The following is a 144,179-nucleotide window of genomic DNA, read 5'->3' as shown; positions in this document are numbered from 1 at the left end:
CACACTGTTTGACTCATCAAACACACAATCACAGAATACACGACTACACAAACATACGTAAATGCACGGTGTGGCTTCCCCAGGGTAAAGTCTGTAGTAGATGGGGTGGTCAGTCCCTTTCTCTTTTTTTTAGATCTTTGAGACAGTCTATGACCTTTTTTTATAGGTGCTGGTGGGGTCTCGTTTGAGGGGCTTGTATGTGGTTTTTGTCATTGAAAAGTAGAAATCTTGGAGTGGTAGTCCATTTTATTGTGTACTACCATCCATCTCCCTTTGTTGGCAGGTAAGCTGGTGATACTGTGGTCTTGACTCAGGGATGTCATGGCCTTCCTTTCCTGGTGGGTGATGTTGGAAGGTGGTGTCTTTGCACTGGAGAGTGCTGCAGACACCTTTAGCCTGAGCTGTTCTGCTTCTGCTTGGTCTAAGTTGTTATGCTTTATGGCCTATTCCGCGTCAGTGATCAGGTCCACAATAGGGAGCTGTTGTGGTGAGATTGCAAAATCCTTTGGCTAAAACATCCTTTTCTAGTTGGGTGAGGATCCTGTCCGACAGATTCTTTACCCAGTTTCCTGGATGTTGGATGGTGTGGTGTGGTCTTGTGTTTGTTCCAAGTTTGCTGGTGGTGTCCTGGGGCAGTTAGCTCGTGCCCCATGTCTGAAATGTTCTTTTCTGTTGTTCCTTGCCCTTAAGGTGTTGTGAAAGCTGAGCCTTATAAACTTCAAACTACAACTTCCTCAACCATTGTTTTAGGCAAAAGTGTGGTAAGGGTCTGTGTGGTTTTGCTAATCTTATCATGCAGTGTTTCGATCATGGATCTGTGCTATTCTCTCACTCGAGTTGGTTTTGTGCTCTAAGGTGTAAACTGTGAAGGACAAGTCTGTGTTGCCTGCATCTCAGGTTGAAGTTTAGATGACTTCTATAGTCCTCAAGAACCACATTATACATAATTTTTTTTCCTGCATTCTGTGGACAAGTGAATTGTCATCAGATGTGACAAATTCAATGTGACTCCTGCTGCAGGAGGTTGTTAAAAGGACAAGAAGAAGAGAGAAAAACCAAAGTAAATATCAGAATGTGAAAGTACAAACATGGTGTGAAACTGTTTGAAGCTGCTCGTGTTTTCTTCTCTGAAATGTCAGTTTTTGAGAACAGCCTGCTCCAGACAGACAAACATCATTCACCATGTCAAACTTCTACCATTTCATAGTGACTGGTTTAACTGTTCTTCAAGGGAAGTTCAGTGACTTGGAAATTCTCTTGTATCCAGCCACTGATTTGCGCTTTTCAATCAAATTGGCTCAGAGAGACTCAGTGTTGTTCTGTCTACATGGTAGAGAGTTTCTCTGCTCACTCACCAAAAGCTGGATCCTTCAGATGCAGGTGTATTTATACTGCAATCACCTGAAAGCCCTTGACTGCACACAGGTGATCTCCAATTATGCGACTTTTCAGACCAACTGGCTTCACCACTGATGTTTTAGATGTGTCCTGAATATTTTGTGTTTTATGATATCTATTTTCACTTTGTCATTAAAGGGTCTTTCTGTGTTGACCAGTGTCAAAAAAAATTAAATGAAATTCCCTTTGATTCAGTGTTGTACAACAACATGAAAACTTCCAAGGGGGCGAAACACCTGCACTTTAAATCAGCAGCTTCACAATGACGTGAACATAAGTAAAGACATTTAACAGAAAAAAGAATATTAATCCATTTAGATAAAAAACTATAGGTTTTAGTGACACTTTCCAAAGTAAGCGAGTTGTTCTCTCTCACACACTCCTTCTCTCTCTGTTCTGGCCTCTTAAATAAAGCTTGATAAGCAGTGGCAGTTATTTATATGGTAATTCACCAAAGAAACACATCACACACACTTAGGATTCAGTAGAATGGAAATGAGATTTGTTCTGTGACTCAGAATATGGGTATTTGTGTGTGTGTGTGTGTGTGTGTGTGTGTGTGTGTGTTTCACCTAAATTCACATTATACTGATATCTCATGGACTCAGTGGAGGATTTTAAGAAGTGTGACATCTCTTGGTAACACAGATTTGTCATGAAGCCAGAAATCAGATTTATGGCCATGAACAGGGCTCAGTAAACTTGACTTTATGTCTGGTTCAGTGTAGCTGCCTGACAAACTCTCCACTTGTTAAATGAAGTGATTCAGTTACACTGACATTAAACAGCTGTGAGCTTCAGCCAGTGGGATGTGAAGAGGAAGCAGCAGATGAAACACTGCTCTTAAAGCGAGTGACATACAGTGGCCACAGGAAGTATTCAGAACCCTTCACTTTGTGCAGACTTCACTGTTGTAGATTGAATTTTAAATAGAAAAAAATCACCATTTTTGTTCATCAATCAGTATAGATAGAAAAATGAGCCTAATTCACATTTGGTTAATTATCTATTTGAATTGTATTTTCTTTTGTTACTTAGCAATAATAGCACTGAAGACATGGAAGAGAAAATAGGGAAAATAGCACAAAAACTTCTCTCTTCACCATCTTTTAGTGGACAGCTTGGTACAAAGTCATGATAGGAGCCGACAGTCTCTCCCTCCTTCCTCGTGTTTCTGAGAGAACCTCCCTTGTCTTTCTTGTTTGTCCCCTGTTTGTCTGTGTTGTTATCGGTGTGTGCCTCGGCCTGGGTGTGGTTGACTTACTTTCGGTTTCCCACCAGAGCTCCTGCTCACCTGTCTGCAATCACCTCATCAGCCACACCCTCAGCCTGCAGTGTATTAACACCACTTCTTCTCTCACCATGTTGTCAGTCCACAGTAGTGGTAAGACTTCTGTTAATGATAATGTTTGATGTGGGCAGACGTGTGTCCACACATCAACTAGATCTTATTTTTATTCAGTTGTATGATCAGTCTGAATTTTCAAAACAGTGACTTTATGTTTACAACCTGTTGGTTTGGTCCTTTTTATTGTGTATCTCCTTAACGAAACAGTAATTTGATAAATTCACTGCAGGTTTGACATAAGAGAACAAGTGATAAGAAAACAGGTTTAATGAACTTTAATGAATGAATGAATGAAATGTGTCAGGATGCACTGCAATAACAAATGAAAAGCTTTAGATGGATGTTAAGTGATAAATACACAGTACATGTCTCATGTTAAAATCCAGCACACACTGCTCCCTGTGTTTTCTGTCACTCTGTTGTTGTGAAGAATGGTCGACACAAATGATCTCTGACCCTGTGTGTGTAAAAGCAAACACACACACTCAAATCCAATTTAAATCTGGTTTTGTTAACGTGAGAGTCCGACAACAACAACAACAGCCTCCTACACAGTTCAACACACTCACAAAATGTGTCGCTCCACTGAGACACCAGATGAATGCATTTTGATTTCATGCTTCTGCAGATCTCAAGGTTATTGACACACACAGAGAGAGAGAGAGAGAGAGTGTGTGTGTGTGTGTGTGTATGTGTGTGTGTGTGTCTGCCTCTGTTACTGTGTCTAAGTATTTCTGAGTGCTGTCTCTGCTGTGACAGGTTTTGCTTAGTTTTGATGCAAAGTCGACAAAAATACGTTCTGTGAGAAATTCAGTGATTTCAGCAGCTGAATATTGAGCTCAGAGACGCACAATGAAAATGTCATTTTTAGGAGAGTAACAGTCCTGAGTCATGATACTGATGGATTCTTCAGAGCTGTAGGGACAAAGGACTTGATGAGTGTGTGTCTGCTCGCTGCTGGTAGAAATGATTGTTCCCCTCAGTCCACAGTGAAACATTTCCCCCACTACAACCTCCAAATACAAGTTCTTCAAGAACAGAGTGTGTTGTTGCAGCCTTAAATCTGAGGAACACAAATATCCTCTTTGTCAAGCCTTTCTTAGTGATGTCACAGCAGCTGCTTCACCTGTGACAGGTGAAGGACACCTGACACTGTGCTGTTTGAAAGTTTCAACACAGAATCTCAGTTCTCTGTGACTCTGTATTGGTTCTTATTTTAACAATTTGGTCCCTCAGTCAGAGTAAGACCAGTTTCACTGAACCAAAGTCCACCATCAGAGCCTCTGTGCTGGGTCTAACTGAGGAAACCAAATCCCTCAGAGAAAACCTTATGAGATGATATTTCCACTGTGTTCTGTGCACTTTTGTATGTTCCTCTGTGGGAATAATTTAAACTGAGGTAAAATCTCCTTCCTGTGACAGATGAAGTGAAATCAGAAATTAGACTTCAGAGCTAACCAGCTGAGCTCTCACTTTACAGGAGACAGAAAACTTCTCAAGAGACAGAGAGATCTCACAGTCTGAAGGTTTGACACCACAGGTACATCATGACACAACAGGACTAAATTCACAAGCTGCCTTTATTCTGCTGCATCTCCTCCATCATGGAGCTGTTGTAGCAGCCTCTTTTTTTATCCTTCATGTCTCCACACCTGTCTGATCCTATTAGATCACAACACATCTGCTGAGCTGATCAACACTGTAGCCCAGCAGATGTTGAACTGATGACGTTCATAATGGAGAAAATGATCATTAAATCACCTGATAATAGAAATTAGATTGACGTTTACCTCTCACTCTGTCCCTGGGGGAGTGTATTCGCTGTTTGGACTCACATGTTTTCCTCTGAGTTTTGCAGAATGGGCCTAAAAAATGAACTGTATCAAATGCAGACCAGTATCCTCCAGTTTAAATGAAGACCACACTGTGAGATCTGTGTTTGTTCTCTTGGTCAGTCAGAGGGACGATGTGTGTCCCCTCACTGTCCAGACCTTGGTCCTGTCCTCTCATATCTCCCCATGTTCTCCTAAAGCTGATCCTGAATTGATGTGTAATCATAGATATATTGTTTATATTGAGCTAAAACAGAAAACAGATGGTAAACTGTGATTTAAAAAATTAAATAATACATTTTCCTCATCTTTAAAATCATGCATCATTAATTGACTGTTTTCTGTGCACAGATGGAAAACAATAATTAGTGCAGTTACTGTAATGACTGCATTTCTAGTAAAGTAGTGATTTTTTTTTTCTTTTCACTAACAAACGTCTGTTAATGTTAATGTCAGAACAGTAATTGTTCATCGTCTCCCTCTTATGTTTCTCTTCTTCTAACACCTGCTCCTTCATTTCTTGCTCCTTTTCTCTAAGTAAAAAGTGACATGTTCTTATGTGTTAATCAATGTGTTGTTGGTTTTACATGGATAAAGTGTAGTAATGAGCTGAAGACCACAAGGTTGCTGCTTTCTGCTCCTTCTATCAGATCAGATGTTAGAGAGGTGAAGTGAAACCATCCATGGCTCATTCTAAAGAAACACCAACACAGGCAAAGAAATTACACATGATGTGTTCACTTTTTTCATGTTCATGTTGTTCACTCTTTTGATTCTATGGTTTTCTTGAAGTGAAGAACTGTGTTTGGTGGTTTTACATAATAATTATAAATTCCCATTAATGTTAATTCAGTTAAATCACCACCTTCAGGCAGAAGAAGACCTAAAACTCCTGGAGCAATGTCTTGATTGTTATTATTATTATTAGTAGTATAAGTAGTAATAGTAGTAGTAGCAGCAGTATGTCATATTGTTTTATTTATTCACTTGTTTAAACTTCTTTTAAACTTCTGTTACCACAGAAAAGAGCTGAGATGTTTAAAGTAAATTCTATCCACAGACATTTTACTGTAACTCTAACAGAACCACCCTGTCTGTGGTTTAATGAAACTATTCTTCCTCATTCTTTATTCATCTTGTGTGTCTCACATTTGAATTACAATAAGGTGTAAAACATCTATAATGTGATATTATAATATATTATAAAGCTGCGTGATGAGAAACAAAACTCAACAGACTCATAAAACACAAAACCCTTCAACAGCCTCACATCTGTTGTTGTGGAAGAGAAAATTCCTTCTCAGTGAAATAACATATTTTTAATGAAAACCACTTGGGGATAAAATCAAAGTGAAGTCCTGTGTTACACCCACCATCATGTCTCCTCTATTACTGCATTTAAGCTCCTTAAGGGGAGAAGAAAACTTCAAAGTCCACCCGTCACATTCAGACGGCAGCAGTGAGGATGAGAGCAGGAAGGAGAGGAGCAACAGATTCAGTCGACCTCAGCATTGCTGTTTGTCATCTGTCAGTTTACTGGTTTCTAGAAAACTTCAGACACTCTCAGTGTTTTCTGTCTCATTTATTTAAAACAGAGCATCTGAAGAAAGAGATGTTTTATTAAACAGCTGTGTGACATTGTTTCCCATCACTTTTCCTTTGCTTTGTACTTTGTACCAAATAGTCTTTATGAGTCTTGAATGTAGAAATGTGAATGTTGCAGTAAGTTGAACACACAACTTTACACACATCAGCCTGCTCAGTTCTAACTCTGTCTTTAGCTGTTTATTCTGCTCTTCAGCTGCTGCACATACATGAACCAAAATATCAGGTGTGTTTGGAGATACAACCACTTTGTTGTTGTGGTTTCACTCGTTTGATTAAAACAGTGTCTTTAGTGAAACGGTCAGAGTCGAGCCACGTCTGTGCTCTGGTGCTGCACTGTCTCTGTCCATGGTGCTGATCCAGATCCAGAAGACGCCTGTTTACTGTCCACAGACCGATATAAAGCTGAATGAGCCTTATAGCTCCATCTATCTGCAGCTCACTTCAGTAGATATTCATTTGATTGTTGCTGTCGTTGGCACAGCTTTACCAGATGAATGATTCTGATTGAACTTGTGTGTATGTCTCAACACAGAATGAGCCTCTGCAGCCTCGGTTAAGCTTTGGGATAAAAACAGTTGAATATAAACAGACTGACATCGACTGTAGCAGCTTGTTTTAAGATGAGATGCCTGATGGCAGGAGGAGTGGTGTCTCAGGATTGTCCATCCTGAGACAAACTGATGCAGAGTCACTGAGGACAGATGTGTAGATTATAGATGTGTTTTCTGTTTCCTCAACTTGGTTTGCTGATGCTGTTTTGTTGAACTCCTTCTTTCTGTAGTTACATTGTTTCTTCATCGTTTTTCTCTCTGATCCAAGAATAAGCAAAGTGTTGCTTTCAATCCCAGCATCGTCAGAGACAGAGAGAGATTAACTGCCCCAAATGAAATCTGCTTTTATCACAGTGTAAACACTGGATCATCAGAGCTTTACAGACCAGCTGTCACAACATGAGCTGAAATTTTTCACATTTACATGCAGAAATACTTTGGGCTTTAAATGAATTATGAATGAAGACACTCAGAGGTCAGAAGCTTTGAACCTGTTCAGTCTAACAGGTGAGTGGACTGGACCGTGGAGGGAGAATTAAACCTTTACTGCTTAAAAAATGAATGCAGAGATTCAACTGTCTAATTTTGGTTTGGCAAAATCCAACATGAAACATGAATCTTGTGGATGTTGATAACTTGTTTTCTTCCAATACATTAAAGCAGCCATCTGCCCACAACAGAACTACCCACTGTAAACAGTTGTCTGCATACTTATGCAATTTGTTGCAAGGATCCATGATTCACAGCAGATTTTATGAGCTGTCTGTGCTCTGCTTCATCTGTGTCTAAATGAATTAGATGTGATTATGCTTTAAATATTATTCACACATGGCTGAAGGGAATGTAAAGTCTTTACAGAGTCTAAGAGCAAGTGTGTGATGGTGTTACAGTGTGTTACACTGGATAACATGATCTCACTCACACACATCATGGATAATGTATAGAGACATGCAGTGTGTTTGCCCAGGTAAAAATCATTTACACTGCGTCTGACTGACCGACACTCACAGTCTCACTTCTCTGACTGTGGCAGCAAACTTTATTTTTCATCCTGTTTATTTGATGATTCCACTGAACCTTTGTGTTGTTTGTGTCTTTGTGTTGCTGCTGACACATTATAATGAGAACAACAGCCTCTCCTCTGAGTCCAAAATACAAATGGACCATTTGAAACAAGAGGGGAATGTAAATGAACATCCCCACACAGTCTACCTGTGCCATGAGGTCTCATAAGCTGAAGCCCCACAGAGGGAAAGTGAAAGGAAAACAAATGATCACAACACAGAATATGATGGAAAATAAATCATCAACACAAGCTGCTGTTTCAAAATTTAAAGTAGTGATAAACTGTTTATCTACAAATGGTTTTCAGCATGTTTTAATGATTCACTCCTCACTTTCTCTTCCTCACTTACAAGTAAACATTCACTTCTGCTTCAGTATAAACACTGCACTGGTTTCTTTTCACATGAGCAGCTTCTCCATTAATGAGCTGCTGCTCCAGTTGGCGTCCATACTGGAGGAGAGTTGAGTTAGAGCTGATGAGTCAGTGTCACGTCAACAGTCGTGTCTCTACAACAGAATCACAACGACATGAACAAGATGATGTTCAATTAATATCAGTGAGACCAGAAATATTTCAACGTTCTCACATAAGCTGCTTTTTGAAGATGCACACACACACACACACACACACACACACACACACACACACACACACACACACACACACACACACACACACACACACACACGCACACACACACACACACACGCACACACACACACACACACACACACCTACCTGTCTCTCTCTTGAATCCCACAGAGCTTCTGTTCTCCACCTCAAAGATGTTTCATCATTCTGCCTGAGACTGACTGGATCCTCAGTTTGACACTTTCTGCTTTAATATTGACACGTTTGGTAAAAGCAGCTCACCTTCACACTTCCCATGTCTGAACCCGTTCTTGGCTTCTCTTACATGTGTTACATCTATGAATATGGATGTTCTCTTGTGTACTCCAGTCTCTTGCAAGTATGTGACTCATATAATGGATGTGATGGTGGATACACGTTGTTTGAATCCTGAATGTTGCTTCAATCTTTGTCTTTCATGTCAAATGAACAGTTTGTTCTTTCCATAGTTGTGAATTTCCTGATGTTTCAAAGGAGGCTTGTAGTGAATTAGTGTGTTTATTGTGTGTCTGTGCTGACAGTGGTCTTCATGTACACTTCATGTGGTGGGTGACAGAGCAGAGAGGGACTGAGAAAATGCCCCTGAAAGAAAGGAGAGAAAAGATACAGGCAGACAAGTGAAAGAGTCTTAGAAATGAAGATTTGTTTCCATAACTTCTCTCTTGTCTACTTTTATAATTAAATGTCAGCAGTAAGTAATGATTCTCTCCAGACTGTAAGCACATCAGCTCCAGCAGTATTTGTGAACTGTTTGGTAATGGAGTGGAGACAGAAGCAAAACACTGATCGATCAGCTGCTCAGATGGATTTGATGAGGAAATGAGTTTGAGAAAACACCATCAGCTTCGATGGTGCGATCAGATTTGACCAGTTGGTGAGTTTGAGGAGGTCGAGTGTTTAGATTCCCATTGAGATTCCCGTCACTGTGTCTGGTCGTGTCCTTGCTCAGTGAGTTGTTGAAATGTTTTCACTTCTCGTTAACTTTCCTCTCATTAGCTCACAGTCAGCACCCACTCCCATCTCTCTCTGGACTCTCATACTTTTTATGCTTCCCTTTGCTTTTGTATTTCACCTCTCATCATTACCATTTATGTTTACTGGCTACATTTTCAGCTTTGTCTGCTTTTTTCACATCTGCTGACCTTGGAATGGTTTCTCTAAAAATCAACATAATAAAATGCTGAACAGCGATTTCATGAGAAACAGTGAGGTCAGCTCAGGTCAGCTGAGAGCAGACAGGAAGAAGAAACATCTGTGTTTCTGTAGATGGGTGAGTTTAACTCTCGTTAAAGGCATTTGACCTGATACCTCACACTAAATGGTCTAATTATTAAGACCTCTCAACCACAGCTGATTCCAAGCTGAGGCTCCTTCATGCTACAGTGCTGCTTCCTCAGCTGACTGAAGCTTGTAGTCTGGTATTTCACTGTTCATCAGGGTAACATGGATGCCCTTTTCTGGAGGATTCATCCAATTAATTAAGACAAATTAAACTTTGTACTTTTAATGAGTGATTTGTTTGCTTCTTGAGTTCACAGTGAGAGACACAGAAACAGGGAGACAGAGAGGAGAAGACTGATTGTCAGTGTGCTCTGTTTACGTTGGATCCTTAATCCCATCACATCTCCCTTAATGAATCTCACAGTCCCAAAGCACTAATGAGATGTTTTGACTTCTGTGTTGGAATGAAATGAGACACACACACACTGTTCTTGTGTAGATTTGATTTAGTCAAAAGCTGTTCTTAAAAAAAATGAGCCATCACCTGCATTTAAACTTTGATGAATATGATTATGGATCTGTTCCTGCTGCATCCAGATATGTCTCAGCTAATTATATCCAAACACAGTTTATATTTATATGATGTGTTTGATCAGACAGTGTGAACAGTTCAAACTGGAACCTTGATTCATTTATAGTGTTTCACTGATGCTTTTTTTTCTCTTGTAGTTTTATGATCAGACTCTGTTCTTACAGTCAGACAGTTGATGTTAGTGGACGTGTGGACAGTGTAGCTCTCTTTCCACGCTACAGTTAGTTCAACATTAATTTACTTTTCCTCATTTTTCCACTGAAAGTTACAACAGGCTGTTTTCTTATTTCTTTTTGAGAAGCAGACACAACAAAGTAGCATCTGTATCAGTTTCCCCTGAATAAACACCGTCCTCCTGAAGCTTAGAATCATCAGTTGTCCTTGTGGTTGTGTAGAAAGCTGTAAATTCACTGGACTTCACTGCAGTGTGTGGTGCTGTTGTGCGACACTGTAGAGAACAGTTGTTGCAAAATACTCACGTTAAACATTTCAGCCTCGTTCTCATGTAAATACCAATCATGTTGAGTTAACGCTGATCAGTGTCGCACTGAGACAAACATCACACTCAGATATCAACGCGCATCATGATGTGAAAGCACACACACAGACACACACTCAATTATTTCATTACAGAGTTTTTTAATTGTGTCTGATGACACCAGGAGATTGGGAGTAATCAGTCGATAATCAGTCAACTAATCAACGGGCTTAAGAGGCTGGTCACCCAATTGCATGCTGGGGGCATTACTCTGTTATCACAAATTAACTTGCAGGATGTGTATTGAATAAATGTCTGGTGCAAAGAGCAAGGAGGGATCCAGCTGAGAGACAGAGGAGTTTGTTTCAATACTGCACCACTAATGCATCAGTGGAATAACTAATAGCAGTTCACATATTGAACTATGCCTCATGGGTGTTTTTCTTTGGAGGTGCTGCAGCTACAACTGGCTGGTAGGAGACTCTGAGGTGGAGTCAGGACACTTCACCTCCCAGCTTACCTGAGAGAGTTTTACTCCATGTCAGCTTTTAATTCCTCTTCATGTAAGACACTAAAGTCACCCCTGCTGATTTAATGAGTGTTACACTGGTTTATTTTAATGTCATTTAAAATGCAGATTTTTCTCAGCTTCACCTCCCACAGTTTATCTGCTCCCAGTTTAGTTACCCTGCAAAACTGCATTCAGGTATTTACCTTTTCAATCTGATGATTATCAGAGTTTTTCATGTTAGAAAATGTCTCTCGTGCTGCTGCCCTGCATGTACAGCTCAGCTCGTTCTTTGGTATGACTGACCCTTTAAAATGAAGAGTGAGACTCTGTGATACAACTTAAGGGTTAAATATCAGTGAATAAACAAGACTGAATGTATGAATATTAATATTATGTAAATGTGAATCCACAGGCTATAACACATAGTAATTTAATCTGCAGCAGGTATTCAGCACTTAATTTAAGGTTATCAGTATTTATTAAAGCTTATTCCACAGATGAACATTACAGAAATCAGCGCTTCATTTCAGCTCAATTCAAACATATCACTTTCAGTTCTTTACTACTCAAAACATTTTTTACTTTGTGAAATGAATTAAAACTTTTCTTAAAATGGGGAAAGTTAATTAAAACTTCAAAAGGGAGCTTTAAACAATAGCTTAAAGTGATACCTAATAAAAATTAAGCTGAGAGGAATCCAAGAGAATGAAGATCAGTTAATGGACAGTTCTCTCATTATCTAAACTATAATGTGCCTGAGTCACTTAGAAGTGATTCAGTGTAATGGTCCTGATCCCTGTAAAATGACCCTTTACAGAAACTGTTAACAACTGTTTGGAGTCGTTCTTGTTGATGTGTGGAGAAGATTGAGGAGAGTTTATGGCTTAATGTTTCTGCCTCCATGCTCACACATCCACAATGAGCTATCAAGCTCCTAATATGTGTTTTATTTCCACTGGGAAATAACATAAACCAAATGTGTGTTCACAGTCTGACAATTATGGCACAAAGTGTAATACACAGCCCCTGGAACAGATTTAAAGCTTTATAGACGTCTCATTCTTTCCTCAGGACCAGGACCTGTTCTTGTTCAGTGTAACCTGCTCTGCCATAATCAATCCTTTGAGTGTAAGTTGAATAATGTTCTTCACCCAAACCCATTGTTTTACCCATAAACAGCACAGCATCAGGATTATTATGAACCAGTTTCTCCTGTTAGAAAAGCACCTTAAACAATGACAGACATTTATATTTATGTGTCACATACAGAGAAACAGAGATGTTACGTTGCAGAGCTTCGTCTCTGTCCTTGCTCTTTACCTCACACTCTAATTACCCAGAATGGCAGCTTCATTTTTCATGTTTTCTTTTACCATTGCTCACAAAAGAAACTCTGAATGTACCAGAATGACTGTGACAAATGAGGCACATCATTTCAGGACAAGCTGGAGGAAGCAGTGCTAATACATCCCTGTGCACTGTAGTCCTTGTCACTGCTCACTTCAGTGTTGGCCTGAGTCGGGCTGCAGACAGTCATGTGCCACCTTTGGGACACCAGGGTCACCAGCCCCTTTATTTTTACCTGCCACTGATGAACAGGAACAGAGTTACTTTTTAAAAAACTTAATATTCTGGAGTTTAATTTAACAGACAGTTGATAATAAGACGACTGAACAGCCACACTTTAATCTGACAGTAATTAGCTGCTAATTGACCTGATGACAGGCTGTTTCAAAACATAATGTCTGGACTCCAGTGACACCAAGTAGCTCAGAAACTTTCAGCACACACAGACGTGAGAGTAGAGTTTGTTGTTTTCAACTTTAAAACCATCATCATGAGCAGGCAGAGGTGTCAGGAAACAACAGTCAGTTAGTGTCGGTGTGTAGGGGTGGAGTGTGTGCAGTGTGTTTGAAAGGTTAACAGCTGACCTTTGATCAGTCTTTAATATTGATGGAAGAGCACAGCTGACATTAACCCAAACCAAATGACATTCCCTCTGTGATCTGAGACAGAAAGGTCCACTATTACATAATCAGCTGGAGACTGAAGTTCACAAGTGTTTTGCAGAACACTGAATGATTCATGACAGGACCAGTACACAGATGTCACAAACAGCAGGTATACTGTTTGGCAGCAAATGAACAGCACTACAGCAGAATCAGTAACACTTTATAATACCATACACAAACGTGTGAGTAGTTACTAAGGAACAAGTGAAGAACAAACCAGAAATGACCTGATGATTGATGAATCGTTCAGAAGTAGCTCCTGAGTAACTCTGAATAGACGACTATAAAGTAGATAATGATGTGTGACAGACTGGGAGATATTATATGAATGAACCAGTAGGTGATGATTACTTCATAAATATCAGTTTTCATGAGATGTTCCTGATTAACTCTGTGCAGCCTCAAGTAAAGTGATACATCATACTGAGTAGTTACTGAGCATCCCTCATCACTTCATGATTATCTTACGATTACCTACAGTTTTTGTGCTGCCTCAGGTAAAACAGATGCAGGATAAAGTGATGAGAGGACACAGAGAACTGCAGAAAGACAGAGTGAGAGAAGATAAAATGAAAGTGATAAAGCAGAGTGAAACATCTGGTTCAGCTCTCTCCCTCACTCCCTCTCTCCTGTCTACGTTTGTAATTGAATGTCAGCATTAATGATGGTCTTTAGACTAAAAGCAGCTCAACCCTACAAGGTGCTGGTAATGGAGTGGTAACAGGAGAAACACAGAGATCGATCAGCAGCTCAGTTGGCTGTAATCAGGAAATCAGTGCAAGCGCAGGATCAGGTCTGCAGGAAACTCCTCTTTTCCAGTTTGAGCCTAAAACAAACTGGTAATATGAAACCCATATACAAAATACATGACAAGCTTAGTGCAGGTATAATTTACTCAAGGATTGAATTACATTAGTTCGTATAGGTGTACCTAATAAATTGGTAACTTCCCACTTTGCTAAAGTTAAGAGAACTTGTAGTGATGCAGGTGTTTAAAAGGAAATGTGCAACAGTGAGATAAGTGTTAACAAACTCTATCTGCCATCGATCATCAGGAGCTTTATCTGCTTCTCAGGGAACAAATAGAAAGACTGTTGCTGTTATTGCTCATATTGAAGTGTGAGTTTACATGGTTTGATCGAGTCACTGCTCTAGTAGCTGACTGGCAGGTGGATGTGGAGAGCTTCATGCTGTGGAGGCTGATCTTTGTAAACAACAGCTGGTGTCAAGCCAACAGTGATTCAACCAAAGACAATCTGTTCCCCTCATGTTTAACAGCAGAGGAGCGAACACTCGACTCTGATCTGAGGGAGAACATAAGTGTCTTTGTGATAGTTGTTCATACTTTTGGAGATTCCCACTTCTATACGTGTTTCTAGTAGAAAGATTTTCTACACTCCTGAAGCAAGGAGGTCAACACTGAATGACTTACTGTGTGTTATGTTGTTACTCACATTAATCCCACAGCCCTGCAGGTACAAGTTTTATCTCCTGTTTCCCTGTAACCTGAATAATATAATAATATAGATAATGACTTCACCCACCAGCGAAGGGACTCACATGCAGATATTGTCTGATGACAGTGATTGTGAGCTTCTATCAGTCTATCTATCTATCTATCTATCTATCTATCTATCTATCTATCTATCTATCCATCTTCACCTTAATGCACAGCTGTAACTATAGGAACTATGAGAAGAACAACATGATATTTCAATACTCTTGTCAGTTATAGTGAGCAAATATGAATCTAGTTCAGAAACAGCTTCAGTACAGATCAGAAGTGAGTAAGATACAAAACCTGTGTGACTGATATATCTGTGTGTGAGCTGCAGCAGGCATACTGGACCTTGGTTGTCATGGTAACAAAAACAAACTCTTGATTACGGTTGTGAAACAGTCACTTTTCACTCTGGAAACAAACAGCAGTCTGTTTGAAAGTCCTGTGTTTTGTTGACCCATCCATCCACCCCAACCTCCTCCTAACAAGGACTTTGTCATCACCTGACTTCACTCTTTGCTCCTTTCATATTTACTATGACCACTAACAAAAAAACATAATGATGGGTCGTAATAAGCTGCTTGCACAGACGAGCTGTGGGGTCTCTTTTTATAGGAGGACGGTCTCTCATAGTGCGTCTCATACAGGACATTCACTCACAGTTATCTACACTTTTCTTAAATCACAGTCTGAGCAAAAAACAAACCAAACTATTTAAAGAAACACAGATTTACCTGTGACGTCTTCAACGCAGTGACAAAGTTATATTTAGTGATTATTCCTGTGGATCAAGAGCCAGCATTTGCCACTGAGGCCTGAACTGAGCTCAGACCAAGTCTCCTTTGTGTGGATAATTCATCCTGCTACTTATTTCACTCTGTCAGTGATCACCACCTGCTGAGTGTCATTGTAATCACACAGGTGCAGTAACTCACCTTTCCACCCACTCTATCATCCTCTAACAAGGCCAGCTGAGAGGCTTCATGAAAGTCAACCCGGGAGGGGAAATAAAAAGAAAATATACTCTCTTCAGGCATCAGACAGTACAGAGGCTTCAGTATCTCCACATTGTAAGTTAATTTAAATCAAACTGAGTTTATCTACAGATGATTCTGTGGAGCTGTAATGAGGTTTGGGAAAAGGACACATCATCAGTCAGCATTACCTGGTTACTGAATGTTGGTGGGTAGATTTAAAATTGGACAGAGGGTATATTGATATGAAAGCCATATTTTATGTTTTGATTACTTTAACCTTTCTTGTTCATTTTGAACAAATCTATGTTTGATATGTTTCTGACTGTTGCATATTTCATAGACCAGACTGTCTAACAGGAAGTCAGCACACATATCCTTACAGTAAAGGAAAGTAGTGTCAGTTTCTCAGGTATCAGTGTGCAGATGAGGAGCAAAGACAAAGTTAGTCTCATGCCAACATGTTTTAGTTTTTACAGAAACTTGTTCTTACATTTGATCTTTTTAGCTTATTATTTCCTTGATCACCAGGGTAAACAAGGGCTTTGTATGTTTGATACGTAAGTATTTTAAGGTAAGCAGAGGACAGGGGATGAATGAGCATCAGTAAAGTCTGTTTCTTTCTTTGTGTTTTAGATCTGTAGCCATTCTGAAGAATGAAAGTACATTAGTTCTTTGATACATGTAATTATGTGTCTGTTCCAAAAATCTCCAGGTCTGTTAGGCAACTAATGCAATGCATTTTTAAAGTGTGAACTGCACTAACTGATAACAGCATGGAGGTATATCACTGTTGAAGTGTGACAGATAGTTCACTCAATCACAGAGTGAGATTTGAGGCTGACTTTTTGGTTTCTGACTTTGAAAATGAGAATCCTGCTAATGCAAAGCCTGAAAGACAAAACATATTGCAGGGGGGTTCTTATTTTAAATCAATCCACCTTCATTAATGTCCACACCTGCAGTTTTGTGTGAATTCAGCATTAACCACACGGCTGACATCCACCCCAGCTTCCCCTGCAGTTATCTGACGTTTTGCACAGTGTCTATGTTATGTTTCCCTGAAGTTGTCAGTGTTGGTGTCTCTCAGACTCTCAGTGTCACTGTGAGACTCCAAATACAGAACAGACTGGATTACAGCCGTACAAAACAGTGCTGAGTAACAGTCACTGGATACTTTCCTCTGGGCCTCTGGGAAAACAAATGATTGCTACTCTCATGTTCCAAAAACACTCACAGACACACACATTCATACACACACACACATCTTTTCCACATCCTCTGTTGAAGTGTCTGTGGTTTGTAACAGCAGTACTCATTCATTCGCTCCTCTGCTTCTTTGTGTCCCAAACATTATCATGTCTGTAGTATGAAGCTTTTGTATTTGTCTTTCTCTTAGTGATGTGAAGATTAAACATGAGATGCAAATTTCCTCCACTGATCAAAACTAGGATAATTAAAATTCTCGCACAATTAAATATCAAATTTGTAAAAAAGAGATCACCTCACACCTGACCTGGAGCCTGTAGTTTCAGTTCATCTGCTCTCTGAAGTGTCAAATGAGACTGGGTCAGACTCTGTGTATTTTTGTTTTGGTGTGTTTGTTTTTGTTGGGGGGCAGGTTCAGGTTCAAGGTTGCTGTAAATGCTGCAAGGTGTAATGCATCATCAAAGCATTATTTGGCATATTAGCTTTTTTATTATAAAGTAAGGAATGTAATTTTCCTTCTCTTATTCTTTTGCTTTGGATTATATAACCTGCTCATTTAGCACACTAAAACATAATGGTTCAATACTTTCTATTTCACAGCTGTTTCATAAATCTGCTGTCAAGTTATGCAGAATGCAGTTTCTAAAAATTCCAAAAGCATTTGCTCGACTTTTTATGATCTTTCCAAGCAACAGTTTACCCGCAGGTGTTTGTTTGCAGTTCTTATTTGATGTGCCAGTATTAGACAGAAGGTTAAAGATAGCAACAGTCAATCTTAGCGAAACAGCTTGGAGCTACAGTTATTTGTGTAACCACTAAAAACAACATTCCACAAAAAGATAATTACAACAAACTGAAGTTTGGCACTGTTGCCCGAAAGGTATCTGTTATGGCAATGGCAGAACAGCACTGATCACTGTGAACCAGGTTAGATAAATCACATCAGTCAGTATAGAGAAGAAGTCTCATCAGCCAGAATAATGACAATCATCTGTGAAGCTACACCATCTTTACACATCTCTAAAACACCTTCAGTTCTACTGTGTTAATGAGCAGACTTAAGATAGAAATTGGAGGTTTGGTCATTAGGTTTGTGTCACAACGAATATGTTCAATGTGCAATGATGTTTATCAAAGAAACATCTGTCAGCTCATCAACAACACATCTGTCGGCACATCTGGAGAAGAACACAGCTATGAGAAATGAGTCATGGACATGAACCAGATTCAGACATTTTGGACTTTAGTCCATTTGAACGTGTCTGAGAATATTTTGGTTTTATACATTTATCTGTTTCTGTATGGACAGTTTGTTCTCTTCACTTAGAGATGCTCCGTGCTCTGATGCATGATCTCCAGTGTAAGTGAAGTGTAACTAATGAGCTGCTCAGGTTTTGTTTTCATCCTTTTACTTTTGGGACATCTTGTCTTTACGGCTTTGATCAAGATTGTTAGGAGTAATAACGTACTTCATCTTTCTCTGAGGACACATTTCATCACTCAGCTGTCATTACAGCAATGCTACGCTCAGCAACCCGCCTCCACTCCTCCACCACCTCAGCATTGGTTGCTGCCCATGTCCAGTCAAATCCTCCTCTTCAAAAGCTACCAAGAAGGCGGGTCAACCTTGAGCTCGTCACCACCTGGGGGGGGGGGGGGGGGGGGTCCTACATGTGGGACACTTCTAATCATCAAGATCCCTTCCCCGGGGATCTGCTTCCTGTCGGGGCCTAAGTGCCAAAAGTCTATTCCACCTGTGTCCAATAAATTCCTTCAAACTTTCTCATTTCTTTTATTCCTTGTATATTTCCTGATATAAATGGTTTCCTCCATCTACAGGTGTTACTGGTCTGTGACCAGCAACAGGCTCAGTCCTAATCATTTAATTTACTTTTCCATTTAATGAGAAATGCAGAGACAATCAATGAGCATGCATAGTGAAAGAGAGAGAAAGACAGAGAAATACTGAAAGAGAGAAAAGAGTCAACCTAAACTTTTGTCTGCCTGAAGGTAAAAGCACAAACCTTCCTTCCTTCTTCTCTGATGTATGTTTATAAAGTGTTACAGGGCATTTCATTCTGTCTCAGCTACAAATAATTTATATTTAAATAAGTCCACAGTGTTGTGAAGACAAACATTATCTCCAGCCTCAGACAATTTAAGTCTGTCATCAAACACTGAGGATTACGTCTTCATAGTATTATTTCCATATCATCATGTGCTAATCCACATTCTTCACACACACACACACACACACACACACACACACACACACACACACACACACATACACACACATACACATACACACAAACTCTCAAACAAAATCAGACCAAGACAAACATTCAGTTGTTAGACACAAATACTAAAACACACACACACACTGACTGCTGAAAATATTTCTTACCAATTACTGATGTCAAGATCCATCAGATAGACTCGTGTGTCATATATTTCCTCAGTTATCAGTCGGGCATTTCATTAAGACAACAAGTGACCATGGCAAATGAATTTAGCAGCCATAGTGGATTCCTGTTAAATCAGAGCATCAGCCTCATATTCTGGGCTCCACTTTCCATGTAACTGAAACCCAGAGTAGTGAAAGTAGAGAGGAGAGATGTGTGTCACACACACACACACAGTTTGTGACCAGTTTCACCAGTTTGCCTGTATATCTATGACTAAGGTTTAGAGATATAAGTATCAACATGTGGTGTATATCATATGACACCACACATACACCTGTTATTTTCCGACCGCCACCAATATAGAAATGAAATGAAACAGATTTTACTGTAACATGGTTTGCTGTTTTTCATACCAGAATCTTGTCTGTTTATTAAATATGCCCATGCATAGTTCTGATTTTGTTCCATTATTAGTTTTACAAAACACTTTTTTCCTCACTCATAGCTTTGCTAACAACAATGACTTTCCTGTTATCTGTAAAACAGCATCTGCTCAGAAACTGAAACCATCTTTTTCTGTTACTTAACTGGAACTATACTGTTCAAAGAGCTGCCTTAATGCTTTGATCTTCATATTTGCCTCCTCATCAGGGGACCAGAGACTGCCTCTCTTCATGCTTTCATTTAATTAATAGGAACAAATGACAGTATGTAGTTTTCATTAGTAGCTGCTTTGCATATAAACTTCACAGTGTGTGTGAGAAAGACAGAGGAACAGTGAAAGACAAAGATTAGGGGACAAGTAATCTTTAACAAATGCTCTGATTCTTATGAAACTTTATCTTATTTAATCTTCCTTTAATGGGATGATTTGACTTTTGTGTTGTAGAAAACAGGAAATACACAGTTCAGCCATTTCAAACAATGAGATAATCAATAAACTCCTCCTTACTTTATGCCTTTCTGCAGATTCCAGACAGTTTTCCAGCTTTCACCATTTTATGCTGTGTAAATAGTACAGATCTGCTTTGTCTTGGTTGCACACAAACAACAAACAGGACCAAACTAATGATGTGTGGCAGCCAAAACGGAGGATCTGGAAATTGTCGGTAAATCTGTTGAGGCCAGAAACACAGTGAGTTTTGTATTTTGTGGAGTTTACAGGGTCATGGATGCAGTAGAAGACGCCTGTGAGAGATAAGTGGGCGGCAAAGGTTGAGAAATATGTGTCGTAGTAAGCGTAGCATTCAGAGGCAGTGTGCAGGTTAAAAACCTCAAATGTAGCTGAGGGCACAGATGAAGGTCACAGGAAAAAGTGGAAAAATGCTGCTGTGATTTTAAATGTTTGATTGACTGAGATGATCAGAGATCCACATCTGCTCAGTCTGCTTCCATTGTTCTTATCACACAAAACTCATTCTTCCTGCTGTTCATATAAATCTGTGTTTTGTTCTGAGTGGACAGATAAGTAGCAGATAAATTAACTGATAAAATCAGCTTTTTATTCAGTTTTCTCTCTTTTTTTTGCCAGTTATAGTTTGGGTCAGTTTTAGGTTTCAAGCCTCTGTTGAAAGACACTGATGATTATTCTTTGTTCAAAATTTCTGTTCAGGATTTTTTTAGACTCATGGAACATAATCAGTACATCAGTTAAATTGTATTTGGGCAAATTTTGATGTGGATTCAGTTTGAATTAGATTTCAGTCTGATCTGGACCACTATCAGTTATTTAGCATCTTCTGGTTGCTGCTGTTTGTGTGGTGGCAAATGCTGAATCTCTTCCTCTCACAGTGATTTACTCAGTCAGAAAATGGCAGAAATGTCTGTTCAACAGTCAAATGTTTGGTCATCAACATCACAGAAAAGCTGAACATACAGGACAATGATACTGATACAGAGGTTCTGAAACAGCTGCATCTAAACAGAAGAAGAAGAGTCACTGTCAGAGTTTGGTAGGTCAGGTATTATTAGTATTATCAGCTGTGTTGTTGAAAGACATGAAACGTTTTTCCTCAAACCCTGAATCACAAACACAAAGGCCAGGAGCAGCAGTGTATATACAGCATGATGAGGCTGAGAACACAAGCCTCAGCAATAAGAGCCATAACAACACAACTATGTTGAAAAGCAAAACAGAAGGGGGAAAAAATAGGGTAGAGAAAAACACTGGTCATTAATTTTCATTACACTTGATTGTTTTGGATGTCAAGTCATCATCTGAGGAGTGAAAGCCTGGTAGATATTTCTTTCTTGCAGTCGCACACAAACCATCTTCACAGTGTGAGATCTATCCTGGAAATCAAAAGGAGAAAGTGATTTTCAGACCAAAATGGAAAGTAGAGAAAACTGTTTAAACTTTATGTTTCCTCTACAGTATCATGCAGTCACAGTCTTCACAATGTGGAAGTTATGAGAACTTAGAGCAGAGGGATAAAATGAAACCTTAAACCTGAAACCTGTTTCATGAGGAAAATCAAATTTTACACCAAAGATTCATCTTTTACTCAGTACATATGACTGTGAGTCACACTATTACCAGGAAAGAGGCTGGGAAACCTTTCATGAAGTTCTAGCTGCTGTTGTCAAGTAAGGGATTATATCAAACAAGATGCACAGTAGACAGCTGTTATGCATGGACTTTATCTCCACAGAAGAACTGATGATAAATATGTGATGTGTGAGCAGAGGAATGACTGCGGCTTTAGTCTTTCAGTCTGTTTACAGTTGGATCTCACTGAGCTCTGAGACTGAAGGCACAGATAAAGAGAGTGTTTGGAAATGGATGTGATGCTTCTCACCAGGGTTTTACCGTCTTATACTATCAGGTCAGTTGTGTGTGAGCGTTGTGAGTATGTCCTGTGTTTAAAAACCTGTTGTTCGTTGTTTGTAGGAAACTGTTGTTCCATCTCATTTTAACTTCCTGCTGTGTTTTAGCACATTCTTTATTCTGAAGTTCTGTTTCATTTCACAGGTTTTTATTCCAGTAACACTGACTCTACGTTTTAGTCTCGACACATTTTTGTGCGTTCGCTGCCAAATGACTGAACAATCAGCTGTGTTTGGATAATGCTCAGTGTATCTGAGCTAATAGTGCTCTTCAGTTTGAATCATATTTCTGTTGACTTGGGAATTGTCTTCCACATTCTGACAATGAAACAATATGAAATGAATTCACAGAGGAGTTTTGAAATTGGAATAGAAAGCTAGAGTAAAATAACAGCTGTTAGAAATTCCAAACAAATTGCCTTTATTTCCAGCTCGAAGGAAACATTGATGTTTGCCTTTTATTAAATTCTGCTGCTGAAGTGAGTTTTTCCTTATTTCCATTTGATAAAAAAATCTCATTTCAGGGGAAAGAACAACACAAACTACACATCAGCAGCAAACAAACAAGTTTATGTTTTATTTAGTTATATACTTTTGTACTAGAAACCAGAGCATCAAATCAAATCAGACTGATTTAAATTAAATTTGACACAGAGGCATCTCAACACACAACAACACAGATAATAGGTATTTTCAGAATCTGATCCCTGGTGATGATGTTGGTTGTCTGATATCTGACACTGATAATCATGGTTTTTGGAAACAGTTTGATCTGGTATTTGTTTAGTTTCTGACATGCATTTTGTTGTTGATTGGTCTCCTCTGCATCCTGTCTCACTTTTTGCAGCATTTACAGGGAAAAAAATATCTGCTTTTGGATTCTCAGAGAAAATGTCTAATTTAGTTAAATAAATAGTTTGAAGAAAAACTTTACTTCAGTCATATAATCAATCCTGTTCATCAAAATATTCTGAACTGATCTTTTTTAAGCAGATATTTGGTGCAAAGTTGGAGAAGTTCCTCTAAACTACTATTCATGCAGCTGCTTCACTGTTACAGCTTGGATTATATTTCAGGGAAATCAGGCAGGTGTTCAAACACCAGGCTCCTCAGTGATGTGGAGAGAGAAGAATCAACATCTACAGTAAGTCAGGGTTTTGCTGGTATGATTGTGAAGGTGACCTACACTGAAGGCTGAGAAATATTCCCCAGCCTCTGTAATTAAGGAGCAGTGCTGTGTCGTCCATATTCTCTTGTCCTCCTGTGTCAGAAACAGACAGAGAACATGCTCCAGGAAAAACATGACCTGGAGATGAAAACAGTCCTGGTATCATTAACACAGAGGGATGTTCGATACATGGCTGAATATAAAGATGCTGTTTTAGGATTTTCTTGGCTTTGCTAAACTGCACAGATGTTTAACCTGGGACGTTTGAGATGGTAATATAATTATGGGTTGATTGTCCGAGAGAAGAGGTTCGTGTGTTGTTGTTATTGTTTTATCCTTTGAAGAGCTGATCTGAGCTGATCCTGCATCAAGGACATTTTATGTATTTAGATATTTTAAAATACTGGACTTGGTACGTTTGTCTTTTTCACATCATTCAAACCATTTTATTATAGAGATAATTTCAAAATCATTCAGTTTTTTATCACTTTGCCTTTTTCTGAGTTGTGTTTAATGTTTGTTTCGGATTTGGAACGAGGCTGATTTCAGGTAGAACATAAGCTTCAACCAAACCTCGCTCTCCACCAGGTTGTAATACCGTACCTGTCACAGTAAATCATGGACTATAACAGGATGTTACAGTGAAAATCTGACAGAGCTTTGACTCTGCTTTTCTATTTGCATATATTTTACAGTTTCTTAGTTAAACATTCATGTCAGAGAGAAACTTTGTCTGTCTGTAAGATCTGTCACTTTGTGAGGAGAGTGCAGAGGGAATCTACTCATCTTCAGCTCATTTACATTTGACTTTCCTGCCTTAGAATTGACTGTTTGACTTGTGGTTATATTTTATATTTACTGTATCTTTTAACTCAGCTGTCTTCAGTATATAAGTTTAAAATATTGTTCATGTTTTCATTGGTCTGAAGATGGTAATGGAACAAAATTATTTTCCTTTTTCATCTTAATTAAAATAGCAGCTTTATTTGCTAATAGCACAGCCTTTCTACTCACACTAATGTGATACTAAATATTTGACTACAAATCAATATTGTCTCAGTTCAGTCCATTGAGCCTCCACGGCTCAGTGAGCATGTGGCTTTTAGTGAACTATTGTTGGACTAATCTGATGAGAAATAATGACAGTCAGTAAATACTGAAATGTCTGGAATAGGAAAGTTGATTAATTTACCAACCGTCCACTGTTCAAAAATTGAAATGATGGATATTTAAATACCAGCAGGAAACAATAATGACTCTACAGAGAAAATATTTTAAATCACTCTGTTTTTATTTATCATTTATTTATCTATGTAAAATTCTATGGATGAGTTTTGATGTTCTCTCAAACTCCTCACTGCTAATTTTATTATCATCATTAGATTGTTGAACCATTTCTATCAGTGTCATTTGTCTGTTTAAAATTATTTTGTCATTTTAATCATTTCAAAGTTATTTTAAAGTTTAATAATTTTAAAGTAAATTTATTTCATCTGTATTATTAAAGACAGCCACTGAATAATGCAGTCACAATGCAGTAAAATGAGGCCTGTCCTGTGGACTGAGTTCTAGTATGATTATGGAGAGACTCCATAGAGCCCACTCACTAATCCAATAATCCAGAGCCACATAAATGTTTAATACTCTGTCCTCTGCTCAGCCTCTCCCTGCTTTCTTTTTTCAGTTTTTTTAAACAACACACTGTTTTGAACTGTAATCCAACCAAATCAATCTCGATTGATGAATCACATTTCATAGATCAAATGCTATGCAAAATGCTTCGAAAATATTCAGAGAGCAAAGAAGATAAAGAAGAATATGAAATCTTTCTTTCCTTAAATCACCTGGAGTCAGTGCTGGAGGAAGATGTGTCAGAGCTGGCTGGGAGCTTCAAGCTGCTCGACACAATGATCCACTCCACAACATTGCAATGTTCTTACCATGGTTATCCACCACTCTGAGTGGTCAAACTGCAGGTCACCTCCTCCTCTGGTATTTCAGCAGTGACCCTGGTCCTTCAGCCATTGGTGCAACCTATGAATCCCATAAGCAGACTATGAAAACACTCAGGCTTGTCCTTGGGTGACTTTTTTCTTGAAGGTTACTTTGAAAGGATGCTTTTACAAGGAAGCTGACACAGTGCTCTGCTTCCACGTTTTTCATAAAAGTCATTCTCTACATGTTTAAAGAGACCAGCTTGAATCACTTTCTGTACCTTCTGCAGGAATGCAGTAATGTGGGCTGGGTTAACAAGCATACCTGAGAGACAGTCATAGAAAATTGTTTCACATTCCTCAGTTATGCATTTGATCAGCTACATTGTTCAGCTTTGGAGCCACAAGGAGAGGCAGGACAGAAAGGGGAAAAAAAGGCCTAAAACAAAAAAAAACAAAAAAAAAAAAAGCCTGACAGAGACTTGTGGAATCTACTTTTTTTTCTCCTTTATAGACTTTTTCGCCATGGGCTGCAGTGTGAACAAAGCTCCCTGTATATGTTTATGGGAACCTCAGGCAGTTGTGCATCCACCAGAAACTTCAGAAAGCCCTTCACACGTTTAGTCTTGATGATTTGGGTTGTGACAACCTCTTTGAGGCTCTCTCCCCATCAACAGGGAGATCGAACACATACACAACAAACCCACATCGATAGTTGTAGTGGTTCTTAAATATCTCAATGCTAAAGTTGGTAGGATTAGTGATTACGATGCAAAGATTGGAAGGATTAGTCATGCAGAGTTTATCCTAATTAGATCTTAAAATGGACTTAGTGAAAGAAGTTTCAGTGTGTGTTTGTTCTTCAAAAAAACTCAAAGTCATCTCAGGCACTGTGTTGTCCACCATATAAATGATCCGCTGCCGGAAATGGTTCACATGCTTCAGGACCTTCTCTGTAACAGCAAAAGAGGTAAATCAGTGACAGTGGTGTTACATTTATGTATTGCTGTGTGATGTGTTATAATGATTTATTCTTAAGCTGCTGAGCCATGGGAGATGGAAAAGACTGAAACACAGCCAGAAGGAGGAAGCAGAAGCAGCTGCTGAATCTCAGATGTAATGAAGCTCTGAGTGACAGACACAATCTACAGCTCTGATCCTCTCTGCATCTGTGATGAATCTGCCAGCAACGAGACTCACCACCTCACAGCACAGTCACCTGTTGTTTTACTGACTGAGACGACTGTCTGATGATCTGATAGAAGGTCATTGGTTAACTGTTTCTAGAAGTTACCAGGATCAGGATGGCAGAGAACTCAGTCAGGTGAGAAATCCCCTTAACTTGCTCAGAGCTGTGTGCAGACTGTGGACAGTCACTTCTACCATATGAACACTTCACAGTTCTACCAAGTTAAGAAAAAAAAAAAAAGCATACTTCTCCTAAATTTCAGCTGCGAGTGGAAATATCCCAGCGTCAGTTTAAAATTCAGGACAGGCAGGGAGCTCAACATGTGCTGAATAAAAAGAAGATGTGTGGGTGAGAACAGAACAGGGAAGAGAATAAAGAGACTTTACATACTGAGACTGTGAAGGGATACAATGGTTAAATATAAAGTTTATCACCATCTGCTCTATGACAGAGAACCAGTGGTATCATACTGAAACATTTATTCCGGGTCTTCAGGCCCTTACTCATTTTCAGGACCCTAAAATGAAACACAGTGTACATTTTGTACTAAACACTGAAACGCAGATTAATGTATAGAAAGTAGAACAGTAGAACAATGGATGGAGGCTGGAGAACATCATTCACTGCTCATGTCTACACATGTAATAAATATGTAAATAAATATTCATGCACTTCTCTCTCTCTCCATCCTTTTTTCCCACTTAGTGTCTCCCACACTCTCCCTCTCTCTCCCTCTCCCCCTCCCCATCTGAAACTTCACACCGTCCAGGCAGCCTGCCAGAGTCAGACCAGTGTTAAAGTGAATCCAGTGTGCTTGGTCACAGTGTACGCTGTTCTGGGTCGTGTGTCCCTGTAGGAGACAAAAGTGGCTTATTGATTCAACCCTCAGCTCCCTGAAATGGGCCAAATCAGCTCTATTAGTACAGTGAAAAGAGACCTGTAAGGTTGGACGATGTAAATGAAAGGAGAAGAGATTCAGCCTTGGCTCAATAAGACTGGTGGAAAAAATGTAGCAATTACTAGTTTTGCAAAGACAAGTGAAATTTTCCAAACTCTACCAGGGTTACCCACAGTATGGCAGAGTGACTCTGAGCTTTTAAAACCATGAATCCTTACACTAAATCCTACTGGGAGTTACCCCTACAACATAAAAGCCACTGGAGATGAGAAAAAAAAGCTGGGCACTGGTCTGCTGATGGTCTTATGAGACTTTGGTGTTTTTGATGATCTTGTCTGATGCTGGTGGACCAAACAAGACAAGCATGTGTATCTTATTTTACAGCTTTTTACCAAGATGTGAGCATAGGACTATAAAGTACCAGCCTACACTATCAAATAACAAGCAGCCATCAGCTTTCAAAGCTCTCCTCTTCACAGGATGAGAGACTGCTGATGTACATTAGGTACTCACAAAAATTGTACCAGGTTATTACCTGGCTGTCAGACTGAGCTGCTCATCCTAGCCTTGCTCTTTACACTTGGGAAGTGCCTCAACTGAACACTGCAAAACAAAGGCAGAGAGTCTCTTTGTAGACGTGCTTGTACCGTTCCTCCATTTCTCACATGTATTAAGTCTGCAGCACCTCCACCAAGCTGAGCGCCTGCAGATTGTTTCACACAGGACATTTTGACATGTCAAGCACGCATTAAACACAGATGCACAACAGCCAGAACTCAACGAGCCAGTCACTGGCATGAGCCTGAACCACAGCCACTACCAGGCAAAGATTGCATAGTTGGCATTTGAACAAATATTCAAAGGGGGGTGGGGGTTGCACGAGGCTTATTGGAGGTGGGCACCAAATTACTGGCAAGTGGCAGTTGTGCATGGCGACAGTGAAACCATTCAGGCAGCCATTCAGGTGGTCAGGCTGAGAGCAGCAGTCTGAATGTACAATACAGGACTGAAAGGAGCAAACGGTGGATAGTTGAGCTCTTTGGGATTTTTTGTTTGTCTGTGTGTTTGTTCTTCATACTATTGTTTTTTATGGCATTTTAAAATGTATGCATGGCCGTATGTAAGTGTATGATTGCATTTGTAAATGTATATTTATGAGTAAGAATGCATAAGGTGGTGTGTGTATAGATAGTTGTGTAGTGTTATATTTTTATGATGTACAGTCATGATTCTATTTGTATTAATATCAATGCTGCTCTCAATGTTTACATTCAGTATTCAGCTGTGAGCAAGAGTGTCAATAAATTCAAACTCTGTACTACTCCTACCATACTATACTATACTATACTATACTATACTATACTATACTATACTATACTATACTATACTATACTATACTATAATTTGACTAAAAACTGATGTAAATCCAGATGTATTGCATGATGTCCTTTAATCAGGTCCAACAACTAAACACTCCTCCAGATGAAGCTTTGTCTCCTGATGAGTGTCGGTGTCCACACTAAAATCTTGACCTCCAAAGTACAGGTCCATCCTCAGGAAATGATGCCTCAAAGTGAAACAGCTCAATGTTGGACTGTCTCACTCTAACAAGGGGGCTGCTTGGTGTGTGGTTGTAGCTTGGCCTGCCCTGCCATCTAGTGGTTTTAGAGAAAAGGGAGGATGTGTGGGGAGGCAGAATTCAAGCTGCCACTCGGCGTTAGCTGAGCTCAGTGAGACACTATACACATTACACTCTACACTGGGATTTTGAAGAACATGTCTTAATCAGGTTTAATTAAGGTCATTATGAAGACATCTTTCAAGATTGGACTAATGTTCTTAATCTGTTACAGAAGGTTGATAACATCAGTCACCCTCTAAGTCTGATTCCTTATTAGAAATTTAAAAACCTAGAATTTGATTACTGTCTTATTTTGTAATTTGATAAATGGCAACTAGTTATTCTATGATTACTTCATTTAAAACTAGAACAATGATACATTGTCCATTATTATATCACAGGATATAGCATGACATAATAACATCATTCATATCATTAATCATTCACATCATATTTATTATTTATATTATACATGCTTCAGAACTATAAGGAATTCGCATCATTTGCCATGGCTTATTCTGAACATCTTGTTAATATTTTGCATAGCCGAATTAAACATTTTTGAAACAGCCTACATAATCAAATATTCATTAATGACTACCAAATGATTTGTAACTCATGAATAATTAAAGTGAGGCCCTGTTAAGCACTGTTTACTATGGTGTGAGAGAGCCTGAGGGGTTGTCAGGCACTAAAACAGCTTCCCCTGCTTCTTGTCGATGATCTCTGGGGCTCCACTGCAACACAGAGGCATCATGGTTGCAGTCAGCAGTAACCTGGAAATTGCCAGCAGCACCTCTGCCACTGTCAGCAGCATCTATGAGGGAAATATTTCATCATCATTCTCTCAGTGTGACAGGCATGATGCAGGGTTCCTTTGACCCCCTATATCCATGACAATGATTCTGGCACGCACTGGATCAGATCAAGACTTCCTGTTTATAGGTAGGTGTTTATTAACTGAAAGCTTTGAACCACATTGTTGATCCTGTCTTATGCCATCAAGCATTCATACTATAGTGATCATTGTCAGGCTGAAAATGTTAGGCTACAAAAAAATTATTAAATACCAACATTATTCTTTGTCTTGAGGAATGGTTTCCAATGGTTGAGCTCATATTTGGGCTGTTGGAGAGCTAATACATCTGCTCTGTATAGAGCATCCAGAATATTTGCAAATCTTTATTTAACCCAAGTCATTTCAGAAGATTTGCAGTGAGCAGAATGGTGAAAACAGCCTTCTTCAGGTTTAGGAAAGACAAATAACAAATAGTCCAATTCACAGAAGCACCTACATTAGTGCTGGGTGGTATACCGTTTCGCACTGAAAACCGGTTTTTATTTTTGTTATGATATGAATTTTTCATATACTGGTTTAAATGGCCTAAACATGTCTGGAACGCTGTGCGGTGGTAAATTGTTTCACGGGGGACGTTTTTCATTGCTCCGCCACTAAACACACATGGAACAGAGCACAAGTATTAGTGGAGTTGTTGAGCGTGGTGAAAATGGACAGGGGAAGTTCTGAACCAGAAGTTGTACCAGACGTTGAAGTAGAAGACCTAGAAGAACTTTTGCCGAAAAAAGGAGCCGTGTCTGTTGTCTGGTGGTACTTTGGGTTTAAAAGGTCGGACGTGGACCAAACAACCATGTACTGCATATGCTGTCAAGCTAAAGTTGTCACCGGAGGTGGTAACACGAGCAATTTGCTGCACCACCCTAGCCGTAAACATGCTTTGGAGTACCAAGAATGCCTTAAACTAAAATCATTGACTTCCACACCATCAGGTAAAAGTGACAAAGCTAAAGGACAGGCGAGTCAGACGTTACTTGTTGAAGCGTTTGCTGAGGTGGATGGAGATAACCAACTCCATAACAATTCATATAGCTAAAGACATGGTTCCTATCAGCACAGTTGAGAAAGACAGATTCAGGGCGTCAAATACTGTGAAACCGATATAATTTTGAAAAATATCCAGCACTAACCTACATATTGTATGACTTCCAGCATCTAAGTTCTACTGACCTCTTCTCCTGCTGAGAGACTATTTTGGCCTCATGGACACACTCGGGTTGCATTTTGATTCTGTTTGAATGTGGGGAAAGATTTTCCTGCAGTGTAGTGGGGCTGCCCTCACCTCACTTCAGGCTTCACAGGCTTATAGGACGTGTCGCTGTTTTGCTGCACTAACTTCTGTATCTACATTTGAACTTAGATCTGTAGAATATGTTACACAAAGCACAGCACACATGTACCATACAAGAATATTTTCATATTACAGCCACTCCCATTTTGTCCAAATCCTCCTCAACTGGCAGTAATGCACAAAGATTTTCTTAGGTTTGTTCAACCACCACAAGGAAAACACATTGTGGTTCAGAGATGGCAGAACACAGTAGTGAAATACCGTATATTTTTCCAAGTGACAAACTCTCAATTATTTAAATCAAGAAAAAAAGTTTCTCCAAGAACACAGTACAGTAGACCTGCATATTTACCATCAGTCACTTTGTAAATGTTGGAAAACTGTAGGGAAAGTCATAAATTATTCAGAACAGATAAAGGCTGTGCTATTCTGCTGAGAGAAAGCACATCTACAGTAACCGGCTTTAATAACAGCACTGTGGGTGGAAACCTGAATTTGCTCTGCTCTGCAGATGAATTTGTGAACGTTTATCTACGTATGTTACGCTTCTTTCCTCATTAAATGTTATTTTGCAGCAATTGCATGAAAGATCTTTTTATGTGACCTCTTTTTACCTAGAATTAGGATGATAACTGTGCTAAGCAGGCCCTGTTTTCTGACAAAGACTAAATGTTCATGACAAAAAGGCAAAAAAGGAGGACATAAAGCAGGTGACAGTAAAGTGTGACAGTAGAGCACTAAAGGGGAAACAAACAAAGCAAAAGTTTGGATGGAATTAAACAAATAAATATGATCCAGAAGTCAGGAAGCCAGTTATTGGCTTGATTGATAATTCCCAGTGACATATAGTTCGAGGCAAGACTGCAACAACCACACATCAGATGGATAACATCTAGTGATATTCTGTAGCACACAGACTGAATGTTTTCATACATTATTCATGACACTACCAAGTGTTCTCTTTGTTTGTGTGTGTGTGTGTGTGTCTGTATGTGTGTGCAGGTTATATTTTCAAATGCAGAGTACCTAAAACCACAGCAATGGAGGAGAAGTGTCTGTCTTGTCTCAGGATTTGCATGACATGTTAACCATAAATATACACCGATCAGCGAACACATTTAAAACCAATTAGAGGTTTTAACCAAGCACAACTGATATGGGAGACGCACGCTTGCCCCCCTTCCTCTGCAACCATGGCTGTGGTGCCCCTGGGCAAGGCACCAATCCACCCCAGCTCCCTGGGCGCCTTAGTTGGCAGCCCTTCACCACTTCATGGTCTGAAATTATTCTTACAAACCTATTAATAATCAAGGAAAACAGCTGCCTTGCTATTTACATGGTAAATTTACCAGTCCATTCAATTTCACACATTCACACAAATTAAAGTATCCTGAGACATTTAGTTAGTGTAGTTGAAATTATCTTATTTAGTTCTGTCAAGCCAAGCGTTTTCATAAGCCAGTTTGTGCCAATCAAAATGAAAGAAACCATCATAATCTTTACATACTTCATATCATACTCTTTAAGCAGGGGGGGTGTAGAGTTTGAAGTGGAGCTAAGCCTCTTCAAACCCACAGAATTGTAAATCAAAGTCTTGTCAAAATCCCAACATCACCATAGGTATTGTATGTCAGGTAAATTATTGTACAATGAATAGCAGAATGAATGTATTGTACAAAATGTACAAACTAAAATAATTACTTTTGTATGCAAAGGTGCAGTCATAAAAACAGTATTTGATCAAGGGGATGGACATGTGTGAATGCAATGATTTTTGTGAGAAAACCCATTTAATCAGTGGTGAAAGGAAAACAACTTAGAGATCAAGTTTACAACATAAAGTCTGAAATCCCAGAGAGGTGGACAACTGTCAGTGGTTGGTATCGACTTCCTTCCAGTAATATACAGCTGAACAAATCACCTGCATCAATTCTAGCCCAACTTCTGCTGGTTTATAACCGTAACCATTTTTGGGATATTTATTGCAGTCTGGCTTTGAACTGTTTCCTCCCCTTTCCAAGGACATCCACTGGTGTATTGTCCAGTCTGCTGAGCAGGTGATTGGCTGTCAACTAAACCCTTCGAAAAATAGCCCCAAAATGTCAAAAGGAAGAACAGTCCAGGCAGAACTGCTACCGACACTGTTTGCTCAGGCAGCCACTTGATCCACAAACTTCCCTCTGGGACATGGAAACACTGCATTAACATCACGGTGATGCCTGCACTGTCTGCCTTCTCCCTTCACTTCTGCCTCTGTCTCTCACTGTGTTTTCATTGTCCCTGTGTGTTCAGTGTTTATTCAACAGGCTCGCTGGTTCCAGAAACCTTCTCGGCTCTGCTCGTTACCTGACTAACTGTGTCACCTGCCACCTGCCAGCACAGCTGCTCTGCATTTGTTTGTTAATGCTCTCAGTACATGGAGAGGATTATGTGACACTTAGCCTGAGAATCGAGTTGTCTAGTCTTGACTTCCTGGGATCATCTTCTTTCCTGGGAATCAAGCTTAAAGTTTGAGTGGGACTGACAAAGAGTGTTATTATGATGTCATGTCAAAGTGCACAGAACTTTGACATGACACTGCTTACTGTACTAAAACAAAGTCATGCAATTGCATATTGCGAATTTAGCATCAAATTTATTTAAATTGTTAGAGGTAGTGTTATTTATTATTGCCATCAACATGCATGATAAGCATGCACACAAACACAGCATCAAAAGAAAAAAAACTAGTGAGAGTCAGCTGTTAAGATTGTTTTTACAAAACAAGCACGAACAACTAGCGGACCATGAAGGGATGTTCACTGAATTTGATAAAAAAAAGTGTCAGATGAAGACAGAAAAGGTTTGAGCTTATCGGAAATACCAAAATGACAAGCTTGAGCTGCCTGGAAGGAGGCGAATGAAAGAATCAGAGCTGCCTTCATGCCAGATGAGAACAGCTGGAGGGAAATCAAGGCAGATTGGGACAGCTGATGGAGCTGTAGAGAGGAGAGAACAGTCACTCAGCTCAAAGAAATGCAAGAAATGGGTCAGGAGCAGGTGAGGAGGCTGAAAATGGCAATCAGGAAAAAGGGCACTCTGTTCGTCAGTTTCAAGAATGAAATGATGGCCCTACAATAGAACATTTGCAGACTTGGGTCCAAGGCAATGACAGACAAAGGCAATGAAGGAAAGAAGAGTGAGAGACAGAGAGAGCAGAAAAGAAAATGTGAAGAGCGCAAAACAGATCACATCTTAAAGAGTGCCTCAAGACAGAGTTGAATATTGAGGAGGAAAGAGAAAACACTTGAATTTACATGGCTGGAAAAACAAAGGCAGATTTGAAACTTGTAATGGTTTAAAATGTCAAGCTTTAGTTGACTGCCTTGGCAGGAATAGAAATGTGGCTTCCGTCAAATTTTTCTCTGTGATCCTCAATATTCCGTCACTTGGGCCATCGGCCCTTATTTACATCATCTGTTATTTTAAAAAAAAAACTATCTCCAGGAGCAAACATCTGTGTTGAGGAATTGTTTGTTTGATATCCATCACAGCTCTTTCTTTGCTTGCCACTCTGGACAAATACAACACGGCTGCCAGTAAAATGAAGGTGTTAAAGTGAGGAGAAAGAGGAAACAAACAAAGACAGATGATGGACGTAGAAGGGGACGACGAATAGTCCTTGCCAGCAGCTAGGAAAGTGATTATGTGACAGGTGGCAGGGCCTTGACACAAGGCTTAAATTTGATTCCATCATGTCGGTGAAATATCCTGTCTCCCCTGCAATGCAATCATACTTTTCTCTTTCTTTCCAGTGTAACTGAAAAGGCCTTTGGAGGGAGGTAGCGTGCAGTGAGAGAAAAGATTGAGGCACCATCACTTCAACACTTATAGATAAAGGGGACAAGATGGAGGCAGGAATGATCCTCCACTTCAATTCAACAGTCTCCCAAAATGCATTTCATTAAAAGGGTGGTCATGATCCAAGAGAGGATTTTCTCTCACTCACTGCATAGAGATGTAAAAAAGTGTCTCACAGGGGAAAGATATCCCCCTAAAAATGTTCATATTGTATGGGGCCTGGTTCCAGCAGGTTATATTGAGATATTCATTATTAATTGATCTTGATGCTGAGCACAGGAGCTGTAGAAGCACTGCTAACCTCGCATGTACAACCAGTCATATGTGAGAACAACACAAAAGGATCAGACAACCTGTGGTTTTAAACAAGACCAAGTATAATCCAAGAATCTACATCATCTGTTTGGAAGCAAAACTGAAATGCTACTTAAATCACTGCATTGTGACATTGCAGTGATTTGGATACAAATCTATGGTAAAAAGGTCAAAGTTGAACCACAAAGTTGCACTGCAAGAATATGTAATCTTGGATCATAATATTAAAAGGCACTTATACTGTATTTCATCTTACTGGCTTGTTTTTTTGTTGACTCAAAAAAAAAACAAAAAAAAAACAGCAAAGCCACAGCAAAATGCTGAGAAGATCACTTGGCACAGCACTTAAGGGAAATTATATCATAGATTTTGACTCTATTGACTGAGGTAATGTCCATGCTTTCATTTCAGAATGCCTGATTACTGTGAACACCTTGCAGTATCCATTAGTCCCTCAAATCAACCTACATCACATTTCCAGTCTGTGAGATATGACACAATATTTTCTTGAGAGTGTTATACCATTTCATGTCACTCATCTAATCTCTCTCCTCTTTACTATTTTATCAGAATATTGCACATTTCTTTTACCTCGACAAGTTCACAAAGAGTTCATTTACTAAACTGGGAGTTTTCTCTGTTAGTTATACAGATACGAAACTGCCAGCGTCTCTAACAAGTGGAGCTCGTATTTTGTTTTGAATGAGACCTCAGTTTTCACTTTCCTAATCCTAAGGATCTCTGTCTCTCTCTCTCTCTCTCTCTCCCTCTCTCTCTCTCTCTCTCTCTCTCTCTCTCTCTCTCTCTCACACACACTCACACACACACACATATACGCCCACAGCCACCCACACACACACACACGCTGCCGTCCTCCTTACCCATTGTGAACTTTTGATGTGGTGCCTCAAGCTAAATGAGAATGTGTAGAACAGAATTAGTTTGTGTGTGTGTGTGTGTGTGTGTGAGCATAAACAACCATGTGTGTCTATTTTGTTTGACATCCCACTCTTGTATAAACAGCTCACATAGCTTTAATGAAGAGTTAAGTGACACAATATATACTGTATATATGTGATACTGTTACACAGTGGGAAATAACATTTTTAATCCTATTTCCTTTAATCCTTAATCCTTAATCTAAAAGCTAAAGAAACAACAAAGGTGTTGTATGGCTTACATTTCAAAAACTCTTCCTCACAAAACTAACTTCATCAACTTCATCTTGATCGAAGTTGAAATTGTTTTTCTGAGCCATTCGCTTCTCCTAAACTTTTAACCTGTCCATCACGGTGCTGAATCTGTTTTTGTCACTTAATTTTCTCTCTTCTTTCTTTTTCCCATTCTCCACGGATTTTGTCCCAGATGGATTGGTCTAACCTCTGACTCAGGAGGTTAACAACATCTATAGAACTTCTGCAGCTCAGACCAGAGAACAACACTGCCATCGAACTGCTGCGTCTTTTCTCCCCTCTTATGTTCCTCTCTGTTGTTATCTGTGGAAATGTGTATCATGCATATTAAATTGTTGTGGATATTGTCATCTTTTTTCTTTCTTTCTTTCTTTCAAAATTGGTCAAAACTTACATTCTAAGGGCTATTGAAAGGGTTGTATGCTAAAATGCCACTGTGGTTCATTTAACAACTGTTAAACAGCACTGTGCGAAAGTTTCAGGCACTATCGATGTTCAGATTCTTATCAGTCACACAGTGCCACCGGGGAGGTGTCTGATTTGTCCCAAATTCATCCTGCATCATGGCAACAACCCCAAACAAACAGCCAGAGTCTCTAAAGAACCATCTTTAGAGACAAAAAGAACAAAGAGTCCTGCAGCAGATGGTCAGAGCTCTGATCTGCTGACACAGATTGGGATCACATGAAGAGACAGAAGATACGGAGACTCTCACAGTACCAGTCTAGACACCTCTCCCTGTGTTCTCCTGTTTCCCCTCTCCCTTGTGTTTCATGTCTCTCGCTCTCTATCTGCCTCTATCCCTCTCTCACCCTATGTGAGTTTGTGTGTCTGTTTCTGGGCGTGGCAGCTGTTCCAGCACCTCACCTGCTCCAGTCAACTCCACCTATGGATTGCATCAGCCAACACACCTGCCTCTCATCACCTCATCAGCAAAGCAGTATTTCAACCCCAGTTCTCCAGCCAGTCTTTACCACTTAGTTCAGTCTGTTGCATTGGTAAAACATCAGGCCTCCTTGCTCTTTGTTCATGCGCCTGTTGTCTCGTGCTCCAGGCATATGCTTTGCATGAAGTTAATCCAAAAGTACTGTTTGTGGCATCATTTTTGAAACCACCTCCACTAACACTGATGTTGTTATAACTGACAGGAAATACCTGCAGGGTGACAGTTCCACTGGTGTGGAAAAGAGAAACCACCTGGGGACAACATCAGACAACCACAGGATCGGCACCTCTGACAGTGCTGTGTCATGGTGTCATGATTAGAACCGCTCGATGTCTTCAGATGAGTGTTTTGTAGGCATTAAAGAAAACTGCCTATTTCCAGAAAGTGGTCCGATGGGGTCACTCACTCATTCAGCAATATGTCTTGGTACCCCATTGCATTTAGGTTAAATATGCTGAATTGACTCTTCTACTTTGCGATTGTTTCAAACACGTGTTAGACATTAAATTGTTCAGCTACTCTTGTTTACCGCTACTCTGTGGCATTGTTGCCAAAATCGCTGCTTATTTTAGCACAGATGGACGGACGTATAGAATAAAACATTGCCGAAGGAAGAGATAAAGGCAGCCAGCCAGTTCCACAGATCAGGGTTATTATGGGAACACTAGAGAGAAGAGAACATTTTGGACAGGGCAATGTAATGAATGTCCAAAGTGATTTCTCAGAAACAGCATTGAGCATTCAGCTTGGAAACCACAGGGGGCTGATTGGTTGTATTCAGCTCCATAGCTGGCCACCTGTCCACTCTGCCTGTAAATGGGTTTCTGCCTTTTTCTCTCTGTCTCTCTTTCTTTCATTTGTTCCACTTCTCATCGGTGTGCATGTTCACTTTAGCTTCTGATAGAGAATCACAGATCAAAGAACAAATGAACTATCACCAAAATAAAAATATGCACTTCAGACATCATCACATATCACCTCACATCTTGGCTTTATTCTCTGCCTTATCTTGTTCCTACTTCAAATGCACAACAGACACACAAAAATTACCACAGACCTTTGTTTTATACAAAAGTTTACAGCATTTTTTTCTTTCTTTTTTTCCTTTAGAGCTGTAGTACTAGTGCAACTGGGGATTATGAAAAAAAAAAAAAAAAACTTGGACCTTCCCCTTCAGCTATTTCAGTTATGTGTGTCCTACTTTTAGTTTTAATATTCTCCATAGCACCATGGAGGCAGCATCTCTATCTATCAAACTGACTTGGTTTCAGTCATTTGCAAAGGTTTGTAATTGCTTGATGAATGAAAGGTGCACTCAGCTGGACATATAAAAGAGAATAGTCCCATGCAGTCTGAAGCGTTGTGTAATGCAAATGACATCTGCTCCTGGTTCACAGAAGTTTTGTAGCCACCATTAGGCGTACAGTAGCATTCTGACAGCTGGGCTAAGTTAAAAGCTTTCTAATGCAGTCGGCTTTGGCAGGAGGCAAAAATATAGTGTCTAGACTGCCATGGTCTTTTGCAAAGATATGCTAGAGCTTCAGAAGACCAGATAATGATAGTAATTATGGAAATTACAGTATTTAGGTAGCACTTTTCAAAATGAAAAGAATTGCAAGATGCTGAATATATACCTGCAAAAAAGCAATAAATAAAAACTAGAGTCAGCTGTAATTTGTAATCCAAGAAGAGCTGAATCGAGGGCAACTGGACTTTGCCCTCAGTTCAACTCTTCCTGGACAACCATGACCTGCATGACTGACAGTCTTCACAGATATGTCATTTGCAATTTAGCACAGTTTAAGTGCTGAGGAGAAGTGAAGGCTCTGGTGCAGGGAAGAAAAGGGGGAAAAGGAAAACTGAAAGAGCAATTCATTTGATTCATCGTAACTCAGATCTCAGAAAGAAGATAATTAATCCCCATGCTTTACTTAAGAGTGTGAGAAAACACACATACCGTAAAATGATGTTTCACTCCTGTTGATTTGTAAAGCTGAAATTGTTTAGTTGGAAATTCACATTAGAAATGATTCCAAGAGGATTAATGTCAGTAAAATTCATCTGTTGAGGTTGCATTAAGACAAGTGTCCTGTCAGCAGTTATTTCCCTTCTATTTCATTAAAATTAAATACGTCCATTAACACTCCTCTCCCTTTTATAATGAATGGTTGGGAATTTACTGTCTTGAAGTCTTACGATGGGATGTGAGGCTGAACTGAAGAACATCCCTCTGGCTGTTCAAACAGTGCCCCCCAGTGATGCATTTAAGAACTGCAGTTTCCCCAATCTTAAATTTCCCATCTCTACAGAACAGGAAGAAGTACTGACCTGGCTGAAATGATAATAGCTATTTATAAATCAGCCAAATACACAACAGACCCACCAAGTGAACAGTCACACATACACACACGTGATGTCACGGACCTTAATACAACCTAAAAACATCCAAATATTTAGGAGCGGTACTGACATGGGTATCAGGGTAATGTGGTACAGTATACTTGATAAATGGTCAGTAATGAGCCGAGCAATTTCACATTTATGCAGATCAACATACCCTCAGGCATTTGTTCATAACGTAATCAACTCCACTGTGAAGGTCAGGAGCACCACACAGACCTGGTGTTTAAAACAGTCAGTAAAAATTATATGTTTTTGTTAAAACAGATATTAAACAGAAAAATTATAATTGGGAAACTCGTATATCTTAAACTGAAAAAATACACCTGTTCATGTATCATGGCCTGCACCAGATTCTGTGTCTTTAGTTCAAGGGCATTCCATTTGTGCAGAGTTACACAATGTGTCCTGGGAATAGAAACCACAAGTGAATGAAGAAACTAGCACACTTGCATATTTTTCATATTGTTATTCTGCACAGCTTCTGTTCTTCATGGCTGTCTTAACAGCCTCCAGCAGCACCAAAGGCTCAGTGAATAAGTTTCATAGAAAGCTTGCTGAGCAAAGCCTGAAATGTGTTATTCATATTACACAGTATTCTGTCACGGCGAGACCCGGCAACTCCCTCTCAACACAATACCTACATGGAACATTTTATGAGGAGTCCATTTCTACATAATGATGATCCTCTTGAAGGCCTATTTCTCTCTTTTGTTTGTTTTGTTTTTTGCATTAAATACAGGAAGCAATTAGACAGTTTGTCATGCCACACACACACTAACATATACACACAAACTCTCACACAAAATCAGACCAAGACAAACATTCAGTTGTTAGACACAAATACTTAAACACACTGACTGCTGAAAATATTTCTTACCAATTACTGATGTCAAGATCCATCAGAGAGACTCGTGCGTCATATATTTCCTCAGTTATCAGTCGGGCATTTCATTAAAACAACGAGTGACCATGGCAAATGAATTTAGCAGCCATAGTGGATTCCTGTTAAATCAGAGCATCAGCCTCATATTCTGGGCTCCAATTTCCATGTAACTGAAACCCAGAGTAGTGAAAGTAGAGAGGAGAGATGTGTGTCTGCAAAGTGAAAATGCACATCAGCATCAGCACGAACAGTAAAATCAGCTTGTTTTTGTAAAGGCTTCTCTTGTTTCCTTTGCTTCCTACAACTGTATATTTTTCTAGCATCATCTGTCATGTTGAAATAGGCTCATTCAGTAGCATTATTTATTTATTTATTGTCATCATGTACAGTAGACTGGTAACCTTGCTCACAGCTGCTTCTTAGTTACACAGTTTACATTTCCTCTATTCCAGTGTATTTCCACATGTACGCGCACACACACACACACGCACACAAATAAATAAGCAGGATGCCGACTAGAATGTATTAACAATATTTATTCACTACAAGTTCCAGTGTTATTTTTCCTATTTCATTTCAACCCAACAGTAAGAACAAGATGTATCTTTATACATATTTACAGATTGTTTGTTTTTACTATTGGCAATATACCACAGGTCATTATTTATCTATATATACAACCCATAAACCACCTTGTGTACCATATGCCAACCAATGGCCAGGGTAGACGATGAGGTGTTTTTGTTTTTTTTGTTGTTGTTGTTGTTGTTGTTAATCTGGGTTAAAACCTCAGTAGATTTCTACTGATTGTGCCCTCTACCCTCCATTGCAAATGGAGGGTAGAGTTAACATAAAATAATCTCAGTTTAGCTCTTCCAGCTTGCTATTCCTTCTGGAAAGAATAAAGCCAGAAATCTTAGAAGAAAAGTTATTCTTTAATATCATCAGCCAGTGTTCAGGGCAGGGACACTGGGGAAAAAATGGTGAGAGAAATCGACACAGACAGAAGATTTTATCATGAAGACACTGTCAGCAAAAAAAAAAAAAAAAACACAGTGAGATGATGACTGAAATTTAATCTTTTGACCTTTTTCATCCTTTCTATATTCATAAATCGATGTGTGTGTATATATATCTTGCGGGCACTGTAGGTCTGCCACACATTAAACGGCCATGAGGAAAAAGAAACTGGATAAATATGTCTGTAAAAACAGTGGGTGGGTGTGTGGCTGTGGTCAGAGCTGGGTCAAATCTATGCTAATGAAGAAGCATGCTTGTGGTTGATCTAAACTGGTACGTATTGCAGTAACTAATAGAGTAGTGGGGTGAAAAAAAGAAGATTTAAAACTGCAAACCATTTCCATTATGATTTGCAGAAATCAGTATTGCTGTATTATCTAGGTCTGTGTGTAAACTGCAGGCCTTCACATCTGACAACAAACTGTGATGGAAAACCAGTGTTGACTGGTACTCATCATGGGACTCAGTCCATAAATGTGTCAATTGAAGGATGACACCAATGATACAAAGGTATATTACCTTGGCTGGTATTTTTTATTCTTATGATGTAAATATTTGTTGGGTTTATTGATATTTATTTAATCTAGAATTACACGTTAATACCACTCTAAATTAACTGCTAAATCTTCTTTTTTCTTGAATTTTCAAAAATTTTCAACTCAAATTCGAGTGCATCTAAAACCTACTAGGAAATGGCATGAAGATTGAAATGTCTTTCTCGCATTAAGAAAAAAAAAAAAAGATCAAAAAAGTATTCCTGTCTGCGAAGTCATCTGGATGAAATAATTATGAAAAACAGCTTTCACCATAAATCACAAAATTGTATTTGTTAATGTTGGAGCACTTTTTTGTAAAGTTAGCAGAAACAAATTCTCAGACTTTAAATGCCAAAAATAGCACATTAAAAACCATAAATTAGACATACAGAGAAGTTACTTTTAAGAGAGAATGAGGGAAAAAAAATAGTCTTTCCAATACTGCATGTAACACACAAAGATCAGACTGTTTTTCCAGTGGTGAAATTTGGTTAAAACATAAATACAGTAGGTCAACACAGTGATACTTTCTACCATGTGTCTATTATAGGTATCTATTATTTATAGTAAAACATATGGTCATTAGTTTTAAACCGTACTGTATTTACCTCGGACCTGGTGATGAAATGGCATTACTCAATAGAAAATGACATCATAAAAAAAAAATCCCTTCATTGAAACCAATAACACTGTTTATCAAACCCAGCTTGTTGTCTAATGTAACAAAAAGAACTGTTTTAAAATTAAGACACATGAGCTGTAAAATATGTATCAGTCAGACATATAACGTATTTTCTTTGATTTGTAATCTAGCCTACTGTTGTAGTTACAATATGTACAGTAGAAAACAGTAGGTGTTAGCCTTTGTCGAAGGAAAAAAAATCACCTTTAAATATATATTTGTCTCTTTATAAAGCATTTATGAAATAAGACATCCTTTTATCCATGTCTTCTCAAAGCAGCACTGATGTGACATGGACCAGATTAGGACAACAGCAAGGATGAACACAGCAAAGACTACGACAATATCCATCTGCAGGTTCAAGTTTAAATCAGGGGGGTCAGTAGTTTTGTGTTGTGAAAAATGTTGTGCTGTTTTTCTCTGAAATTCCAGCACATGTACAGTCTCCAAATATCACCAGGATTTTGCATGTGCAGACAAGTTTCGATCTATGTTGTACGGGCAAGCGTTTCATGAGTAAGACTGAGTTATTATTCATAAGACAGCAGTTTTGATATAAAATTGCTCTGAAAAGTGCAAGAAAATGAAAATGTTTGCATTCAGTGAAGAAAAGTATATGTGATGTATTGCACCCAATTTAAAACCCCTCTCTCTAAGCTTCTAAGGCCATTTTAACCACCATCATTTCATTCTTATACTTTCATCCTTTAAGTTTCTCTCAACAGACGTTTGAACATTCACTTTTTCAAAGCCTAATCCTCATCATCACTATCATTACGATCAATCAAAATTACAACCATGAGAAGAAATTATTAGAAATAATATGGACTTAATTTGTTATCCTAAAACAAGGGACACATGCATTTATGTGGGAATCCGAGCTCATTTCTTTCTGACCATGCAGTATGGACACACTAAGATGAAAATGCCTTGTGTTGCTTTGAGTCCAAAAAAACACAATCATCACAACGATCCAGCCCTGAATGAGATCTGGGAATCCAGGTTCTGCAGGTAAATTCACTCCAGCTTTGTGAAATCATCCAAGTTGTTGAAAAGCACTTTCCACCGCACTCACCAGGACAATTCATCCAATAAGGGGATGAACAGATTCCATGTAGTGCTTTTCTACAAAAGGAGCAGGGTCCTGTCCATCAAAGAATTGGCATTAAATGAACTCTGCACTGTAAAATCCCAGTTTGTTTTCAGATAAAAAGGTCGAGACAAACAGAAAGACACAGCTGTAAAGGGCAGTGGGCTGCTTCAGCCCATATTCGGTCTGTTTTTCATCAGTGGATTTCAAACATCTCAACCAAACACTCATTAAGTCTTGTTTTCAAAGCTAAAAGTTTACCAAATTTGATTTCAGACCAGCGAGCCTGCTCTGCTCTGGGCAGGCACCATGACAGGCACTGCCCCCATCCGCTCCAGTGTAGCCTGGCTCACGGCGTAGGAGTGCGTGTGTTGCCCATGCGTTGATGTCACCACCGGTTTGAGGCTCACAGAGCCATTGCTGCGCACCATGGTGGGAGGGGATGGGGCAGAGTTTGTCGTGACTACCAGAGTCTTGGGTGGCGGGAGCGTGTGGCTGCCATTGGCAAACGACGTTGTTGTTGCCGTTGTGGGCTGCGCATGGCGGGACAGTGGTGCTGAGCCAGGTGCTGTGACCACTGTACTGTGGCCGTGTCCTGCATTCTGGGTCTGTCCGTGTCCATGTGCGCCATGGGCAGCAGTGGAGAAGGTCTGGCGTGTGTCTCCATTGTAGCGAGTGTAGGAGTTGGTGTCATAGTTGGGTTTGGGGTTGTGCCAGTAGCGGCTGTTGTATGTGTTGGTGGACGTCAGCGTGTCGTTCTCTGAGGATGAGGCGTCTGCGTGGAAAGCCTTCACTGATGATGACCTCTTAGGAGGAAGGTCATCCTCTCTGTTGAGGAGAGATTTCAAAGAGGCGTCAGTATGGTCGGACAACTAACTATGCAGCATCACTGTCCTGTTAGCTTAAAATAATATCTCTATTCACAGTGGACCAATGATTCACAATGATATTGTGAAAGAGGTTAGTCATTGATGAATGCATAGAGAAGGATCACCGAACAATGTTAAAATAGGCAACTGCTTGTTAACACCTTCACAGTAACTTCATAAGGTGACCAAAATTGCACTAGTTACAGATAGAAGCTCAGTGTGGACATTCAACATCACCACTTTATATACATTTACTCTTAAGACCTACAGAGAATGACAATAATAATAAATAAGCAACTGATATAATTAAGTTTAATCTCGGTATTTTGTTAGATTCACAGATTAAGTTCCTTTTCTGTTTTGTTTTATTGGGCATTCAAAGCTTTTAAAATTGCACTGCTTTGTTCAAACAAAGCAAAAATAAATAAATAAAATTGCTTGTTAAATGATACAACTCTGAATCCTTGATGCTTTTTCACTGACTGGAGTTGATGTGAAGATGTCAGTAATATAAGAAGTATTAGGAGTAAGATTGCCAATTAGTTCATCTTCAAAAATTTAGCACAGATCCTCTGTGAATCATTAAAAATTCAAAGAGCTTCTCTATGTAGTCAAGTTGCAACACACAGTGAATCTAAAAACTACTTATTTATTCATATTTGCTCTTTGATCTTTCAGGACCTTGTCAAATACAGTGTGTGGTCACAATAACTGGATCACCTGTGCAAATTATGCAGTGACAACAAAGGTGCCAAAAACTACTATGATCAAACTGACATGATCCAAAAGAGAAAGCAAAACAAGTTATAAACATAAAAGCTTAAAATGTAGTATTTGTTACTGGGCTATAGTATTTAGTTTATTGTTTAAATGAAGCGTCAGCATTATTGTGCTCACCTGTTGTAGTCAACCCTGCAATTAGGCTACACCGAATTTCAACCAATCAATTTCAGATATGCTTTCAATGAATAGACATTAACTGTTTTGAAAATTTTGTTTAAAAAGTTGACACTGTTTTGAAGTTGCACTTTCAATCTTTCCTCACATTAATATTTTTGTATGAGGAGTAATCTTAGGTGGAAATGTTTTGCTCCTGATATATTTGGCTGAGATAAAATATATTCACTGTGAATATCTGCTAGTGCAGGAAATTGGAGGCATGGGGTTGGAAACTGTGAACGGGCGATGTACTTGAGCCCAAAATGAGACAGATGTTCTGTCAGTAAACCAAAGCCTCCGATATCTGAACAATGATTTATCTTCCAAACAATTCATGGAGTGATTTAGGGGAGAAGTTGAAGCCCATTTAAACAAGTGGCAAAGCTTCACAGACTGTTTGAACAGACTGTTCTTCTTGAACTGGAAACTGCAGCAGCTTTTGGTTGCAAATGGCCTATGACCAACCTGATCTCATTGGGGATCTCCTCCTCATCGTATTTGTTCTTGTTCTTCCAGTAGAAGAGTGTGACCACCACTAAGAGGGAACAGATGATGACAGCCAGGATTCCTGTAGCAATGGTCCCTGCTATCAGACCTACACTCTGAGGCTGGGCTGCAAGACAGAGAGACAGGAGGGGAAGTTTCACAAAACTGTGCCAAGTAATGGACAGTAAGTTCAGTCTAGGTTATCAAGGATGGGTAACAGAAAGCTAAATAATGAATTAATTAACTTGTTTTCAAGGTCGTGTGTGCACTTTCAAGCTATTTTGAGTTTGGTAGACGCCAACAACAGCAATCTAATCCTTTCAGGTAATATATCTCACTGCAAGTGTTTCATGAATAATAGCAGCTGTTTAAAAAGTGCCACAAGCAAGGAAATAATGGAAACAGAGAAGTCCAGCACTGCTTTGAATGGGTGAGGGGTTTCATACTGCCTTAAATAATGCAGAAGATGCACTAAACTGTCCACTGCTGTCAGATGTCAGTTTTCAGTGCCCACAGCTTTACATCCTCGCCAGAAAGTACACTCCCATCTAAGGGGAACACCTGGTCCTTTTCCAGTAATACTTGAGGAAAGTAGAAACAGGAATGGAATAAAATAGTTTTGAGTAAAATTTTACTTTCCTTGAGACCCAATGTTGTCTCTGACAGATAGACTCAGCACTCAACCAGTACATTTCCGACTCTGAGCACAGGCCTGTCACACATTGTCAGTTGGGGGAAAAAAAATGCTAAAAACCATGTTGCAGCCTTTTCTGTCAAGCTATCCAAACTGTCTGACCCTGTATGACCCAAACTGACTCTCTATCTTTTTCTCTGATTGGTGTCAAATGTGGGATGAGCTGCTATCTGTGACAGGTTCTGGTCTTGTGCTTTGTTTATTTGCTTGTTTTTCTGTTAATCTGACTGTTTGACAGGTGTCATTCAAGGAGAAAGTTTCTAACTTTGTTCCCATCTGTCTGAGTTTGAGTAAGGTGAGAAGGCAGCTTTTCCATTTAGAAATGTGCGCCAAGTCAGCCGTGTGTCCGCCTGCCTGCATATGACAATAACAACATCACAAAGCTCCAGCAGTAAAGGAGCTGTGTGTCTGAGCATACTTACGTGCCACCACCTGCAGGTTGAGCAGACAGGTGCTCTTGCCAATAGCGTTGCTGGAGGTACACTGGTAGAGTCCTGAGGTGCTGGTGCTGATGTTTCTCAGTGTGACAGTGCCCTGCATCTGGTCTGGAAGGGACACGCACAGAGCCACATAGTAATTAAAGTAACTTAAACACAAATACATGTCAGAGCACACAAACATACTGTATGACCCAATGCATATTAACAATTAAAAATTGCAAGCTAAATTAAAACGTGCTAAAAGTTTACACTGACTCGCTGAATGATTGAAATTTGATTCACATTTTGTTTAAACTATTTCTTCTATCTACCAGTAGAGGGTGCTATGTGCCTTTAATACAAACTGTACCAGTGAAGCATATTGTGTGGTTAAAAAAAAAGTGCTGCAAATTTCTGTCTTTCACAAATGATGAATGGGTTGAGTTGTGAGTTTGGAGTCACTGGGATGTACACTGCTGGCCTTGAGAAGGCTTCAGCATTTCCTGGATATTTGAGTGATAGCAAGCGAGCCAGATTTTCACCTGTTCCCTTGACAGTGACATGACGGATGTTATGGCTGTACATGTCAAACTAAACACACAGAGAGACAAGTTTGACATCAACCAATCCAGCAACACACTTCAATTTCAATAATCAAAAATAACAATCTGCAAACAGCAGAAAATAAACTCAAATATTTAAAGAAGCATGCACGAATACCACTTGGTTAGATATTAACATATCGAAGTTTATTGCTAGACATGCTAACTACTATCTCACAAATGCTGATAATGCACATGCATTCAATGATTTCTGTTGAATGCATGTGAATTTTCAAATGTGATTCACTTTCAGATTTACAATCCTTCCCCACTGTCTGGAGTATTTGTCTCTATAGCTGCATAAGTAAAAAATATTAACTTAATTGTTGTGGGAATCAGCTGCTATCTCAAACTGATGTGACCTCTCTGTATATTAGCCTGCTATTGACCAGTAGTGTACAAACAAAGAGAGTGACTGCGATGAAAATTATTTGACTGTGCAATGAGCACAGCTGGAAAAAAAGAAGGAGAGTCCACTACACTAAATCTCTGATGCTGAAAACCAAGTGCATCTCCAATACACCAGCTCCTGAGAGTAGTTGGATGGATGATAGGTCACCACTTAGAAGCCATGAGGCCAGAGTGACTGCACCAGTCCAGGCTGACACTGTGTCAGAGTTGGTAATCAGCATGAGAGACAACACAAAACCACTTTGCTCATACACAAACACATTTGTGAAATACAGACACACACTCTTTCACAAATTCACACAGTTTGAGTCACTCCATCCATCCATTATCACCCCTCAGCGGGATCAGAGGAGGGGAACCTTTGGGCAGACAGTTGTTTAGGGCCTGGCACATGACAGGTGGCGGTGATGGTGGGATTGTTTCAGAGTCTGAGCTAAACTATGTGTGTGAGATTTACCAGCAAAGGTGGGGCAAAAGGGAACTCCGACGGCCAGCTTGTTTGTAATACCTTGCATGGCGTTGTTCGGCAGCTTGGGCAGTGCGTCCAGCTTCTCCCAGGAATAGGACGGTGTGGGAATACCTTCCTCTGAGCTGCAGATCAGCATGATGTCACTGCCTACATCCAGTGTGCCCTGGATCCGACATGCTGGCACCGAGGGGGGCACTGACAGATGGAGAGAGTGGGTGGTGTCATGCTAACCACTTTACAAAGCAAATGTAATGTTTTCCTAATTGCAGAGGAAATTATATATTCAAAAAAAGCTGAAGAGCCTCATATTTCCAACAGCTCTTGCAGTGTGACAGAGTGATGACTGTGTTTAAACTTTAGAGCTCTACAACTAACATGAGATGCTGGTCTCCGTTATGACTGAGATATGACCAAAACATACAAAACGTTTGTTACAGTAGGTGTGAGACATATGAAACTATTCTAGTCTTTCTTTGAAACAATAAAAAAAAAAAAAAAATCTGTTGAGGTGTGCTCTTAGTTACCCAACACAGTGAGCCCAATGACACCGATGTTGCGCCCCCCTCTGTCTGGGAGGTTATTGACCAGGCACTGGTAGGTCCCAGTGTCGGACAGCTGGGTGTTGTTGATGAAGATGGAGGCACTTGTACTTGGCATGGTGGCCACGAAGCCCACACGACCATTGAGGTGGTTGGCGAGACTGAACACCTGGCCGCCCTGGTAAATTATCACCTGGATTGGGATGTCACAGGGAGGGGAAGGAAAGGAAGAGAGAAACAGCAGGTGGGGGATTGAGAGAGACAGACAATTGAAGGAAATTAATTGGTGAAATAGATTAGTAAAAGTTAAAGGGGGGAGGATGGCACAAAGAGACATTGGTGTAAAAGAGGTCAGGGAAAATAATGTGGAGAAAAAGTAAAGACATATAAATACTGAGAATGAAAAACCAACATTTTTAATCCGTTCAAAAACTTAAATATCTGACTATTATTACAGTCACTAGAACTCAGTGCTTTTTTTGTCACTTGGAGGATCTTTATTTGAATTATTCTTGAACATTTCCTTTAGTGGCCTGTTACAAATTTCTCTCACTAGAGGGAGACCTCGTTCTACTAAGAGGCTGAAAAAAGCTTGAAAGGGGATAGAGTAAGTAAAAGGAGTCAACAGACTTTAAAGAAAAAAAACAAATAAACAAACAGACAAACAAACAAAAAAATAACCTTTTATTTGTAAGTGCTCCTTTCTAGCTCAGTGGGTAAATTCTAGGGTAAGGAGTATGTACTAAAAGTATGCTTTCATCGTACTATAAAGCTCTTCAGATGAAAGCTTCCACTAAATGGTATGCATAATTGAAAACATTTTAACTTGGAAATATATAAACTGCAATCTGATGAATCCAAGTGAAGCATTGCAGGCTGTGCTCTACACAAGGAATCAAATCCACTGAAAAATTCAGCCAAAACCCCTTTTATCATTATGTCGGTGACCTTTGAGAATAATCACAGTGAGAACACGCTCGTACAGATGAACTCGCACCTTCAGGTTGAGGTAAGCTTGTCACAGGTCCAAATTAAAGAGCAATGAAGGAACAGTTAATTGAAAAGCTTCCCTCAGGCTTCAAACTTGGGCCCAACAGCTCGTTTGTGAGGCCGAGCCACATGCAAAACAGCTCTCACCCCTCAGCTGGGCCCACACAAAAGATGAAGAGGACACACACAAAAGCATGGTATGTTGTGCACACAGGTCTGGCAATCACACACGCGCATGCACCATCCCACACGCAGACACGCACACACATGGAGGGGAATCAGAGGGGCTATTCACTTTGGTGAAAAGAGCCCTCATTGAACTGTTCAAAGACCCAGGCAGGGAAACAACCAGCACCAGTGTGTTTTGTGTGCATGTTAATGTGTGTGCGTGTGTGCGTGTGTGTGTGTGTGTGTGAGAGAGAGAGTGATAGTTGTGATGAAAGTGTAGGAGTGTGTATGTGACTGTGTCCTCCACCACTGCTTAACGGTTGTAAATTGCACGGCTGCAATTTCCTGAGTGCAGTACACTCGCTTTGTCCTCTTATGTGCAGATGAATAGGCAGCTCCTCAGCTGTGATGAGAGCCTGCAACTGCATCTCCTCTGTGTGTGTGTGTGTGTTTCAGTGCAGATTCATTTACTCATGGGTAGTGCATCAGTTTTGAGTTGTGTGTGTGTGTGAGTGTGTGTTCTGCCACAGTAAGTGTTTCTCAGTTTAATAAGTGTGTGGTTACATTTTGTCTGTCCATTCTTTTCCTGTCAAATCTTTTTCCACTTTTCTTTCTATCTATCTGCCTACTGCTCTGATTCCCCACACCGGTATGACCTGGCTCTCCACTCCTGATGACCTGACAACATAATCTGCATGCTCGGTGAAAGTGATCCAATCAATCGGCCTCACACGCAACATTCTGTTTGTGTGTGTGTGTGCTGGTGTGTGTGCATGAATGAGCAGGGGATTAAAGGAGGCCCAAAAACTGTGTGGTATCTTACACCTGTCTCTACTTTTTTTTTGTTGTTGTTTTTTGGGGGGAGGGCATAAAACCAGGGTCCATATGTCTGTAATGTGTATAAAAATACTGTATTACACACATAATTGTATACTATGTGTAATTTCCAGCCTTACTTGTGCCAGATTCCACCTATTTTCCACACTTTTGACTTGTGTCTTTGTCCACTGCGCTGAACCGTATTTATGTGTGCGTATAAATCACCTCATGCTCCCACGTGACCTGGTTGGCTTTGTAGCTGTACGCAGGGAGAAAAGAGGTCATGGCTAGCACTCAAATGGCGGACGGCCCTAAGAACTCTTAGCTAGACTAGCTGGATGTCCCACTGCTCATCCAGCGGTAAAACTCTGCCATATCCATTCCCTCCTAAAATCCTACACACATATACAGTACGGGCATCCTCTCTCATTGTACCGTATCCTGAGCCACAACTGGACGCAGGCAGTAAACCTTCAGATATCCCCTGTGCCAGTCTCATGACCGTAGCCTACTTTTGACTGACCCTGAGGGCCCTGTTGGCCCCAGACACAAGGGACACTGCCATCACCTCAATAAAGCCTGAATAAATCTCTAAACCCCTACAGCCTCCCATCAATTTACTAACTGTGAGCTGCCACTGTTATAGCTATCTATTGTCTGAGAAATGTTCTAAACATAGACATAATGTGCACTGTACATATTTGATGGTATTGTTATTCAGATATTTCCCAAAGCTTATAATTAATATTTAGACTGATCAGCCAGGTGCTATGTTTCTTTTTACATTCAAGAACACTGCAAACATCAGTCATCCTTGTTTTTAAAGTTATGTTCTTCTTATTGTTATCATTGCAAGGGAGTACTGATTAAAAAAGTCTAACTGTTGGTCAGGTTAAATCAGGTCATAGCCCAGTATCATGTCTCAGTGGGCTTCTCAGGCCTAGATTAGCAGCAGTTTCTGACCCAGTCTGAGACAAGGGGGGAAAAAATAAAACAAAAATACCTTTTGTTTTAAAACTTAAGGGAAAAAAATGGAAGAACCCTCAGGAGATAAAATTCAAAGAGAAATTCCATTTCCTCAGGCAGCTGGGGGTGGAATAGGAGCCATAGGTGGGAAGAAGTCATTTACAGAAAATAAACAGAAGCTAGGACCTGATTATAGAAATACAAAATACAACAAAAGGTATAAACTGATCCAATGATACTGGAATGAATCAAACAGCAGTGAAATACGTCCATGAATAAGCCTGATAACAGCTCTTTATGTTGTTCTCATTCCACTGTGCAAGGTAGGTAGGGGTAGGTGCAGTAGGGATTAGAGGGAAGGGTATTAGGGAGATCCAGCATCTGAAAATTTAAAGTCAACTGCTGGAAAGCACTGTATCCTTTTGTTATGCTGTCAGATGATCACATCCAAGAAACAATGAAGAGCTGAAAAAGAAGAGTAAAATACATGATGTGAATAATGTGTTCCACAAGGCTGTCCTTACTAATACAAACAATGAGTTCTATTACACTGCGTTTACAGAAAAACAACAGTTTGAAAATGTGCAGGAGGAACATATGTAAGCACATTTTAAGTTACTTTACATGACATTACTTCCTTAAGTTCATTTTCTGATCAACTCACTTATTGTATGTTTATAGTACATACATCTTGGTATAAAAAAAAAATCACGATAACAGCCTCTCAAGCAGATTAGCCATATTTGATCTGGTTCAGTTCCTCACAAAAAGGAAGGATCTGCCCTGCTGAAATGTCCTTAACAAAGACACTTAAAGCACTTTATTGATCAGGACAGAGTTCTTCTGTCCTGATCAATAAAAAGTATCACTTTGTTGTATTTGAGAGAATGAGTTGAAGCTGAGTTTAGGATTATTATTTAACCTCTCTTTAGTCTTTCCATGGGGAGGATTTCCAGCCACAGACAAACAGCATACCACTTTTGAGTCTGTCTGAAATGGGTCCTTGTTCATTTTCTTTGATGTGTCCGACAAAAATTGTTTAGACAGGGTTGAACGGGGGCAGTGAAGAGAGAAAAAGGTCACATTTTGAGGGTACATGAATACAGGGTCTATTTCATCCATCCTCTGGCAAACTGTTTGGTTCAGATAAGAATCAGAATCTGATCATCTAAAATACTATGACAGATGTTCTCAATTACAGATTAACATAATTTCTGCACCACAGATTCTCTATGACCTCAATTTCACTAGAGCCTCGTTTCACTCAAACTGTCCACTTTTTACTATTTGATTTTTTAAAAAAAAATCAACAAACAGTTCCTTTTGCAAATAATTTAAAAATAACACCACAAAATGTTTTCATCAGTCCTGGAGTGATAAAGTGATAAAACTTCTTCTCCAACTTTTTTTCATCAGCTAGAGCAAGTAAGGAGAGAATATGTAGCAAAATTAGATTTTACAGGATTTCAGGCAACACTGACAAAATTGAACTACAAGTGAAGAGACGTCTCCAGAGAGTTGTAAATTTTTGATATATATCAACTATTCTAAAATCAGTTTTAAGAATTGGTTTCACAGGTGATGTGAGAGAAGAGCCAACCTGGAGCTTTTACTAGAGCATTAATCACACCAATATCCAGAAAACAGTTTAAAGAGGATAAACGACAGCTCAGAAACATAAAACCATTGTCTAGTTGGGCGTGCATGTGTGTGTTTATCTGGATTATCTCACACCTAGACGAGAGAGGTCAGGACATTTGATCACAACAACAGTATGATGGACAGATTACATACACAGAAAACAGCACATGAACCTGCACACACACCCAAACACACACACACACACACTCCTGTGAGCTACATGCCTACGTGTCGCAATCTGGAGCTCAACACATTAGGTAAGGTCAGAGTAAACAAACAGGACTATGACCCCAGCAAGGCTGAAGTTTAAACAATGACACAGAGATTCTCAGAGGCTGAGTGGTGTTGTCATTTATTTGACCTGTGCAAAGTTATTTTTATTGGTTACTTGGTCACCACAGTAGAGGGAGCGGTGACAGGGATTATGCAGAATTTATATCATATCGGAGTTATTGTGATTGCAAGTTTCTGGCTTGTTGATAGTGTTCATGTCAACATTTTAGTCATAATTACAGCTGGAATTTGTCTGAAAGCTCCAATATATTGATCCCTGTATTTAAAGGAAGAGTTTGACATTTAGGAAATAAAAAATACATAGAATAGAATGGGTGTACTGAGAATGATTGTTTTATTCTCAAACTATACACTATGTTACTCATTAAACCTCCAATAAGAGATTTTTGGACACTCGTGAGCAGCAGAAACAAAGTGTTAATAAAACATTAACACACGGTATCCTCGCCTTTTCAGTTGATATAGCGAGCATGTTGGCAAATATTTGCCGTGTCTGGAGAATGTAAGTCCAGTTTACACTATCCTCTAGGTCTGGTTTTCTCTCCACAGCTGCTAAACCATGACAGTTATGCATGTTTGTTATTGTTAACATATATACAAAGGTTTGGTACGCATGCCGCTGGTCTGCTCTTATGGATCGGGTCCAAAGGAAAGGACAAGCAGCCTACATGGTCCTTAAGGTTAGATGACTCTTTAGGTTCATCACTAGAAGCAGCTCCTCACACTTCACACATAATCATTTCAGCCAATGTCACACAGATATTAACTATAACTTATAACTAAACAAATTCCTGTATGATCTGTCATTTGTATTGATTCCTACAGATATAAGCATTTAGATGCACACCAGGGTGATGCACTTCCTCCACTGATAAACAAAATATATGAAGCTCATACTTGACTCATTAAGCTGTATAGCCTATAGGGTGGAGTCAGCCATGTAGGCCTGAAGCTGTAAAGCATGGGATGAGGTCTTAAACAACATGGCAAGTGGAGCATCAAGCAAAATATACAACGGGATTAATCTGGACTACAACAAACAGCCGAGCCTGTACTGTCAGAGAAGCCTTCCACCAGTGATAAATGAGTTGCATCGTTTAGCACAGTCCCATCTAAATGGAGTATTCAAATGTGAGCAGAGAAAGATCTGAGAGGTCTGAGCGTGCTCTCCAAAGTGCTAATGCAGGTTGTGAGGGTGTGGAAGTGTGGACTTCTGTTCAGTTATTCTTAATGGCTTTTAGCATCAACTGTAATCATTTATGACATTCGCTTCCTCTAAAATGACCTTGTACTTGAGCTGTCACCCAACACAGCACTTTACTTCCTCGCTCCCTTTTTGAGACAGCTCACCAATTTCATGCACAAGACCTGATGGCAGAGCTGTAGTTCACACAATATTGGTTTGTTCTTCTGTGTGAGTATCCAGATTGTGTGTGTGGGTAAATTTCCACGTGGCCTTTGTGACAATCCACACTTACAAAGTTGTGCGAGTGCATCAGTGTACTCAATGTTCCCAGGTATACACGTATATGGACCTTAATATGCATATGTCATATGCGATGCAATACAGTGAGAAAGAGAAGCACGATAACACAATGAGTGCGATGCAGCCTTCTACATGTATCAGCTCCCAGTCACATGCATTCATCCATGAGTAAGTGCCTGTACATGACTGTGCTGACTGTTGTTTCTTTGTGTGTGTGAAGAAAACACTATAAGCCTTTATCCACAGGTGTGCACATGAGAGCATTATTCTGTGATGCGTTCATTTCTGAATGTGTGGAAATATGCATCTCCATATTCGCACTTTTGTTGTGCACTCTGCATGCATGTATGGTCGGAGCTAGTAAATATATAACTATGCATGGGGAGCTGCACTGCATTTGGACCAGCAGTCTGTCTGATGCCAGTTTGTCTGTGTGTTTATGCGTTGGTGTGTGTGTGTGCGTGTGTGTGTGTGTGGTGAGAACAGCTGCGATATAGAGCCTGTCGTGGGCGTGAGATAATTAGTGCGGAAGATGATTGTATTATTTGGACGGCCGACCAGCGCCGGAGTTCAAAGTGAAGGGAGGCAGGTGAGCTTGTACGGCCTGCAGCTGCATGTTAAACAACTCAAATGGAATCACAGAAGTCCACAAGGGGGGAGGAAGAGTGTGAGAGAGAAGGGGGAGGAAGGGAAGGTGAGAGGAAAAACAGAAAGAAAATAAGAGTAGCAGGCCAGGAAGGGACGATGGTGAGAAGTCAGTGAGAAAAAAATTAGTGCCAATAAGACTAAATCGTGCAGCGTTTTTGTGTGCAAATTAAACTGCGACCAGTGTTCCCAAACATTTTTCACAAATGTAAGATGAGCTTTGTTTTAAAGCTAGAGAAGTGCCACAGAACCTGGAAAGTGATAGAGTTATCAAGACTATGGGCACACCTTAAGCTTACTATTATGTCTATATTACTATAGTCATCTAATATCTATGTCCTACATAACTAATTTTGCCAAAGGTGCGTTCAGATGCACCAGAAAGAGAAATTTTATGTCTTTGTATTTGTGTGACATTGATTTGCAGTCACTTGCAACAGCGACGGTATATTTGGCATACATGTGGAAACACATGTAGCATGTGTGCATGGGTTTTCTTTAGTGATGGCCACCATGAGCAAGAGCTACTACTGTCATGTAATTGCGCTGGAGGTCCCTTAAGCCCCAGAGATCCTCTCTGTGGATGCATTGTGCTAATTTATCAGTTTTCAAGTTTTTAAACTAGAACAAATGTGTTCTCATCTTGATTCACTTACCTCAATCTGTGTCTATTTGCCTGTTGTGAGATTGTTCCATTGATTTTCTATGCATTTGCGCAAGCTCTGAAATTCTCTTTACGCTGCATCTGAGCACACCTTAGTACAGATCAAGAGTAAAGTCTTGTGTACCTGCTTTGACTGAAAGGTTGGTGTTGGGAAGCAGTACAGCCATCCGCATGATGCATATACAGTAATGGTGCATTAGAACATAAGTTAGATGCATACATCTAGTATAATGGTAGTAGTAAACTTCTCAGTGTGTCTCAAAATAGTGCACAGCAGCTCTGGCTGTTCACTGACACACCATGCAAATATCTACATAATTACAACCATCACAATAATATTCTTATCAAAGTGTTTTGCAGCACTCTGTCTGCTGGGTCCAAATGTCAAGAATATGTTTTGTAACACATCTTTAATACATAGCAGTGACTGACTGCATTTATGTTGAAAAACCAAGGGACTGCTCCGTGACCGTGAGCGCATATGTGATGTGCACTGTACCTGTTCTGGCTGGTTGGCATTGGACAGTGGTATCACCATCCAGATGATGTTGAGGTTGTTTAGGGCAGCGCTGGTGGTGAAAGAGCAGGGCAGGATGGCTGCTTGGCCGCGGGCCACCTGGATACTGCTCTGGGACACCGTCACATCCAGCGCCCGAACACACACTGCAGGAGGAAGGAGGCAGCGATTAGGGTCTTGATACACGGTAGATAAACACATTACAGTAGGTGTAAACAAATAGAGCAGAGCGGGCATCTAAATGCAGAACAAATGCCTCTTGTGCAATCGCTCCTATAAATCTCTGCAGCTTGTAAGAGACAGCTGGATTGTCAGACAGAAGTAGGTCTGCAAATGCAAGTAATAATGAGCAAAACCTCTGCCATTTACACCTAAACGTACAATATTTTTAAAAGCAAAACATCATGTTTAATCTCTCACTGCGTCTTCTCTGCGCTGCCTTTTCATCTTCATGGCAAAACAAACATGATTTTTGAACCAAGCCTCTTTTGAAATGCTCTCAGCAGCTAAACAAACATCTAGACCACACTGTGAAGGATCACATGAAATATGTAATAGTTAAATGGGGAAATGCGATAGGCTGTCTCTTGAGTTATTCATTTCCTAAAACAAGTTGCTTTCTGCTGCTTTCATGGGAACGCAGCCTGTATCAATACATACAAAATGAACACGACAAGTGGGGATAGTAATGGTTATTTTGAGTACAATTTTCTGCTTCCTGTGCGCATAAAGTGTTCTAAGCAACAATGATAGCTTGTTCTCTCGTGCAACAAAGGTCTGCCCGCTCTAAAGAACTAAAGAACCAGGAGCTGTTTTCCTCATCTGGACTCAACTGTCAGCTCTAACAGACCCACAGAGACAAATATGTACATGCTGCATCCTATTTCTAGACCAGCTAAAGACATTACAGTCTAAATTAAGTTAGATCTCCCCCACAAGCATGTATCCATGTCCAAAAACCCCAGTGGGAAGTAATCTTATCTAAACATGGTGAGGAGGAGGATGGCAGTGATATGATTACAGATAATAGATCATGTCCTGTGAATCGTCCTTGTTAGTGATAATGTAAGATGATGATCTTGCCATAAACCAACAGTAGAAACCACCAGCATGTCATTTGTGTAGCATGTAGGAGTCAAGCCGGATGTCAAGTGCTCGCAATCACCACCCTGCACTACAAATTTCAGGGATCATTTCTGCCGAATTTGGGTTTTTGCATTACCACCGTCATATTCTAGCAGACAGACTGCCTGTTGCTCCCTCTCTGTCTATCAGAAACCTGCTGGACTTCCTACGCTTCCCTTCTGCTGGCAGACACCACACGCCCTGCAGGCTCACTGCTGGTACAAAGGAGATAGGCAGCTCTCGAGCCACTCTCCTCAGTTATGGTTTATAAGAGATATATTCAGGAAAATATTCATGTATTCACTGAAAAGATTTCAATTAAAGGCACTGTATATCACTGGAGCGTCAATATATATCACTTACAGTGGTATGATTCATCACTGTAACTCAATTGTTTGAATAATAAGACGGCACATTAAGCAGCATGACAGTCTCCGCAGCACGTACGTCACAATACAGCTAATGAGCGTCCATTACCCCTTATGACATCTATGATCTCCGACCATCATTATAAATACAGTAACAAACTCTTAGGTCACCAATCTAATCTGATCTTCTTCTATCCTTTGTGTACATAATGTTCACTTCCTGCACAGAATCAATCTACTGTATGTTCTTACTGAAGGATTAATAGCAAAGAGGAGGAAGTTCAAACGAAAGGTTACAACCTTAACAGAATGTGTGTTTATTCTTATGACCACATGATAGATTTAGGGAGGAAGAAAGATGGAAGAAGACTGAAAACGCAAGAAAGAAAGAAAGAAAGTAAGAAAGAAAGAATGAAACGTCCTAGAGGAATGAAGATAGAAGGAGCATCTTATCATCTCTAAGCCTCCTCCAAGGCAGCAGTCTCTCAAGCCCACAACAGCTGGAGGGCTCATTTCAAAACACTGGATTAGGGAACCTCTGCGTACAGAGCCTGTAAGCTCCCAAGACCAAAGAAGAACACACACGCACACACGCACACACACACACACACACAGGCATGTACACACACACACAAAATCACAAACAAGCACACAAACACACATGCTACCAAACATATGCACACATATAGTACCACATGCACATATGCGCACATGCCCTCTTGACTCGTAGACACACACATGACATACCACCCACTACCATGCACACACATTCAAACTCATCAGTGTATGGCATCTGTGACATGTATGGTAGCCCTTTAGGGACACATGTAAAAGACAGAGACTTGAACAGCTCAACTGCTCACAAACTAAACTGAGCCATTGCTTGGCATTGCCTCATTATTGCACACACTTCTGCCAAAGCTTTGCTTCAGCTCCTCAGCTCCGCTCATGAAGCATGTCCAGTAAATGGTAAAATGGCAAATGGACTGCAGTTATATAGCATCTTTTTACCTTACCCAGTTTACAAAGTGTTTGGCAATTTTGTCTCTCATTCAGCCATTCCCACTGACACACCACTGGCGATGGTACACACCTGCTTTGTTAGCGTACATACTGTAAAGGGTTTGATGTCAGGGATGAATGGTGAGCCACTCGTCAAATATGGCCACCCAGATATGATATTACAAAGAAAAAGAGCCTGTTTAAATTACATTATCAAATCACCAGCAGAATACAATATGAACAAAGTACTTGGATTTTGGGTAATAGTCTCAAAGACAGGACAGGTTTTAGTACAGTAGCTGTCTTTCTGCCTTCCCTTGTTTTGTTCCTTTCCAACATGTTTCTTTACTATTCTTGCCCAAGGCTGAGTGTAGCACCGAGTTTTGCAGTCTTCTTCTTATCTCCAGGCTGAAGTGCATAGGTGTGATGTAAATGAGCTGTCCATCTCACTGGGGTTTACCATGCAAGTCTCTTCATTTTTCTGTCAACAAGCATCTTGTTCTCTCCTCCTCTCACTTCCAGCCCTGAGCTGCCCCGAGGCACAGCTCGGCAGGACCCAGACCAGCCTGACTGATAGAAATTGCAAAAACTTACTCTGCTGACCATTTACTGCCCACGGTTATGTGTACCTGCAGTTTATAAATGCTGCATTTGTTACACTTCATTACATTACTGAAGGAATTAATAAAACTTTTCATACTGTGGGATGTTACTTCCATAACTTTTACATCCTCTTTTGAGAAAAAAACTTTATGATAATTTAGTCAAGTCATACTGACTCAGCTGTCTATGACATCTGATTAAAATCAAAATATGTTGAATACAGCAACTTTATTTTGGCAATGCCGATCTTATCTTGACAGTGTTCCCAAAACCACCAGGAACACTGTCAAGATAAGATTGGCATTGCCTGTCAGTGATTGGATAACAAACCATGATCTTTACAGGCAGTTGGGAAACTGTTTTATTTCATTAGGTTGTAATGGCATTTTCATTAAAAGGGCTTTTAACCATTGACAATTAATCATAGACTAGAGACAGATGATATGATACTAAGAATTTGGAAGATGACCCTCTGTTTTGTAAGGCGTAGAAAGGACGAAGTAATAGCAAAAGAATGAGGGAGGAAGTAACAAAAGACGTAGCAGAGACAGTAGCAAAGCGTTGGGCAGAGAGTTTAAGCAGTAATAGACAAGGATGAAAAAAGATAGCAAAAGAGAAAGATGCACCATGAGAAGGAAGGGACAGAAAACAAGGAAAGGATGAGAGAAAAGGAGGGGGGGAGTTGTGTTTTCTAGAGAGACCTAATTGATAAAGTCACCCCAGGCAGTGCTAGCAGTGTTTATGGAGTGTAGGAGAGAACCAACAGTGTGGCTATGTTAAAACAGCTCTCTCTCCTCATTCAGGAGCCAAGTGTCAAAACTGCTGTTGATTAATGCATGAGAAAACCATACACCTCAGAGAGCATGGAAATCTGTGTGTGTCTGTGTGTACTTGTGCTTGTACTACTTGTATCTTCGTGAGAGCCAGTTTATGTTATAGACCTTATGGAGTGAGGTCATTTTGGCCAGTTTAGGTTAGGGTTAGGGTAGGGTTTAGGGTTTGGCATTTAGTTGTGATGGTTAAGGTTGTGGTAAGGGGCTAGGGAATGCATCATGTCAATGAGTGCCCTCACAAAGATACAAGTTCAAGTGTGTGTGTGTGTGCTTACTCACTCAGTCAAGTTAAGGTGCAGCCATGATGGGATGGAGAACAAATGCAGGGTGAATACAGTACTTCCACTCTCTCACTCACTCTAACTCTCTGTCTCTTTCTCTCTCTTCCTCACCCATCCACCCACCCACACACACACACGTACATACAGACAATCCCTGCTTGGCAAGTCATTTGCATCCTGTGCTTTTATTCATGTGGCTCTTTTATTCATGGGCTTTACTTTTATTTCAGTTTCAAACAGATGCCCCCTGATGCTGTGATGTGATGAGCCTCTGGCACAGCTTCACTGGGTGGGCTGGGACACACACAGAGACACAGAGACACACACACACGTACACATACATACTGTTTAAGTGAGATGATTGATGATGGTGCTAAAAGTCTGACTTAAGAGAGACAACAGGACACACGTAACATATTTAAAAGTAAAATAAATCTTCTTTTTCTGACACTAAACCAAGTTTCTCCCTCTTTGCAGGCAGCAATGAACGTCTGAATTCTTCAACTTTGACCTCAAATTTACACCAAATTACCATATCTATTATCATATCCATTTCCATATCTATTACCATATCTGTTTTTAGGTTTAAACCTCATTTTCCATGACAATCCTCCAATTTTCACATTTAAGTCAGAAATATCACAGTCGGTCAGTTTCGAGCTTGATATCCACCTTTTGTCAGCTGCATTTTCTCCAAGCGTAAGACCTCTTAAGGAGTGAGAGCAGAAGAGTACGAGGGAGCGATGAGAGATTGAGCAGAAAATCGCATATCTCCCGCTTCAGGCGTGACAGTTGGCAGCTCTGATCACATTTCATGTTTAATCTGCAACCTTTTAGAATTTCTCTTCGGACTTCAATGCCAATTGTGATTGCTTTAGTTCTTTAACCTGCACACTAGAAGTGATTCTACTGCAAGGACAAAAAAATAATGGTACCATGAAATTAAACACAAGCATGAACACATTCTAGACGTGGATTGAAGTGCACCGACACCTGTGCCCACACACAAATGAAGCTGTGTGTCCCACTCTCTTGCAGAAGGCCCAGGGGCTTCATGATGAGCTGTGTTCGTGTATGTAGCGGAGCCTGTGATGTTGCTGTTGCCCGTGAGGCACCAGGGTGAACCAACAAGCGAGCAAAGACATCCGTGTGAAACTCAGGTGGCATAGTTGCGTACCCAGCTGCTCAAGAGCAACTCATCAAGCACCATGCTCAAAGCACTGCTGAGGCAAAAATAAAGTCACAAACCAACTCATTCTTCATCCTCAAAGGTTATTTAATTTCTTAATGTGCTTTGCTAGCTTCAGTGGAGTTTGACCAGGAAATTCTATTGATCCTTTCTTAAAGGCCACATTTGGGCACATTCTGTGCATTTTCCAAAATGTAGATCTATTCCTATAAGCTTGTGAAGCAAGCTATGAAGTCTATCTTTTTGATCTAAAGTTTTTGTTATCTGCCCAGGCTACATCTGATTGCAATAAACCTTTTACTCACTTTCTCTACATAAGCCTGCAAGCCTGCAGGATGCAGCACATCAGAGTAAACTAACTCAACCTTTAGGACAGGCTTGTTTATAACCATAATCCATAGGGGCCACAATATAAAAGGTCCTCATTCATATTTCACAAAGAAGCACATGTTGGTCCTGTCTGCTGTGTACAGAGCACACAAATACTACTCCCAACAGGACCGTGTGAACTAAAGCTGAAAAAAACTCTTCAGCTTCTGCCTGCATGCACTGTCCTAGTTCAAAGGTTGTGCATATTTCATTATATTTGCATGATCAAAACTACTAATGACAATAATGAAAATTATCGAGTCCATGAACTGATATATCAAAGGCTCAGTGCTTCCTCAGGTTATGTTTCCTTCCTTCCCTTCCTGTGCTTTCCTTTCCTTTCCTTTACTATCCTTTCCTCATTTTTTTTTCCCTCCTCAGCCCATCCAGAAAACCCTCATCCAATGAAAGAGCCTTAAAAATCTTTTGCTCATCCTCCCCCTCATCCCTTGCCCTGCCCATCCTAGTTGACCTATTAGTCACATCGGCTAACTCCTGAACAGGACACACTGACTAGCCTACATAGCTTAATACTCTCCTCTAAACTGCACTGAGTCTGACTAGTCCAGCTTACTGTGCTTCTAATGCTCTACTACTATAAACGCAAGGCCTCATAGCCCACATACAAGCCACGGCATGTAGCATCAGTCACTCTGCTTAAAGCCTCGTTTACAAACAGTCTCACAATCATGAATGGAGAGTCTGTCACATTTGTATTTGAACGGACTAGCATTCATTCTCAATTTAGCTAAACCTTAATTAGATTACTCTGCGTTGCATTGGAAAGATATTAAATTTAGAGGGCAGAAATGGATGCTTCAAAGAAACTGTGATTCATGCTCAAGAATACTGGCGGCGTTTTGAGTTGCGACGATAACAAACCAGGTGTTAAAGTTTTTCCACCTCTTATTTTTAATACATAAATGATATACTCTCCTTAGTCTGGTATTTCGCTGTACACAAACAAGCATGCATCACATGAGTAGCAGCACGTCCCCACTGGCTCCTCATGAGACAGCTTGTTTGAGATGATGCAGCTGACTGCCGTAAATTTTCTGCACAATTAGCCTGCCACCCAACACTCAAACATGCAGTATTGTCCAAACTTTGTAGTTAATGCATTTTATAACAAAAAACCCCCACTCTGAGCAATACAGTTTGACTTGTGCAAATATGTACAAGTTAAGCATGTAAGGATGTCAAGTCAAGGATGCAACTGAAATTGTGCAAATATTAGAGTCTGAACAAACATTATTGGAAGTGTTTGATTATTGTTCCCAAAAAGTAGAAAATAAAAATTATTTTGAAACGAATAACACGTAACAAGGAATATTTTCTGAGTCACAAGCCCAAGACTAATTGCTAATGCAAATGAACTGGGGGAAAGTTACTGTGAACAAGCTGACGGGTGATCAACCAAACTAGTGTGCTCGGCTGTTGTGCACTGAGTGAGCAGAAGGTTGAAGTAGGCCACTGCCCTCGTGCACAGATAAGCCTGGGCACTGGAAGACTACTGCTAAAGCAGCAAACAGATGGCTCTGCACATGCAGCCCTGGACACAACTACACAAACACACACACACACACACACACACACAATGACCAAAAACATCAAGTACCAACTTGAGTGGAGTACACTAATCACAAATGTACAGCTCTAATCTAAAACATTGCCCCCATCCTTTTTTGTACTACATACAGCCAAAAAAAAAACAACAAAAAAACAAGGACATGCTGTTTTTCAAATTGCCAGCACATGTTGCCCTGTATGTTGTTTCAAATGACAGCTGAGGAAGCAGACCTGGATTTCCCCAAAGAAATAGACTCCGTTCCCGTCAGCCACCAGCCACCTCACAACCTTCATGCCATCTCTGTGTGTAGTAACTCCGCTCCCTGGCAGACTTGCATGTTTGGCAAACCTGTCACAGTGTCTGCACGTAAATCTAACATCCTGGCAAGCATACTGATCTGCCAGTAAGATGACATGATTGGCAAGGAGCTCTGTTTTGCTATTTGGCAGCTGCCACTCTCAAGTCCCTTTTAACTGGGTGACAATGGCCTGGTTCTGCCAAAGATGTGCAAATGAAGCAGAAAGGTGCACCTTCATGTCTGGTGTGTAGGTATAGATAGCATAGAGGTAAGGTTTAGTAAGGTAAAGGGTGTAAAAATTGCAGCACCCCCACAAAGAAGTGCCTTTAGTTGATGTGGATCAGAGCAACCGGATGAGTCATAAATTGCATTAGGTCTTTTACCATTAAATAAAAGCAAAGAAACCCCAATATAAACTGGTATGGAAATTAAATTTCTCTACAGATGTTGCAGCACTGGGCCCTGAACAGTTGTATTGTGTTTCCATCTCTTTCCTGCATGTCTGCAGGTAAGGCCAGACTCCTGGCACTCTCTACGCTGTCTGCACGGCACAGGTTAACACAAATGCAGTCTAAGCTTCTCAGTCAGCCAGCCAGAGCCACGCAGCATCAGCCAGCTGATAATACTAGAGGACTATTCCTGGAACTAGCATTTAGCCTAAGGTAACCTTGTCTGATGCCCCTTAGTTAGTAATTGGCTTGAAGGCAGAGACTGCTCTCTCTCTCTACATTGACTTACTCCTCTTTGTTCTTTTCTTTGTTTCTTTTCCCACTCATTCTGCCTGGTTTCATCCCTCCCTATCTCTTGCGCTTTCTTCACCCCTCTCTCTTTACCGTAGCTCTCCAAATGAAGACAGTGATTTTAAGCCCACCAACACTGGCCGGGCCACTTGGGAGCAGCAATGGTTCTGCAGGTGATTTGGTCAGTACAGTTCTCCAGCAATAAGGGCCCATTATGATTTATCGTCTGGTTGAGTCCCTGTGTGGCTCACCTTCAGGATGAACCCTCGCTCAACTCAGTGTCACTGATGAGTACTATCAGAGGGAAGCAGAGAGAGAGGCTGAGACTGTGGGGGAATAAAGTACTATACCACAGTAGATTTCAGATATTTTTAATTGGTTTAAGAAAAAGTTTGTAGTTCAGATATTTGATATAGGTTTATTTTGAGCAGATACAAAGTTAAGAGAAGCACTGGCAAAATAGATTTAGTAGGAATAATAAAGCTGGATCTTTACCATTATCTTTCTTTAACCAGTATTTTCAGAAAGGGACGTTCTCTGTTATAGGAGCACCCTGCTGCACACTCACATTGTTGTTCTTGTTGTTGTCTGACCTCAAATCTGACTAAGCTGATTGCATCCTGGATCTGCTGCGGTGATGATACAGTAAGAGTGTTTATAAGGGAGCTATATAGCACAATATATAGTAGCTATACAGCACAGAACAGTGAACAGTGTAAGATGTGAATGGTAGGGAGCTACTGTCTGGCCAAATACACATAAATGTATGATGAATACATACATGAGGTTTTTAGCTGTCAAAAATGATTACTCGGGGCAGTTATATAGATAAGGGTTTTTGTGTGATTATTAAAAATAAATATTTTTCTCAGTTGAGCATAGCCTGCAGTTTCCTACAAAAAAGGCTCTACTTTGAATTTTAAACTAAGAATTAAAACATATTCATACACACACACACACTTTACACGCAAGTGTAGTATCAGTCCCAACAAAGTTGTGCTATATTTGAAAGGACTGCCCGTCACCAGCTGTCTCACACACACACACAACTTTTTTGTCACAAAGGTTTGTGATCTCCCCGTGGACAGCTGCTCTCAGCTGACTCCACCGTGACATACGACCAGCCAAGTGATGCATGTTGTTATTTAGAGAAGAAATAACAACAACTATTGATCCCCTTCAAAAAGCCATTTTCATCTCATTTAAAAATCTTTTTGTTTTCTCTGCTACCTCATTTAGTGACACCATTTATAGATCAGCACAGTCATCTTTTGATTAATTGTTTCAGTTGATCTAGGAATAGAGCAGGGGATGGGCTGACATGGATTTTTCTTTTCTTTTCTTTTTTCAAAATAGACTTTTCCAATTTCCGTTTTCTGTAAATAAGCACTTGGGATGAATAGTGCACTGACATATGGATGGCATTTTGTAGCGGCAAATACCCACATAAGCAAAGTCATTTTAAAACTCAGATTATATTATACTGTTTCATTACATGACTGACAATGCATGAGCATTTCCAATAATAGCTAAGCTCAGCCTCCCCCTTGCATCACAAAATGATTTTGCATGTAATCCTATTTATACCCTTTGTTACTGGAAGCATTAATGTATGATATTATGTCAGAGCTGATACCACCAAATTGGAATGCCCATATATGGACATCAAACAACATCAGTGACATTTAAGAACACACCATACACCGGTCATTATTGAACTGCTTCGTTCGGCTTTGATTTCTGTCTCAACCAGCTCTGATGTACTTCTACTAATCAGATGTAAATAATAAGCTGAAGTACATTTGAAATGGTAATTTGGGAAAAACTCAAAACAGTGCTTCAGCTTGAAGAGTTTTGGTCTTATTTGCACGAACCCTTTGATGTGAGCTTGTGCATAGGTGTTGACCAGCATGGTGATGCTTTCTAACTTATTCTGCTTGTGGATGTTTGATGTAGGTCAAACGCTGGCTCAGCAAACACTGGGAACCAGCCTACATTCTTATTCTGCACACTGGTCAAATTTACATGCCATTTCATTCAGAGGAAACTTTGCTGTACTGTAACACACACATACACGAGGACACACACACCTCCATCGCTCTTCTACTATTCAGCAAAAAACGTCTCAAAAAAAAAAAAAAATCAACACAAACACGCTGAGTCGGCGCTCTTCAGGCAAAGAGGGCTCTTTCCCAGACAGCAAAGAAACGAAGAAGTCAAAAGCACAAAACTAGGATCACTGAGGGGAAGTTTTCTCAGTGATCAGTCAAAACCAGCTCTCTGAACAGCTGTACACTTATACCTAAAATGTCTGAGTTGTAAATGGTGTATCAGACATGTAATTATTATGCCACCTCCTTCACTTTTCTGACATCCTGTTGACCTATAAACATCACAAATGTAATGTTTTTTTCTTTTGTTTGTATGTTTTAGGGCTAATCTTTGATATATGCATGGGTTTCCATGTTACTTTTTTGCTTTTATGCATAGATGGTTAACTATGTACATTACAACTGGAATCACAGCTTCAAGATAGAAACACAGCATTGCTACTCACTGACTATAAAACGCACAATAACATTTTTTATTGAGGCACTCATTGACTTTAATATAAAGTCCCTTTGAGATCTGAGAAGTTCCTCATTGTAGCTCTTGTCACTCCTGCAGCCAGTGTGGCTGCACTTTGGGAGTTAGATAATGCTGTTGTCAGTCAGTGACCTCTTCCTCGGTAACAGGCGCTGTGTAAGCCACTGTGTGTGTGTGTGTGTGTTTGTGTGTATGTGTGTGTGCTCGCATGTGTGTGTGTATGCATGTGCTTGATGGAGCAGAGCCCCAAAGCCGAGCACATCTGCTCCGGACGCCCCTGGCACTGCCATATGGCTGGCAAACACGCCTCCTATCCTCCTCCACAAAGAGAGAGTTTGCAATGAAAAGAGAAAATGAGTGAAAATGAGTGTGTGTATGAAAAAAGGGAAAAAAGCGTGAGAGACAGCGCAAGGGAAGGAAGGCAGAAGAGAGTAACAGCTGATGAATGAGGAGCCGCACGTGCTGCCCATTAGGCATAGCGGACAACTCCACTCCACCTCCAAACACACTAATGTTTTAAACACCCCGACACGACTGCATTCCTCTATCCACACCAGACTGGGCTCAAATACTGATTACATAACAGTTTACTTCTTAGCAACAATCTTTACCTGACAAAGGTAGTAAATGAGAGGGTGCCATTTTATCAAGTCAAGCATTATATTGATGTGAGCTCCATGATTTCCTGGCTAAGGGATGCATGTACAATGGGCAAATAAGAAAATAAGGTTTTATGAAGCCTTAACAAAACTCAGGGGATAAACTGTAGCTTAAAACAAGCATAGTCACCTTTTTGCAGTGATATTCCCCCAAAATCTTTTGAATATGCCACTCAAACACCTGTGGAGTTTAAAGGCAGGTTGTTGGCTTCTTCACTGACAGCAGAGCCTTTGGTCATCATGGATTCATTGCAGTCATGATGGTGGTTTCAAACCATCTCAAACCACTCCTGAGGCATAACACACTGTTCCACTGTCTATCCATATCTCATAAAGAGGCATCTTCACTGGCTTGTGCACATTAGAGGACATCCTACCCATGAGCTCTTTGCTGGCAAATGAAAATAAACACCTGGTGAATGTATATGTGTCCACCTCCATCAGTATCTACCCACACCATCCCAATTCCAAGAGACTGTAGAACCTTAGGCAAACAGCCAGTCAAGACTGGGAGGAAAAAACGGGTAGAATAGCAAGAAAAAAATCCTTTGCATCCAATTCATATTCTTTGCTTTGTTACCACTGGAAACTACCATCCTTCCACCTCCTCTGAAGACCATGTGAACCACACATGTCAGACCATATCACATAGAACTTCAGCACGAACAGTTCAAGCTCTTCATTTTGCTTTTTAACATTTCAAAGGCCAGAGCATGTACTGAAGTTTAGGCCTTGCTTATATCTGGCATGTGAATCTTTTTGAGCACGATGTACAGTATCAGAGGAACCAGGCATTGCTTTAAACTCCTTCTTCCTGCCCTCCTCCTCTCGACTATCTCCTCTTATCTTCTCCAGTTCCTTCCTTTTCTTCCCTTCCTCCTCTCCTACATTCCCTCCTCTTCTCTCTTCTCCTTCGCTGCCTGAGGCTTTTCATGAAGGCTGCGTTAATATGAGGAAATCAATACCTTCACTACGTCGGCTGTCGAGGTTCAGGTCAGAGACTTGGTTGTTGGGGATGGGGTGGAGGTGTGTGCTTGTGTGTGCGAGGAAGGGAGGGGGGTATATGTTGCTCGATAAACGCAAGCTCATTGATCTTTTCTGCACATCTCTATGTGTGCGAAGGTCCACAGAGACTCCTCAGGGCCTGACTGACAGGCAGTGAGCCGGTTCTGGGCCTCAGAGACAGACTGTTTGTGTGTGTGTGTGCGAGTGTCCATGTTTGTGTGTAAGTGTGGTCATGTGAGTCTTGTATACAAACTGTATGAGAGCCTTGTTAAATTAGCATTGGTGGGAGAAGTACTTTACTTACATAAAAGCACCAAGACAACAGTGTAATAAGTCCTTCAACATGTTACTTCCTGTAAGTAAAAATGCAGCAGCATCAGCAAAACGTTTTTAAAGTACTGTTTATTATATAGTGGAATTGCTGCTGTCTGTGATATAGTATCATACTTTAGATTATTACAGATGCATTAATGTTTAAGTTGCATTTTCACTGTGTCATTTGATAAATTGTACATTTGTTGGGTAATATGCACCACTAAAGCCCAATGTCACTGTCCAGTGGAAACAATGCATCATCTAAATGTCAACTTTTCGTGAGCTACGACAAATAGGCTTGTTTTCCACTTTCTGACTCTTGGGGGTTTTTTTTGTTTTTGTTTTATTTTTTTAATTTATCTTCATAATTACTAAAACTGGAAATATGTGGTTTTCACCAGACAGTGACAAAAATAAAAAGATGAGGGCCTTATAGTGACTCCTGTATTGTTACCTAATCCTGGAGCCCTGTCTTTAAGAAGGAACCTGTGTCTTACATTAATTTGTATGTCAAATTTTAATCTGCAACAATTAAAAATAATAACTGCAGTTGTCGGATAAATGGACTAAAAAGTACAATATATTCCATTATGATGTCAATGAATAGAAGTAAAGAGTAAATGCACTACATTTATGTAGTGGCTTCATTCAAAGCGTTTTACAATTTTCCTTTTCCTGACCATCAGTGTGGCACATGGTTAACTGCCAACCCTGAGATTAGTGGACAACCCACTACTCTATATCTGAAAGCATTGCAACTGAATAAATGTGCTTAGTTACATTCCACAACTCTATATTGGGAAGAATAATAAATAGATCTCCCAGGGCTGGATGTGACACTAAAACACAACTACCCAGTATTTTTTGTACCTTCCCACCAGCACAGACACTGTATGTGTTCTACATTCCAGCCCATGGAGGCTTACAGTAATGTAGGTCTGTTCAGGGGCTAGATATGGGAGCTGTTGTACATTATCCTTCAGTGATCCATCTCTCCAGCTCTGTTTCTCTACCTCTTTCACTCTCTGCCTCTCGCACTATATCCCCTCTGTGAAGGAAAATCCATATGAGCTGGACTGCGAGAACGTGGTATTATTAATGGAGCTTAACATCCATCTAAGGGGGTTTAAAATGTTGAAGGCTTGATGTGTTAGCCTTAACGTTTCACTCAAAGCACAGAGAAATCGTGCTGTCATAGAAATGGCAAACTGGCAGCTTGGTCAATATTTCTGAATGTGTGGCTGAAAATGACACAGTGGCGTGGGGTGTGGCACTAAATGGACTATCTCTTGGCTAACAACACTTTCATGAGTGTGAGCCGAGGTGGGTGCCAGATTGCTAAAAGTTTTTGTACATGGTAACCCGCTATGATTCATTCATTGAGACAGCAGTTTTTGGTGTAAGTTCAGCAGAGTGGAGGAGCGTTAATAACACACACGCCGTCCTCTTTCTTTGAGATTCTTTGTTTCAGTCTATCTATTCTCATGTCTTCGTACAAGTTACACACATACACATACACACACACACATACATAGAACACACCCCTCAATAATCAGTTGCGCTATTCGCTGCTCGGGGCTACACACAGAATGAACGCATTCATCACATAATTACTGTGGAGGCAGTCACACACTTCATCAGTCTATTCCTGTCTCAAAGAGCCCCGGAGAGAACAGTGTACGCATAAGATTTCCAAAAGATATTATGAGATTCTTATACCTCCATCTAAGGAAAGTCAGAAGAGAGGAGCAGGATTTACAAAGCACCAAAGTGACATCTTGACTGATTCACACCCAGGCCCAATAGTTGAAAGAGGAAGATTCAAGGAAGGCGGATGCTCGCATGATCGAAAAGGCTGATAAATCTTTAAAACCCTCTCCCATACTAAGAAATATCTTCAAAAATATAACTGTTTCTCACAGGAGAAGATAAGTGGCAATTCAGAGAGGCATCACTGTGAAATCAGAGGGGCTGAGAGAGCCGTAAAGGCAGAGGTGTCTGTAAGGGATACAATGATATAAGGGGAGAGATATAAAAGGTGAAGCCTTAATGTAGGGTGATGTATGATGCTAGGGGTGAACGGGCCGAAGGCTCGCATCAGGAGGAGACTGGAAATCAATGATGGTGCAAAAGAGGCGGAATGGTGAATGTCATGTTAGACCTCAGAATGTGAAGGAAGCTAGAGCTGCCTAATAAAATACAGTGATTGGTGGGAGAGGGGTCGAGTTTAGATATTGGCAAATATAAATAATATATCTATATGATCTTAAATGGGACTAACATAGACTCAGAGGAGTATAAATGCATGGGTGGGGGTGTAGTCTCCTTTGTCTATCAGATAAACATACTTCTGTTTTTTACAATGCATTTTTAACTTATTTTATTTCTTTGTTTTAATGTTCTCTAGCATACGTTCACATGGCTACACAGTTTTCACTAGAAAGTGACTTTATGTTAATGTTTTTGTTTATTTTATTAGTAACAGTTTTATTAGTAATAGATGTGTTAAGGGTGGGAGAATAGGAGGTGTTTTTTTGTGGTAAGAGAAAGACAGCAAAAGAGAAGACATGACAAATGAAGGGGGTGAGGAGTGAAGCACAAGCACAGAAAGAGCTGAATTAGGCAGGAAGAATGGACTGAGATGGCACAATGACATGACATGAAGCTGAGTGAATGAAGAGAGAAACCTGAGAGGAGAGGAGGATGCATTAAAGGCCAAACATAATGCAGGTGAGATCTTTTTCAAAAATGAGCCCTACATGGTTTCCCACTTATAGTACATAAAAAAAGCTGACAAACTCCAAAATCAAAGCTAAAATAGAGCCCATCTTTGAGCTTTAGTTTGGTGAGGTGCACATTGTGTAACCTGGACTCAGCCAGTACACAGATCCACAGTCACATTGTTCCAAATGCCCCCTCTGTCATTCTTAATGCTGGACTGATGTTGTCTAAATGACACAAACAAAAATGGGACCATAACTACTGTTATAAGTATTCCTTTTTTTGTTTTGTGAACAAATACAAAGATGAGCCTCATTCTTTTGGAATTGAGGACACGCTTCAATACTGTAGGCAAGTATCTCCACCTGTTACTTCATTTATTCAAAGACCCACATTTTTACCGGTTTCACACACTTGCTTTTTTCGTCTTCTTAACTTTAACATACACAGGCAAGAAGTCAACCTCCGCTTTTTAAGAATACACTTTGCTCTCTCAGTCTTATTCCTAGTTTTGTTGACTTCTTCTCTCATTTGTGTTTAATTTTACATTTGCCTTCAGCTCAACATATTACATTACATACATGCATACATACATTACATACATGTAAATTAGCAAATCAGTGGCACAAAATGCATACCACTCTCTGAGCCCTCCCCCTCCCTTAGGAGCAATAAGTCATGACACAAATGACCCCCATTGCTGTGGAGTTAAAATTACAAATTAAGAATTAAGACATTTATTGATCAAGTCATTGACTAAATCCACTGAGTGACAATGTAATTTCATTATGTTCTGCAGCTGTTAATGGCTTCAGAGAAAGTAATAGCTCCACACTGTTGTAGCGTTTTGTTTTTCTCTCCCTCTCTGTGGACCAGCTCAGACTTCAGGAGGTAGCGCGGGTGGCATCACTGTGAAATTTTACGTTGGGTCCAATGAAAGCTTTTCCATCACGGCATCATTTACATTCAAATTAATGCCATCAAAAGCAAAGCTGAATGTTCAATGAGCAGAGAGCGGGACTAGCTGTCATCACCCTCTTCTCTGGAGAGAGGAGAGAGAGAGAAAGAAGTGGGGGATACAGTGAAAAGTAAAGCACAGTGCGAGGTGAGAGATACAGAGCGAGAGCAGCATCTGATTTTAGCATTTGAATGAAACAATTGGAGCTAAGAAGCTCGTAAACTAATGATGACTGATTCCTTTGGAGAGGCTTGCTGCTAAAAATGAAACAAAGTGAGAAATTTGCACACAGTTGAAAGCATGCATATCATTTATCCATCACTCATTGGTCACTATTATTATGCCTGCACCAGAACAATCATCACGATTGATCCATTTAAATCAATAACAGAGCTAAAAACTCAAACACCGCCATCTCACACACACAGAAACACACATACACACAGCTTTAGGGCAGGGCAGAGAGCAGCCTAACAGCCTGCAGTGGCATAATTGCATAGCGTGTCAAAAACACTAATAAATAAATCAGTGATTACTTCTCTTTGTGAAGTGCTGCAGCCCCATTATTGAATATTCATGTAGGTAAATACATTCGTGCAAGCTTCTCTCCTGGGTTTTACAGTTTGCTTTTTTTTTTCTGTAGTTTTAAAGCCATCTCTTCTTTCACTGTGCAGGGAGGAACACAACAGAAATGCTTTGAAAAGACATGAGTGTTCTTTGTGTGTTTATGCATCATACATGTGCATATTTTAAAGGCTCTCACTGTATTACCATCTTTGTTCTTTCTGAATACACGAAAATCAGTGGATATTATTTTTGCTTTGCTGACCCTCACTGATCAATTTGATACAGAAATTCAAAGCTGATTGCTTTTGACAGGGGGCTATTGATTCCCGATCCCCCGAAGCAGATATCCGTGTAGCGTGACATACACACTGTCACTTCCCACTCCATTGTTTCTGTAATATCTCATTGGCACGGGGATGAAATAATACCACCTTTTTGACCTGCTCGTATCCATTATCTCTTCCTACATCACTGACACACTCTCTCCACTTGCAGCTTCTCCCTCCCACTCTCTCCCTGTCTCCTCTAATATCTTGATTGCATGAGAATGTTTTCTCCATCTCTTATTCACTCTCTTCTTCACATTCTGTGATGTCAGCATTTGTGCTCGAGCATGCGTCTGTGGGCCGCCAGTATAAGGTACTATACACATGCATGGACGCACATCTACACAACACACACACACAAATATGCACATACACCATTGATGGCAACTTAGCCTGCATGATTACTGTGACTCTAAGCTGCTTAGGGGTTCTGTCCCATCTGGCTCTGGTGTTTGCAGCATCATTCAACCACCAACCCCCCACCCCACACCCCGCCCCACGCGCATTGCCCCTTTCCCCCCCCTCCTTCTCCTCCTTTTTCATCCCCCTGTCATCCACTCTCCCCATACACTGACACACAAACACACACACACACGGTGGGAGAACAGAGGCGGAGCAAAAGGGATGATAATCCTGCGTAATCTGGGTTTACCAACTATTAGGGCTCTGCAATGTTTTCTTACGTAATCTAATCATCCGTAGAAACGTGCGGTCATCCACCGGAGTGAGCTTGTCTGTATGTGTGTTGGCAATGGAATGCCTCCTCGTGCTACCTGGACCATATGGGAGGAAACGCACACACCCGCTCACACATGCAGGCCAAAGTTTCATACACAGAGCTATAGATTATGGCATTATGCCACACATATGCAGGTTAGTGCTCACATGTGTTTAATCCGCATGTCAAATTGTGCAGACCCTCACCAAATCACACACTCTTTCTCTCACATACACACACACACACAAACACACACACACAAACACACACACACACATACACATGAGTGCATGTGGGTAGGAAAGTCTGTAATTTAAAGTTTAGTGCTACATCAGAGGCAGACTCCAGCTGTTCTAATAAACCTCCTGCCTCCTGGTGATGGAGGAAACGCACAAATAAACACAACAAACACAACAAACAAACAAATGTTTGGACCATGAACATAGCAGTATCAGCTCACTCTGTCATGTCAAACTATATGGATGTGGAAAACATTATCCATTGTGATGTAAGGTGTGTGTTTGAGTGCTGAACTTTTTGTGACCTTTTCACATCATACATCATTCACATTAATAGATTTAAAGATGGAGCAAGATGTCAGGTAGAGCCTGACATGAGAGAGTTTGTTAATGTTTTTGTGTTGGATTATTAATGAGACATAAATTCATATGTTAAAGATACCTCCACTAACCCATATATTAACTATCACGCAAGTGTTGTATCCTGAAGTCAAACCACTTCAGAGAAAAATGAGTTGCACTATATGCCACTCGACTAGCACAAGATTTGAGAGATACAGTAAATATTGCATGTGTAATCGCATTTATATTCGTGTAAGTCAATGTCATTTTTCACTGTGCTCTGCATTCGACATCCTGAAGATACAGGGTGAAACAGATTGTGAGGGCAATATATAGTTTCATGCTGTAGCCTTGTAACATATGGATAAAAGGGATTAAGTTTATCCATATACTGAATCATGCAACACCGATCTGGCACGGTGCACATGGTCTCTCTGAAGATCTCGGGATGATACGGAGTGCAAGGGACAAATCCTCAGAATATTTTTTGTCCGTTGCAGAAAACATACTGCCTCATTGCACTTCACACGCATGATCCCGCAAGGATTCTTTTCCCCCCTACATCATGACCTCTTAAGGGAATAAAAAGCATACAAGGGCTACCATTAGTTCCCCTCACTCTCAAAGAGAAAGTAAGAGTGACTTTGTCAGATGTGGACACAAGTCAAATATTTACGCGCACTTGCAGCAATATTTCTCCTCAGTCGTTGCTGCTCATAACACTAGAACATAGCAGTCCATCTTCAGTTCGAGCTTTCTGCGCTTTTACTCCAAAAACCTCCGGAGGATTTCCCAACATGACTATTACAGGTTCTCTTTCAGTGATGGATGTCATTTGGTTTTCTCGTTTTTGTCTCCTGCCTGCCTGCCTCTCTGGCTGTACTGACATGTCTTTTTTACAAACCTCTCTGCACCGCTCTCTGTCACTCTCCCCCACACAAATTGTGCATGCACTTTCATGAGCACACAAGAATCTGTGAACATACACTTACAGACACAACCTCCATTCTCCTTTTGAAAATACCTGCTGACCTGAAAAAGGTGACTCAGCAGGGGGTCCAATCAGTAATATCTTTTTTTCACATATCTGACCTCAATGGTTCCCCAGTGGGGGGGGGGGGGGGGGCTCAGACAGAACTTGATTTGGATTCAAGTTTAGATGTTTGTTTGTTAGTTTTAATCAGTGTTGTTTTAAGCTGGCAGATGGAAATTTCCTGTGAACCATCTCAAAAATCAAAATTTTAAGAACCTGTTCAAAGGTAGTATTTTATGTCTTTTACCCAGATTGACAGAAAATTCAATATTGCTCAGTCCCACATTAAAGAAAAGCAACAAAAAAAAAACTTTCCTGCATTTCCTTTTCACACTCCTACCAACCAATTAGAGGACTGTACTCATAAAGAGGCCTCACCCCCCTTGGATCAAGTATAAATCAGCTTCCAGCCAAGGTTAATGAAACATTCTTCTTCATGCATGTCTAGACCCAGGCACAAGTTTGGCAGTTTTGGGCATGGCTCATAGTGACTTGAATCTCTCTGGAGACCAGAGTTGCCTTCTAGTGACTTTTCACAAAGAAAATCTAGCCCTCCCCTACATATAGCTGCTGGTTTGATGAAGTGATGTTTCACCTGAAGTTAGGTCTCAGTGAATAAATGACACAAAGTATGGCAACTGTTCCTGGACTACTATAATAATGTCCATACTACAAGAAATATAATTCAGTGCCTGTAAGTGATAATCAGTGTTGCAGCATCATAGTAGTATTTGTCTTTATGTTTTTTTCTTTTGTTTTGTTTTGTTTTTTATCTTTATTAAAATTCATTTTTGCATATGTGTTTGTTTTGGTTTTGTGTTTTAACAGCTTGTGAGTATTTGTGTTTTGGTATGTTGGCCACTGATCCAGGGGCTGAGGTGGGTGGAGATGCAGGCTTTGGAATAATATGTAAGTGAAAAATATTTCATCACTAGGGTAGCTCTTAGTTTAGTAACATTAATTTAATCAGATAGTCTCACTGATTTCAAGATTTCTTTTTCAAGATAAAACAGAAAAACAAAAAAGAAAATCCTAAGGGGAAATCTTTTCTCTTACCCATGAGTAGGCATCTTCTTATATACATGGATGTCCTATGTGATATTACCTTAAAACTGTTATTCTATTCATCAGCATCATTGCCAACATGGAACTGCAGATACAGGACAATGTGGGTTACACACCAAACATAAAAGGCCAAGCAGAGTAGACTTTATCTGGATCAGAACCCTGATCGGGGTCGGTCCTCTCTCAAAGTCATTCAGCGACATTCAGAGCTACATTTTTGCAGTGAGTGTGTGTCTGAGAGAGCAAAAGGATAGTTTGCCAGACTATTGTTACAGAGAGAGAGAGAGTGCAGCAATTTATCTCGCATTTACTTTCCCCATCTGTGGTACCAGCATAGATAACAGTCATTCTAGCTGCTGAATAGCTGAATGACTTCCAGACTTTCTTAGCAATAAATAAATCAGAAAATAAACTGAAAATAAAACAGAAAAGAGGGGGAAATGAGATGGCCTTCCTCTAGTGTGTGTGTGTGTGTGTGTGTGTGTGTGTATGGGTTTGAGAAATGGAGGCAGAGAAAACGGGGGGGAATGAGTGAATTAGTGACAGAGAGGGGTGGGGAGATAGAGGGAGAGATGAGGCACCCATCATGCTCAGAGAGGCTCACATTATGAATGATTCATACGTTCATCTTTAACGATATTTGAAGAACTTTCGATTCCTCAAATGGATCACATCACATCCCCCCACTTCCCGGGCAGTGAAAATTTGTCGGGCTGATATTTCTTATGAGGGGAGAGAGAGAAATGCATATCTATCTTGTCACATCTATATTTTAATATATGTTTAATTCACACATATTGCACAGGGCATTGGCAGCCCTATAAGCTAATTTGATTGCTAACCTTGGAATGGATAAAGTGAAGAAAATTTCATATGGGGCCCTTGATGGAAATATTTGCATAGACTCATCTGAATATGATCACAATAGATTATTAGGGGTTGAAGAAGAATGATAGCGGGGGGTTGCTATATGAGTTTTAATAGCAGAGAAGAATATAGTGTCATTAAACAAAGAGCAGGATTCACTGTTCAGGGAAGACACAAGCTTCCCTGGCACACTCCGTAAAGGCACGCTCTGTGCTCACTATTGTACCGTTTATTCATTATAAGTGAGACAATGGGAATAAAACCAAGACAGTATGTGTTTTGAGGGCCAACATTTTCACTATTCACCACTCCCCACAGAAGAAGAATGCTCCATTGCTCAATTCTGCACGAGTCCGTCCGATGGGAACCTTCAGTACAATATGAAGATAGCTGAAGCACATACAGTGTTTTTGTGCTATGGCAAGTGACGTAAATGGTACCAAAGTGCATTTCTGCCTCAATGTTCTCCCATTTCTACTCACATTAGTCCTATGTGGGGACTACGGTTAATGAAGTCATGATTACTGAGCTGTCTGCGTGCTAAACGATTAGCAAATAATGAGAAAACCAATCAGTCTGGGTACTATGGGCATCCTTCACCTGTGAAATACAGACTCGTGAGGGGTGACACTGACACAGAGGAAATCTACTCGTGTGGAGCATGCTGTTGCTCCCATTGCTGCCACCGCGATCAATTTAATGGGCCTCCATATGGTGCTGCAGAATCAATGAAGGATCATTGCGTATTCTTCTCAGCACTTAATGTTGGTGGGGAGCTGGAGAGTCTAAATTTATACTGGAATTCCACTGAGACGTCTCAGAAGAAATGGCGACTATATATGTACAATAACTTTAGCCCCCCCCCCACTCCCACTCCTAAAGCCCTTTAGTGGAGGGTCAGGGAGAAAAAGGGGGAGTACGGGTACACTCTGAGAGCTTTGACCCATATCTGTACCACAGAACTGTCACAGGCTGGAAAATGAATGGGTGACCTTGGTTGAAACTCGTACCCACATCTTGTCTTGGGGATAGTCCTAGAAAGACGGTGTTAGCTCTGGGTCTGGCCAAGAAAATGGTGGGATGGATAGAGGTACTGAGGAGGGGGAAGGGAGAGACGGACCACAATGCCAAGGGAGGAAGTAATTTTATCCCCCCTCACAGCGTGTTATATGTTTATCCGATGGCAATCAGAGTTTCTGAGGTGTGTTCCTTCTGGCAAGGTTAATCATACACTCAGGTAATCAGCATGCTCAGTGGAAGCACGTATAGCCATTTTAATCCAAGAATCAAGCAAGAGAACTGGCTCAAAGAGCAGTCCACGCTATACAGATGTGACAGATGTGCCTCCCTGTTCAAAAAAGATTTCCCTGCTTGTATCATGCACAGAATACAGTTACAATATTGCGACAGCAGGGAGACGTCATCCAACAACAGCAGATGCAAATATGCTGCCACTGAAAGATAAAAAAAAAAGAGAAGAAAAACTCAAATGTTTTCTCTCTGGAGCTCGTTCTCTAGGAACTCTTCACTCTTCATGGTGTTGTGCTCAAAAATTTTCGCTTAGATCGACAAGAAAGGAAGTTTTGTTGGTTATCCTGTATCGTTTAATAGAGACGGGGTTGCCTCAGGGGTGGACAGGCAAGTATAGAATATCAATTAGTATCAACCAATTCTATGAAATTCTGCTTGGGGTAATGCAGATTTTTTTTTTTTTTTAATACAAAGAACAAGCTGCATTGAAGATAAAAGCCAGAAATGGGGGTTGGGAAGCACGAGAATATAGGATATACTACTGTATCTCTGTGTTGCTTAACTTTGCTTGTGTGTAAAGGGTGTTTGAATGCAGTGAAGTCTATATACAGCAAACGTGATTGGCACCTTGAATGGATGTGAGGACACTTTGTTGTTATTCTGAAAAGTCCAAAGGTCGTGAACCTCAGAAGTTATAAAGTGGGTTGAAATTCTAATACACATTTTACCTATTTTGGTATTCATGACCTTTGAAAAATATATGAAAACCAAAACAAAAAAGACAACTGAACAGTAAGTTTGTTCCAGTGCCAAAAACTGTGTGTTTGGGAAAGCAGTTGGCTGTTGTGTAACAAAAAAAAAACAAACAAAAAACAAAGTGCAAGAAAAAAAAGTGAACTTTGAAGCCAAATAAGATGGCTCTCCTATTATGTGAGAGTGACTGATGTCTCACTTGTAATCTACTCATCATGACAACTATAAGTATGTCAGCAGCTGTCCGATGCTTTACATTGCAGGAGCTATAGTACCTGTGGGAAGTGAATTCAAACTGAGGCAGTCCTAGCAGACTCTTACAAAGTTAGTGACATCTAAAGACAAATTCCCTAACCCAATTAATAGTGAAGACAGAGAAGCCTTACAAAGTGCTGGAGAGAGAGAGATGTTTGTCCTGGGGACAGACGGGGGGATGATCAGCACATGATGCAGCCCTATTTGACAAGGTTACGCCTTGTAAACTCAGAGATACACACACACACACACTGATACAAGCACTGAGGCACCCAAATGGAGAGGCGAGCTCGTCCGCACACAAACATAGAAAGACACACACATTTCTGGGTCGACAGATGCAGCTGGGCAATATTTCATGTCTAGACAACAACTCTATAGACAAGAAAAATGTACAGCTTCCAGACAAGTGGAATTATCTAAAACACCCTGTGTTATGACAAAACTTCTGCCACATATGCCACAATTAAAAGCAGAAAACAATGGCAGGTACATTTTTCACCTTTTTATAAAAAGACAAAACACATTTCTAATTCAAGCTCCTTGGAAATTTCTCAGTTCTTGTTTATTGTGACAATAGATGTTCCAAAAAATATATATAATAAAAGAGCAGGGACAAAAATACACAAGATGGTAAAATAAACAGCATCAAGTCCATTCATCTATTTGCCAGCTAATGTCTCTGGTGGGACATTAAGACTGCAAAACAGAGTAACCAGATAGGGGAGAGTGAGAAGCATGGAGGGGAGATTGTTAACAAACTTGCCATCTAAAAATACAAACTGACAGTCAGTTCCACTTTGCAGTTATCTCCCCATCACACACTCAGTTTCACACATGAATCCCAGAGAGGCTGCAATTCAGACATAAGCCCACCCAAGGATCATTTTCAGCCCAGTGGAGGTTTAAATCATACACAACTTCAAACACATCCCATGATAGCTCCCAGGAAGATTCATAAACACGTAGCTATGATAACACAGGGTCAGATTCAAGGCCAAGTGTGGAGACCCGAGAAGTCTGTCCAGAGACAAGCACTTAGATACTGTATACTGTAAGGATGTGCAGGAGGTGAGGGCTACAGGGTCAAACCTATTACATGCTAAAGATAGGAACATGTGGAAAAAACACCAGTGGTTTTTATTCTTAATTATTTTTGTTTCATTTATTAAGGCTGGGGACTCCACTCATCTAAAATGGCCTGTGTATATTTGTATATTCTGGTTCTTGCATTTTAACCCACTCTTTGTACCCACCTCTCAATATCTGATAATGAATTGACCAAATGACAGAGAGCCAGACAGATGTTTTCAATTTTCTTTCACCTGAATCTAAGTGTTCAAACACAGATTGCAGGTCTGACCCCAGATTGCCAGAACTGAAGTACATTCATTGGGTAGGTAACCCAGAGAAGCTGGTTTAGATGAGAGGAGTTAGGCAGGCTGGTTCAGTCTCTGAATATAGAGTTGGTGTAATTTCCATCCAATCCTTGAGATTTCACACTCGCTCCTGTGAAAAATCACACTTAAAGGGGCTCCAGTAAGCAGGGGCTTAATTGGCTGTGACGTGACATGCATAATATCAGCTAACTCTATTTAAAACACACAGCACTGGAGCACACAAACACACACATACAGTACATTCAAAAACACATACAAATAACCACCTACCGATTATACAAATTTACTTTACACACACGCACGTAGGGAGACCACATCTGATCTATGCATCTATATGCAGTGAGAAAAGCAGTTAAGAGGCATCAGCAAATCATGCAAATAAGTTAACTCACACCTATCAAGGCCTGGGAGCCAGAAGAGAAGAAACAGAGAGAGAGAGAGAGAGAGAGAGAGAGAGAGAGAGAGAGCTCTTGTGTGCGTGAACGCGGTTAGAATGAGCAGTAATGAGCAAGTCAACTTCTGTCATAAATCACATTGAACATGCAGCGCAAGTGAAACATGTTTGGCCCACAACAGGAATAAATTATCAAGGCTATTATCCTCTCATCGCTGTGAGCTGCATTGAATCTATATGTCGAGTTGTTTACATATATGCACAGACCTGTAAGACCTATAAGACATTCATACGCTGCACATCAGTCTTCAGTAACTGTGACTGATGCTTAAACTGTCTGAAGCTTGATTACAGCTGATTTATTGCATATCCCCTTTGATTAATTGTATTGAAGTGCACTCGTGCTTTGGCATAAGCTCTAAATGATTGCAATGGAAATAGATTTTGAATTACAGTGTGGTTAGTAATGACTAAAGACTTGTATATTCTGTGTAATCCAGCTGGTAATTACATACTCGTAATGTTCTGTGGATTTAGGACTAGTATGAAAGCTATTTATGCACTCACGGTTCACTCTAAGCTGATTAACGAGCATGGTGATCACTGGTGAAGACTAATTATTTTGGCCCCTTAGTTCCTTCAGCTCGTTAGGCATGCTCACGAGGAATGTGTCCTCTGGTGTTGCATTTTTTATATAATAAAGGACATTTATAAAACACATTTACTTTATTACTAAAAAGAAAAAAAGAGAAGTCCTTAAACTGTATTTGATTTTATTTGATTATACCGAGTATGTCTTTTGAAAATTGCTTTCACAGAAAACACAGCACATGAAGAAAAAGCCTTAAGGATGCAATTAGTAAATCGTGCAAGACATCTCAAAGTAATGGTATGCCACTGGAAATGTTGTTCAAGGGAGAGATAAGCTGAGAATGATAAGAGACACATTCTTTGGCCTTGTGCTGCAGTAAATCTTTAGAGATATCAGGTAATGGACATGGCTTATGCTATTAGAGGCTAATTACAGCTGGACCACCAGAGCAGCTAGAAATAACATAAAGCTGCAGTGATCATAATAAGCACCAAAATTAGGAGCAGAGATCACCTTGATGCATCATGGCTGACACAAGTGCAATTTCCCGGCAGGGGATATCTGTGTATCACTCAGTCTCACAACAAACACCCACTCACACTGTTTCCTCCACACTTTTGTTAAGACTGAGATGCAAAATGAGACTTCTCGACACATGAATCCAGTGGTATGTAGAGACGTCTGGAAGACAGTTCCGAATTAGCACAGCGTCTTTGAAAGACAGACAGGCAGACCGGGGCCCGAGCTCGGTATTTCAACATGACAAAGATGAAATAGTACACCGTTTCTTGGAATAGCCAACTCACTTAGCGGCACCAGCAACCTGATCCCCTCCTCACTTTCACTGGGGTCAAAGAAGCCTCTCTCACCTTCTCTTTTTCTTTCTCACAAATCTGTCTCTCTCTTTCTCTCTCTCACACACACACACACACTCAGTACATAGATAAGTTGGTTTATATGACTTGGCCTGGTGCGTAAAACTCTCAGAATAACCATTGACACAAGTTCCACCACCGTTCAAATGCCACAGCTGCTCTTGTGTAAAAATAGTACTGCCATCTTGAGGTGTCTTGCAAGAAATCATTAAGTCAGATGTGAGGTGCTGATAGGTGATAAGAATGTGCCATTGGAAAATGTATGGTGAATTACACGCCACTGACTAGCAAAGACATGCAAAGCAGAGCTAAAGTCCTGATAAAACTGGCGCGATGTGGAACCTTTTAGTTAAATGTCAAGAAGGGCTTAATTATGACTGATGTCCATCTTTAATATCCGTCACTATGTGTAGATTAACATTTTTGTGTAACATTCCCCCGGGCTTACAAAACCATCTACATTCCTATCATGTAGCTATAGCCATAAAGAACTCCTCTCAATCACATAGGCACAACTAACCGAAACAAAGAAGCTACTGTTATGTTCTCAGACGTTGCGTGTGAACAGTGATACCCACAGGATTTACATGTGACCATGAGTTTGTGTGTGTGTGAAAGTGATATTACTTTCCGACAAAAGGACAAAAATCACTCAGTTAAAGCCATGTCCAAACAATGGAGCACCGCCTGCATCAGTTCTATCTCTTACAATTGTAAGAGCACAGTTAGTGACGTGAAAGGTGTTCTAATGTAAGTAAGGAAAAAATCCAATCCATCCCACCATAAGATTGAACATTGTGGCAAAAATGTATTGATACATAGTTCAGAATATCTATGGAAAGCTGGTGCTGGATGTCTTGCAAGACTTGTAACTTTTTACTTATTCTTTGATGATAGTTCCAGATTTAGACAAAAACAGGATGGTAGGTGGCTGCAGAGAGGAGGTAAGGTGTGATGAATGGGCCGAATGAGCCACTACAGGCTCAATATCACACTGTGCACAGCAGAAAGCAGAGAAGGAGGCTGCTCAGCCATTTCTATACACACACACACACACACACACACACACACACACACACACACACACACACACACACACACACACACAGCAGTCACTCAGACACACTCAGACACAGCACAGAGAACAGCTGGGTTAGGTCACAACCCGCAAGGCCACACTATCCCACAGAACATCCAGGAGAGGATAAAACACTGTAGAGTACCACAGTCAAACTACAGGACAGTCAGACCGCAGGCTGGCCGGGAGGAGGCCCGGTCTCTGTCAGCTGGACAGACATGGGACTGATTTGTGTTTCTCATTAATATCATGACATAATATTATGTAATGTTACGTGAGGTGCAGGTGGGTAAACCCTGACCACCAGTTGCCTCATCATGAGGAAAACAGCCACCAAAATAAAGAAAAATCTTTGATGTTTCCACAAAAGCATTTCTTTTTAGGCTTTGTAGTTTACTATACCACAATAATTACATCATTAAAATATTACAATTACATACATTACATACATTACATACATTATTATTATGTGTCAGTTTACAATTTGTGGTAAAATAATCTGCATATATGGTACACTGAGTTCAGTTGAACCTTCTCCTTTACTTTTGTCAGAGTATAATTATGCAAAACAGATCCAACAAACTCTGAAAACAACCTCACATTTAAAATTCTATTATGGGCATGCCTGATTAGTGAGCCAATTAATCAAAACAAGCAACTATGCTTCCACCACCATTATATTGCATATATCGGATGGCGTTAGTTTGCACCTACTCTCTTCTTCTCTCCCTCTCTTCAGTCAAAAAAAACCCCAAAACCCAAATAACAACAGTAACATCCGTGAGCAGGCTGAAATAATTCTCTCAACCCATTTCACTTCATTGTTTATCTACCATGTGAGGCCTACCCTTTGAAGTTGGTATTTTATAATAATTAACACCATACCTTGGCTTTCTATTAGTGTAATGCATGGTGTTACTCCCCACAAGTACACTTTCCACTAAAGACTAGTTGAAAGCAGAATTCACACATCATCTCTCTGTTGTGTTGGGAGACCAGCAAGGGAAAGGCTACAAATAGACTCCAACATCTGCTAGCTGTGGGACTAAAACTAAGCACATACAAAGTGATGACAACTAGGAGCTTTAAGTGCAAACTTGTAATTCTACCACTGGGTATTACAGAGACTGCTCTGAGGATATATGGATTCAATATAAAGTCAAGAATATTTAATATAAACCCAAGATGCAGACTCTGCAGCTGAGGAAATTATTAAGCTTTATCACTAGGACCCTTATTAAACATTGTAGAAAAAAAAAAAGAAACAGCTTGGTTGATAGTCTGAGCTGGAATACACTGAAACTGTTGTACAGTAGGTGTGATCAAGTGGGGGATGAGTGTGATGATGCATTTTGTCAAACTCTGTGCTTGTGTATCTGTGGGAGTGTAGGTGTCACATTTCTGCATCTGCAAAGCAAACAGCTTCAGGAACTGACTTTTCTGTTATCCTTTGTCTTGGTCCAAATTTAAGTGGTCTCCCTGATAAACAATGGAAGATTCCAGTCTAACTGGAGGGACAGTTACGTTTTGCTATCATAGTGTGAACCGGAGAGGTTAACCAGAGCCATTTAGCCAACAAGAGGACAAGCACTGCAAGCCAAGCAGAAGAACTGCCTGCAGCTAGAGAGACGGATGCGAGTGTGTTTATGCCTTTGTGTGTGTGTGTGTGTGTGTGTGTGTGTGTGTGTGTGTGTGTGTGTGTGTGTGTGTGTGTGTGTGTGTGTGTGTGTGTATGTGTGTGTGTGTGTTGGATCGCCCATTGACACCGCAGCATAGCTCTCTTTCCGTATCTAACACAACATATCTACAGTTCTGCAAATGAGCAAACATGCTATGAAAAGCCTGCGATGCGACAGACATTAACCTCAGACAGCACTGTAGCAGTAATATATATTATTAACGCAGCTCATTCAGTTATTGTGAGGGGGGGTCATTATTTCTCTGCCCTTGTCAAGTGATGTGTGAGTCAAAACTGGTGCACTAGCGGGTGCTGAGCTGACAGTAACAAAAACAAAAGGTTTCTTCATTCATCTCTTCTTCCTCTCAACCATCAGTCTTTCCTTCCATCTGGCTTTCTGTCCTCAGCTGTTTCTCTCTTGTTATCTTCAGACCCTTTCATCACAACACACATGAGCCAACTGGAAAACCAGACCAAACATTAACACACATGCACACAATTCTGCAGACATGTCACAGAATAAACCTGAACCAACAGCCTATACAGTGTTTGTATAAACTGCTCATTCAATTACAGCTACAATTACCCTGATGTAGCTTAAAACTTGAACAGCATAGTTTGGCTTCAGTGTGAACTTGAATTCTTGATTTTGTATCAGACTCCACTTTTTTTTTCTTCCCAATTTCTCCATTAATCTGGCATGGCACAGGCCATCTGTAGCTGACATCAGGAAATCACTGCTCACATGCCGTCTGTGTGGCTGCAGGGGGGAGGAAGGAGCAAAGGCTCTCTTTCTTTTTTCCCTTGATGGAAAAAAAAATACCTATCAGCAGAGAGTCATTTGCATTTCCACCAGAGAAGCGCCTTGGTTGAACTCTCTCAGTGGAGGTACTTTAATTCCCTCCACAGGGAACCAGTCACTGCATGGGCTTCAGCCATGAATATGTCCAAATTTAAAAACTGACCAGCTAACGTTATAGCTACTGCAATGTTAATATAAAAAATGAAAACTCTTTGACTGAGTCATCAACTCGGTCAGACTGCTTTGCATTATTTACCAGGGAAAGTCACATCTGTTTAATATTTAACTTAATAAGAAGTAAGTTTATAAGTTTATATCATGTTTAAACACAACTATTGCTGTTAATAATACTTATTTTGTGGACTTTATTATCTATGTGCTGTAAAATATATGACATAAAACGTGGCAACGTGTAATCAATAACCACAACAACCTATATCTATTGAATCATTAGTCTGTTGTATCATTTAAAGACAAGTGAAAAAATATATATTGACACTCCCCTCTCCTTCAGTCTATCTATAAAGTCGTTACAACATAGTTGAGGCTCCTCCACCATGCAGTATCCACATGCCATCACTTCTGTATATGAAGGAAGTGATAGCAGAGGAGGAATGGCATGTATTGTCTCTGTTTTCTCCCTCCTGCTGCGCGTCTCTCATAACACTGCACAAGGGCAGCATCGTTACCATTGGGGGCTGATAGATGGCTGGCTTCACCCTCCCCTGCTTCTCTTTCATAAACTAGGAAATAAAACAATGGTGGTGTTGAACCTTCCCCACTGAGTCTGCTGGGTCAGTCCCATACCTTAATATCCAGTCTGCCTGCTTCATTTCAGTTGAGAAGCGATAAATATGAGATTGTAAATGGCTTCATCTGTGTTTGAATGAGACAACGTGACACTAAGCAGTAATGTGCAGTTTGACTGTGCCAAGTGCAGCCAACATTGGTTTCCCTACTCCAATACACAAGGGTCATTAAACTTCAGCTGGTGATTAATTAAATGAAATTTGATTTTCTATCCATACCACCTCGCATGAAATAAGACCCAGTGCAGTCCAGGTTAAGTGAGCCAACTCCCTGTTACGCTGCTATTATAACCTTCTGCTCCCACTTGGATGAGCTCATTACATTTGAGAGTTGATTAATGAAGGCAATATAAATCATTGGTATTGTTACAGACAAATAAAAAAGCTCTGTGTCTTGCTGAGCGTCTTGCAGTTCAAAACAAAATGTCCCTTGTGAAACTATAAACCAACATGGGTTTATACACGGACAGAGATACACACAAGCACATACAGTGCCCACTTCACGCTCCAGTGGCTCACAATTAAACCCCATGCTCATCATACTGGACAAGTACAGGTACAGTTTGTTATCCACAAACAGACCACTTTTGCTAGTCCTTTTCTTATTTAAATTTAAAAACATATGTCGTACAGGAGTTCTTCAGCTTTCTTATTTGTTAACACTTAGTTTAGCAAGGAAAACTCATGTGAACAACACATTTATTTATGTTTCTAAATGAGATAGACGAGAATCACATAAAGAAGGTTGATACCATTCTCATGTTTGTGTGCTAAATGTAAAGATGCTATCCTAAGATATAAAGACTGAAAGCAGGTGGAAACAGACCTCAAGCACATAACCCCCCTTAAACTAGCAACTTGCTGTTTTTACATCTCTTTGTCTATTTTTGGTTTTGGGCAGGCCCAGGCTAGCTTGTTTCCCTCTGCTTCCAGTCTGTATGATATGCTAAGCTAACCATCTGCTGTTTCAGATTTCATATTTAGCATATGGACATGAGAGACCCATTAATCATCTCATCTAACTCTTGGCTAGAAAATGAACGAGCTTGTTTCCTAAAATGTCAGACTGTTACTTAAGGTATAAGGGTCACTCCAGCTCCATTAACAGCTAGTATTTTAAATACCCAATGTAATATAATTTAATTTAATTTAATTTTTATTTGCTACTTTATCAATTAGGCTACTTTATAAAAATCTACATAAAATGTATAGTTATTGAAATCATCCATCCGTCCCTGGAGATGTTTCACAGTCTATACTGAACTGAGTGGCTAGTTACCATCACATGTGAGGTCAAACAGACATAGAAAAAAAACACATTTTTTTATGACTTTGGGTAGGTAGAAAAAATTCCTACAAGCCAAATTATTTCTTCAAGGGCTAGACAGACCGTAAAAACTGTATCCCCAGCGGGCAAAAGACACATATTTTATATTGTTACACAGTTCTCACTCCTGCCCTGTCTGAGAGGTATGGTCTCTATGTGCCTGAATTTCCAGTCAGGACTGACTCTTTCTGAGGTGCTGTGAACCACCCTGGATCTCACTCAAGTCTGAGCTGTGTCTCTACACGCCAAATAGTAATAGAGTTTACATCAAAGATTTCCCTCCCACTGTGACAGCTGAGTAGATAGATCACACTCTCTCTCCATCTCCCTCTTGCCTCCCTGTTCTCAACCTATTGCCCTTTCCTCCCTCTTTCTCTCCATCCCTCCCTTCTCTCTCTCTCTCAAAACTTCCCACCTCCAGTGGTGTTGGTAGCAGGGTGGAGTGTCACCTTGCTCTGCGCCCAGTGGCCTGTGGCTAGATGATGATTTATAGCTGAGGAAAGCGAGGCTTTGGGAGATGAAGTTGGTGGATGGCTAGGTTTAAAATCACTTGTGGCGGTGTATGAAAGCGTAGCAATGATGAATGAACGTAGTCTCTACACGCCAATCAACATGATCTTCCTCCAGCATATAGTCAGTTTTAGATCTGTCCAGAGGCTCTGGGCAGCTTTGCCTTCTTTTAATGATCTTTCTTTTCTTTTTCCCGACTCTACACTCCTGTGTATAAGAATGAAGATGCATGGAAGAAGGTGGGCAGCTCACGCTCCTTAAAATGGAAAAAGCCAGAAGATGTCCCCAAGACTGTTTGATAGAGGAAAAAAATATATACACACAAAATCACATAGCAGTTTAGTTCAGTAACCAATCTGTGGGCAAACTCAAATGCGTCTTTGTTTTATTGCCTTATGAGATATATAGTTTGTCAGCTGACAACTGCAGCCCACTGTGTAGAACTCATTAAGGAAGAAAGCATCAGTGACAAAAAAAGAAGTCTGTCGGATGCTGATGGTGAAAAATGGGTTGGTCTGAACAAAAAGAGCCCATTCTTTATTGTTCTCCACAAGACATTTGTCAGTAAGGATCAGTGTACAAAGAGGCAAGTGTATGTGTGTAAAAATAAAGATTACTGATGTTACATTAAGTGTAGGTAGTAGCAGTTCACCAGGGCAGCGAGGACCTGTCTTTTACCTGCTCTGGATTAATTTAATTACTCATTTAAATTCATGGATTTGCTGATATCTTAAGGAGATCCAGTAGAGGGTTCTTGTTTAGTATGCTAATATAATTCACATTATATTCATTTTATATGAATAAAATCATACATATCAATAATGGCTGGAACCCCTGTGATGTGTGACTCTCAGTAAGGAGCCGCTCCCTACGGCTCACTGAATAACTAGAGTGCTACACAGCATATAAAACAGCATGTGTCTTCTGGACATTTACAGTGACAGTGGGAAGATCTTCAATTTTCTGTTACACTGTAAAAACACAACACAACATATAATCTAATATTAAATCCAAAATTGTTTCTTTTCAATCTAACCAAAATGAATGTAGCAAACTTCATCAATAAATATGACTTCAAATGATTTCAGGTGATCGCTGTTTCGAGTAGTGTCACCCATTTATCACTCCTTATGTATTTGAGCTGCAACAGCATGAGTGAGCAACTTGTAGTGGCCAAAACCGCCCAGCGACCAGTTGTCCATACTGTATGCATACTGTATGACTCATACAACAGCAAGTCACACAGACAGATTGTGCTTTGCTCTCCATCTGAGTCCATTCATATGTCAGTGATATCACAGCCACATATTGTTCCTCTCTTCCGTCATCTCCCAGTGAACATATTGTCTGTGGCACAAAACTGGAGATCTCCTGATTGAGACTCCAAAAGGACATTTATTTTTTTTTGTTTGTTTTTCATTGTTAATCCATGCAAAATGTACACTACAAGATTCCAGGAAAATATCTGGTGATATTCTATATTTTTCTTGTTGTCAACAAATCCCATGAAAAGACCAAAACCAACAATGAACTGATCCTACTGAGCCAACGCCTGAAATGTCTTATTGTTCTGCACCATAGAATAACTAGAACAGAGGTCACTAACAGGCGGACCGCGGTCCGGGTCCGGGCCCAGACACCGTCCTATGCGGACCCAGACCTACAATCAGCGGCGAAGCCGGGGGGTGGCTTTTGGGACTGAAGGCCCGAATCTCACTTTTTAAACTTTAAAAAATTATTTCAACCCTGACACGGTGTTATCTATAAATAATATCTATAAATTGCATTAAAACTTATTACTGAGCAAACAGCCTACAACAACAACAACCAAGGTGCTTTGTAAAAAAGTATTGTAATTACTCTGCCCGACTGCTTTGGTACTGCAAAGATCTTGTATAAGGCCGACGTCCCACTTTCTGCTGATCGCTTTGGTCATTGGAGGGTGCATAATCGCAGGAGTGAGACCGTCACTGTTAATACAAGATCTTTGTTCAATACCGACGCAAACGGCCACACTGAGAGGAATACACGGACTATCTGCCCAGAAATCTGAAGGCTGTGGGCTGAGAAAGAGAAAGAAGACGACCGAATTACTTGAACAGAGTCTGGAAAGGGATGAAGAAGTGAAGGTGTGGCTTTACGTGCTGTGTGTTTATAATGTCGGCTCGTTAGTTTCACTTGAGTGAATTCAGTAGCTAGCTGTTGTTGCTAACATGGGCTAATTCTGTCTATGAAGGCTGATTAACTCTCTGACTGCGAGCAGTAGTACTTTTAACAGTTAAAATACATGGTTAAATGACGAACCCCCATTTAAAAAGTGTTGTTATTGTCCTGCTATAGTGGGTAAAAAAGCCAGCCAGCCAGCCAGCAAGCAAAACAAACAGTCCATCTCTGCAATCCTACTTTGAATCTACTGAAAGTTAGTCTCACATTTATGTCTCAGTCTTGCTGTTGTAGTTTACATAAAAAAAACTCTAGAAGTCAATAGTTAAGTGGTTATTGTTTCTTTCTGTTAACTCGTATTATCTTGTGCAGGCCCTGCAACTGAAAATGTAGGCTATGAATCAGAAGGGATTTAGGATTTCCCAATGTCCAGCAGGTCACCCTAAAATGGAGTACAATGCAGGGGGGCTTAGCCCCAGATGTTCACAATGTCTGGCTCAGCCCCTGCCTACAATTAATAAATTACTGAGGCATTCTACATTATGACGGGGCGCTAATATTTTAACTAGCACAGCTTTTCTACTCTTTACGGTACCTGTTTAGCTGACCTTACAGACCAATTGCATGCGAGATAAGCCATCCCACGTGATGCTGCTCAGCCAATCAAATTTGTATAAACTAAAGCGCGACTCTGAATACAGACATGAGAAAGATGAGGTGAGTGACAGGTGGAAAGGGAAGTTAGCGATACAGGGAGATGACATTTATAGACATGTGAGCCGGGAAGAGAAGGCAGAGAGGCGAGTGAGCTGGAGACAAAAATGTTATTTTATTCATTTTCTGTATTTTATTTTTAAATGCAGCCTTAACCTAATGAGAGAAAAACATTATTATTGTTATCATATGTATAGTTCAACGTACACATGTTGCATGTGTGCGTCAGTTGCAGATGTTGATACAACTATGAGGCTACTTCAAAATATTTATATCTATATCTATATCTATATATATATATCTATATATATATAGATATATATATATATATATATTTATATATATCCATATATAGATATCACTAATTCATAATGTTTGACATTATGATGTTCCAGACCTTAGCTTGAGGAAATTTCCTCTCACTGGACCTCTTAAAATTTTAGTTGAATACCCCTGAACTAGAAGAATCATTTTTGTTGTCCAAAAACAATTGAATGAGCATGCACACTGTAGTTTATTTTGATTCGGTCCCACATCCACTGTCCTGCTGCCACCTTTAAATACTCAGTAGTGCATCAAATGTGCATCAAAAAGTCCCCAACAAAAACACAATGTATTCCTGTTTGAGTAGGACTGGATAAAAACTACACTGCCCAGCTGTTTTAGGAAATAATTTAGCTAATTTAAGTGAAAGAGTTTGGGGCTAAGTGCAGCAGGTTAGGGAAGTTACAACGTATTGATAGATAAATTAATTCAATGTTAGATTTTGGTCTTTTCATGGGATTTATTGGCAATATATAAAAATATCTAAAGACCAGAATTAATGTAATGTACTGCACAGCATCAGTCCGTACCTGGCTGATTTCAACTTTCATGAACCCCATTGGCTTGGTTCAGGTTGGACTGAATCTCCATTAACAATTTGTTTTCACAGTTTGCTCTCACAATGGATTCACGGATACCATGAGAAATTCTGGTAAAGGCAATTTGCAGTTCAGGCCAGGAAAAAGCCACACACCAGTTCGACTTGATCCATATTTTATCATAGTGTGTTGGTTTTACCGTTTTCCATCAGGATATTTCAAAGCTCTACAACTGGCCCAATTCCCTGCATGTGGCGACAATAGCGTCACCACGCAGTAATGAATCAAATTAAGTGGAATGTCAGCTAGGCTAACAGAGCTCTCCTTCTCCTCTCAGCATGAAAAAGAATAGTTTCATGGCTCCAATTTGTCTCTCCCTGCCCTCGCTGGCACATATTTTTGCATTTCATCTAGAAAAAAAGTAAAGGAAAAAAAAAATGATGCTACTGGCAAAGACATGAAGAGTAGAAGAGGGAAAATCCAATTGGAAGTGTAGAATATTTATTCATGTTTAGAGTCAGAGGTAGATGAGTTGACTGGTGTAGAGCAGGGACTTACCTTCTGGTTTGATGTAAATATATGCGATAACATAAATTATATCCCAAGGGGGGGTCTGCACCTCTACCTCTCTCTTTCTTTCCCTGTCTCACTTTATGCCCTCCCTCGCTCTTGCGAAGATTAAAGTACGGTAAAGGTGATGTGAAGGGAGAGTGATACTTTACAGTGACAGAAGAAAGAGAACGACACAGCAATATGCTGATCATATGGTGATGAGCATGACAGAGGATGAAAGTGTAAGAGAGGAAGACAGAGTGCAAGAAAGAGAGAGCAATATTTTGAATGAATAAATATGCACTGAGGCTTGTGTACAACTACGTAAGTGACAGCTTTTATATGCCTTTGGTATTCAGAAGAAACAAAGGTTTTACATTTAAAGCAATCGACTGAAGCCTCTGGGTGGGGGAAGTAAACAAACCCGTTTGTTTGTTTGTCTGTGTTTAACCTCTGGCCAACTTCTTTTTTTACATCTAGTGCACCAAATAGCACTTAATGCCATTATACAATTATACTAACAAGTTGTAATGTAGGAGGATCAGTGTGAGAGTCAAAGCTTGACAGTTTCTCACAGTGCTGTCATGACAGACAGAAAGTCAACCAAACAAAGGGAAACAAACAATTCTTGTCTTTTTGGAGCTTTTAGAAGCCACCGTATAGTGCTGATGCATTTTGTGAACATATTGTGGTTTTAGGACACTGTAAGATTTAACTGTAATTTAAGTTTATAAGTCAAATGTCTTTTAGTCAGTGTTAATGAGTGTTTACTTGTTGCAACTGTTCCTCTTTGCTGAAGCAGTTTTCCAGTCATGTCTGCTGGGTATGCATCATTTGCAAACACAGCAAAATGATGTACTGTATGGTACACCACTCTGTACTGCACACTGCATTAACTACCTTGACTGGAATTACACCACCTACTACAGCCTTAAAACTAACCATCTGGTTAAAAGTCTAAAAAACCGTCTCACAGAAACTAAATTATGAATTTATTGAATTTGTATTTACTACAGGTTAATTTTACTGAGCTGTGAGGTGTTTTTGTTATTTTACACATTTTCATTTGTGGAAATCTGGAAATCTGAAACTTAAATCTCTCCTCCAGATGCATACAAATGCTCTGCTTTGAATAATATACATATTTGATGTGTTTTCCCATAAAAAGTTCAGTTATGTATTTATGAATTCTTAATTCTTTCTTCAGGAGTTCCGGCTGATGAACCTGAAGACAGCTTTCTAGTGTCAAACTCATCACGGAGTCTGCACAGGCATCATTAAGTGAAGGTCAAAGGTAAAAAATAAGCAAAACATATTTGTTGAGGTTGAGTTGAGGGGAAGAAAATACAATAAATTTAAATAAAAAGTGTTTTTTTGTTTTTAAAGTATCTTCCAAGAAACCAAAACACTGCTAAAATTTTGTCAGATTGTTAAAATAAGCCGTATCAAGCTTGCCTTTGAGTGTATGAATGTGTTGGAAGTTAGAACAAATAGGCCAGCTGCACTGGTTTTGTAACACAAATAATCAGTCTTCTAAGCACGGGCTAAATCTTGGATAGAAAAATCTTGTGATTTAAGGCGACAAAAGGAAGCAGGGGGCGGTGACAGAGAGAGCGCACAAAAGAGTGACAATGATAGAAAAAAAGCAAGAAAGTGAGATTATCCGTGGCCTTTCACTGTGGTTTTAATCCATACTTTACAATACTGTCACCCAGAGTAAGGAGAGCATAAATCTGCAATAAGACAGTCTATAGGAACACTTAGCAGACAAATCGACAAGAGGGACAGAGGATATTACACTGTGGACCATGGTAATCCATCTCTCTCTAGATAGATATATGTGTTACTATGAGTCTGTAGGCACTAAGTGGAACAAACATGCATTAGCACACTTGCCACTATTTTATCACAGGTGAAATATGACTGTTTTTTGATTGTGTGTAAAAATGTGATAGCCCCCCCCCCCCCCCCCCAGCTAAAAATAATGTTTCCATCACTTGCTCTACTGGCCGAGCCACTAAAATCATGTCATATTTTTAATTTAAAGAAAAAGGACTGGGGTTTACCACCGCACCCGCTGAAAGACCATCTGCAATCATCGCCCTCACTGTGAAACCTTGACTGTGTTTGCTATCGTGCCTCTACATCCTCACCTCAAGGCCCGGCGCCATTTAAGAAAAACATGCGGCTCAAGCCATTGAATTTCAGCAGCACCGTGATAAGGGACAGGATCTATTTGCATTGCCAGTCTCAAACCAAAAGGTGTATCCAATGTCTTGGGGGTGCGGGGAGAAGATGAATAAGGGAAGCGGCATAAGACTGGCTCTATATATAGCAGGTAATCTGTCATCTCACTTTTGTCATCTCCCGTCCCCTCGTTTTTGCTTTGAGGAACGGGGGATTGATGTTCAGAAGATCAGAGGAAGTAAGGAGGGAATCTTGGAGGCTTGGAGAGAAGAGAGTAAGGAGAGTGAGTGTGTACGTGTGTGTGTGTTAGAAGGAGGACAGAGGGAGTCTGCACTGAGCAACCGACGACTGCTGTTCTTAGGGACCCAATTGCAGCTGGCTGAAGTCCAAGCTGAATAGTTCAACTCTCTCAACTGCAAGAAAAAAAGTGAGTGTCAAAAAAAAGACGAGGGGGTGGGGGGACTATCCATCTAACACTTTAGTTTCAAAAGGTTTCCGCTGAATCCCATCCTACACTGCAAAAATTTCATTTCCTCCCAACCTGCAACACCACTGCTGCCTAGAGTCAAATATTTCTAAAGTGGATGTTGTTTGAACATTGTGTCAGCTTTGACAGGTTGGATTCCCTGGCAGACAGATCAGTTAGAGACAAATATGTCTTGTTCATAAGCACACACACACACACAAGAAAACACACCTGGGAAAATGCTGAGGGGCCTTATGAAGCTCCTTTTGATAAGATACGCCTTGTGGTCACTTCAAAGCAGAGATGAAGGAGTGGATGAAGAAGGAGCAGAGAGATGGATGGAGAAAAGGGAGAGGGGGGAGGATGGAGTGAGGCATGAGACATGAGACAGGATAAAAAGATGGAGCGAAAGGCAGTAGAATGAAACAGGGTGAAGCGTGGGTAAGATGAAAGAAAGGCGGGGAGGGATTGCTCTGCAAAAAGAAAGAGGGAGACAGATTTGCATGGAAACGATAGCAAAGACACAAACACAAGCTGTACACACGAAGATGTGCACACTCACACACACATCGCACTCGCACACCTTGGGGGCTGAATCTGGAACACTAGCGAGGGGTTTGGGAGGCCGAGTCTCGTCCCTCTGTGCAAGTCCCAACTAAAGGAGCAACTTCTTGCTGAAAGAGAATCCTCCTGCTCTCAATCCAGAAACTCTCTGATGAGTGGCTATGGTAAAGCCTGCAGGCACGCACTGATAAATGCGAGGGAGAGGGGGATCATTAGAATAACTCAACCATTCATAGACGGTAGGTTAGCTAGCTTGCTCCATCTAGAAACAGTTCCCCTGAATAATTCACAGAGGTGTAAATAAAATATATCCAGTGGCCTTAACTGGAAAAAAAAAAAAATTAGAAACAAGATAGCTGCTATGCTGAGTAATGAGTTCTTCTCTAAGAGATGAGCTCAGATATGACATGCAAGCAGATGTGTAAAAAAAAAAAAAAAAAAGACCTTACCTCAAAATTCAGTTATTCACAGTGATATGCAAGCAGGGGCCGGTGTTGCTTGATTTAAAACAGAATATTTCATCTCTAAATCTGCCTTTGATAATGACACTAAAATAAGCCACCTCTCCAAAACTATAAGAAAGTTATAACAGCAGTGATGGCAGTGATGTCCAAAAGTACTAATATCAAAATACAATCACTGATAAACATTGTTATCCACCGGTCGGCGCTCAAAAAGCACATTACTGTCCTTTCATTTTACCAGAATAACAGATGATAGCTGAACGTTTATTGCTTTTCTCCTGCAGTGAAGAGTGCAATATTTCCTGCATAATGCATGAGCGCTACGACATGGCCCAAATCATCCCCAAAACAAATAGCTTCATAATCAATGGGGCGGTGAGCTGTGTGTGCGTGTTAGATATCTGTGCTCCTCACATATGTGACGGCGCAGTGGGAAACGGACGGCCACACAGGCAGATGGAAGGTGGCAAGGACGAGAAATCAAAGTCCTGACAGTGGTAACGCGCTGTGGTGATGTAGCCGTCAACCAGTGTGCCAAAACTACAATAGAGACTGAGCAGAAATCAATACGCGCTCCAGCGGATTCCTCGTCATGGCTCCTGTGATTGTGACGATCACTCCAGGTTCCTGGAGTATGGATCACATTGCTCTGCTGGATCAAAGGCAGAGCTGCTTCTGGTGCACAAAAAAACCTTTTTATTCCCTAAAGGTCAATCAATGCGAAAACTGGCTCATTTCCCCTGGTCACCCTTGTATTGCTGAAATTATGCAATAATTGGTTTTGAATGGGAGTCATGGGACTGGGAAACTCCCTCAGCACTTACAGAAGCAGACCCTGTAATTCTGCTATTCAAATTTAAAAGGCAAGGAGGGAAAGGTTAAAGCTCTCAGAACGGTATATATTTTACAGTTCATCTTGTACATGAAACCCCTGACCCAAAAACAACTCTTTATCTGTTTCATTAAATGTAAATTTAGAATCTGAAGATATTTATTCTGAATAAGACAGATGTCAGTCAATGTTTTCCAACCCACTGTCCACAACATTTTATTTCAGGCCCCTGTTTTCATATCTTTGCACACATGCCAAGGTTGGAAACCTTTTAAGATTTCTCCTGGTTGAACCCTCAGAGACAGACATCTAAGGACAGCTGCCCACACCCCCCACCCATTTCACTTCTTGCCTTCCTCTCTCTGTCAATCACAGGCAAACTTTTATCTCCCCTCTCCCAGCCCCACCTCTCCAATTTCCTCCTCGTCTGTTGCCTGTCCTTATAAAGCACACTTACTCTCCCCTCTTGCCACACACATCTTTTCTTTTATTTAATTACAAGGAATAATTGCTCCATTCCGACAACTGGGTCAAGTTTGTAGTGTCAGTAGTTAGTCAGTGAGCGAGGCAGGCAGTTTCTGCCTGTGTGTGATATGTATCAGGAGTTTCCTCTCAGCTTCTATTACTCTGACACAACACTTTCTAAATTAGCCGCCTGACACTAACCACTGCCTGAGCCTCAGGGCCCGACCTCATGCTTACCCACAATGTCTCCCTAGCTTCACACATGCCTCTGGTTGGAGCACAAAAGATGCCTCGACACGAAAACAGAACATCCTAAAAAACATGTCATGGCCTATATAATGGTGAGTCCAAACCAAATTGCAGCTACCCTTTGAGCCAAACTCACGGTTTACATCCTGCAGGTCTCCGATTCTTGAAGGTGTGATGATTAATTATAGTGTTGTTGATGGTAATGAGCAGTGGGACTTTAGCTGTGCCCTTTTTCTTCCGTTCCTGTGGCTGGCATCTGCCCACCTCACACATGTAGAGAGAAAGTAGTCCTATCCCTGACTGGAGGGCAGCGCAGAGAGAGCTAACATATATCCTTGACACATCATAGAATAGAACATTTCCCTTTATGTTTAACCCACATGGAAGATTTGGAATAGCAGCATAGTGAGACCTGCATCCAAACATTCTGTGTTGTTTTTAATCACTTTTTTGCCAGCACGCTCATATCTACATGCTCAAGTGTGTAATTTCCACTGATCAAAATCCCATTTTTCTGTCCAGCCACCAAAGTCCTGAAGATCTGAGTAGCTTTTAGGTTTTGTGTATTGTTTTTTTGTTTTTTTGCCCTGGGTTTTGCTTCTCAGGCATTGTAATGATCCCCCTTCCTTACCGGTGACAGGTGTTCACACTAGCAGTAAGACTTAGTAGAAAAATGTTGTGTCGCATTTAAAAATATAAATGACAAAGATATCTAGTACCTAAGTGTTTGTAAATAATATCAGGATCTCCTGTATAGTGCCAGATAGGACAGTGAGTGCAAGGGCAGGTTAAATTGGACATCTGATTACACAAAGGCCCTTCAATAACTAAGTGGCATGCACTGATAATTCCGAGTGGTGTTTGTTTCAACTTTCAACTTTAATAGGATTAGAATATACATTCTACAGTATTGCCAAAGGAACTTTACAATGAGCTAAAAAGAGTGAGGGTTACTTGTATGCTCTATGGTCAGATTTTTGTCTACTGGGAAGCTGCATGGAAATGTGCTACTGTGCCCCGTGTCATTCCACTCATACTGCACAGCCCTGACCTCTGTCTGTCTCATAAACAGAGGCTTTAGAAACTTTGTGAGTGTATTTACAGTATGTGTGTGTGGACAGGTGAGGCTGGAGGGTTAGAGAGAGTATGAGCAAGAGTGAAAGTGAGAGAAAGAGAGAGAGAGAGAGAGAGAGATGAGTGACAGACAGTCTGGAGAGAGGCATTTTATCACTCCACCAGAGCCATCAGTGAAGCCTTGATGCACTGTGATGTTAACTGTACTCACTGCAGCACTGATTCCCCAGGATACATCATGTCAGAAACAAGGTGCATTAATTCTGTTCCACAAAGCAGCCTGTCTGAGGTGCTGGAAACAGAGGAGTCAGCACTTAGAAAGTGTCACTTTCATAGGCATTTGTCCTTGTGACATTGTTTGTCCTATCGATAGGGAAATATGGCAACTTACACATCATGGTGATCAAAAATCTTCCTCCAATACCAGTAAACAGTACATATGTCATTATATTGGTCTACACATGGGAAGCCACCTGTTACATTAGTCATGCTGGACTACAGATGGTAATGGGGGCTCACACTGGGGTTTTCACCTTCTGCTGCATTCGTAAACCTTTCAGAAATCACACCTTTGTGTTTTAATCCAGATAGAAAAAACGTTTAGAATAATACCTTGTACTGAAAACAATCAGAAGATATTTTTACACCTTAATAGCAAACATTTAGGAGATAATTCTTGACTTAAATCTTGTCTTATCTTGTCTTCTTTTTGTCAACTTAAGACTGATTTAGAAATAGGATGAGTTGCCTCGTTCTCTGAATTTAGATAATGTTTTTTATGTATTTATCTTGTCTGGGATCAGTTGCACTCCTGGCTGAGGGGTAAAACTGTTCACATCTCCAAGTCAGCTGCTAGGCTCCTGATCACATGCCCCTGACCAGATTCTTCCAATGCAGAAAATGATACATTCGCATTTTTCTAACGAGATGTTAGAGATGTTAGTATGTTTCTTTTTTTTTGTATTCAAGTATTTTAAGTTTCCTCACGTTAACTATAGCGTAACTGGAGAGCTGGTAGATCAGAAAACACGTCACATTACTTCAAAAACAATGACAAACAACCTGGTCTGGTATAAAATCAGTTTTTTCATATGTTTTTCATATGTTGTAGCTCATTTTAGTTTCTTGGCAATGAATTCCAGTAGATTTATTAGCTCAGTCATTACCTTTAAATCTGGAAATTTTTACAAACTAGGATTTTTGCGGTAGGTGTTCAGCCCTTTTTTTTTAACCCTCATTTTGAACAATGGGAGCCACCTCTTCATTCGTTTGCCTTTACAGTACATCTTCCCAGCCTGCCGCTCCCTCTCTGCTAACTTCCACATCCCTCCATTGTCCTCAGATCAAATTATGTGAACTCTCATTATAGGGGTGGTAATAGACTCTTCAGCACTAAGATCCTCTTTATTATCCGTCAACTGTGGACTACATCTCTAAGCTGATTAGCCAGAGCTGTCTTTTCAGCATTTCAATTAGGAGCGTTTTGAATTGTCAAGCAGATTGCATGCCTTATATTCATTACTGACATTCTTAGAGCGTTACTCGATGTTCAAATACAGTAATCCAAGAAACACATTGAGGCAGTGAGGATGAAAGAGCTACAGAAGAATGACATCATGGCGGATTTTAATATTGGCCTCACAGAGAAATGGCAAAAGTAGCTATCAACAGCAATCCAAAGCAATTTACAGCAGAGGAACGCAATTTAACCATAAATGGCCCAGCTGGCAATCATACTACTATCATACACATATGCACGCACACACAGTTTATGGCGTTCTTTACAGAACGACTCAAGAATAATGAAATATTTCAAGGAGCATCATCATTACAATCAAGTATTCTTTGTTTTGATCAAAAAAAAAACCTTAGAGGACAACTACGGCCTTAAGCTTCAAAATGCAGATGTTTTAATGTAATGATGTGTGTGTTAGCTACAAATGTGGTTGAACTTATCTTTATCTGCTTTTTTATGACTGTAAAATAAACTGATAAATTTGTCATTTAGTTTTGCACGATGAGAGGCTAGCTCGTTAGCTGCCTACATGCTTAATCTCAGAGTTCGTCTGTCTCTGTTCATGTCATTTTCAGATGAGCTTGCAGAGGAAATGTCGCCACACAAGGGACCTGATGTCTGAATAAGAGAAGTGGAAGCGGAAGTGGGGGAAATTGGGGGAAGAGAAGACGGAGGACGGGGTTGTGACTCCTATTGCTAATGGATTTGGGTCAGATGACGAGGATATGATCTGCTCGGGACTGTGGGTGTTTGTGTGCGTGAGCTCACATGTACGTGTGGAGTGCATGGGCTTGTGATGTCATTAGCAGTCGAGCCAAAATATGATGATCTCGGGGTATTATCGGTATCTGTTTAAGGTATCCGGCTTTATCAAATACCTACTTGACACTGGAGTCACCACCATGTTTTATCATTCTGTCTTTAGCTGACTCTCTCGCTTTCACACACACACTCACACACTCAATAATCCATTCAGTCATTGTTAATCCAGCTGTGTGCTGGTACAGAGATGTGCTGTACATGGCTGACAACCATGTCGCTGAGGTACTGATGTCATACCTGTCTGTGTTTTTTTTTTTTTCTTTAGTCACTGCTGTTGTGGCAAGTACATCTGAATCTATCAAGGGGAATAAACCTTGTACTCTACCCTTCACATTATAGCCCACTGAATTTCTCTCTAAGGAGATCATCAGATGCATGTGTCTCTGCGTTAAGTGAAATATTGTTGTCATGTTCTCAGTTGTATTAATTTGACAAAGGGCTCAGCCTGACTTACAGCATCAGTCTGGGATGCAGTTGTACTCACTTGAGGATTTCTGCAGCAGTCGTGTACCAGTTGCCAGAGAACAACTGCAGCGGAGCAGCTGAGAGTGAAGTACCTTTTCCCTGGGCACCTTAGTGGTGCTTGTAGAGGAAGATGAGAGCCTTCCACATATCAAATGAGATTTTCTGTGCAAGCAGGTAATTTTTTACAGTTGTGATTTCAGTCATAAGCCCCCTTTGAACTACAGCTGTTCAAGCTGGTGTATATTTCATGTTTTTCCAGCTCACAAACAGATTCAGGTGTCAAAATGAAAATCTGTTTGATTTCTCAGGTATATTCAAAGACACTTCAGTCATCTGAATCTGTTTGACGAACAGTGCCTCTGACCAGTAAGTCCTGTTATAAAGTGCTAAATCCTTTCTAAGGTATTGTATTGTGAAACTGTGTGAATGAGCCAAGTCTGTATTAATATAAAGATGTTCTACATTTGGTAAGCAATATGGTTAGAACAAATTTTGCTGGTTGTTTCTGGCTCTAAAGCTGCCAGTTACAGCTACTATCAGTGAGTTCAAAGTTAGCCTAGCTGTAACATAAGCCTTTACTAAGTGTAGATTTATACATAACTACATTAAAATGGGTTGCACCATACAAATTAGTTCTTACATGGATATTTTTACTTTGTATTTATATACCCATAATTGCCAGATGTAGATGTTGTATAGTGCAATTTACAGAACTACCTTGCTGATATACAGAATGATAAGACTATTAACAGTTAACAGTTAATGTGGTCATCATATTGGATCTGACGCTTAACTGAAATGCTGCCGAATAATGATGTAAACTGGGAAGATATTAAATTACATTTTATGATGCTCTCTGTTTACACAGTTGATTGCTTCTCAGTGGATAATGCTACAGATGTTTCCTAACAAGGGATTTACATATTACTAGCAAGTAGTTACTGAGACATTAGGAAGCCTTTACAAACAACCGTAGGGATGGATTTACAAATAATTGGTGCAACTTGAAGAGTTATTTTTCCGGAATGATATACATATTAAATGTATCTCCACACGTTCCTAATGTAGTGTATGTTTGAGACTTTCAAATTGGAAACCAGGGGGTATAGTGTGTGTTCATGAAGCCCAGATTAGGATTTGACAGCCTGTGGAGAGTGGCCGGCGTGGGCATGTATATGTGTGGACAGAGAGTGGGATAAAGAGGGAAACACTGAGAATAAGAGTGTGTAGAGCCATCCAGAGATTTAGGACAGGACAGACGAAAAGTAGATATTAAAAGGAAGCATGAGGAACTTGTGATGAAGAGATCATGGAAAAGAGGATGGGAGGAAAGAGGAAGAAAATTAAGATCCTTGAGAAAGAAGGAGCAATGAGATTGAGATTTAGTGGAGTAAAGAGACAAAACACAGATTGAGAGACTGAAAGGGAGCGGAAGAGAGCCATCACAATAAAAATTCCAGCTGGAGGGGATCGCAGAAAGACATAGAAAAGACAAAAAGAGGAAACGCAGTAGGAAATAAACTAGAGTTATAGATAGAGGGAAAGATACAGAGCGGTAAAACGTAGTAGAGGAGACAGCAGATGGTGGGGATTATTCTGGACTAAAATACTCTGGGATCTACAGAGGGATAGCCACAGACATAAACCGTTACAGACTCCATCTGCCAGAAATAGACCAAAAAGAGCTGTAGGTCCACTATCCCCATGACGATAGAAATGCAGCCTAGATGGCATAACCATGGCATAACCACAGGAAAAAAAAAACAACTGTAGTTGTCATCCTAAACAACGACAACATACTGTAGACAAAGTGCTGATGTACTTTTGTGGTTGTGTGTTTAAAATCAGTTGGGAGAGACATCCTGTCGAGTCAAAAGCTTACACATACAAAACATGCACAGCTAAACACAGCATGGGACCCTTTTAAGACACTTAAAATAATTATATCAGCTAAAATTTAGCAACGCAACCATTAGCATCTCACAGATGGCATTCATGCAGGGACATAATGTGGTACATAAACACAAACTAGTTGCACTCTTTTTCTTTCTTTTTTTTTTTTTGTCTTTTGCCGTAGCAGCAGGTGCATGTGTGCTGGAGTATTTTAGTTAGTGTTCTGTGTTTGTGTGTGATTATTACTGATACCTTATGACACCCACTATTTATGTTCACTGTGATTAGGACAGCAACCTTCTGCACTAACTGTGGGTATGAGAATGACAAACTTATTCACAAATCCCCACAATAATGCCTCTTTATCCATCCATACACAACCTGAACACACACAGCCACAGATACAGTCTAATGCCTGCTAATCGTCCCCCCCGCATGCAGAAAAAAAGAAAGTAGATAAAGAGCTAAGAGATTTGGAAGTATGTTGAAGATTTTTTTTACCTTTCCCTGTGTGTAGATCAAACCTTGAGCCTGCAAAAAAAAGAAAAAACATAATTACTGTTGAGTTCTGTGTGAGCATATGCCATCCTGTGCAGAAAATAAACTGTGTTACCACACTGATGAGGCAGTTTAAGCAAAAATCAACATTAGCTTCTCTCTGTGAGCAGACAGAGCCCATACCATGCTCCGTTCCTGTCTGCAGCTTTTCTCAGTGCTCCTCTGTAATTGCCTATTGAGCCGTGTCACTCAAGACTTGCACTTTTTAACAGCAAGTAATTGTTAGAACATTCTCGTCTCAACACTGGTGTTAGAATGGTAAACATATTGACGTATTGTGTGTGTGTGTGTGAGTGTGTAAGAGAGAAAGTGTATGTGTGTGTGTGTGCATGTGTCTTATTGACTAATTATCTACCCTGACAGGGGACAGTTAATTAAATCCTTCCCTGGCACTGAGCATGAAGTAATTATTGTGCATGGATGCATAGCCACCAAAAAACAGTCAACATCCATATGTGCTAAATATGTGTCACATGTGCACATCTGCAACACACATGAAAAGAACTTGCACACACACACTTTTATCCAACAGTGCTCCGATTGCAGACCAGTACCAGATCTTTGCATCATCACAGTGTCTTGCGTGTGATTATACAAAAAGATCGGACATCATCATCCATCACCATCACCTGCTTTCCGATAGCACATGTATCCAAACTAAGTTTTTGTCTCTTTCTCTGCCAGTGAAAATAAAATTAGATTGGCAGCTGGATCTGACTCCATTGACTGACAATGTGCCAGTATCATCTTTACTGCTGTTGCCATCTACTGTCGTCACCTACTTTACCTCTGCTCATAACCTGATTATACCAGCGTGGTAGCAGCATACAAAGCTTCTTACATTTCACTGTTACAGCATTATAGAATAAAGTCTGTTACAGATCTTACTGTGAAGGAACATTAGATATATTGTTACAGTGCAAAATATGATTCATTTCATTTCCCCTCTGTGCTGGGAGGTTTGGTTATGCTCACTGGCCACAGAGGACATTAAAGAAAATACTTCATAGATACGTTTGCATCTTCATTTTGATATATAATAAATAATGAATTTACTGGGAATTTAAATGAATGTTTTATACGCCTCCCAGTGCCAAACTGTGCACTGCCAGTAGTAAAATTCCCCAAAACAACATTTTCTCCCCAATTCCCCAAACCACTCTGCCCTCAATTACTGGTTTCCAGTCTGAAGCCGATGCATTGGAACAAACCAGCTCATGTCTGTTGGATGAAAGACCTGTCGTCTCGTTGGTTTGTACATGTGCTAACAGATGCCTGCTACATCTGCTGTCTGATAGCCAGATCTGCTCAGTGGGATGGTCCATTGCTGGCTGCAGATTGATCAGTGACATTTTTCTAAGCTGCAGTGAGTGTTTGAGAATCTTTACGCACTAACAACTTAAACCAGCTTTTTCGACAGGTTTCACTCACCAAAGCAAGCTGAACCTAAGAGACAAGAGCAGACAGACCCCACCACCACTCCCTGCGACCCTCCTTCCCGTTCAAGAATCAAGAGTCTTTATTGTCATTGTCAACATAAGCAGAAGTTCTTGGTTGACAGCACTGAGGCCCTCTACCAAGGACCTGAGCAAGGACCTGAGCTGGAAAGGTGGTATTGGGGCTTGTGGTACCAACAAACTGGGGAAACTGGTGGTGCTGGTGGCTGTATGCTAGCTGAGACAGCTTTGAGGCACATTCAGCCACAGACTCACCCTTACGTGTGCCTCAAAGCGATTAGAGGGCTCTTTCGGTCCATCAGCCATCGGACCAACGGTCCATGCCACAGCACCCAGTACCACACGAACACTGCACAAACAAATCTATTTTACTGGATCTGTTATTCCTTTTATTTCTTATTTTACTTCAATTCTTTCCTTATTTCTGATGTACAGGTATTTATTGAAATTTCTTTCTTTGATGTTCACTACATTCCCTTGTGCTGCTGTGTCAAACTGATTTTCTCCTACAGACAATCAATAAAGGTAGATCTTATCTTGTCCGATCTTCACTGAAAGTGGCTTGAATGTTACCATCAGTAATAAAAGCTTTTTGCTTGCATGAAACCACTTGACATGGCTTCTCCTGAGAAAAAAAAAATACATTTAATTGTGTGTTTCTGTCTCTTTGCTTTCCTAGATTACAGTGCTTTCTAATGACTCTGGACTTACTTTGGTCAGATCTGCTGAGCTGTAAAAGCAGTACATAAATTAGTTTTTGATATACTTTTCATTTTCAAACAGTGAGTCTCTTTTCTTTTCATGACACTGCTTCATTGTCCTGCACTGTAGTTCCATTCACAGTATCGTGAAAAGAGGAGACACTGGCACTTACGATCTGTCCTTTGCTGAAAACCTTTGATTCTCTCAGGCTGGCCACCCAGGCTACAGGAGCCCTGGAAACAACAGGAGCTGCTGTGGCATACAAATAAGCTTCACAGCCTGCTACTGACACACACACACGCTCATGAACTATGCCTGTGCCTCTGTTCATGTGCAAGTTCATGTCTGGGTTTATGCATCCACAAAAATGCATACCAAAGATGTTTATATCACAGGACCAAATCTCATTTACCCCTACAGAAATCCCTGACAAACACTGTATTTCCTACATAACCTCCAGTGTATTTGTCCTCATGGTACCTATTTGGCAAAAGTAATGCCTGTTCCATGTTACCAATCCAAATAGCATTTTATAGAGAGCTGAGTGCTTATAATCTTGGAAACATACAGTCATGCACTTGCTCAGTGGAGAATCCTATTACACCCCCTTCATGTGTGACATTATTAAATTCAACAGCAGTAGGCCAAACTCACTAAGAATGCCTTATCCTTGTTTAGGTAAACCCACATTTACAAATTCGATTCCAAGTCAACTAAAGGCTCTCAATGATGCATTCAGTGGTAAAAACAAGCACACAGTAATATTCTTCTCATATTTTGTGTACGAACTGGTGGCACGGCCAGAGGTGGGATGCTGACACTTCGCTTGGCTGATCCTTTTCAGCTGCTGATGTTCACAGGCCCATCAGCAGCACGCTTTCAGACTACCTGCCACATACGGCTAAAGTCTTCTGCACTTGGAGACGCAGAGAAGCAATCATTTCATCAGTTGTTAGGCAGCGGTGCCTGACCACTTTCATTCAGATAGGTCTGCCAGTTGGAGCAAAGGCATGTGAAAGAGGGAGGGGGGTGAAGAACTAACAGAGAAAAACAAGTGCTGCACATACTGTTATTTTAACAGTTAATATATCTGACATAAAGAAAATGTTGCTGCCTCTGAATAGACACAATGCAAATACATAATGCCCTGGATGGAACAGCAATGCACTGAATCAAAGCGAATACTAAAATAATGGTAAGATCTGCTTCTTACCAGGGATATAAGAGCGATCGGTGACCATCAGAGCAAGAAGTGCCTTTTTAATGATCGAAAAGTGATATTTTATGTAGTGATTGGCAACCAAGAACAAAAATGCTAAACTAAACATTTGATATGTGACATATTTCCCTGTCTGAATATCATTAAGCTCTTTATTTCCATCTCTCTAAAACGGTGTGATTAGTCACTGTGTGAGTCTACCCCGAGCAGGTTGAATTTAATCTCAACCTCTGAGGCACTTTACGGAGAATTTCGAACCATTACCCAAGCTCAACAATTGGCAGTGGCTGCCAAGTACCTTCAAGAGAATGTCAGTTTCCATGGAGACCAAGCTACCCCCAGCTGTAGCCCCCCTCTCTCACCACGAGTAAAAAATGGTAAAAGCCTATTGACAGGCACGCATCACAAATCTCTCTGTAATTCTCTCTCGTGCACTGTCTTGGCCTTTTTTTCTCTCTGTCTGACATCACTGTGTTAATCTATGTGTCTTTGTTCTCGGTTCAAACATCTGCTTCTGTGTTTACCCATGTTAGTAACTGCTCATTTGCAGTTCCTTGGCAGCTTCTCTCGGACTCTGACAGGCATCCGTGGGAATAAATGGAAAGATGTGTCAATTTTAAAGAAAGTTTAAAAGAAAGAAACTAAGTCAGGAGTTTTTAAAAAATGCTCAGAGCTGAAAGCAGACGGAAACTAATTTGAGAAATTACAAACAGTAGCTTTGACAGTGGCAGTGCCTGGCTGTTTAAAACTGTTATAATTAATATTTTCATTTTAACAATGGATAAAATCACTATATGTATGTTAAAGGGGTTGCAAACTCGCAGATAATTATCACCAGACTCTCCAGCTCTATTTATTTATTTATATATTTATTTATTTATTTATTGGTGTTTGGTTTACTCTTACGACTCATCAGTGCAGCATGCAGCAGTTTTCAGACTGACAAAATAAGCAACTAGCTGGTGAACACAGTGAGGCATTTGGCAGCTAAAGAGACAGATACCAAACACAGAACTAAAATAGAGTGAATACTGGATTTAACACGGCTCCAGATTAATGCTAATGTTGCTCTATATCTGCTGCTAGATGGGTTAATGAGAAACTGTTTGCTGATAAGTTCACCAGATATCAATTGAAAATGTTGATGCTCTCCAGTGGCCAAAAAAATCAGGTTTGAATGTGTCTGACAGTCACAAATGGATGCACTCATTTAGGTACATCATTCCTGGAAATCAGGAAGCTATTTGCTGTTCAATAAATAATATGACAATAAAATAACATCTTCTCACATGCATCATGCATGTGGTGGAGGCAGAGAAGACATTAACGTATATTTACACAAAGGTCTCGAGTGTTGTGCCTGTTCTTAAAACATATCATCCTATTGCTAATTTTCCTCCTTATTTTTATAGTAACTCCCAGCTCTTGCTTTTCCTCTATAGCATAATGTTGTGGATTCACCCAGCTCTTTCTTCTTCCTTTAAGAGCACACTGACGCCAGATAAAACAAATCGCTGTAGGGCGCCTTTAATTTTGCCTGCATTCCTGAGGACACACTATTTGAGCAGTGAAATCACGAGTTTGAGGATTTTATTGCTAAATATACCATATGTGTGCTGTTAAAAGTAAAATATCTTTAAAATTACCTCAGTGAATCAAAATATGTTGTCCTGCCCTAGTGTAAAGGTAAAGATTTGTTTGTTGTAAAATGAATTATTATATCCAATAATTATTAAAATTATTCACAGGGCATTCAAACAGAAATGTCTGGATTTTTTTTTTTTCTGGTGTGCTTCACTCACATCTTGGTGAAGAGAACAATAACTACAGGAGGAAAGCTGCTCAGTGGACACTGAAGAAATGCAGCTTCAAGGAAAACAGGAATGTGACTCCCAGAGGCAAACCTACGCTCAGCTAGTGTGCTCAGCCAGAAGATTTTCACCAGGTAGTGAGCAGCAGTTGTTGGTGATAACATGCCCGAGCAAACTCCCGGAGGAGGTGGAGCACTTCTTAAATTCATACAAACTGCATCTTTAAAAACACATCCTTGGCATACGTTCACACATGATTTCATGACCCACGGTGTTCACACCTGATTCTCTCCCCTCCTGAGTCTTAATCAAGTTGTTTGTTTCAGAGAGGCTTCATTAGTTTGTTTCTTTGATTGTGTAGGTGCAAGTGCCTGTGAGTGAGTGTGTGCCCGCTCATGTGTATACGTATTTAGAATTTAAAAAAAAAAAGACACGCACTGTCCTTGAGAGTGCCTCAGACAAATTTAAACACAAGCAACAAAATCCTGCATGACTTCATCACACTGATCGTTTTTCATCGTTAGTTCTCTTTGTTATTGGGAATGCAGGTCATTATAACGCAGGCTGCAGTGAGGGGGTTGTTAAAAGATGTTTTCCTTTATGGAGAATGATTTGTTTGTTTTACGTTCCAGCTCGCTGGCCTCTTGGGCCCTAACCTACATTACAGCACAAAGACTATTAATCATTGATGATCAGACCTTTTAATATTGCTTATGAAAAATGTATTTGCACGTGAATTAAAACAAATAAAGACTTCTGTTTCAAAACACTGGATATCCATTTTGGAGGGAAATTATTGCCTGAAGATTACTGAGCATGTGGTTTGTCCATATCTACTTTTGTGGCATGATGTTGTTTTAATTGGATGATTTGGTTATTTTAAATGTGTCATTGGTGCCATGCGAATAAAAATAGCTTCTAGTTGATCTAAATTTCATCTGGTGTTTCACATTGGCAATATGTCTCTGACACAGGCATCAAAGAAACATTTAAAATATGAGAAGTGGTACATTCAAATATCTCATTTAAAAAATAATGAGCCACCTCAGAACTCAAAGCCCTTACAAATCTCACATCTAAAGCAAATGCAGAATAATCATATAATCCAGACATTCATTATCACTGAGGAGAGAAACGTCTCCAGAGGTCAATTAACCCAGTGTGTGAACTGAGAACTCTTGGCTCAGACATCCAATAACCCGAAATAATAAAGACATGTGCACACACATACACACATTTGAATGCACAGTAAAGCAAAGATAATAAAGACATGCCACAGAAACACTTGCCAACATTTCTTGACTCACACACACAAACATATTGTCTGTTTCCTTCTTTTCATATTAAACGCACATACAGGTGCAATACAGAATGTATTCAGACCCGTTCATTTTTTTTCTTTTTTTTTCATATTTTGTTATGGCGCAGCCTCATGCTAAAATCATTTAAGTTATTTTTTACCTCAACAATCTGTACCCCATAATGACAAAGTAAAAATATAATTTTTGAAATGTTTACAAGTTTACAAAAGGAAAACTGAAATATCACACTGACATAAGTATTCAGACCCTTTGCTGTGACTCTTGAAATTGAGCTCAGGTGCCTTGATTGGAGTCCACCTGTGGTAAATTCAATTGATTGCACATGATTTGGGAAGGCACATTCCTGTCTATATAAGGTCTCATGGCTGGCAAGGCCAAAACCAAGCCATGAGGTTGAGGAAACTGTCTCCAGAGCACAGAGATGAGATTAGGTCAAGGCACAGATCTGGGGAAGGCCACAAAAAAAAATGTCTGCTTCATTAAAGGCTCCTAAGAGCACAGTAGTCTCCATACTCCTGACACAGAAGAAGTTTGGAACAACCAGATCTCTTCCTAGAGCCGGCTGCCCTGCCAAACTGAACAACTGGTGGAGAAGGGCCTTGGTAAGAGAGGTGACCAAGAACCTGATGGTCACTCTGGCTGAGCTCCAGAGATCCTGTGTAGAGATGGGTGAAAATCCAGAAGGACAGCCTTCATTAAAGCACTCCTCCAATCTGGGCTTTATGGCAGAGTGGTCAGACGGAAACCTCTCCTCAGTGAGAGACACATGAAAGCCTGCTTTCAAAAAAAACACAAGGACTCTCAGGCTGTGAGAAAAAAAGATTCTCTGGTCTGATGAAACCAAGATTGAACTGTTTGGTCTCAACTGTAAACATCATGTCTGGAGGAAACCAGGCACCACTCATCACCTGCCCACTAACATCCCAGCGGTGAGCCATGGTGGTGGCGTCAGCATCATTGTTTGTTCTTGTTTTGTTTTTTTTTGGTTTTTGTTTGTTTTTTTTTGCAGCAGGGACAGGGAGACTGGTCCACGTTGAATGGGGTAAAGTACAGAGATACATTTAAATGAAAGATTAATTCATTTAAATTATTTTAGCATAAGGCTGCAACATAAAATGTGAAAAAAAAAGTGAAAGGGTCTGAATACTTTCTGAATCCACTGTACTCTCTCTCACACATACTGTTCATATTGCCAATCGGACTGCTGTCCTTTTAATCACAAGTCATGTTTTAATTGCATAAAGTGTGAAGGAAATGGAAGCCGTCAGAGTGGCTCAGTCTGGCACAGATATGTTAGAGCATAAGACTGTAGGAGCCAACTTAGGGGATTCACATATGCTTTTATCATAAGTTCATTTAACAGTTGATTTGGAAGCGGAGGTGGCCAGATTAGTTCTATATTTTCTCTCAATCAGGCATCCCACCCTTATCAGAAACCAAAATAAGGTGTTCAGACTATTTCTGGAGTCTCTTATATGACTTAGTGTTTCATTTGCACAGTAGGTGGACTAAAACAAAACAAGCAAAGAAAGGAAACACTTGACTGTACACTGAAACTGGAAATATTTCTTGCCTTATATATGGTAGAAAATACAGAGAATGCAAACCTGGACAATGTGTTAAAGTCCTTTGTAAGTCCTTTAAAATTACTTAAAATTAACATTCTTCATTTTTAAAAAATGTGTTTACTGTTGCTGTTTATTTCTCACACTGTATTGTGGTCCAGATCTTCCTTCTCAAAGAGATTCTGGGTCTCTATGGAGCTGTGCTGGATCAAAACATGTGACTCCAACCTACTTTTTGGTTTTATTTTATTTGTCATGATTTGTGCTTGAGATTCCTAGAGGGCATTAGCCCTTAAAAGCCCACTTCACACACTCAGTTCACCTCCACCTGAGTTCAAACCACAGACAGTCACTGGTGGTCTTCATAATACATGAGGCCTTACCCCACAGTGGAGCCATTTTCTGGGTAACTGCATCTGTCTAGAATATGTTCATTCGCACAGCATTCATAGGTGTTATTCAGCTACCCAGTTATACATAATAAGTGTGTTTGAGCTGCATGCAATCTCTCACAGATGCAAGTCAAAGCATCTCAATGTTGCTTGCACAAGCACTTTGGAGCACAGTACAAACATGCATGAACACACATGCATATAAAACCTCCTCCCACACAGACACACACGCACATATATACCTGGACTACCACACACTGAGAACCAGCACTTGCAGCTTTACAATGCCTTAGGTTTGCATGTGCATAGAGAGCCGTGCTGTTAGGACCCTCAGCCGTTCGGGCCTATAAATTGGTCCCAGTGAGATGTGGGAGCTCAGACCACAGGGCTGACCTCTAACTCTACGCCTGTGTATCAAAGAATTAGTCTCTGTCAGCCCAATCAATACCGCAACAGCAGCTAGAGACTCAGCTCCGATGTAGGGAGACTGTTGTAGAGTATTAGCGGTGTGATGATCATTTAGGCAAAGGCCACTGGCTTGGAGGTTCTCCTTTAGAGCACAAGTTTGATTTTATGGAGAGTCCTCCTATTGGTTTTTAAATCATCTTGGGATCTGATTAAGGAAACTAGATTCAACTCAACTTGTTTATCATTGAGTAGCATGACCAATATGAGTGTGTCTGGCTTAGGGACCTCAGAAGTGCCTTGCTGCTTTTTTTTTTTTTTTTTTTTTTTTTTTTTTTCCAGATGAGGTGGGTTTGTTGGCTTCATCAGCCTGTGATCTCCAAAATGCACAGGGATGGTTTGCAGCTGAGTGTGAAGCAGCTGGAATGAGAGTCAGGTCCTCCAAGGCCGAGGCCCTGGTTCTCTGTCAGAAAAGGGTGGATTGCTCCCTTAAGGTTGGGAGCAAATTATTGCCTCAAGTGGATGAGTTTAAGTATCTCAGGGTCACAAGATAAAGTGAAGTGTGAGTTTGACAGGCAGGCAGTGTCAGCAGTAATGCAAGCATTGTACCGGTCTATTGCAGTGAGAAGGAAGGGGAGCCGGAAGGCAAATTTCGATTTACCAGTTCATCTATGTTACAGCCCTCACCTGTGGTCATGAGCTTTGGATAGTGACTGAAAGAATGAGATTGTGAATAAAAGCTATTAAACCCTTTTTAGCCGCTTTTATTCACTGGGCTGGACTCACCCATACATATAGGATAAGGAGCTAAGACACCCATTGGGAGCTTGGAGTAGAGATGCTCCTCCATTGCTCCACTGCATCAAAAGGACCTAGTTGAGGTGGTTCAGGCATCTGGGTACCTTGGGTACCTTGCATTGGACATTTTCCAGGGCACATACAACTGGTAGGAGGCTCTGGCATAGACCCAGAACAGGCTGGAAAGACTACATGTCTCCACTGGCCTGGGAAGGCCTTGCACAATGGACAGATGGACAGAGGAATGGATGGATAGATGGATGAAACTGTTTTAGAGAGGTCTTGATTCAGCTTTATGGTTGTAGGTTGTGATGCTGATGAATTAGTCTACCCTCTTCGATATAAATTCAGAGCTCTTGCTTCTGTCTGGATGTTTATGACTGAAGACCCCATTCACATTGATGATGGGCTCCTCACTTCCTGTTGGCTGCCCCACGTGGCTGCTGTGCGCACACACACAGTCATGATAGGCGTCATGTTTGGCCGGTCTGCCTGCCAGAGACGTGATCTCAGTCACCTGCCAATCTGCTGACAAATGCGGCCAAAGCCAGAGCTGAACCAACCTGGTTCACCAACCTCAGCGACCTCATGAAAAAGACAGAGCGGCAGTAAGTGAAAGCTGTTATTCACTTTGCTCTTGTCAGGGCAGGGTTGAATAGCACTGCTGGGAAGCATTATGGTATGTCACCTGCTCAATGCTCCATGCTCCCATCTTATCTGAGGATTCACTGAAGATTGGTCATTAATTTCTTAGCTATTGATTATACTGAAAATAAAAAGCTTTTGTGTGTTTGCTTTAACGAGTGACATTTTGACAAATGACATAAGGAACAGCATAATGTACCATTTAAAGACTGCTACTGCTATTGCTGATCAAATTTGAGTACATTAAAAATGGGCATTTGTTAAACAGACACATGCATGCACATAAGCACACATAAGAATGCTATAGTGCATTATCCATTGCAATAGTATATAAAAATACATATAAATCAGGATTATATTACATATATCTAAATCCGGATAACAGAAACAAGCCCTCCATCAGCCATTAAGAGTCTCTGAATGGAGTCTTCCCATCTTATTCCCACAGATTGATTCCTCGTCGGCTACTGAGATGCCAGTACAGATGGACTGAATCGGGATGAGGCCAACAGCAGTATCTGTGGAGTTAAACTCCTGGTGAATTGTGCCAGCGCAGAACTGCACCACATTGGGTCCTGGCCACTGTGGCGCTCAAGCCCTGGCAGAGAGAACAGGGACCCCCTTGTTTCGGCAGGGGCATGTTGACAGAAACATAATGCATTCACATGATAATGAGCCAGTGAATACATGTTCCTCGTACTGCCCTGCTTTCTCTCCCTTACATACAGTACACATCTTTAAAAAGATAGGAGGCACACACACACACAAATCTACTGTACGCTGACACAAACACACATACGTAGACACACAAACATGCTCGCTCAGTCACAAACCCCTCAGTGTCTGGTGCAGAACAGCCTGATCGCTGGTCTCATCACCAGGGAGACCGGCACTAAGCAGGCGCCTGGCAGAGACAGACTGGCATTTAGCATTTAGGACCCCACAAAGATTTCAGGCAGAGTATACAGGCCTTTTTTAATAGAACAGAGAGAGAGAGAGTGAGAGAGAGCAAGAGAGAGAGAGCAAGAGAGAGAGAGAGAGAGAGAGAGAGAGAGAGAGAGAGAGAGATTAGTCACATGGACACATGCAGAGAAACAGACAAAAAGGGGGAATAAAATACTGTTTGACAATCATATTACAAAGCAGGATGATTTGGAGAAGAGAAAGAGGGACAGGGAGAAACAGAGAAAAGCTGAGAGCAGGTTAGCAACAGATAGAACAGGTACAACTAGGGAGGGAAAAACAAGATAGAGAGAAAGAAAAGGCATGAAAATGAATACACCATTGTGGCTAAGAGGCAGGAAGGCAGGCAGGCAGGAAGAGAGAGGGTTTTCTTTTCTGTTTTTTTACTGACAAGAGCTTTACAGCACTGACTAAATAACCGCTGAGAGTGATGTGTCTAACATAAAACACCATCTGAGCGTTAAGAGGCACGTGTGATTTCAGCTGACGTCACGAACGAGGGAAGCTATTAATACACATGCCCACCTGAGTCTCCACCAGGCTAGAGAGAGAAAATGCAGTGCAAATGAACTGTAAAAATAAAGATTTTTTTTCACAACTCCCCAAACTGAGAAGAAAGAAAGGAAATGAAAAGAGGGGAAATCAAGCATTTGGGTTGTCGAGAGCCCTCTGCCCTCTGAACAGAAAGCGGAAGATCGAGGGATGGCACGAAGCAAACAAGTGTTAAATGGTTTAAGAGAGGGGGATTTAGGCTATGGCAAGCTCCAGATGTGTGTGAGCTGAAGGGAACAGAGGAGAGGAGAGGTAGTAAAACAGTAGACGAGAGCGAATATTAATTTTGGCAAAACTTAAACAGATAACCAAAGGTGAATGATTTTGTCATATCAGCCTTGTTTCCACTCAACAAAATTTTCTCCTGCTTTTCTCTTCTTCTTCCTTTCTGGGTTTGCCCTCTGTACTTGCCTCTCTACAATTTGGTCCCAGTTCTTTATCTGCAGCCCTGTCCCCTAGTAATTATGTTCATATTCTACTAATGTGCAACAGCAAATACATTGCGAGAACATAATGCAGCCCGCGATACACTTTTTGGGGGGGTTAAAATAAGTACTTAGTTAAGGTTAGGGAAGCTTCATTGTCATGGTTATAGTAATTAAAATGTGGTTAAAGTTTGGGAATGATTGTGGTATGAAAGTGTTTAGTTAATTAACATTCAACTAAAATCAGGATCTCTCTCAAATCAAAGTGCTTTTGCTTCTTAAAAGTAACCACATATGGGACTTAGGATGCAAAACATGGTCTCCAGTGTCAAAGTCCTGTATTTTTTCTTTACACCCACCGTCCACACAGACCACCTGCTTATGAGTTTTGTGTATGTCTCACTTTGTTCCCTGGAAAATAAATAAATACATTTTTAAAATCCCATCTAACATAATACTGAGAACAATTACATTTCCTTCAAAACATAATTGGCGAAACAAATTAGTTGTAGACAAACATAATTTCAAAGAGGGTTGCAGCCTGAAGACCAGGACCAGTCCGCTCACTCTGCACTGTCCTGTCCTCTTTACCCATCCTGCATCTCCTCCCTACAGTCAGGTCCAGCCTCAGCCTCAGACTAACTGTTAAACCAGGTGTGAAATCTGCCTGTGCGGCTGATTTGCTCTCTCTGCTGCACTTTCACCTCTCCATCTACAGTGAACTGGTCTCCCGTTATTCTCCCACTCAAGTTCCTTAATAGTTTAGCTCTTAAATCCTCCCACCCCATCCTCTCTGTGTCTGCGATGCTTTGATAACTCTCTATGGAACAGTGTATCATACACGCCTCATCTCATCTGCAGGCCCAATTCACACTATTAATTTTTCATCCTAATTTAAACAAGGATTAATTAAAATTGGAGTCTTTTTTTTACCCCCCTCCCTGCTGTGAGTGGCGGCGGGGTAATCCGTTACAGAGTGGCTGCTTCAGCTCTGCCATGCAACCTGTATTCATGAGCTTTTATCTAAGCAGTGTTTTATTATAACAATGGTGAATAGCGTCTCGTGTGGCTGTGCAGGCACACTGATGGCAGTCTCAATGGGCCCTCCTATTCTACACTATCCTCATTTTAACAAAGAGCAATTTTTTTCTACTATTCTCACGTACACAATTCCACGTCGCTCTCATCACCTCGTAGTAGAATAATAAAGACAAGATACATCTCCCTCTGTCTCACTCGCACTCCCAGAGCATTACGGAGCCTTATATGCTCATTTACAACACACAAGAGACGGGGAACCACACGTTCAGATCTGGCCATCACAGACCCAAATTCCAAAGTGGGAAATCATCCTCTAAACATGGAGGAATCGTTCTGGAACGGGACAATGCCCTGTGTTAATAAAGCACCCTCCAGCAGAGTACAATGGAGTCATTGATCATCTCTTGTCATCGTTAAAACCCTGCGTTTCATCTCACAGCTTTAATAAAGGGAAAATGTCAACCATTTACAGGCCAGAGAAGATGGATCACTTGATATTCTGCCATTGATTATGAGATATGTTTATGAGGAGTTAGACTGCGACTCACAGGTCCCTTTGAGGATACTGTCTGTCCTGCTCTCTCTCCCCTTTTCTCCACCCTGTGGTTTCTATCTGTATCAATATTATATAGAGCAATTTTCGATCATCTCAGCGACTCTTCTGTCATCTTTACTGACATCACATCAGTACAGAGCAATGAAAGTGAACTGTAATTGCACATCATTGTTGCTTTGCCATAATTACAGTTGTGTTAGTGCACAGGGAGAAAATGACTTAATGGTCTCTGGTTAATTACCCCAATTGACTAGATGGTAGCTAATTGGTTTGTTTTACATTGTGTGGATGTGCACATCTTTGCATGTGTGCATGTGTATGCATGTGTGTGTGTGTGTGTGTGTGTGTGCATGCATGTTTATGTACATGGGAGGTGCTGACAATAAACAATTTAACCACAGGAGACTCTATTTCTAGGAACAGCAGGACAAAAGTATACCATCACCCATTCCAACCACCTTGATCTCTGTGAATTTTCACTGGCACATCGCACACACTTCATTTGTTTTAGAAATAAATAAAAATAATATTTTAAAAATCAATTTTAAATCATGCCTAATGATTTTCATTTTGTTCTCTGTCTTAATATTTTACTCCACATTTTCCCTTTAAAACAGTTCATTTCAGCACACCTCACTTAGGTTTTATCATTCTGATAAGAAAACTTGGGTGTGCCACAAGGCTCTTTCCTAGGCTCTCTCCCATTTGTTAATTATATGTTATGTATTAGGGACATTATGCAATAATTTATATGAAATATTACTATATTTTGCAATGTCATAAAATCGCATCCTCTGCTCGATTTGATTGATGCTGTTCCATCAACATTCATTTCTAGGCTATCAATCACCAGTATTAAAAAAAAAAAAAAAAAAAAACTTTGATTCATACAGAAATGCTGCTTCAAGATCATTAAATCAAATCAGAAGATTTGATCAGACTGCAAACTTTCTAACCTCCCTTCACTGGCTCCCAGTTTGAACCAAATCTGATTTCAAATATCTGCTGCTAGCATATAAATGGTAAACAAGCTCAAGCAATCATATTTATCTGATCTCACCATCCCTCATGTACCCTGTCACAACCTCTGATCACAGGGTGCTGGCTGGCAGACTGTCACCAACAATCAAGAAGAAATTAGCAGGCAGCAGAGCATTTCCCACCAAGCTACATATCTTTAGAGCAGCCGTCCCCTTGGGGAGATAAACCTGTGGAAATCTTCAAATCCAATCCATTATCTTGGGAAAGACACACTCTCTTCTTTTTCTTTAATTTAAAGAGTAACAGAAACCAGCTTTCCATAGCTCGCTCCACAGCTGCCTCTTTATTGCTGCATCATTACTCTTAGTTCTTGTCTGCTATCTGTGTGTAGTTGAACATGAACCTGAACCTGCTTCAAGTGTGTGTTTGTCTCTCTGCTGTTCCAGATACTATTATATGAAGTGGTTTTTACCTGGCAGTGTCTGAAAAGGCCTCAACTCAACTCTCTGCTATGCAATAAACCTGTTAAGGGAAACACTGCTGAGACATACATTCAGGAGTTTTAAAGTGGCACAACCATCATCTCCTTCTGAGACACATGGTTACACACACTACACATGTGTTTTAGCACGCGAGGTCTTGCTCGTGTGTCACTGAACTGATCAAATAAAGCCAAAGCTATCTATAATCTATAAGCCAGGGTCACAGACCAAATGACAGACATAATCTGTGGCAAAGCCCGTCTTAGCAGATGATTTGGGCCTTGGCTCAATAGTTTACACATTGTTCCATATTCACAAATCACCTCTTAGCAAGCAAGCTGAGTACAGATCAGCAGCTGCTGCTCATCAGTGGAGGCGAGTAAGCAAGTCACAAAAACGCAATAAGGGAAGTTTAATTTGTTGATAATAAAATACAGCAGAGTGGGGGAAACAAGGCAAAGGTACTAAGAGGGAAAAAGCTTTCAAAAACAGGAAAAGGAAGTTGCATATGAATCAACAAATCAAAGGTTTATTTGGATACTTATGAACATTGACTCCAAAATTACAGAGGTGGGGATACAAATGGATGTAGTTCCATTTAGTTTCCATGAGTGATAATAGATTGTGAACAAAAAAAAAATCTAGCATTTTTAAATTCACCTTCTGAGAAGCATCGCATTATGATAACGCTAAGCAAAGTCATTAAAATGTTTGTTCGATGGCACAATTACAGTATAAATGCTTTATTTCAGATGAGAAAGCAAGATTTGTGTGCAATAAAAACACTGTGCAATAGTATTACACCAAATCATTCCTCAATTTAATAATGCCGCAGTAATGGTAGAGATATTTTCAGGTAGGAACAAAGTTAAGAATTTTTAAGGTTCTGTACCAGCGCTCTCCTTTGACCCTGTGTTTTGTCGAACCGGGTTTGGACAGCCATCTGTTTTCTTTTTAGCAGGAGGACTGTTTCCAGTTTCATTTTCAATTAGCTCTCTCCACAGCTCATCTTTGTTTTGTTTTTTTGAGATATTTGTAAGATGTTTGCATGGCAGCCTACAATAACCAAGAGCTGTAATTTTTGTATTTAAGAAAATGGAGGAGGCTGCACCTCTCAAGAGTGGACACACAACATTTAATGAGACATAGCCTCAGCCTTGAGGTGATAAAAACATTGAGAAAAAGAAGTGACAGCTCAGTGGTGCTAAGTGCTCTTAAGTGATTGCACAACAGCTGTATTAGTAGTATAGACACCCAACAGTATGTCCAATCATTGTCACTTTGTTCATTAACACAATGTAAGTGTTCTGGATGGCCTGGGTTTAGCATAAAGTGGGTCTTTTTTATACTTTTTAGATCTGTTTACATTATCTATTAGGGTGTTATGGCAATATTAGTGTCTATATTTCTCTGAGGCTGTCATGTTTCCTGAATATAGTATTTCTACCCTCAACCCTCCCCTCGGCCAGTGTCATGTGAGGCAAATGTGCATGGATGAACATGCCATCATTGTGTTATGCTTATTTAAAGCTCCTCCGATAGCTGGAATCTACTTAAATGGCTTTTTGTAGGATAGTGGACAAATAGGACATAAATACACTCACACACATATAGTGTGTCAGTGGGCTCCAGGACAATATTACTATCTGGCATTATCATTTAAGTCTGTGCAATATCCTTGTGATATTAATGCATGTGGGAGGGTGGAGGGATCTTTGTGTGTGCATGTCAGTTTATGTGGGTGGGTAGGTACCACCCATGCCTTTACATGCGTGTTTGTGTGTGTGATGGTGAATTGTGTCTCTCATATTCTGGCAAACTATCTGGGACTGAGTGGATTTGCATATTGAGCACATTACAACACAAAGCAGTGTGCAGCGTACTGGACATTGTTTCCCTGCCCCCACCACCAGTCTCCAGGCTGTCAGGGAGAGCAACCAGATAAGACAGTATAGGGGCATGGATTAAGGGTTGAAGGGGCACAGCAGCATATGGTGCCCCCTGATATCCATGCCCCTTATATTGTTGTTAGACCAACACCGCCTACTTGGTCGCCACAAGAAGCAGGTCTCAAAGACTGTGAGAAAACAGAGCTCATCTTCTCTTTTTTATTCCACCATTACAGTTCATAGTAGGCTCTCAACAAGTTAAACCATGAGAACAATCATTAAAAGTTTCAGTGGGGGAAAAAATGGGGGAAAAGAAATACTTTAGGTCCCTAGACAAAAAAAAAAGAAAAGTTATGTCCCCTGCTGCAAGAGGTCAGAGTAAATGAGTTCCCCTTTTAACTTAAAAAGTCCGACTGATATCGTATTTACATGCTCCATTACCTCAGCTGGCAGGCTGAGCTCCAGTGTAAAAGTCTGTTTCCCTGTCTATATGTTTCCCCTCACCAAAATCTGGACAAAGAAATATCCCTAACCCCAACCACTCATCTTTTATGAAGCTTAACTTGACCCCAACCATAACCATTTCACTGCTGCACCTAACTTAAGCCACTGCATTTTCCCCCAGTGAATGTTTGGTCCCTCAAAAAACTAAGGTGAAGGACAAGATGTAAGTTTTACAAATATAAAACCTCCCTCCATAGATTAAAAATTCACAATAGACAGAGTGATAACTAACTTTTTTTCAGTTCAGAGGCATCTTGTCAGTAGTTTTGACTACACCTTTTTTATAATGATGGTCCATAGAGAAAATGTTTTTTCATTGCAACACCACAACTGCCCACTGGCAGCAAGGTTGAGTGGCAATGCCGTATCCAGCTCTTTCAGTGCATCCATGGCTTTTTGATCATTTTAATGGTCTGCCTATATATATTACTGCTTTATGCAAAGATTTGTTTGGCTGTATGGAAACAAGTACTACGCCTATATAGAAGTAACAATATTTGTTATGTGTAAATGTAAAACTCGGGGGCACCATCATGAAACAGGTAAAATCTTAAAATAAAATAAAATAATTTGTCTTACAACCAAAGGTTCACAGGTACAATCCCTTTGATAACCACGCATCCTGTTGACGAGTCCCTGGAAACCTACCTATAACAGAGCATTAGTTAAAATGTCTTCAATGTGATAAAATTAAAAAAAATAATAAAATTACATAAGGGGTACACCTAGTAACTCAGCCTATATCCCCTTTGACAACAAACTGACCAAAAACTGGGAACAGTGAGAAATACTGTATGAAGTTGTTTTAGGCCTCAGGTGTCTCTGTGTATGCATGAATAAGTCCATGCTTGCATTCATGCAAATGGGCAACTAACAGTATTTTTTGTATATGTCTGTGTTGGCATTTGTATGTATTGCACAGATATATCTGTGAAATGGATTTGCATGTGTGTCTGGATTTGTGTATATATCGACGCAAAAACTGTGTAAATGCGCGTTCCCCAGTTTGTTAAAGTCCCACCTGTGCCCCCTCCTGTTCTACTGGATAGAACAGCGACAATGTTAAGGTGAAGTCTGCTGTAACAATGCACAGATGGGATCTCTCGTGCTTGCCTGTCTCTGTCTTTCTCTCTGTCTCTCTCTTATCTCTCCCCCTCTCTCACTCTCTCTCAGTGTGTGGCTTAATGCGCCATTCTTCCTGGCTGTTCGAATGCATCAGATTTGACATGCTCATTCGTTGTCTGCAAGGACAGAACAACCGGGGACCACTTTTCAGTCTCATCCTCATCCCTGGAAAGTCATTTGTGTGTCGACAGAGTGCGTGGGAGGATGGAGAAACAGCGGCAGGGAGAGAGAAATTTAGAGTGTGCGAAAGTGAGGTACAAGGAGAAACAAAAAGTGAAAAATAAAGGATCTGAACGAGTGTGAAACTGCACTGCCAAGTGACGTAAAGGGGGAAAAAAAGCAGAGACAAATACAGGAGGATAAGGGGAGACATAAAGTGATATACAGTAGGCTATGATACAGAAAGAAAGCGAATTTAGATCTGTATTTTGACAGAAAGACACCTGAGTGAGACAAAACAGAAGAATAGCAATAGTGAGAGAGTGAGGCTCAGGGGTACAGTACAAAAGAGGGACTAATAATGAAACTACAGAGAGCTGCTGTACAACCTTTCCTACAGGGAGCGATTCAGGCAGTTAACACACACATACTGAGAGGCAAAGTGTGTCAAACCCAGAACTCGCCTTCCACTCCTGCAGGGACATCTCATTTTGGTGTCCTTACTAAGCAGACAATAACACCAAAGTGGTTTATACAAGTGTGGTTAACAGCTAGAGGCGTTATGGGGTGAGCTTCACACATACATCACCAGCTACAGTTAGTGTTGTTATTGTCCAGCCATTTGACTTTTCAGATTTCACAGTTCATAGTTCAACTTTTCATAGATCTGACCATCATTCCTATCGGTGATGATAACACCGTATGATGGCTGAGACCTGTTCATGCAGACATCAGCACTGCATGAAAAAAACGTTCATTTGTATAGAACATAGAAATAGTAATGCAACCAATCAATGAAGAACAAGTGTACTTCCCTGGCCGATAATTTTTTAACTTGAACACCATATTTCTGGATGTTTGCAACTGAGAGTTTCAGTTTGCTTTTACTTTTTCTTCCCTTTTTGTGACTTGTGGGTTTGTATAAAACCTGTGCGATCATGTCACTGCATTCCCATGTGTCAGTCGCCACGGTGATACAGGGTGTTGGTGATACAGTGATACGCTGTTTTCACAGATAGGGTGCTGATCCCTTTAGCCACTTTATGCCTCCCTGCTGTCTTCAGCATTGTGTTTTGATGACACTGATTACAAAGTTAATATGGTTTTGAGAGTAGAGATACGGAGCTAAAGCAAAGCAAAAGCACAAATAAAACGGCAATGCTTTACCCCTACAGCCAGTTTATGAATTACCTATGGCTGTGAAAAGCCCTGGGCATATTTAATGCAGGAGAATCTGTTCCCCTTTTCACTTTGTTCCCCTTATTCTCTCTCTTTTTGCCGTATTCTGCGTTTTCACTCCATTAGCAGCATAAAATGTGAGTGTGAGGACAATAGTCAGAGGGGTTTCAAGTTCAGTTCATCCACTCTCCCCAACCACAGTCTCGAAAGAAATGGAATTAATTTCCAAAAACACAAAGGGAAGACAGTGCATAGTGTTCTCCATCATTTTTAAAACCAAAAAGCTCAAAGGAGAGAAGTAATTTCTGTAGGTGCTCTCAGCCATGCACCTAACTGCAGAAGTAGCTATTACAGAGCAACACATACAACCCATCATGTGCAACAGTGAGCAATTTACAAAATTACATTCCTCTAGAATATGAAATTATCCACAGTGTATTTTTAGAGCTTGCGCAATTATCTGGTCAAGACAACTCCGTGGACCTCCATGCACTCAAAGCAGGTTGCAGGGTCTGCATTGTCTCTCAGTGTGACACCAGCAAGCACAGCCCCTGAGTTCATCAAATGCTGTAAGGTCATTTAGTCGTTGTGTGGATCAATTAACAATCAATTTCAAATTAGTGATGCAAGGCCACAGTACTCCAGAGAGTACAGCTGAAAATACCCTTATATAGTCCTTGCTTCAGGACTCACTCGTGTCAGGAAACTCTGACCTAAAACCACCCACAGCTGAGTCTGCATCCTTCCTCTAGCCCTGCTGTAAATGCAGCTCCTACTCCAATATCTCATGTACTTGTCTGCCGTAGCAGACTGGGAACAGACTGCATGCTTCCCCTGAAGGTGCAATGTGCTTTTTGTTTTTGTACTGTGCTGAACATTATAGTGACATGAATAGTGAGTAATTTAACACCTTCTGACCTGAGCCTGGTGGGTGTCATGGGGTAAATGTTTGCGTAGGGGTAAACAGTTTGCTCAAATCAGTAATTTCTGCTCTCAAACTTTGAGCCATTCCTTCAGATTACGACTGTACTTTGTTACTACCGTAGTGCACCTCCAGATGGCTCATTCAGTTCTGCAGCCTCTGTCATCTCATCAGAACCCTCCCATAGAGATTTTTCCACACAATGACAAATGAATTATGAAACAAATTAGTAAGGAAACTAATTTAAATTTCTCACTAAGTAGCAAGGTCTTTTTTTTTATTTTTTGGTAGGCAGCAACAGCTTAATAAAGTCTCTCTCTCTCCTAACACTGAAGTGGTCCAAGGTTCTGGCAGGTTTTTGTGACACATGTATCACCTCCAAACCTCGAGGTCTGATCTGATCATGGAATACAACCCAATAAAATCCAGTCTTTCAGCTGTCATTTTTGTTATTCGTTGTCACCCCTCCTGTTTTTGAGACTTGAATTGATTTCCTAAAGGATTCACTGACTGAGTCAAAAGCCTATTCACAAATTCACCCTGCACAGAAGAACAAACAGACTGAAGTGAGTTTTCTTTCATCTTAACTGTAAGCTCATGCGAGAGCTGGAATCTGCTTAATGAACCTAAAAGACAATCTGTCTGGAAACCTGGTGATTTGTGATTGGTGGACGAAACTGATGAGGTCATTACAGTTGAGGGGAAACCTTGATCCTTTGGGATCCACTGTAATTTATTTGCCAGGGGAATACAGGGGCCCAAGCGCACACACACACACCCAGCCTGTTAGCACACACTTGTGGGAATAATAGGTGCACAGGAGCATTTCCTTCGTCATTGATCTGAGCTCATAAAGGCTTACAATGATAAACACAGCGACTATTCTTGGTAACACCAGAGATCAACTTAACGATCCTTTGGCAGACACTGACTGAGGGCCACAATATATCACACACACAGGGAAGTGAATGGTGAAGGTTTCTGTAAAATATAAGTCAATTAACATGGATTGTTACCACCGTGAAAGTTTGAGTCCGCACACTTAACGATGGAGAGAACAGAACTAGTTGTATCAGGTTTGTGAGGGTAAACTAAGAAAAGACAATGATTTAAGTGCAAAGTGTGTGATGGTGGCACATAAAATGATTTATGTTCAAAAACTGTTCCTTGGATTTAGAGTCAGATTACGGTTTGAAAACAGGTTTGCCAGTTTTGTTATTTTGCACAGGATCCTGTGCAGGAGCCTGCACAGAAACAATAATTATTCTGTTAGAGCTCAGTCCGTGGAAAGCCCCACTATTTCAGAGTGCTGACTCACACTCATGACTTTGCTCAGATTCACTGGATTTAAGCAACTTTTTTCACTTCTCTTTGTTCGTGCTTAGCTTTTAGAACATTCACTGACAGTTAGTGAAAGCTTGCTTACATTTGAAAGTGGATAAACAGCAAACCAACACTTGATAGATTCATAGTAACACAAACACTTTTCATAAGAGCTTTTATTTATTTATTTATTTTTACCATATGACACTTTTCAAAACTCAATTAAATGTCCACCTTAACATTGTATCGGCGTGTACCAAATATCTCTGGTTACTGGTGTGATGTGCGAGTCCTGTCAGCAAAGGTCCTTCAAACCTCAAGAGCCAGCAAAGCAAAACTGCTCATTTCAAGGAGAGGATCTTCAGGGTGCCACGACATGAGGAAGACATCCGCTTTAAATATGTATAAGCCCAGGGCTCTTCACACACCCACACACACACACATACACACACACACTTGAAAGGAAAGCCAAGCTACAAGATAGTCTCATATGAACGGTACAACCTGTCACATTAAGTTATGGACCCAAGATATGTTATATACACTTAAAGCATGATTCACTTAATGTTTTGTCATCTTGTCATGCATTTTGTGGGCTTTTAGAATTATATACCCCCCCCCCCCCCCCGCACCTGTTACCAAGCATGGGCTATTTTACCAAACTGAGGCAAACTACTGTCCCACAACCATAAAAAAATATAAAATCATTTATATTGTACTTTCAGTTGATAGGGAGCTGTTTCGAACTCTAAACCCTAAATTTCAACTTATGAAAATGGTACTGAAATAGGTTTTGCATTTGGTTTCACAAGTCCACAAGAACGCAGATTGAAAAAGGCCCTTTGTTTCCCATTTATAGACACAGGATTGTGTACGAACACCGGAGTGTTTTTGAGTGCACACACAGAACAGGACCGTGGAGGACCGTGAGGAGATTTCGCTAAATTTGATTTTTAAAAAAGTGTATTGGATAGTCAGAATGTTACATTAGTACAGCTTGTACAGACACAGGTGAATAAAAATACACAGGAAAAACAATCTGCAGTTAGACAGACTGACTATCTGCAGTTAGACTTTTTCTTTAATCACAGACACTGTCACTGTGATTAAAGAAAAAGTTTTGAGCACATGTAGTCAGTTAGCTCAGACTAGCACTGTGTTTGGCACTGCTTTCTAATAAGAATTATCGGTTTCTTAAAATGTGTCAGTGATGTTATTTTCTCTGACTAGCTTACATAAGGAGAAACACATAAAACATCAAGACACCAAAATAAAATGGAAAAACTGAGAGACAGAGAAACAATACAGAGTAAGGCTGAGGGGTGACCCAGTGAAGTCATAATGGACATTCTGTAAAAATAAAACTGAACGTGACTCAGAAACAGTTCACATCAAACAGTTTACATTCTAAGATGTTTATTTTGGGTAGAATCAGTGTGTGTAAAACTCTTTTCACTGTCACTCTCCTCAGCACCCAAACTGTCCAGTAGCTCTTCAGGGAGGTCTAATCTGAAAGCCAAGATGTTTCCAAATTTGACTTTGAGCCGATGCTGTAGAAGAGTCCATCACACAAAGCACTACTGCAAGACTGTAATTTAAGTGAAGGTTCTTCCTTTATGCAGCTTCTTAACTTACATCAGCTTTCACAAAAGTGCAATTTCACTCTTGATCCACAGAGAACTTATCTTGTGAATGATCTTGTGGCTCAAACGTGTTCGGAGAAAACTGGTTACTGCTCAGACTGTAGTACTGCAACACAGATTCTGATTGTAACTTAGATTCACTGATGAAATGCCTTAAATGTCTTGAGTCATAAAATAAAAGTTGCACGCAGTCGTTCATACTCCAAATGAGCTTCTTTTGTGATAAATGACACCCTACTTTCCTAACACCTTTTCTCATCATCTAACCCAAACGTAGTTAAAAACACAACCGATCGCATTTCTGCACCAACAGCATCACCCCGTTCCCTACACGCTCGTGATTCACTCATGATTCCCTCATTTGCCACTCTGATTAAAGCTACAACCAACCCCAAAATCTCAAAGTCCCAAACCTCCAAACCCCCAAACCTCTGTGAACTGACCACATCAGATGTTTGCCCCAGATGCTTGGCCAAGTGCCGCGCAGCAGAGCAGCCTGTGGACTCTTTGGGGCCTAGTTTAATGTGTGCTTAAGAGACCGTGGGACCAGGCGGATGCTGCGCTCTCTCTCCTCCAAATATCTGCCCATCATTTATTCATTCACACTCCCAGGATGGCCGCTGCCGCCATCATCTGAGGACCCTGTCGTCTGAAGTTCTCTGCTCCTCTGTCGCTCAAACATACACACGCAAACGCACGCACATGCACTTTGCAAGCGGTCCCAGAGGTCTTTTAATTTTTTGAGAGGCTATTTTTAGTGAGAAAAATAATCGAGGTGGAAAGTTCCATCTGTCCAACACTCTTGTTCCAGCTGCTCCTTTTCAGCAGCAGGCGGAAGGAGGAGGGAAAAAAAACACTACTTATCGGATAAAACTGACACAGACAGGATTTTTTTTTTTCATATGCATTCTGCATCAGCAGGAGGAGATGCATCTTCAAAGTTAGATTCTGGGTGCATTACATTTAAAAAAAACTGTGCAAGATCACCTGTGGTTACAAAAACTAAGAGTATTTTTCTCTTTTCAAAGCACTTGTCATTCTGTTCTCTCTCATCCCTCATTATCTTCAACTACCTGTAAAAAAAAGAAGTAACAAAGACTTCCTAGTAAACATGGTTTTGGTGAAATGCAGATTTTTTTTTCTATAGGACCGTCTGTCCTTTGTAATATACTGTAGATTTTGAAACGTTCACTTTTCCACTTTTCAATTTAGTCCAGTCTTGGCAGCTGCCTTTCTGCTTCTGTGAACCCTGTGTGACTGTGTGGCATGATTGGTATTCGAATGATGAACTGATTTAAATGAAATCGCCAAACTTAGCAAAGGAGACTGTGTAAACACCAAACAGACCAGGCTTGCTCTGTAATTTCATACCAGGACTTCCAGCAAGGCCTCAAAGGTTAACAAGCTCACAGAGAAAGTGCAGAAGAGAACTGGTCTAAGTTCAGCTTTGATGCAGACGTGAATGCCCTGAATGTCAATGAGCTTGAGAAACACTCCATGTTGTCTTTCTTTTGTTATGCTCGAGTGCTCCTCGGCCCTCTCTGGACTCGTCATTTCAAACATACAGACAGTGGGATGGAAGCCTGAGGGGCTAATCTGAATATTTCACTGTACGCAAATTTGAAATGTTCTATAGGATCTATTACGCAAACAACCAAAACAAACAACTGTAGTTGAAAAGTTCAGAGCCACCACCTCTGCTTGAATTTAATTTGCTGAATTGATTAGACCTCCAGATCGGTCACACCCCTGAGGGTTGTACTGGGTGGATCGTTAAATCGAGGGCATCATGGACTGAGCAGCTCTGTATTGGTACCCCCGGGGGGGAGGTGGAGTTCGTTGTGACAACAGTGGAACCAATCAGATTATTAACATAGAGCTTCTACTGTTTATTCTACTAACTTCTAGAGACTTTCTTTAAACACTTCACGCACTACAGATCTGACAAACCCAACTTTTTTTTTTCTACTGAGAAAAAACTTACTTTCAGTAAGATGCCCCTCTCTAACCGAGAAGAAAAAATACAATATTTATGTGTAACTGGGGAGCATTGATGGCTGAAGGAGGACATGACATGTCCCCTGACTAATGCTGAAAGTACGAAGAGCCCTGCCACGAACCTGGCCATGACTGACACCTGCCCAAGTCACTTATGAATTTTACTTGCCCCTGTCATAGTCGCTCACAGTTTTCTGCTTTTCAAAACTTTTTGTTTACTTTTTTTTTTTTTAACTATTTACTGGACATCCACGGCTACAAACACTTAAAGGATATCATGCACATTGCATTCAGGCCAGAAATCCCCTTTTTTGTTACAAAGGTATCAGAGACTTTGTTACAAATGCACATGTGAGGTGAAAGTGATACGATTCGGGCCTGACTGTGTAATAATCCCAAACAATACAGTGTCTGCTAACATAATGAACAGAACAGATCAATCTAGTGACAATGTATGACATGCAGAAAGTGGAGGTCAGTACACACAGCCAAAACAAGCAACCACAATCAATAGTGACTTTGCTGCATCAGAATTTATTTATAGAAACACTGGCAGCTCCCCACCAAGACGCAAGGGGAGAGAAGAGAAACTGTCCAGAGAATGAAGCTTCTTTCTGGACTAGTTGGCCTGTTAATAGAGCCGCCGAGCTCATACAAGGTAGTTTGTTCTTGCTGTAAAGTCATTTGGAGACTCGAACCTTCACTGTTTGCATTAACTGAGGTAATAACTGGACAGACGTGAACACTTAGGGAGGAAAAGAAGGAATGACCACAATCTACTGTTTTCATTTCGAGCCATTTTATCAGACAAAGGGGCAGACTGATAGAAAATCAGATCATGTTGTGCATGTATGGTGTATGGTGTGTAACCCTGAGTAAAGCTGACAAGACACCATACATCCACTCACTGCAGAGATATCCAGCTAAACAAGTGAGCAGTGGAGTGAGACACCTAGGCAATCAGGTCTAAATTCAATCTCACACAACTGTTGTGTCCAAATTGACATGTCAGGCTGGTGTGTGTACGCGTATGTGTGTGTGTGCGTCTGTGCCTGCATGGCTCAGTGGAACTGCTTTTCATGTCCTGACATAAGACAGTAAGGGGACTGCTTTGGCATTTTCTAGCATGTTTCTGCTCTGCTCTGCTATTTCCCTGACAAAGCTTTGTACATTATACGAAAGAAAGTTGAAGATTATTTCAGGCGGCTCATTCATTTTCAACTTGCAGCTATTTAACAGCCTATTAATGCATTTTAACCATCTTCACTCATTAGCCTACGTCATATTTGCATGAATACATTTTGCTAATGATGCTCATTTATTAATGGGTGCCATTAGTCTTCTCTGCAGTGCTGTTTATCATCTCTTAAGTTTGGAATTTCACTCTCAGTCTGCTTTCCCACTACCACAGGAGACATCTAGACAAACTTTAATTTTCAGTATTTCAGGGATATTATATGATAACACAACATAAAGTATGACAAACTTACTAAACTTGAATGCACTCATATTAGGAATATCAACACATATTAGAAAGGTCAACAAATTTGCTATTTTGTGCCATACACATTGATACAGTGTAATTCCTTACAGAAGAATTACAGAAATATACAGTGCTTTTCCTTTAGAGTTGCCTGCTCTCATGTGCTGCCTGGTCACCATGCTTTTCGTTAATCGGGCGGATTACCAGCGCAACCCTCCACCGTCTGCTCCGTTTCTATTTCAAAACACAGACTCTCCCACTCCTATGCCACGTTTTAAAGTGTATCAGTGGCAGTTGCGTGGTTTCAAAACAAACAAACAAAAAAGCAGTAATTTAAGGCTTGTGTTGTGTAAGACGCGCAAAAGCGGTATCAGGCACAGCCGAGCGCATTATGGATAAGACGTGTACAATCAAAAGTGCTTTTGGGACAGATGACATGGCGACTAGTACTGGGGAAAAGTCATCCTAAATCTCTGCTTTAGTTTTTGTGGAAATGCCGGGGATTTGTCTGCCTGATCCAAACATACAGTATTAAGGTTGGGGGGGGGGGGTTAAACGGCTGTGGCACGCGCTCTTGAAGAGGAGAGGTTGAGCCCGTAGCACAATTTAATTCCAGATACATCTGTTTTTGCAATACTGATGCAGATGTATTGTAATAATGATTTGTCCACGTGATTCGAAATCTGTAAGCCTTTTGAAATATTTCCCCCACAACCTCTTATTATTATTATTATTGTCATTACTATTATTTATTATTATTACTATTGTGATAGGGTTGTGAGAGTACATGGTGTCTTGTGGTTGCAGGTTGGGATAAGTACTCAAGTTTCCGAGTGTCAGACAACTTACCCTCCATGCAGAAAATGACCATCCAGGCTATCCATAGGTCCGAGTTATGAAACTTCACCATGGTTCGTAACTGTTCGGTGTCTCGCTCTCAGTTTTAGCCCAGTGCCTCCTTCTTTACAAAATCACGGCTCCGCTCACAGTTTACTTAAAGAAAAGTAACTGTTCCTTCTAATGGCATGAGACATGAAAGCAGTGAGCGGTTTTACGCAGCGCACACCCGCGACATTTTCCAGAAACTACGTAAAATGTCCAAATGTGTGAGAAAAAATAACGCGGAGAGCATTTCTATCCACCAGGCACTCGTCTCTCCTTCGGGCGCTTTTTACTCCTCCTTTCCTCCCGTTCTTGGGTAGCTGAGGGTCACTCCAAGACTGTTTTCTCTCCTAGACCTTTCCCGTCAATTTACGCACGCTTGGAAAAACTCAAATGTCCACCTGCTGGTACACGAAAATCTACCAACAGCCGCAGAGAGTGACTTACAAACAGGTCAGAAACTGGCACTTCTCCCGTCCGCTTGGTGAGTCTCTCCAACGCGTCTTGTTGCGCTCCATGGTTTCTCGTCTGTTCTGCTGCAGCTCAGCAGACACGGGAGCAAGTCAGACAGCACTGGAAATAATACGACTTCCGATTGATATTTTTCAAAATAAAAATAAATAAATAAATAAAAAACGTGGACAAACGCCGAGTTGCCGATAAGATATTTGATATTTGAAAGTGGAGCAGAGCAGATTATGGGTTTCACCACCACCGAGGCGGCAAAAGGTTAAAAGGTCAGTTCGTCAACCAGGACTGAACCCCTTCTTTTTCTATCCCCATGAGCTCCCGTCACTCTCCTCCGTTCAAGAAGTCAATTTTCAGCACTTAAAGAAAACATATTTTAAAGTGTTATTTCGAAAAATAGCATCGAATTTATAAAAAGTGGATTTGTAGAGTTAGTAAAATCTTGAACTTCTCTGCTCAAACAATTCATGTGACTCTCCTCCACTCCAGTGCCACAAAATTCCAGTGTTAAAAACGGGGTTTATTTCATGTATGACCTGCTTTCCTGAAAAAAAGCCTTCTTATTAGTTGTGTCCCAACAAACTGGAAGACAGTCTGTCAGCATAAACCTGCAGGTAAATAGGTTTAAAGTGAATGGGAGTCTCACTCAAACTGAACTTAGAGTGCTTTTATTTTCTAGACAGCTTCCTATTTCGGTCTGAGTATGTCTGTGCGGCTTGACGGCGCTTAGCGGCGGATGATTGAGACGGGCTGAAGCCCGGCTGTTGCTTGGAGACCGATGACGCCAGTCGAGGGAACGAGAGGCGTTCGCGCCCTCCTGCGGTGTGTCCACAGAACGACCGATAGAACAAAACAACAGAATACTGGTGGCGTTCGCTGTCTTTCATGCAGTCTATATATTCACGCTTATATATATACACATAATGAATAATATCATATAGTAATTCACAAGGGTATATAGACCTACTGTATTTCTGCTGAATGAAATACATTTTTACGTCCAGCCATAAAGAAAGCACTCATCAGGAATTTTGATCGTTGTTGCTATTGTGTATGCCATGTATGTTGTCATGTATATATATCAGTGCAGTGTGGCTACAGCACAGAGGAGAGATTCAATCAGGTGAGTTCTTCACTCAGTCCAAACCTGTTACACATCACTGTCACCAAGAGGAACAGTCACACACACACACCTACACACACACACACACGCCTACACACACACAGATTTCAGAGCATGCATCCAAACCAGCCAAAGAAAGTGAGGTCGCCTTGTGTGTGAAAATGTGTGAAAAGGCCCTCAAAGGCCTAATTGCTTCTTCTGAAAAGTCATAGTGAATCAAAGATTTTTTGTGTAATTTGTACAAAACAGTAGATATAGTGTTGTATAAGATAACCCACTAATTCAAAGACAAGAGCTTTTAGTAAAGCACAGCAGGAATAAAAAGAAAAAAAAACATAGGAGTAACTGCAGGCTAACAGAATCACTCAGTGATTAAAAGAAGTAGCAGAGGAGACTGCATCAAACAACCTATGTTCAGGCCTCTAATCCCTCTGAGCCACTGATCACACTGAGCTCACCTCAGCACTAAATGACTCCTTACAGGACTCCATACAGTTTCTTTGCCAAAAAAAGCATCAGAAGATCAAAAGAGACACAGTGGTGGGTTAAATACCTTTTTTTTTTTAATTTTCTTCCATAGACATCAAGAAAAGGGAAAATCAAAGGGAAAGACATGATGGGGCAGTGCCCTGTACATCCATCTATCCATCCATCCCTCCATCCTTTCTTCAGCCTCGAAGCTGTTGGCAGGAATTCACAGACGTTCAGCTGTCACTGCAGACAAATAAGGTACAAGTTTGAGAATCTTAAGGATTCCCCACAGCCTTCAAATCATGCTCTTTGTTCATCTCTCGCTTTCTGTCTCTTCCTGCCTTAACTTTACATTTTTCTCACATGTACCCTGGGCTCCCGTTCTGAAAACAGCTTTATTACCGGGAGGCTACATGTATGATGTTCTGTTTCTGCCAAAGCACAACCAAAAGTCTTCATATTGCATGTTTTGTCTGATCAGTTCAAAGCTCAAACCTACTCTGTTTACCATCACATAAGATGAAGAAAAGTTTCTAAATCTCACAACTGAGAAGCTGGAGCCAGAAAATATTTGGCATTTTTGCTTTGAGAAAATTACTTAAATCATTCTGTTTTGTGCCAAAATGCTGTTGTTGTGCACTTTTTAAGGATTTTACAGTAGATGTCAGAAGCTGGCGATTGCACCTGATGTCCTCACATGCTCCTTTTTTGTTTACTTTGTTTTTTGTACCAGAGGCTATGGACACATGCAAATGACACAAGTGGTGCCAAGTCCGGTGGCAGAAGCGAAACAAAAATCAAACAAAAGTAATCTGCAAAGTCATGACAACAGTAAGGAAATAAAATACGGTACAAGGATGAAACGCATCTACCGTTCTAAAAAGAGATGCAGAATTCTGGCACGAATGAAACCTCATGCATGTTTCATTCGCTCTGATCAATTCATCGGGAAAATGTTCTTCTAAATCATCCACTGATTTCTCCCTTCAATATTCCCCCGCAGGTTAAATAAAATAAGGGTTTGAACATGATGGATGGATTAAATTGGGTTTCTTCAGCAGCCACCGAAAAAGATGCATGCTTGATTTATTATTGATTCCCTTCTGAAACCGCTCCATTTTTCTTTTTTCTTTCTTTTTTTTCTGCACCTCCATAAAAGATTCAGAAGACCTGAAGGAGATCCTCAATGCTAAACGCTGTAATTCTCATCTCCTGACAGTCCTGGCTGGAGTTCATGATAACTTGAATATTGATGTCAGGTAAACGGGCGATCCTTCGTTTTAGTGCTGCATCATGTATTCTTTCAGCTTTTGGAAGCTTTGTTGAGAAGCTTCACTTTTTCCCATGTTTTTCTTTTTTTTTTTTTTTTTATTGTTGAGTGCGACTCAAGCTGAAGTACAGTTTTGAGGTAGTAGTACTTTACTTGAGTGCTTCTATTTGCTGCCACTTAATTCTTCTATTCCTCCGCATTTCACAAGGAAATATTGACCCTTTGACTTCACTACATTATGTCCTGTTAAAGTTACCAGTTATTTGGTAGATTAAGATTTTTTACATTGAAAACATTTTACTGTCTCATTAAACATAGTTTAATATGTTTAATATGTAACAAAGTTTTTTTTTTTTTGAGTAAACCAGCCAGACAGTAAACTCTTACTCCATCTCAACCAGCTACAATATTAAAATACTACTTATACATTAATACATAAGTAATAATAATCCAGTATATAACGGTATAACACTGAACAGGATCCTTCTGCATAACAAGTACTTTATAGTTTTGTTGGTAATGCTTGTGTATTTTTACTGATATAAAAATTTAAATGCAGAACTTTTACTTTGGAGTATTGGAGTATTTACACACAGTGAAATTGTTACTTTTACTGAAGTACAGGATCTGAATACTTCCTCGAACTCTGGTCCATTGGCACCTTCTGATAGTGTCACTTGGGTGAAACTGGGCAACTGAGGAACGAGGTTTTCATTCCACATGATAAAACAATATTTGCCCCTTTGTTTACTCTTTTTCTAAACAGAGTATATTTATGGTTTTGTCATTTCTAGTTGGATGTTGTTCTGCCTGTCCAAAATTCTTGTAAATATACCTTTTACTACCAATTTCAATATCAAGCACCACACAGTTTAAAATAAAACTGATCTTGGACTTCAAACTTTGACGGACCTTAAAAATAGAAAATGCTGCCATCTAGTTGTGACACTTTAACTGACAGGAGAATTTCATGGAACAAAAAAAATCTGCAGTTGTTTTGTTTGTTGTCAGAACATTTACTTTGAGGATTTAACAGATTTGTTTACACACAACCATTATGTTTCTGTTACACCAGTGACGGGACAAGAATAAAAGTTGGTACAACTGCACACTCAAACACACTCACACACACTTTGTCAATACACAAGATCATAACGGAGCAGTCCTGTCCCCCTGGAAGCATCAGTCCTGAAATGACAAAAAGGACAATGCTGTTACTGCAGAAAGGATACATGATTTATTGAAGGACATCTTAAGTGCCACAGCTCCTCCTGTATCTTTAATGTATGAATCATTCCAGTAGCAGCATGAGCCGTAACAAGCACCATTTTTAGAAGAGGAATGTCATGATGTCTAGTCAGGCCATGACAGGTCTGAGAGCGACGTCTTCACTTCCATACAAGCGATGAGACAACAACAGCTCCTTTATGACCAGTTTCTCCTCTCTCCCACACTGGGCTGGGCTCTTCCTTCTTTTTGCTTTGGTCATATGCTTGTAAAACCTATTATTCATACAAATATGACCAATTTTTATTTTCTGTTTTCTGAGAATAAAGCTGCAACAAAGTGAAAGGAATTCAGCCTGAGGGTGATATGATCACTGGTGTTGCTCTGAGATCGGCTGCAGATTAGAAAGCTAAAAATGAATCTGCAGACCAGGGAGATAATGACAAATGTGTGAGCTCTATATACAAAAACCATATACACACACAGGAGGGTGTGGCGTGCCGAGTCTGATTAAAACTGGCACTGCTGGTGAGACCTGTTTGTGGATGTTCCACACACACCACCACGGGGCTGATTATTCAGCTGTCAACCTTTGTAACAAGGTGTGACAGCTATGTTACCTGTGGAGCAGCATTTTATTGCATGAGAAATACAAAAGGGGAACACAGCAACACCGTCACACACAGCTGGTATTCCACTTTCCCATAATCCTCCAAGACTAGACTAAATCCATTTTGCAAGATGCAAGAGATCTCTGAAGCTGTAGCACCAGGCTCACCTTATCACTGCTGGAGGAGGAGGAAGATGAGGAGCCTGATTTCTTTCCCTCCTTGTCCTTCTTCTTCTTCTTCTTCTTTTCCTTCTTATCACCTGACTTTTCCTTCTTGTCATCAGACTTTTCCTTCTTGTCATCAGACTTTTCCTTCTTGTCAGACTTATCCTTGTCAGACTTGTCCTTACTTCCAGACTTGTCCTTACTGTCGCTCTAAAAACAAAAAGGGAAAATATGACTCTGAATCAGTCAAATGAATGAATTAGTCAATGCAGAGTGACAACTGTGTCACTCTGCATTAACTGTGCCTTGTTGTGCCTTGGACCTGGAAGCCAGAAGGCACAGAAGAAGCAAATTTAGCAAAGAGGCAACTATTTGACATAAATTTTCCTGAAATTTGTCCTGACAAAAGCCACTTGGCCTTACTGGGACAAATAAAGTTCTTGACTGACTGACTGACTGACTGACTGACTGGCTGGCTGACTGACTGACTGACTGATTGATTGATGAACTACATGAGCATCTTTGAAAGGATGCACACATACAAAGCTCCTACCTTATCCTTATCCTTATCCTTGTCCTTGCTCCAGGGCCAACTAAACTCATCCTTCTGAGCCTCCTCCTTCTTCACCACTTCTTCATTCTTATCTAAAGCTGCAAAGGAGACATGATGTGGGAAGCATCAAGTTAGATTAAAAATATCACCAAGAATCAGAGTGACAAAAGCAACATTTGCAAGAGTGAAGCTACACGTTAAATACACTTTACTGAAACTGTGTTTTATTTAAATACACATTTTGGTTTTGTTTATCGAGCATACTAACATTTAATCAAGCTGCCAAATGAAAAACCTTCCCTGCAACTGCCTGCTCTTCAAAATGCTGTTAACCAGTACAGTCAACCAAACCACATCAGGCATTAACAGAGATTCCCACTGAATACAGCTGACTTCACTGTGAGTTTACCTGAGGACAGATTGAAATCCATTATGACTCCTGCTCCTGCGCTTTTCCAAACAAGACTGTCAGGCTGCTTTTCTGACACACTCAGGAAACCTGGACTGACCGCACCTACACCACGTGACCATACTCCCCCACCGCGACCAACCTCTGCTGTTCCTCGGTTAAACGTTCACGTTTACACGATCTCCGTTCGTTTATAGCAGAGGAGCGGCGTTCAAGTGCAGGTGGAAAAAAACAGAATTATGTGCACGGTGGTAAGTCTGTCAATAAAACATCTTAACTCAGGGAAGAAGACAAGAAGTTAGAAATAATGCGGTGGAAACACTGTTTGTGGCATTTTTTAATTTTCTGAGTAACTAATCATTAAAAAAAACTTCTGTAGGAACAGGTAGAATTTTTCTCAGAAACTATACAGATGTTTTAAATTTTTATTTGTACTATGCAAAAAAAAAAATAAAATCTAATCGGTCAGATAAATGTAATGAGTATAAAGCTGTGCTTCTTTCTCAAGTGTAGAGGGAGAACACAATAGAAGAAAACGTGAATACTCAAGTAAAGTTCAAGTACCTGAAACAAGCACAGTACATGACTAAATGTACTGAGTTACTTTCCACCACTGGTTGGAGTAATTAGTGGTGTGGGGTGTAGCACCGCACACTATTGTTATTCTCGTTTTTTTTACACCTAGAATTTATGTTCATTTTGTGTATTCGAGGTGTATTCAACTTTTTTCCTAAGCTGTGTAGTCTTAGAACGGCGACCTTTTAATGATCATGAGTGATTTTGGAAAAATTCAGAGTTTACAGTGGGTGTGTATTGCGGAATGTTCCAGCCTACAGTGGGGGCTTAGAGTGTAGAGGTTTTTAAAAAAAAAGTCTCAGAAATTTTTTCTTCACACAACGACTACAGCCACAAATTTTACTCTATAACAGTTATATTCTCCAACTTTGTAGCCACACTTGTCTTCTTTCTCACAATGTGTTTATCGGTAGGATTTGCAGTTTTTGAACAGTCTACCTTTTACCGACATGAGTCACTCTCATCTGCTCCATTGGCTCAAATATAAATCGAGAAAAGGATTTTTGGAGAAAAGCAGAAAATACCTTTTTTTAAAACTTGCCGTATTATCCACATTTTTGACACTAGGACCAAAAATACATCACTGTGTTCCTTAGGGTCTTGTGGCTTTGATGGTGAAATTTGTTGGCGGTATCATCTTTGGTTTTTGAATAAATAGCAGTAGTTTGACAGGCCAGAATCGGCCGATAATGAGCCCGTCGGAAGCAGCTGTGAGGCGCTCTGAAAATTTCCCAAAGACAAAACATCAGCATACTACGGAGCCCCTCTGGTGACATTGGATAAAAAAAAAAATAATGCGTGGCCACGAGATAGTAACGCGAGGCCACGAGATAGTAACGCGTGGCCACGAGATATTTAATGCGTGGCCACGAGATCATAATGCGTGGCCACGAGATAGTAACGCGTGGCCACGAGATATTTAATGCGTGGCCACGAGATCATAATGCGTGGCCACGAGATAGCGTTATTATCTCGTGGCCTCGCGTTATGATCTCGTGGCCACGCATTAAATATCTCGTGGCCACGCCTTACTATCTCGTGGCCTCGCGTTACTATCTCGTGGCCACGAGTTACGATCTCGTGGCCTCGCGTTATTATCTCGTGGCCACGCATTATTTTTTTTTTTATCCAATGTCACCAGAGGGGCTCCGTAGCATACAAGAAAACGAGAGAAAACAAAGTCCTGTGAGGATTCCAGTGTCCTGACATTGTGCAGGCACATTAGACCCATTCATAACATCAGACAAATTATTACTGTGATTAGCAGTGGTCATACTAACTGCAGTAAAAGTCAAATATAAAATAGATAAAAATAGTAACAGTAGCAGATTTAGTGGTCAACAATTGCAATTGCAGCAAGTGCAATAAAAGGGAAAAATGTAAGCATGTCATTGTGTCTGAACAAAAACCTATAAATCTGTGGCTCTAAACATGGGGACAGGAACCAAAAGGGGACCTTAGCCAAAGGTCGTGAATGACAGCCAATAGTAGTTTTTGCTTTTGTTTAGTTATTTGCACTTTTTTTAATTTCCCTTTTCTGTTAAAAACTGAACACAAATCTTAACTGAAAAAGTAAAATTTAAATTTTACTTTTTATTGACTTAAAAAGTATTTTTTATTTGCCTAAAATCTTGGTCCTGTGTTTTATTATGATCATAATCATGATCAACTAATTTAAAATTGACAAATCACAAAATCATTCAATGATCATGAACATTCAAATTTTCAATTTTCATTCAAGTTTGCATATTGCATTCATGTCGTTTGAGATCCATGTGTGATGACATTTTTTGATATTGAGTAAAATCATTGTTAGGTCAGTAAGTTGGTAAGTTTTCCATCATTAAATGTTGGAGGTATACGGGCAGGTCAGGTCTGATATCGAT

At 40.4% G+C, this 144,179-nt stretch overlaps 2 protein-coding genes and 1 long non-coding RNA gene across 3 annotated transcripts; 1 reads left to right on the top strand and 2 right to left on the bottom strand.

Moving 5' to 3' along the window:
* Positions 1-41,260: 41,260 nt before the first annotated feature.
* Positions 41,261-135,928, bottom strand: igsf11 (immunoglobulin superfamily member 11). Its single transcript, XM_041047369.1, has 8 exons — positions 135,389-135,928; positions 106,942-106,971; positions 57,631-57,794; positions 49,444-49,651; positions 48,959-49,114; positions 47,441-47,563; positions 46,304-46,451; positions 41,261-44,858 (listed from the first exon to the last, which is right to left on the bottom strand). The coding sequence occupies exons 1-8, from the start codon at positions 135,447-135,449 to the stop codon at positions 44,303-44,305; spliced, it is 1,446 nt and encodes a 481-aa protein (XP_040903303.1). The 5' UTR covers positions 135,450-135,928; the 3' UTR covers positions 41,261-44,302.
* On the top strand, positions 93,152-104,401 carry LOC121187874. The gene is made up of 3 exons (XR_005894635.1): positions 93,152-93,280; positions 96,651-96,737; positions 103,836-104,401. It is a non-coding gene; the product is annotated as an uncharacterized LOC121187874 (long non-coding RNA).
* A 3,825-nt stretch (positions 135,929-139,753) lies between the features above and the next one.
* On the bottom strand, positions 139,754-141,888 carry LOC121187465 (protein PXR1-like). Its single transcript, XM_041046719.1, has 4 exons — positions 141,718-141,888; positions 141,309-141,406; positions 140,759-140,965; positions 139,754-139,941 (listed from the first exon to the last, which is right to left on the bottom strand). Exons 1-4 carry the CDS (start codon positions 141,737-141,739, stop codon positions 139,936-139,938), a joined length of 333 nt encoding a protein of 110 aa, XP_040902653.1. The 5' UTR covers positions 141,740-141,888; the 3' UTR covers positions 139,754-139,935.
* Between the last annotated feature and the right edge of the window lie 2,291 nt (positions 141,889-144,179).

This window comes from Toxotes jaculatrix, chromosome 9 (genome assembly GCF_017976425.1).
Source record: "Toxotes jaculatrix isolate fToxJac2 chromosome 9, fToxJac2.pri, whole genome shotgun sequence".
In the NCBI taxonomy this organism is placed as follows: Eukaryota; Metazoa; Chordata; class Actinopteri; family Toxotidae; genus Toxotes; species Toxotes jaculatrix.
Note: the sequence above shows the minus strand (reverse complement) of the source record. Positions and strands in the feature narration are given on the sequence as shown.

What these genes read in the sequence shown, in the direction of transcription:
- igsf11 (XM_041047369.1), bottom strand. Translation starts at nt 135,449, where the DNA reads ATGGTGAAGTTTCATAACTCGGACCTATGGATAGCCTGGATGGTCATT. An exon ending in ATGCCAACCAGCCAGAACAG is followed by an intron (nt 49,652 to 57,630) that starts GTACAGTGCACA and finishes ATCCCAATCCAG; the next exon opens with GTGATAATTTACCAGGGCGG. An exon ending in GAGATCCCCAATGAGATCAG is followed by an intron (nt 44,859 to 46,303) that starts GTTGGTCATAGG and finishes TCTCCTCAACAG; the next exon opens with AGAGGATGACCTTCCTCCTA.
- LOC121187465 (XM_041046719.1), bottom strand. Translation starts at nt 141,739, where the DNA reads ATGGATTTCAATCTGTCCTCAG. An exon ending in GGATTTCAATCTGTCCTCAG is followed by an intron (nt 141,407 to 141,717) that starts GTAAACTCACAG and finishes TCTCCTTTGCAG; the next exon opens with CTTTAGATAAGAATGAAGAA. An exon ending in AGGATAAGGATAAGGATAAG is followed by an intron (nt 140,966 to 141,308) that starts GTAGGAGCTTTG and finishes TTTTGTTTTTAG; the next exon opens with AGCGACAGTAAGGACAAGTC.